Below are 123582 nucleotides of genomic sequence, written 5' to 3'. Positions count from 1 at the left end.
TCATCTTCGTATTTGTTTTATTTTTCGACAATGCTCCCGCTCCTACTACGAAGCCGTATTCGTTCATCTCTTTTAATGCATTATAATAAATTCTTCTAGTCATTAATAACTTATTTAGTAACGTTAATCCATTAATAATTATAGAAATCGCGGGCTTTATTTTTAATTCGTAGCATTCATAGTGAAAGATGTTTTGTTCGACTTTTACAACAATTAATGTCGCTCGAAATAATGCTTAACACATCATCACAGCCCAATCACAGCAATACATTAATCTGATCGGTAGATAATGTACGTTTTGCGCACATTTTGGTTGCGTTTGTTAACCCTTTGTTTGTAGTGTGATTTCGAAAGGGCTACCAAAAAGCTCTATCTTGATTTGAGATTGCATCAAAAAGAAACTGCGCTGAAATGAATGCAGTACAAGTATAAGTCAATGCCTAACAGTATCCATTAACAGAGTGCCATATAAAATATTGTAGAAAGAGAATGAGACACGGCTTAGCACTTTGCAGCACTTAGCAAACAGAATAAAAAAATATGCATCTGTTATTGCTTCACCGTACTCATCTCTTTTTTACATTGTTACTATTTTTTCTTCTATAAATTGTGACTTTAGAGTTCACTAATGTATGGTTTTGATAATACGAGATCATTACTTGTTTAATCACACAACCACAGTCAACGCGGCTAATGGAATGTACCCGTGTAAAGGAGCTTTGGTTTCCATATGCTGTGTCGTAGATCGTTCAATTCATACATCACGTAATTTCCCAACCCGGTATAGACAAAGTAGGGAACGTTCAGCGTAGCGTAAACTTAAAAGACATACACTAGACCAGAGTCTACAAAGATATGCTTTTTGTAAGCTAGGAAGAGCGATGAAGATTGTTTTGAAAATGGAAGCAAAATGTGCTACATGCCGAACAAATCCAAACAATCTATGGAATACAACTTGAAAACAATCTTGTGTATTTGTACATAATAAAAATGCAAACTAAAAATAAAAAAAAATTAAAAAAAGTCACACGAAAACAACGAATATTAAATCATATTGTAAATGCGAGGGACTACAAGGAAAAGAAGGAAGAAAGCTTGTAAACCTAGTTAATGTGCTTGTAAAACTACACGAAGTCAAGGGGCATGTAAACTAACTAATTATCTTTACCGTAAACGAGACGTGAAATGCAGAAACAAATTATACATAAGCAAACACAGTCTGAACTATGCTGATATTGTAAAACATACAAACAAAACTATTCGAAGACCGATAATGCTATACAAAATATACGAAATCTGGTAGAAAATAATGTGTTTATTTGTTGAATGTTTGGAATTGAAAGAAAATTTAAAATCAATTAAAAGCGGTAAGTAACATAATATCTGTTCTAAGACATTCTAAAAATATTGATTGAATTTTGAAGAAGAGTTTATTCTTCTTCTTCTTTGGCACAGCAACCGCTGTCGGTCAAGGCCTGCCAGTACCCACTAGTGGAGTAAGTTTGGCTTTCAGTGACTTATTGTTACCATAGCTGGGTAGTCAGTCCTGCGTATGGGGGCACGGTCTATTCGGGGCTTGAACCCATGACGGGCATGTTGTTACGTCGTACGAGTTGACGATAGTACCACCAGACCGACCAGACCGGCAAGAGTTTATTCTAGGAGTATTTAAATGAACTGAAACTTTAAATGTAGCAATGTGTTTTTAAATTGTTTATAGCCTTTCGCATATGAGCATTGCGCAGAGAACCAACTTGCAAGCAACAAAGTTGCCGTCAACCACATTCGACCATTAATTTACTTTAATTTATCTGAGGCGGAATAGCGTTGAACTGATATATCAAAAAGCCATAATCAAAAAAAGCAAATATTAAAAAAAACCGCACCTACCGAAAGTTGCTTTGCAAGATAGATCCTGCTACATGACCGCTAGAAACCAAATAGAGAAAAAGACCAAATAGAGAATTTACATACACCAACCTACTTGCTCAACTGATATCCTCTATATAGAACAGGAAATCTGTACATATTACAAAGCCTCGTTGCGTATTTGCATGTGCTGAACACATGAATCATTTAATATAATTATTTTCACAAACGTGCAAAAGTTTTAAAAACATCTCAAAACTGGAATTTCGCACAATATATTCTACAACCAACGGTACTTCCGGCTTGCTTAAACTCATCACAACCGCGCAACTCTTTGATAAAAAGCTGAGTGCAAAACTTGCCAAAACTACCCATGACGTCATGTGGAGGGATTTTTCACTACTCCCTCATCACGTGTCGCCAATTGGCTCACGCGCGCGCATAATCTTGCCATTTTGTCCGTTTTGCTGACAGTGCCGGGGAGAGACTTTTTTCGCCGTTTCTGCAAGCTTTCGATTCGCATCATAACAAGACGGTAGAAACGACCCAGAAAGAAGGGGGTGTGGTGAGGAGAGCGACAGGGCAACGCGTGGAAACAGCCACCGTCGGGAAGGAATCCATGGCGGAGCTGCTGTTTGGCACGTAGACCACTGCTGCCAACCGGTACTATACACCCGCACACATACGTGCGAATTTTACATACACACATACACACATAAACGCACTACCCCGTCAATTACTCCTTCACCTGCCACTGATGCCGGTTTGTCCGGGTTCCCAATGGTCAAGATCGCGAAATACTACCTGTAGTAATCAATTCCAAATAGCAACCCACGGTACGTTTGCAGGTTGGAAGAAAACAAGCACGTAAAGTAAAGATCTCTTTACCGGCTATAGAAGTGAGTGATGAAACAGGAGATGTAGCGAAGTAGCCAAAACCGAGATACCGACGAACTTACTGTTAACTCGAAATCGACACAAATAACATTAGCTAAACAATCAATCAACACTTTAAAACAACATCCACCTTTCCCGCCTTTTTCATCCCCTCAGCAGAAATGGTGGCAAATTTAAGAGCTACAACAAAACGCGTAGATGCGTTGGTTGGTCATCTACCTCTTCGGAAATGTTGTTACTACTACTCTTAAGTTATAATTACACACATATAAAAATTGAAATATCACACGCCTATTTTAGACTCGAACCGATTGGTCAAACAGTCCAAAGGCAGAAGAAACGAGGGTGTGTGTGAGGGGAAAATTCGCGCCACTATGACGTTTACCACTTATCACGCGTTCGTGCCAGACGTCGTCTCTTCCCGGTAGCTTGTGGTGACGTTCGCGTAACCCACTAACGAACTGTTGCTTACCTTCACGCGATCTCGCATACACACAAGCGCAGCACTGTGACCATAGAAACTGTGAACATTGGAATGGTGTAGAAAAAAACAGAGAGAGAGAGAGAGAGAGAGAGAGAGAGAGATTGAGAAAGGGAGAAAGAGATAAGTGGGGACGCGTGCGTCTGTGGGTGTTATCAGGAGCGTTTGCGGAAAGCACTTGGCACAGACAACATCCGTCGTAGTAGTTTAAATTGGCAGAAACCAGGAACAAATTGAAAGGTTAATGATTTCTTAACGGAAATTTGGAATCATCAGCTTTAACAGCTGGCTTGTACAGGAAATGTAATGCATTACTTGTAAAACATATTTCCACAACAATACCGTATTTACTTCCCCAGTGACTAAGGCGTTTAGCCGAAGGGTGCACCAGTTCAAAGTCTCGCTACAGAGCGGGCGTAAAATTAGCTCCCATAAATAGGTTTGCGATCGCTTTCAATTAAACTACCGACAAACAGCTGATAATGAAATGCAACAAACAAAAAAAAACCCTTAGATTAGCGGTGATTTATGCTGGATGAGATTAAAATAGTTCAGCGTGTGCGTGAGTGTTTTAGAAACAATTGGTTTCGAAACTGTTAACGGATAGTAATGCGCCACCAAGCGCCGACGACAGGTGATAACGGTATGCACGTTGTAAATGTGTAATTTTTGTTTTGGTTCATTATAATTAATTAACCCAACAGCTCAAGGACTGTTTACAGGATGTGCAAATCTTATGATGGTGTGCAGCAATTTTCTAGTTAATCTAGTTAATTACGTTAGTTAATATGATCAGTATGTTCAAATCAATTCAATGACCTTTTCTCTAATGCTTTTTGTGTATGTTTTTCGAGCCAGTCATGCTGGCAATAGGTTTAAAAATGAATAGAAACTGGATACATTTATTTTTCCCCTGACCCATTTTTGCACAATCAAAACAAGCTGTGCCACAGTGTCCCAGGGTGTGAAATAATTTATCTCTCTGAAATCAATTAGTACAATCGAAAAACCATGTTTTCTGCGATATTTTCTTTGTTTCTATTTCTACCAGCACCGTGTAGGTGTGTTTTGCACATAGATAACCTCATTTTCGAGATCAATGAAAGATTTATCATCTCGTCCTGTTGGGATGGCGATGTACGATGATCATAGAACTTGAAATATCGTGTTGATCACTAACTCTCACGGTGTTCATCGTTCTTGTTATCGATCCTGCTGGCATGAACCGTAAATCATCACATGCGGGCGATTGCTGTTCTTATTGCCGATGATACAAAAAAAAACATGTGCATCAGATTCGTTTCCCATTTCTTTGTCATAATCCGCTTCCTTTTGCCATATCAATTTTGCAGATTATATTTAGAGGACCCTGCAGAACGTCCATCCATGAGGTGCTCCAATGATGCAGAAAGAATGCGATTATTTATTATACGCAAGCTCTACGATCGCCGATGAATTTGCATCTTTAAAGATAACCGACAAATCTCTAGATCACTGTGCCTTGTTTTTAACCGGTACTGAGTACACCTAATGTGGCGACGGTACCGTTCCACCTGGGGGTCTTGAAAACTTGCCATTCCCGACCACTTTCTGTCGCATCGACGCAGATGACGCGAGTTGTAAAACTCGCTTCCAATACGATAAGCTAAGTAATAGTTAATTACTTATGCCGATTATGATAAACCGATACAACGTCAAGCAATTAATACTAATTACTTAGCCACTATAGCAAGAAACCGATACAGACGGTTCGTCTGAGAAAGCGTCGCATACTGAATACGTATCTGATGCTTTGCTATTGGCTGCAGTCAAGGATAAAGCAAACTGGCTTAATCCCAAGGTGTTGAGGCGCAACGTTTGCTCCAATTTTTTTAGCACGCTGCCAGTCGCTTGCTTTCCTGTAGGAAAGCAAAGCTTTCAAAGACATTCGCCAAAGAGCATCAGGAAGAAAAGTTGAAAAACCTAATTTATTGAATTTTGATAAAGTCAATAGCAGCCAAATGGAGATCATTTTTCATGTGGTCCGTACTGGGCCGACGAGCTGTGGGGCATCTGGAACAAGCTGGTTTTGTAACCGGTAGAAAGTGTTACTTTGTATGGTTTGCGATTGCCTAGCGAAGTTGAAATACTTTGCATCGCTTCACGCTCACGCAAATCAGTGGCAGCGGAAGTGTTATGGCTCTGCTACTGAACCGATCACACTTCGTTGGAGGGCCGACCAATGGGGTTATCTGTGAGTAATTTATTTGCCATTTAAAAAAAACACACACACACTTACAAACACTTTTAATAAGACCCAGCATGAGAGGAAGACGTTTATTGGCATTAAACAATATATGTTGGAAATGGAGTAATAGGTAATATCATTATTATTATTAAACCTAGTTTTAGAGGCGGTCCCGTGGAAAACGAAGAAAGCTAGTTTCTTTTCTTATTTCTAGCTCATGAAGACGACGCAATTGATGAAAACATTAAATTAAATTACCAAAGATCATGTGAAGCTTCTAATCTGATGATTTATCAAATGTTACCTTTTTTTACATCGCAAGCATAGGTTGAGGCAAATGAATTCCACTTACCGTTCAATTCGAATTGCTCCGCCAAACACGGAGTATAAACGCAACCAGCACGATTGACAGCAGCGTTGAAGAAAAAATGTAAACAGTCCGCCCGTTGACTTTTCGCAAGACGAGAGAAAAAAAACGCGAAAAAATGGCGATGTACACAAACCGTGTCGTTCGCTGCTCGAAAACAAATCCATTTTTCACAGTGTTGTCGCGCAATTTCGGTAACAATTCTAGTGCCCGCAAATGGTACCAACATCCAACCGTGCGGTACATTTGTTTGGTGAGCGGTGGACTGCTCGCGTTCACCGCAGCGACCTACCGAAATCGACCGAAGGTTTACGCGCTCCAGCTGCGAAAGGTAAGTTGCGGGGAGAATGTGACGGAATGCGATGTCTGGTCAAGTTCAATGCTATCCCTAAACCGTTTCTTATCAGTGCGTGTGTCGTTTACCGTAATCGTTAGCTGGTGTCGTGTGTTACTTCTGTAGAAATTGTGCCATTGGTGTGGTGTTAAGTGCGGAAAAGAATGTGTGCCTCACTTACCCATCATGCCCTGACAACCTGCTCGCTGATTCATCGTGGGAAAGGTCGTGATGGCTGGTGAATATTTCTTTCATGATGCGTTTTTCGGCCACATTTCCTGATTCCGTTGAAGTGTATTTAATGCTTTATATGGTTCCGTTACCGAGTGGTAAATGTCGATTCCGTTCGATCTATTTTTGGTATTTTGTGTTATTTTATACGGCACGGTTCTGCTGGCTCAGCTGTGTGCGAAAGAAAAAGTGTTGGTGTGTGTGTTTGCGCGTATGGGATGCGGCTGTCAGTGAGCGGTGAGCAAGTGAGTGCTAGCTCGCGGGGAGCTCGCGATTGAGTTCTTAGCACAGTCGTCACTCAGTTGGAATAGTTCTAAAAATCATCTGTTTACAGTGTGTTAATGTAGGTCAGGGTCAATTATGTTCGGCATAGTCATGTAAAGTACGTCTAGTGCACTTACATGGGTCAATGAACTTCCGTCCGGTATGCTTAATAAATGTTGTATATTTGTTATTTTTATGAAACGTTGCACTCGGCGCAATATATCGATGGATGAATTCCTATATTCTCAAAATTCTTATATACTTAATAAATGTTAATATTGTTACATTACATACCTCATTTTCTATTTAAATTAGCGAATTTTAGTTCTTCGCGTTATTCAAACTGCGCCAATTCTCTTATCTTTTGCCTAAGTTGGGTAACTTGACGAAGTACGAATTGCAAAATTCAGTCTGCCAATAATCAAATCGACCTTTGTATCCTTCGGTTTGCATAAAATAAAAACACAACTCCACTAAACACATACCTTACGCTCTTCTCTCGGGGCTGTTTGTGGAAACAGTTAAGATAAGATACAAGTAATTCATAGCTAGCTAGCGTCGCTTATCTGTCAGTGAACCTGATTCTAAACAGTCCAAATATGAATTTTGAAGCGCCGGTGGTGTTTTGATTTATTTATTTTTTTAGTTACGAACCTTCAATCGCGGTTTGGAAGCTTTTCTGCGAGGGAAAGAAATGGGGCTCAATATATATAGACAAGGCAATGAAATAAATAATAAGAAATAATAAGAAATCAACTATCAATCGACTAAGCAACTATCATGAGCATAGTGGTAAACCAGAAAATAATATCAAGGCACATGCTTCTCCTGGTATGCGAAAGATCTCATTTAAGGCTGCACTTGAAGATTCGGAAAGATTGTTAGGTAAAGATATTTTACTGTTATGTACATATAATGATTCAAAGCGTTATGCCGTTAGTCCAGTGTAAGAGCAAACGTTTGAACTCGTTTGTTGACAGTTGTTGATTTTTATCTGTACACATGACTCATTTATCGATGTCTGGACAGTAGCCCAATGTCACCCATTAAAAAATGTTATCGGATTAAAAGTCCTGAAGAGAAGATTTTCATTTTTTTTATTTACGACATTTTCACCTCCTTTCCTCCATGGTTTCATCTTCGATTTTTGTCTCCGCAGTGGAAAACACCTGTCGTGTGGTTTCTTTTAGCCACCTCCCTCTCCTTATGACGATCCTTATAGTGTATTTTGTGCCAAGTTATCGAACAAGAACGACACATATATGTATATGGAGCTCCTTGAACAAGAAAATCATCTCCTGCTTAGAAGGACTTTATCCTTTCCTGTGATCAATACGTAAGACAGTTCCCATATCAGTCATTGGCCAACTCCCCGTGTGTTTCAGCGCGTATTTCTTTCCATTTTAAAACCTTCATCCCGGACCTGTACGTCCTAAAAGCTACAAGTGGTGTAGTTCGGTTACCATCAAGACAACCGGTTGTTTGTCTGCAGAACCTAGCTTGAGCTGCCGTTTCCGCAACACGACATGGCGAGAAACGGAAATCGAGAACGAGAGTGACAAATTTCTGACATGGTCGATTGCTTTACACTTCTACCCTCCGCTCGTTTCAAGCTGGAACCCCTTGTGTAAACGACTTAATCCACCTAATTAAACCGGTTGACAGCAGAGGATCAATCATGCACTGGTGTTCTCTCCCAATGTTTTCATTGTGTTTACCCCCTGCGTATTCCCATCGGTTGTCGTGATGGTTTCGGTCTCTGCCGCTTGTTACGCACCAATGGCATGAATAACTCTGTGGGTTTTTGGCTACCGATCCCTGCTTTCAACGATCGCTGATAGTAGCGATCAATGCAATCACAACAACAACTCCTGAAGAGGATTCACACATAATTGGTTGGTCTTGTAGGGGTACGCTTCAGATGTAGGGAGAAGAAACAAATAAGAAGCTGGGGCTACAGGAGCAGAAAATACGTAAGAGCAACAACGCGATACCATACTGTCGTTACCGCTAGGATGGAATGTTCTGGGATATTTGACTAATTGTCACAATTTTTCATCCGTCAAAAAAGAACGGAGCTTCTATGTTCTGTTGCTGCATAACCAAATAATTTGTAAGCATTTTGTTGTTGCGTACTGCAAACGAAATGATAATTGTAAGTGACAGATTATTTAGTTTTCATAATAGCTTGGTGAATTCTTCAGAATAAAGGTTCTAAAAATCTCAATAATGTGATATTAAATCTTATTGTTCATGGAGTATGTGTATGTGTCATGAGTATGTGTGACACAATATGCGGATAGTCCAAATAGTAATGATTAATAATTAAATATTCGTAACGTGTTGTCACTTCTAGCAGGATGTGCTTTGTTAATTGGGATTTTCCGATGGGTTCCATTTATGTGTCCAAGTGTAGTAATATAGTTTCATTGACTGGTAGAATATCAATAAGGTTTCCTGTTTGTCGTTGTATTTGGCGACACGGTGTCTTGATGCAATCTGGAACTTCCCACCTGTAGCGGCATGTGTCATGTAGGAGATTGGATGATTAAGTGCAGTAGTTTTTTTTTAATATTTTACCTAATATTAGCAAAAGTCACCTTGATTTAACAAAATTATATAATGTTATAAGTAATATATGTGTTTTTATTTAAAAGGCTAATATTTTGAACAATATTGGTTGGTGCAATACTTGAAGTTCTTGAAAGATACATTTTTGCAATTGAATATAAAAATAAATCGCCTCAAGCACTAAAAACGTATATCAACCAGTAAAGGCTGCAAAACCGCACAAAACATTCCCTTCCAACCAGTTTGTCCAGTTTTATCAATACGTAACTAAAACGTCCCCAAAACATCACCCTTCAGTCGTTTAGCTGTGCTGTGTATCATAAAATATGCTAACCTCCTCAGCGTGTCCAACTATCCGCTGAAGGTGCCGGTTTTGTTCCAACATTCCACGGAGAATGTTTCGCAGCATCTGATTTACAATCGGACTGCGTCAAATCCGCGGCCGGGCAGCGTAGGCAATTATGATTGAATGATAGAAAACTTTATTTTCCACGGCAGCCATTAATTACGGAGCAATGCTGGTCAGCTGGTTTTATGGGATGGACATTGGCGAACGGTTTGCATCCACCTCCTACAGCCGGTAACGTATTCAGAACAAGCAGTTTAGTCGTGACATGTGACTAGCTGTTGTTAGGTTTGGTAAGCTTACAAGCAACAGCCAGCCAACCTGTGCAAAGTGGCTTTTCAGATTGTCCATCAGTGCGTATTCTCCTTTACTCTGTATCATGTGCACCGTGCGGGTGTTCTTCATTTATAACATCACGAATAAAATTTGGTGTCAAGATTGATATTCATTCATTTGTCTAAGGTAATCGCAAGGATTCATGAACTAAGGACTCTAAGGAAGGTCTATGTCTGCCTCAGTCATTTTGATGCATATTTTCAATTATAATGAATGGCGTTGAAATCGTGAGCAAATACAGATGCATAATGGACAGCCTGGCTACGCCTTTTCAATTATTTAGCAAGGGTGGAGCTCATCTAATACGCTTCTATATTATCTTCCGGAGGAAATTAAAGCTATAATATAATTAATTGCTACCTAGAACAGATCCATGTCGTGATCGTGAGAACGTACGAATTGTAATTAAAAAAAAAAGAAAAGAAAAAATACAAAAAATATCTCGTTTGTAGAGAAGACTGGTTTGCTTTTATCTTCATAGATTTACAAATCATAATTTGATGATGCAGTTGCTAGAAGTTGGTATATTTCAATAAAGCTAAAGTGAAAATGTTGGTTTCCTGAAAAACCATTCCTTCTCTAAATTGTTGTGTTAGAGCTAACACTTTATTACTATTTAATTAAATTTGCTAACGCTACCTCGGAACCGGTTCAAAAAAGATAATGATCTTGGCGATTGACTTTAAGTAAGTAATTGACTATCAGGTGGAGAAATTTCCTATGTTTATTATTTACTCCTAATGATTCAATCAACACTTCCATTTTTTATTCGCCACCAGAAAATAACCATCATTTGCGAAACTTTCGTTGCGACTAGCGTATGCATTACCCCTTGCCGGGTGTAGCATTGGCCCTTTTAAATTATTACGCGCCGTGTGTGCTGCAAGCGTTTCCCTGCCACTTTACCAATCACTCGCTAGTTGCTGAAAAGTGCGAGCAATGCGACAGCAGTAAGTGAAGCGGGAAAGTAGGAGGAGCTCACTGGCGTCCGGGAAATTGCCAGGTTGGGAAAATAAACCGCCCCTGCAACGCAGCACACGATCGTTATCGCTCGACGGTCTTTGATCGTAGCGATCGTTGGTGGTGATGGTTGCACGACCCGAAGCAAAATTTCTTAACGCCGTTCACAACAAACCCACCGGGGACATGATTTACGCTGATTTAAAGGAAGCAAATAGAGAAATAGCAATGATCGGTTGGGTTGGAGGTGTTTCCATTTGACACCCTTCTCTCCTCCGGGGTTGTGAGCAGAGAAAGAGAGTCTTTCACAGGGCTGTCTTTTTTCTGTTTTCTTCAACTGAGGTTGTGTGATTAGTTAGGGTGTGATTGTTTCCGTTGAGTTTCGTAGTTGTGTCACACAAATCGGGCACTGTGTAGTACGTTACGGAGGTGTTTATTTCCTTATCTGAGATGACATTCAAAACTTTTCAATTATATGCTATGGAAATCGTTTTAGAAACACCTACGATATTAATCTTAATCGCAAAGTACCCCCATTTGTATAGTATTGAACAACATCGAAGGTAAAATAAAGGTTTACATCGCGAATCCCTTTATAGCTCTTTGGTTCAATGAACCAAAACCATAAACTCTCGCCATGGAGGGCTCTGCGGGAGCGGGAAACCCGGATGGTCAGCTTAATTGCACTATCTAGAACACCACCCACCAATCAATATCACCCCAAACCATCCTCATGGTCTCTCCACTACGGAGGAAAAACTATGCTGCTGTGCGTGCAATCCTTCTAAAACTGTTGACTTGCAACGTTTGGCGCAAACGCCAGCGCAATCGCGGCAGGTCCTAAAGGCGCCCTGGACGAGCCGACGACTAGTTTTCATCAACTGGGTAATTTATGGTAGCCGACAAACCACGCTGCCCGACTAAAGACTTGTCTCTCCTTGCTCTCCTCCTTGCGACGAGAGGAGATCGAAATCGCGCTGGGCAATTTATTGATCGCTCTCAATCACTTTCAATTGGGCCCGTTTGTGGGTGACCGCGTGTGTTCGGTGGTTCGCAAGTGCGCTTATTTCAGCTGCGAAGGGCTCATGAAGATATTAAAAGTACTTGACGATGATTTATGCTTGTCTGCGGTAAAAACCGCGAGCGAGGAATATTTTGGATTCCATTCGAATGTGGCAATAGCAGCATGGTTCCGAGGTGATGAGATATCTGGAGCGCATATTACTGTCCCACTATCAGCCATCATCATTATTATCATCTCGGATATTATGTAGTTGGCTGTGGGAGATCGGTTTAAGGTGTCGGATGTAAAGACTGGTTCATAAATAACGACTTTCCTGCTGATCATGCTGATAATATGTATTTGCGCTGATTGGTTTTCGAATGGGGAAGCTTCGCGTTCTTTGATTGAACAAAGTTTCCGTTACCTTTTTATCATGATTGACTATTGATAAACTGTTGCAGAATTGGATGTCAGTTACGTATATGGAAATAATAAAATTGTAATGCACAATTACACGATATTACTTAATAAACAGATATTCGATCGATCTCAATAGCATAAGGGTATCGGCCAATCCCTTTTCCCAATTTAATTGAATCATAATGTGTTTGTATTTAATTTTTAATTTAAATTTTTCAATTTATGCGCGTGCGTTGTCATTGGCATTGCCGCTGTCCCATAAATTTAACAATAAACGATTAATCCTGTTTTCCTCTCTATCGCCCACGCAACGAAATCGGATAATTTGCTCCCTAATAAAAGCACGAAGGAATGGAAAGAGGATCATTCCCTCTCGCAAGAAGTAAAACAATCCACCACGTTGCCAGTTTGGAAGCTGCACAGGTCAGATTATGGCAAAAGTAGACGCCTATGGTGCGAACACGAGTACTCGGCACGCAACACGAAGCGCACGTCCGCGAAAGGTCAGGAGAGGATTTTCCGTCCCGCAGGTCCACCTAGCTTCGTGGCCAGTGCAGTCGCGGAATAACCTTCCTTCCTGGCAGATGATAAATCATATCCATGCGTCCACTGATCGCAACTAACCGGTTGCGTATTATTAAATTGCCCCCTTGACAATTGCCGCTCTTTTGCATGAGAACTCTCTGGCTCTTCGTCGTTGACCGCTTTGTTCCGTGCCACCCGCGCCTAGAAACTGATGGTGTCTACGTGCAAAATTGCTCGTACTCCCGCAACATGCCTGCAGTAGTAGTGTTTGTTTTTTTGCATAATCGTGCCCGGTAGCCTAGTGGAAAAAATAATAATAATCTACGTATGGTTTCTAGTCAGAAGTTTTTTTTTCAAGTGGGTGCAAATCCGTGAAATCGGATACAACGGCCCTCGGGTGGACATGCTTTTTTAGGCGCTAGCTTAGAACTGAAACTCAATTGGAGTGAGAATAGGATTTGGAATTGTTGAATAGTAATAGTCGAAAACATATAAGTTAGTTCACCATTTTTGAGAACGGTTCCCACCCTCAAACGGAAAGTCCAGCTTCAAGACAAGTTTGCAGCGGATTTTAAATCCATTTTTAATTCAGGGTCATGGTCAAGGTAAACGCACACCGATACCGACACAGTTCTGCTATGTTCCTGCCATGTATGGTATGCTGGCACCAACACCGATTCGATCAGCAAATTTCGCGAAATGGAATCATGTTACCCGTCTCGCCGAGCCTACACACGATCGCTTTCTTTCGCCTTCGTTTAGCATTCACTCCCAGTGGGAATGAAGAAGTGTGCTTTAAATAAAATGTTTTTGCAAAACGAAATAAAAGCCATCTCCAACAACAAAAGCACGTGAGGGGTTTTCTGGCGGGTGGATTTGCCGGTTTCGAGAGCAGAGGTATTCTGAAACTGGGCCCATAAAATGGTATCACCAGATTGGCCAATAAAAGTGCAAGTTTTACACCCTTCGGGTGAGCGAATAGCAGTTGGTAGTTTTTTTTTTTTTGTCACAACGATCGATGCTGTTTATTGCCATGCATCGTGGTGCAGATCAGTATCAAACAGCCAAACTGGAACGAGTTGAGAGCGAAAGGTGAGCTATACAAGAATGGTGTGACGTGCACCGCCGACGCGTACTAAAAGCATTCGTGAGTAGCAAACCTCGAGGTGATAAAACCACTCGGCCTTAATGTGGCCACAAAACGGCACTCGATGCTGGGATTGCATTAAGTTTGTTCTTAATTTATAAATCGTGATAGAACGAAGATCCTTACGCGTATTCTTGTAGAAGTTGTTCTGGGCGCGTTGTTGCCGCGAAAAAATTCGCAAATGTAATTTTGATCGACACTGATTTGTCGATGGCCCTCGACAGATTTATAATGCACATCAACTTGACCTTATCTGAACAACCGTTTGGGTCGGTTTTTTAGGTTTTAACTCTCATCTAACCCGGGTATGAATAAAGTTGGTCACGACTTCCGTCAATCTGTTGCTGGAAATCGGATGTCAATGACACGGAGCCAGAACGCACGTACCGCACGAGCCTGTAACTGCTGCTACTATTGGTATCCCTAACCCGTAAAGGGATTATTATTGACTGATCAATCTATTGACCCGAACCACGGCTTCCCCACCAGCGTGCGAGAATGCACACAACCTTGAACCTGGGACAAGTCTTCCGACATCTGACGTCTAACAAGAGAAAGAGAGCGAGATCTAGATCAACGTGCACGGTGCACAGGTTTACGACGAACCTGTGCGATGCTGGGTGGACAAAAAGGAAATGAGAATGTAGGTACATTTCAGTGATTCATGGACAACAGACACGCATCGCAATGATTGGGACATTCCGAAGATGCACCACATGCAAGTCAGTGCTCCAGGGGGTGGAAGTTTTATGGGACTGTGCTATGCGCGGTTGGAATTATCAACTAGATCTAGATTTTTTGTAAGTAGAGTGGGCTTTATCGAAGTTCTTTCTAAAAATGAATTAATGCACATTGATGCTGGTTAAGTTCCGATGGGCAAGGAAAGAATTTCTATAGATCCTATGGGTAAGAAAAGAAATTCTGTAGATACAACAGCTTACACATGAATTTCCTATCGAAGTGAAAATAACCAACGAGTGTACATATTTTTAACACTTGGCATGTTTTTAACACTTGTTTAATGTAATATAAGTTTTTTTTGCATTTAATTGATGCATTCATAAACTTGATGAAGAACAAGATGAATGAATGTACCTCTCCAATTAGTGTAAATAAATTTAGTGTGATGTTTTAAACTATAATCTATGTATATTTCGCAGATTATTCAAAATTTATGACAACATAAAATTTACTGGACTATCATTGCGGACGACTCATAATTGCGTATCATCGTGTCATAAACTTCACCAGTGCGCATTCCGGATCGCTTCCATGCGCTATCTAAACCGTCAAGTTCAATTTGATTTTTCTATAAAATAAAACACGCACCAAATGGCTCAATCGTAGCGGCATCGGACAAAAAAAAATTTCATGGTTTATCATTACTGCCACCATCCTCTTGGGAGCCAATGTTTCTGCGCGTAGGCCGAAATGGATGAACCATGCGGTTGGGCAGCGAAGGAGGAAGGACTGTGTTAGCTGCCTGATCGTTATTTTATTCAAACGAAGATCACATCTGAAATGGACGGACTTTCTCGACGCGTGTACGTATCCATCTTCCCGTCGGCGTCGGCGGAGTCCCTTTTTACAGCCATGCTTCCACGCACGCTGCTCCAGCCGAATCTTTGGCGGCGTGTCGTTACTTGTAAGTGGTTTTTGATGGAAGCAAATTTCCTTGCTTGGCAAAACATCGCCATCAGCGTCTATCAAAGTGCGCACGTTCGTGATGGTGTCAGGGGTGGATCGCAGCATTTGGTATGTTTCTTTTTTGTGGCTTTTTTGTATTTCGCCTGATTCTGAAACTGCATGTGCATTGGTATTGATGTAGCTTGAACAATATTTGGAACTATAAAATATGCCCCTTGTTTGACAATAAACCAAGCTTAAAATGGGAAATTGATTGAAACACAATTGCTCACTTGCTTCTTTGCGTCAGACGTTGCAGCTACTGCTGTTTTGAGTATTAAGATCCCCAAGAACTCCGCCGCGTGGAATAGCTGTCGGCAAGAGTCTACACAGTATGGATTTGCGATTGATGCTGTATGTTTCGTTGTGTTCGAGCTTGTTCGATCTTATTGTACAACGTGTTCATACGACCGTGATCGTTAAATAAAGCTACAGTTTGATCTTTACGACGTGACACATTGTTTCATTACCAACGCATATGTTGAGTATTTTATGGTAGCAAATATATTTCGATGGAATCCATTGATTGAGCATATAAATATTGCAAATTATTGGCAGAAAACCTGCAGTCAATGTCCCTCCTCCGTATATGTTTGATCGCTCGATCACATCCACATCCTCGAATCGAATCGAATCGATTTTGTTTTTCTCAAGTAATCAAAATTAAAGGGTCGTCGCTGGAAAGATCTAATCCGTGTCCTTCGTTATCCGCCGTGTTTTAATCATATTTACAATCATTATCGTAGGTGCTGAAACGAATTTACGCCAACAACACCGCAGGATGTCATAACATTTTAATGAAGTAAATCGAAACAAGGCGAACTGGTTTGGTGGCATTGTTTTACCCATGTCGGTACGAAGTCGAAGCCCTTACAGACCAACCTAAGGTTCTGATATTTATTTTGTTTGTTCTTAACAAAATCGACTGGAAATTGGGTGCCTAAACGTTATTACTCTTTAAAAGGAACCAATATCGGACTCGTGGCCTTTAAATTTATGGCTATCAGGGATTTGAAGGTAAATCGTTTTTCGTTTTTTTTCTACGACTCGTTCGCATTATATAGTGCCATCCCTCCAAAAGCTTAAGATCCATCGTTCGGTACGAGAAGAAGAATCTGAACCAGATTAGAACCGATCGAAGGTAACCAAATATTTATTTATATGCTCGGCAGGTTGTCTCTCCTTAGCGCCTCCATTATATTGATCGTGATCGAAGCGTTTTGGTGGAAGGATGGCTTCTATTTGACTTTAAATTGGACTAGATTGGGATGGGTGTTTTTTGTTTAAAGAATATTGAAAAACTGCACCGAAAACCGTTTAATTTTTAGGTTAAAGTCATTATTTTAAAGTATTAGAATAAGAGATATCAATACTTTTTACTTCAATATGACCTTATTAAGTGATTTAATACTGATTTAATACTGGTATCCGTCACAGTACTTAATTCCGTTAACGTTTAATAAATGCAACGAAAGCAAATGTGGTATCAAGCGGATGGTAACTAATATGCCACTAGCCACTGACATTTACATACATGTAAGTTACACAAGATCTTTCTCACCCTGCAAGCCCAGCATGTGCTCCCAAAACGATCCACTTATCTTAATCCATTTCACCCGACAACAACCTCAAACTTACATTTATGTGATCTTCTATCGACCGACTTTAAGGTTCCAGATCAAAACATTAGGCTTTCCCTCTTGTCCATGACTCTACAAAGAATTCCATACCGCTTCTCTATATTCCAGGAAGCCTTGAAACCGAGAAAATCGGTTTTGATGCTGTCGAAAAAGTGTGCTGGTAGGCGGCACGAAAGCCCGTAGCTATCTCTGGCACACCAGATTGTTCCATGCTCAAAGCAGATACGGAAATCAATAAAAACTAGGCACACCAATGAGTGTAATATGTTTAACCTTTTTCTTTGCTTTGCACATGCATGATCGCCTCACTTTTCCTGGCTGCCTTCGGAAAACCTGCCATGTTGTGTCGGTATGATCACCTTTGAATTAGCGCCGCCTCACGGAAATGAAAGGTATCGATTAGAAAAAAAACGGCATTCGCATGGGGTGAAGGTTAATGGTGTAGGTGTTATTGTTTATTTGCATCACATGTTGTGATGTTGGTCGTGAGCAACTGCAGGGCGTATTAATACAACCCAGTTGAAATGTATGCCCTCGCATGTTACTTCAAATTTAGATCATTTCCAATCGATAACCAAAGTGCACAATCGGTGATTTGAGTCAAAAGGGGTCATTTATTTAAAGTGTAAAAATAAAGCTTCGACACAGCATTTCGTTAATAAACGCTGGACGGAGCTTTCTCATGCTTTCAGTAGCGATAATCCCATACAAAAGATTAAATTGCACAATTCAGTTTCAATGTGCAATCCCACCCACAGCTGCACGACTGCACGTATAGTGGATCAGGCATCCTATATTGAACTTGAACGTGCAGCTTCTTCGCTCACATTGTATACCGAAAACGCATATGAAAAGGTTGGCACGGAATATGCGATGGTAATTAATCAGTTGCTCACGCTATGACCATCCTTTTGGTTGTTTGTTGCGATTTTGCATTCCTCGAAGGCCCACGCGCGCGATTCGCCATCGATTGAAGGATTATTTATTGAATTAAATAAAAAGGCTTCCTGCTATCCCGAGCGCAAGAAGCCAGATGTACAAAAAAACAGCTTCCTGCAAGGCAGATCGTGGCATCAAACGATTCCGAAACGAGCACACCTCCCAAACGATATTCCTTTTCTCGCGGTCTTGATCATTGGCGCTTTGTGTTTATGGATTATTAGTGGCAATAAATTTTCCTTCTAACCAAAACTCTGCTCAGCCTTGTCGTATTAACCGTTAAAAAGGTTCCCTTTCCAGGGCAAGACAGCAAGAAGAACAGTTGCTACAGCCATTGCAGGAATATGGCATGACCCTATGGACTTCCTTCGACGTGGAGCTTTGGGTGAAAATACAACAAATCACCCGCAAAACTTAATGTATGTCTTCCCAAAATCTCCAATCGTTTTTTGGATAGATCAACAGTTGCCCCAGTTGGTTTGCCACAACTAATACAGTCGCTCGTAGCATCCCGTTTGCAGTATAATTTGTTATGATCTTTCAAACCCGAGCATCGATTGGGGCTGATCGAGTCTTCCGAACCGGTGACCGGACGAATCAATTGAGTTGTATTAGGTGTAAAATAGGTGGAACGAACGCGACTGCTAGCACGATTTATTTTCTTTCAATCTGTGCGTATGTTTGTGTCTCCCCTCGGTTGGGTTCGCACCAGATCACGGGTTCTCAAGATCAGACAATGTGGGGCACAACCGACCACCCGAAAAAAAGATCAAGCGATTAGACCGCTCTGTTGGGGGATGATCGGTGATCGATTAGGGGAAATGATAACTCAATTAATTAGAGTTAATTAAAGGGCTTGTGGGTGCCGCTGGTTTGAGTGTAAAGTTTTCGAACGGCATCATGGCCCTAGACAAATGATCATATGATGTTGTTCAAAATTGTTTCCCCTACATTGTTGTGGAAATTATGTTGATGGTTGAATAGGATATCAGACTTCCGGAAGTAGAAACTAGAAGATTCTCAGAACGTCTTCGATAGTAAAGGAGATGTCTAACAATGGGAAGAGAATTTCACTCCTCCAAAAAGTTTTTGAATGGAACAGATCTTCTTGTGGCCATGTAGGCCATGAGGCCATGTGGCCATGGTTTATGATTAAGGTGTTAATCGGCGTGTTGTGTTGTTGTATCTGATGCAACTATGTTGCTTTGTACCTTGCCTTGCTGCCAAAAGGATTTAATTTATTATCGATTGATGAAACGATGGTCATCGATTTACAGATAATGCGAAATTAATAAAATAAGATTGAAAGCGTTTGAATTGATTTCCAACGAATAGTTGGCTATCCGCTTAAAAGTCCAGTAGCTTACCAGTCTATTAAGTTATATTCATCGGTTATTTTATGTTTGGGACTTGATTCGATGTTAATTGTCTGGCCTTAAATATAAAGATTAAAATTAGTTTAAAATTAAATTTCAAATAAACCATTCAACAATATGCTCATTGAAATACGAATAAACTGGTTCACGCCAACGCAAACTTCTCGTGGTCGGTCCCTATGACAGTGCCATGATATCGCGTTTTATCCTGGCTAGAGTGTTGCAATTACTCCCTTGGGCGGTATTATATGAGATTATTTAAGGTAAGTGATAGCCAGCACAACAGCACACACACGCCACAAATGGAAAGGATCGCTTTATCGCCCAGCAGCTGGAAGCTTACAGTAGAGCCGTCTTCTCCACTACGACTGCAAGCGGTTGACGTTAGATTTGCATGCAAAACTGCACAAGGCCGTTGATTTAATCATGCAGCAAGTGCACCAGCAAACCTCGATGCTATTGGAACAAAATGGAAACGATCGCCCTTTAAGCGCCTAATGGATAGAAAAGGACGCAAATTTATTAGTGCCCATGCGTTCCTCGACCAACAAAACTTGATCACAGGGCTGCGGGCAGTAGTGCAGCTAAAGTCACTTTCGAGCATTTCAAGCAGATGTGAAGCAATAAATTTTAGCTCCAACCGCGGCTTCAAATGAAACCGAAAAAGAGGGCGTCGTTGAAGCATGGGAAAGGTGCTTTGGTGGTTTTTTTTATCAGCCGATTGATTCAAAGTGATCGCTGAACTACTTTAAGCTTATATTCAATTATAGGTGTTTTTTACTCATAGGAAACATGCAAGCTCTCTGAATACGATCAAAAGGCTGGCGGTACGATCGCCAGTTTTTCTTTTGAATATTTTGCCGTTAATGTTTCCGCGCAAAACAGGGCCGAACGAGTGTAGAGGTGATATCTTAAGCTGTGGATTAATAAAACAAGATCAAACAACGTGGAACGACTAGCACCACCGAAAGTTTCCCTTAAGCTCTCGCGATAGTTGAAGTCCACCATAGACCACCAAAATAGCTCCAAGACACAGATATCCCACCACAATGTTAAGCTTCTCACTGGCATGTGGCCGATACTACCGGCACGAGCATTTCGCTCGATCGATCGCAGTAGGTTTGACATCTTTTACTTTTGGGAAAACCAAACTCAGCACTGGTCAATGGTTTGAGTTTAACCGGATCGAACCGATCGCGCTACGCCCTCCACACCCGTAACCACCAGCTGACACCGCGGATCTCTTAGCATCGTGCGAAGCAGAGAGTGTGTGTGTCTAAGATGATCAATAATTTACGCTAATTTATGCTGTCATAATTGTTACGATCCGCATAAATACGATGATCAGGCACGATCATACGATGGTGCACGATTGGGGCTGCCGGAAAGAAGAGGGCACACTCGGAAGCCCTGTACGGTTCTTGTTTCGCCCTTTCGGTAGACCTATGATCACGGGGAGGCTCTTTTATTAAGTTGGTGTCGTTTGAGGTGTGGTGAAAATGGAATGTGTCTTACGTCGTTTAGTAGATGGCACCTTGCAGTGAGATCTGGCTAATTTGTGTAAAAATGTCGGTTTAAATTATGAAAACTGTTATTTATCTTTCCAGCTATTTTTCGGGTTTGCTATGTATGGCAATACAATAGATAGCACTCGATTGAATCAAATATGTTAAACAGGTGCACGGTATGGTATTTCATTATTTTATTATATACTTCATACATCATATGGTAGATATGATTCGTAACTAAAGCATATCAATAGTATTAAAACTACATAATTCTGTTGTTATTATTGTTTTCAGATTTAATGCCGTTTCGGTTCTTTGAACCAACTAACTTGTTGTCGATCATGGCCACAACAGACCGTGTAATTGGAATCGATTTTGAGCACAAATCTTATTCTGTGTCACATGGGACACGTTAAACTCCGATGTTAAACCAATAAAGCATTGACAACGCTAAAAACATTAATTAACAGTAATAAAACATTTATTCTGCGATATCAACTAATTAAGCCTTGTCCTTCGTGTACTAGAATAAATTACTGGTTAAACATACCGAAACTGTCACGCAAAACAAGTTATAAACTTGCTCTTCTGTATAACTTCTAGCTCTAGCTCAATATTCATTTATACAACCTGTTCTCATTACTTTCTCGTTACAGGTATGTAATTGATTCACACGAAGATCATCGAACACGTTTACCTTAGAATAAAGCGCTCAGAACGCCATAACGAACGATTTGGCGGAGTGGTCATCGATCCCCTTGGATCGAGTCGGCCCAACATAAACGAAACGTGCATCGCTAACGAAACCTGAGCAGCTGAAATATGGCATGGCCCGGTATGCCACCACGAAGCGACCAATAATTAGATGCCGTGTTGGGTTGTTCCTTTTGCTAGATACCGCCGAGCAGCCCCGGGAACGCATCGTTCGCGTGTCTTCGCGAAGCTTCAGCCGCCTGCCCATGGCAGGTGGAGAAGAGAGATAGCTCTTGCCAAACGAGATCAAATTTCTCTCATGTTTCCACATCCGCACGACACTCGCTATAACTTATGTTTGCTTCTGCGCCGCACTGTTATACCGCGGGCGGTGGTCGACTATTTCTTTGGTTTTCGTTTCGAATTTTTGTTTTGTATAAACCAGCACGACGTTGTGGTTGGCACCAGTACAGCACTTGGTTCCCTCGGGAGTCGTCTGCAATCAAAGCCAACGGTTCTCACACCCACTGGCTGGAGCAGCAAGCAAGCAAGCAAGGTAAACCGGGTGGATAAGGGGAAGTAAGCTCGTCTGATTAATAAACACAATCGAAGATTTATTATCTCAGTCTTTCCGATTCATGTATTGCGGAGAATCGAAGCAGAAATTCACTTAGCCCAGCGGATACACACACGTGGCCAAAAAACGAATGAATATTGGGTTAGCTTTGTTATACTGTGCAGACAGCAATATCAAAATAGACTCAAAGTGGCGGTTTTAAAATGCCAAACGCAGTGTTAGATTAAATGCAGTTCCCTCATCAATATGTTTCCATATGTTTCAGGTCTCGCTAGCTGATAGTAGTATTAATTTTGAAATCGATTTGGAAAGGACACGCGTCTGGTTCGAATGTCGCTATACTTTTTGTTCGTCTGGATAGGATCGTCTGGATTTGTTCGTGACATAGGTGGATGTTGTTTCCTGTTAACAACTTTTATTTTTGTAGAAGCATGAACGAACGAAAAGTTTCTCACAGACTATTCATTGATCACCGTTTCTTCTACCGTGGACGTGTTATCGTTGATTTTACGAAATGTTTTTAGCGCTAATTTGTGTGTAAATTATTGTGATTGATTTTAAATGCGATCGAAACGACAGAAATAGAAACTGATATTTAAAATTGAATATTGAAACTGATCATTCAACAGCGAGACTCTTGCTACCTTGAATATAATTGAGCTTAATTTATGGCTAAAAAATCATGCACTGCGAACAGTTCAAATTACTATACGTTGAATTGATATTCATATGTTTTGTTTTATGTGTAGCTATTGTCTAGAAATATGGAATGGGATCACAGAAACATGTCATTATGAAGATGAATTATTAGCTTTTAAATCGTCAACTGCTCTTTCACGTTAAATAACACATTGCAATGAAGTTGTCCGTCTGTATATATTTTTCTCGTACACCGGTAAGGACTTAAAAAATGTAGTCTATCATGGGATAAAGCAAATTCTGTTGCATGAAGAATAACTATTTGTAATCTGTTGCGAAGCTGGGACTATACAGTACCGGTACTCACATACGCCTCTGAGACATGGACGCTGTCTAAATCTGACGAAACCCTCTTAATCGCGTTCGAGAGGAAGATGTTCATAAGGATACTTGGCCCCGTATGTGTAGAAGGACAATGGAGGAGCCGCTATAATGACGAGCTATTCGGCGACCTGACTGTCGTACAGCGTATCCAGCTCCTGTGGGCTGGCCATGTTGTACGCATGGAAACGGACGACTCAGCCCGTAAAGTCTTTTTAGGTCGTCCACAAGGACAGAGAAGGCGTGATAGGCTCAAATTGAGGTGGCAAGATCGCGTGGAGGCGTCCGCCGTTAAGCTGCCTTAAAGGATAACGGACTGGCAGACGAAGGCGCGAGACCGCGTGCGGTTTCGGACACTCCTGAGGCAGGCCAAGATCGCAAAGCGATTGTAGCGCCGGATAAGTAAGTAAGAAGTTATCTGTTGCACTATTATGTGTTAAATTTAAGAAAATAAAACCTTAAAAAGAGTATTGACTGCCAACTACATCAGGTGATCGACTCAAACCTGATCACTGAAACTGTTTTGGTATCCTTTTCTAGGTCAAAACATTGACCTTTGCCTTTAGGTTACTGAAATGTATTTCGAACATAGAATAGTACTTTGCGTTCGATAGCAATTTCGTGTCCGAGCGGTGCACGCCGTCACAATTAATCCAACCAGGCCCAACAGTGCATAGGCCGGGCCGATCGCGTGTCTCATTTGAATATCTCAATCTCTAGCAACACTTCTCACTTTCCAACACGAGGCGGCACGTTGTTCGTATCGATTGTGCGCGGTGTTGCGATGCGATAATGTGATAATTGCTGTTTGTTAAAAGGTGTTCAATTAAAGTAAACGCAATTGAACCGTCTGCTCCCGTGTTCGGCGCGTGCTAGGGCTCCGACCCAATGAGGATATAGTTAGATAGGCGTCCTATAGAGGTGCTAGACTGGCGGTAGCAAGGAAGGCCATTCGATCTGTGTGCGTTTGAAAGGGAAGGACCGATGACCGGTTCTGCTGAGTAGCGTTTCACTGCTAGTGGTCTTAAATCTTACCTTCGCGACGGATCATTATCAAGATATCAGTAGACGCAAGTGCTGAAATGTTTGAAGAATGGTTTTCAGCACCGCGCAGGCTGTAAAAAGGCCACTCGCGTCAAACAACCCTTCTATCAGCTGTCATCGAAACGGAACTGGAGCAATTTGAAACCGGAGACAAACGTCTAACAACCATGCCACCGTGTCGAGCGCAAACGAGTTTGTTTAATACATGTTTGGCTAATTTAAAAGTCAATTAATTATGATCCGATAATGTCGTTTCAGCAAAAAACAAAAAAAACAAGGCGGTGGTTTGAGTTGTTCCTTTTTAACAACGTGCAGGGTCTTTCGCCATGCTTGTGATTGACATCTTTACGGTGAAGTATGCAGCACTGAAATATAGTAAACATGTTGTTCGCCACATTAAACGATATTTTGGCGCCAGGCGTCGAAATGTTTTCTTCCCAATTTTGAAATATTTGCATAGATATAGATGTCAATCATTTACGCTCTAGACGCCTTATGGTGTTAGCAATGTGTTTAAATCGCTGTTGAAAACATAAAAAAGTATACTTGTGGCTATATGTTGAGTGGATTCGATTGTGGTTATTGTCATATCGGCATTTTTTACTTGGCATTGACAAAAAATATTACTTCCTTGCCGAAATCAACAACTGACAAATTTCAGGTGTCGTGTAATTTTAGGCACTCCTGGAAATAAAATGGAATAAAGGAGAAGCGTGACCCACCCAAAAAAGTGCCCCAGTAAACCAGTTTGAGCTCGATTTTTGGGACGTGTAAAGCGAGCCGGTACATTTATCAATTCATCACCAAACGATCTAAGCGGTGTGCTCGTGAGCCTGCATCAAACCATATTATTTAGGCGGTCGATATAGATCAGAAGTGCATCGTGCAATCCGGAATCATCGCACGTATGCTAAAAGAGGGGAGCACACCTCATTCCACTCCAAGAAAAAGATAAATGAAGTCTAGACTGGTTCGATCCAGCGATATCGAGATAAATCACTTGCATCCAATGGGTCAAAAATGTTCACAAAAAAAGGAACAAAAAAGAAAACAACAGCTCGTGTCAAAGTTGTACATCGTGCACGGCTTCTTTTCCGGTAAAAATTGACGTACACGCACAATCACTCGAAGGCTCAAAATCCGAAACCGAACGAAACATTAAAAAAGTCTTTACAAAAATCGATTTCAATCTTTATTTCTGCCTCCCGCCGCCGTCATCGTCCATTACTATCGACACCGATATGCATAGGAGCAGATTTATGATATTGGTTGAGATGTGTTAACTCGAACGGAAAGGTATCACACACAGGCGAACACCAACAGCAACTAAAAAGAAAAAAAACTAACAACAAGGTAACGAGTTTTAGGCCCATCATCACCCGATCTGGACATTCGTACGATCGCAAGCAGGTTTGGAGGAAGAATCGATAACTAACTATTCCAGCTTATTGAGTTGTTTACGATGGTCCATATTTTAATTGGCCAACGAAATCACCATTAGTAGCGGGACAGTCACACACAGAGAACTTTAAAACTCTCGTCCCAGCTCGTGATCACGTCCCGTAAGGGCGTTTCGGGAGATCCAGTCCAGATCGTTGTGTTGATGGCAAGAAGCGGGAACATTCCCATTGGGAGCCAATGACGATATAAAAGCCTTCGTGGCACAGTCAACGGCGTCCCGTTCAAAATGGTGATTGGTGGTCAGTCATTTTGGCGACCGACCGGTGTGCAATTTTTGAACCCTCGACCACCACCGGAGTAGTTTCGATTTCGATGTCCGCTTTATTAACGATAACAGTCGTTTAGAAGTCCTCACACTGGTTAGCTTCTGCTGTAAGTGGAGATAATTTGAGAACCGTTCAGCGAAACCGGCGGAACTTGATTTTTAATGGTGCTAGCATACAATCGCCAACAGACGAACGTCTCGAAGAAGAGTGATCTGGTGCAATTCGGATGTCTTCTTGGCAAGTAAATTCGTAGAAACGCGTGCGCTTGTGTGAAGAGGCAGAAATGTGTAATTTGTATGCTTATAAACATCCATAAATTAACTACGTTTATTGCAAGGTCGGTCCCCGAGAGTGCTGAGCAAGCGTTTGCATAGAAGCAGCAGACTTCCTTGAACAAGAGCATCACACTAGTTAGTGTTCTGCTGCTCTTCAGCCTGACAGATCTCGGAACTGTTTGCGAATTGGGAAAGCGCGCAGCGCTGATCGAGTACCGAAAATTAACGCCTACCGATGGTTGATTATTATGCAAAGAAAATCTTGCCAGCTCGTGTACTGCTCACTTACCCGAACCCTCGGGGCGGTAAGATTCCACGGGTAGTAGGAAAAAACGCATAAAAATGGGCGTTCGATGTATTCACACATCGTTAGCCGGAACGCTGCAATCTTTATTCGGAGGTGCGAAAAAAATCCGTAGATGGCCTGCGTGCACGAGAGCACACCCCGTTCGCATGTGTGCATTTTCTAAGAGAAACATGCGAGAAGAAGCGTTTTCTATGCTCCCCTTGGCCGGCATTATTGTTCAAGACAACACGAAGCAGGAAGATAAATGATCAGTAGCTACACATACACGGGGAGGAAGCGCTCAATCGCTTCTGATGTCTTAATCAGACGAGTTAGATCTCGATATTGCCGAATGGGCGTCAAAGGATTCGCACCGACACGAGGCGCATCTTCATCTAATGCAGCCCGGCGCTGCATGTAGTTTCGCGAAAGAGCACAGCAGCCGTGCAAATCTGCCTACCGGCCGTTCTCTTTCATTTGTTGAGATATGGGTGCGCGTGCGGCTGGCAGGTTTCGATGTCTTCGAACTGTCTCACGACCTCGCGGCTGGTTGGAACATGCTCTCCATACCTGTCCGTGCACATGCCGCAGTGCACGACCGTGCATCCGGGGCAGGATACATCCGTACGGTGGACTCATTTGAAGATATGTCTGAAAATTTGAAGTGCAACGTATGCAAAGGAGCCCTTCGGTACCGGAGATAGCTCGAGGAGAACACGAGCCAAGGCAAAGGTTTACGATGTTTCGGGGTTGATGTTTTACGATAGTCCGCCATCGGCGCATCGTCAACGTTGTGCAGTTTTGCCTGGCGCAGCAGCAACACAAAAAGGGACGGATGAAAAAGGGAATATCGTTAGATGTTTCGGATGTTGTTGCTGTGGTTTTTTTCTTCTCCATTCCGCGGGAACGGAAAGTATGATGAGATAAACTTTGCAACTAACGCGTTATGAGATATGAGGGCTCTGCTCTGCATGCGAAATACCTTTCATTGCTATCGGTCGGCTCGGCTGCGTCGAACGAACGGCAGATATGAGATCAATAAAATAAATATTTTGATAATAACATATATTTGAGTTGTTGTGGATGAAAAATTGCTCGTAAAATGGTTGTTGATTTGAATGTGTTCTCATGCTCTTCATCCCTGGCGGGATTAGTTCACAAAATTCCTTTCCATTCCATGCATGCAATTTCGAGTATCTTTTAGATATGGACGAGTCTTTTATGGACGTTTGTTTGATGTTTCAATTATTGTTGAAATTAAACCTTTTTATAATCTAAATATAATGGGGAGAATGGCAGATGTGTACGGCATTAGAACTATAGTGACTGGAACTCATAAGCTTTTAATTTACAATAACATGTTTAAACTGATACGTACAGCATAGTTTCTGTAAAAACGCTTTAAAACATTGCGATTGTTGACTCCTGACTTTAATGTGTTAAAATCATTCGGCATAAGATACTCTTCCCAAATTTCTTCATAGCTGATACATCAAAGAAATTATCCTTTTTCGGATCATCACACCCTTTCGCTTGTGACAATGTTTGTTTACAGTCGCGTAGAACAAAGCACACCAACAGCTCGCACGAAGCACACACATTCTCATGCATTATTTACGCTAAATGTATCGAGAAATGGAAAATTCCTTGTGACTCTCTCCCTGCCCAAACGGGAGTAGGCTACGGTGTGTCTGGTAAAGTGTCATCTCAACTCCCCCTTGCATTGGAATGCATTACCCAATGCTTGGCTCATAATTATCCAGTCCCCCGACTGATAGGTGCTTCTGCTAGCTGGAGGGCGTTTGCTGGCGTAGCGAGAAAAGTGCGTTAATTTGAAATAGGAACTTAAGATGCGTACCGAATACAACACGAGCGAACAGTTGCGACCGCAGTATTTTAACCGACAGAACTAAGCCTAAGGGCCTAGGGAGATGACGGAAGACTTGAAAGCAGCGTCAGCATTATGGCGAGGGTGTAAATGAGTTTAAAATCGAATAATTATCAACAAAGCCACCGGGTACGGCATTGCGCCTTCGAGCGTTGCCTTGGCGGTAATGTTTTCGCTTTTATGTTTTCACATGTGTATGTTTCACTTACCTCAGGATATATGGTTCTTTTACATGCTCACTTGCCCTGGTGTGGAAGTTCATTGCCGTGGGGATGTTTTCGTCTACCCCACGAGTCTGCCAATCATTTTTTCCCACTTTGGTGTAATGGTTTTGAAGCTACAGCGAGACTCCATTTCCCCAATTTCACTAGGAAACCATATGACAGTATTCTGAACGATACAGGATCAGGTCACCGGCATGGGCCGCTCTTCATGGGGTGTCTCAATAGGGAAGACAATGGGACAAGCAACATGCAACGAGAAAGGCGTTGATGTAGAACCATGTGGCACATAAATAACATCGGCTCCGAGCGCGTGCATCATGTATGCCCTACTTGCCAGCGGGAACGCGCCTATTTTCGATGTATGTCACCGAAGTAAAGGACATACACACATACCCATCTACAAAGAATGATCGCTTCTGCCAGATGATCGCCTTTCAATGTCAGACGCCTTGCCCTTGCCGGATAAGGTCAAATTTCCCACACAGCCCAACTATGCTTGTTTCTATGTGTAGGAATTTGCGTAATCTTCCTGCTGGCCACTTGTGTCCCGCAACGGAAGCAGCTCATTTGTTTGCGGCCATCCAGTGGGTCCGCCTCCTTCGACTTCGAAGTAGTAACGCTGGTCTTACGGGAAGGCAACGAACGGAACGAAACACACTTGATTCCGAGTTTCAAACCCAACACGTTTGACATTTGACATACGAGAAAAGGAAGAGCCCAAATGAGCCATCGAAGGTTCGAACTGGTATCGAAACGCTAAAGCGATACCGTCATGGGAATGGCAAACGCTGGCATCACACGACCCATACGATGATCATCCCAACGTGGTTGCGAAGCCATCTTTCAGGTGTGGCGTCTGGCCGATGGTGATGATACGGAAATGATAGATTTATGGTGGATCGTGTGATAAATTGGAAGCCACCGGAGATTTATTAGTGTTGCTTGTTGATAGAGCAAACCGAAATATTGAATGATACAACTGTTGCTTATCTAAGCGCTGGCAGAGATCGAAGATGGATAGGGAAATAAAATGGGAGCGACAACACGACAAAGCGACAGGTTGTACAAAGAATTGAGCAATAAATCCTGCAGCAAGGTCTTTGTAGTGGGTGGTACCTTTTGTTATTGTCTCTTGCGGAACTATATTGCCAGAGGACTTGTCTTGTAGGATACATATCTGAGAAATCCTTAAAAACTCGAGGAGTGTTCATGACCTATAAACAGGCTGACGCTATTCGACCCATGTCGGGAAGCGCTGCATTTAGAATAGATGCTTATGAAAGTTCTTAAATATTCAACTTTCGTGCTGGGCTCAAACATATAGTGCCTTGAGTGAAGTTTATACTCCATTGAAAATGTAAAAACTCAAATGTAACAGCTACAGCAAGAAATAAAAATGATCTGCAAGTGATTCTTTCCAATTATTTTGATCTCGCATTTTTTGCTCAACGCCCTATCATCCTAAATATTTGCGCCGTCGTCTGCTGATCACTTCCCTACATCTCAGCTTTCATTTGAGACACGCGGAACACCATTCAGGGGGCGCTGTTGGCAGGCTGTTTAATGGGATTAAACTACTTTGTGTGAGCTTCGGGACGGGTCCACTCTTTAGGTGCGGAAATGGCTAATCAAACCGCCTGATTGTCTTTAACCCTGTTCTTTCTTTGCCAGCTTTCCTGCGCCTTGCTTTTGGGGCAGATGGGTTGTTAGTTAAGTCTTTGATTCCCGCATCTGTATGACCTCGGGAGAAATGCTCTCTGCAAGAAGATTAATTGTAGTTGGTAGTGAATATAGTTCCTCCGAGGGAAAGTGGAGGAATCCATTTCGTGTTGTGGAAGGAACAAGCGTGGAAAGAACCGAGGCATGTACTGCAAAGGTGCAAATTCTGTTCACACATTACGTGAACAGTACGGCTGTACGTTACGGTGGTGTGCCCATTTCTTTTGACCATTTGACCGAGGGCTGGGCTAATTAAGCACGGGAATGTAATTGAGTTGTCAAAATATTTCAACCATCTCACGTGCAGGACGGAGAGCGCTATGCTTCTCATAGGCGATCAGTGCGCCACAAAAGAATCTTACTACGTGCCGGTAGAATGGGTAAAGAGGCAGTGAAAAATGCAAGTAAAAAGGTAGAACGCGCTTCCTTTCGTTTCCGAGTGGGAACCAAGATGCACTCGAAATGCACACCAATCATAATGCGCAGGAAAAAAAGGCCAACCGCAAGCTGCAACCTGTCACTACACTGCTTCTGCTTCATGCATTATGCAGTGTATGATCGAGATATATTTTACGAACCGGACGAAGAAATAAAAACCTGCAAAAAGAAATGGTAAAATATTGACGCGTCGGCGCAAGCAATAGGTAATGCCCAAACGCGAGACACAAAGCCGGATGACGATGAACGAAGGTATGGTTCTTCTGGTGGTGTTGGCAGAAAAAAAGGGACAAAAATCGCTCACGCAGATAAATAAAAATAAACCCTTTTTTGATTAATTCCACTCATTATTTGACTCGCAACACTTGTCCATGCCGCACACCACATCCCTCGCACACTGACAAGTTGATGTATGGGCTCATAACGAATGTTAATTTCCTCTTGCCTGCCACCAGTGCCCACCGTTTGGCGGATATTTTGTCGACACGATCCACGTTTCCACGCGGGCTTGATGGTTGGTAGCAATATCCCACTTTGTCCGTACAAAAGCTGGATGCTGGAAGAGATGCTGACCCCAGGGAAGAGGATGGACCGCTGTTGTGCGAGATACCTATCGTAGTGCCTTGATAGATCTCCTGGATATGTTCCAGAGCTGTCGACAGGAGACCGGTCGAGACATCTCTTGTGCAAAATGGGTTTGAAGCGAATGTAAACCATTTGTATGATCATCAAGAACGCCAGGAACGTGTTAACAGTCAGGAGATGGATCGGGCGTGCCTGAGAAGTAGAATTGTTCCTCAAATAGGTGGTCTACAGCGATCACGATTCAAGTTTTTTTTTTGCTTTAGCGTTCCATTGCAGTTGCAGATTTAATTTGCCGGGTGCTGCTTGTCGCCCGTTGTGAAAGTGTCAAGAATCCTGGCACTGAAATCTGCACCGTGGTGTAATTGAAAATTCTTTGAGTAGCGTGTCCATTGGTCGTATAAAATATGTGCCCCTCCGGTTAGTGTCGGTTGCAATGGGCTGCATAACGTAAGTTCTGGGCAAATCAGACACGCAAAAGGAACTCAAACGAATATCGATGATAACACTGTAGATCCATTACTCTCCAAATGGCAGCAAAATTGTTGTTCATTTCGTATAAATCAAAGATAAAAGTTTATCAGAAGTAGCAAGAACTTGTGGTTAAAAATCTAAAAGCTAAAGCCAGGCGATCTTCTTTTAAAAAGTTATACTTTACCGTGTTACTGAATGTTTGAATTTATAATATTTGAAGAAATCAAGCACACTTTCGTACTCTACGAATCATAAATGCATACAACAAAAGTAAGGATCGCATCGAAACTGGTTTTGAGCAATCGAAAATTGATTTGGAAACGAAGAACATTTTCTTACGATTCAATGTGTTCGGATAATCAAGCGTAATTCGCATGACATCCAAATTTTAACTGCTCTAATGGTGGAAAATGCGTAACCAAATAAGTATGATTCTTTGTATAATGTTGTGCAATCGATGTTTTGCATAAAGAATTTAAGATTTATTGCGTTACGCTACCAGTTATATTAATGAATAAATGAATCAACTATGAATTTCAACATAAATATATAAGCCATGAATTAGAATAAAAAAGGTCGAACCTGAATACAAGGATGGACGGATTTGATTCCAATCCGGATCGTCCCCCTGTGAGATTACATTTCTTTTTTAATTTTATGAACCATCATTAAATAAATTTTCTCCTAACTAAAAATATCGTTTAAATTATTAAATATAATATATTAAAAATATTAAATTTAAAAAATGAAAATATACCTACTATTTGTTTAACATAAAATTTTATGTATTCAGTCAAATGTAAACACGTTTGTAAAACTTCAATATGTGTAAGCAAATTTCTTACTTTTTGCCTTGTACTTTGTAACGATAAAGAATTTCATCGGAAAATTAATGAAATAACATTGCGTATCGTTTGGAATAACAGGGTGTAAGAGTATAAAACTATTTCTTTCGCAGAATGGATAAAATGGATAAAAATGGAAATGGAAGTGCAAATGGATAAAAATGGAGTCAATGATCGATTTAAAAAAAAATCAATTTGTGATCTATTCACGTAGAAGATGTTCGTTAAATTGTAGTTTTGTGCTGCATATTTAGTCCAGTTCAATGTCACTTCAAGGTCAAAAAGAAACAACAGTTTTGCCACTTTAACACCACTAAAACATCTGGATATGTTGCCATTGACATTGGAACGTTGAATATTCCGTTAGGAGAAAAGTTTTTTTGAAGACACTATGACATGCAAAGTCGCCAATCTACAGACTGCAAAGTTTTGTTTTTCGCACATAAATTGCTCTTATAAATTGTGAAGCAGTAGAGCTGCTTCTGGGAAAAGTTAGCACACATTCTATCTTCTTGCTTTCGCTAGGCGTAATTTACTTACGCTAATGGATTATGGTGGTTAGCAAATGTTCTCTTTTTTGCACCGCAACGCACGCCTATTGATAAAGCAATAGCATAAAACTAGTGACAGCTAGCCTTTCGCTTGATGTCATGCTGGTCACGCGTTCCTCATTTGTGTGACAGTTTCAATGTCATGCGAAGAGAAAAGGTTTAGTTTTTTTCGGTGGTGCAAAATTCCACTAGCTTTGCATCGAAACGATGGGTTTATTTGAACATTCGTCTACTTCCTGTACGGGCAAAAAGTGTGCGATGCAAGATGATAACTGTTCTGATGACATTTTTAGATGACGTGTCGTTCTTAAAATTAATGAATATTTTTTTTGTGTATATGCTCTAGACACATTTGATTGATAGCTTGTTAAGCAAATTTGAGAGGATGTTTGTGACGTGGTTCGAGTGAAGAAAAAACGTGCAGTGCACAATTTTGCAAATTGAGCAACCGAAGCTCGCAAGAACGGATGTTCCACACGCATCGATTCGGAACGGTTGCTGGAAGTCTAGCCTAGGATTAAGTGTAGTTTATTTATTGTGCGCAGCTGCCGCAGCTTGTGAGATCGTTAATGGATATTAGGAAGTTGAATCGTCGGGCATACTTGGAACACAAGCATGGGAACTGTTTTCAAGGTCAATGGCAGTTATCCATGTAAAGTTTTTTCTATAGTCAACGAGTACTATCGTTTTGAATGTTAGTCATTTAATATTTTAACATTACGAGCGATAGTTAATTCATGGTAATGTTATCAAGTTCTCAATACTGTTTAATATGTCATTATATCATACCACCCACCAAGATTTGCTGCAAATTGAATATAGAAACAAAGGATTTGCAACTCAATACCGATCATATCGTTGACTTCCTAGAACATATTCAAAAACGGACGTCGTAAACAATTGTAAACGCTATCCGATATGAACGATGCACAAATTAAGTCGTTCTATTGATGTTTCGCTATGTTAATGGTCCATGTTCTTTAATCCTTCCTTTCCGGGTGGGTCATAACCGAGACAAAATGATAGATTGCACAGAGCTGATCGGTCGGATGGAGGGCTTTACGTTTTTCGTGCTCGTGTTCGAAACGCACATCCCAAAAAAGGGATACCATTAACGGTGCCACCCAGTGAAGCGTCGTTCATCCTAAATTCAGCCCGATTTGTGCGAGACGATCGCTGCATAACTCTTCTTCGCAGCCGAAACGAAATAGCAGCAATTTTAAATGATGGATGACCACCGCATCAACCAGCATCCGTCCCTTGATACACGGCTGTTGAGCCCTGTAAAGCCTCAAGAGCTACGGATCCTTCGCCGGCCACCCATGCCTGCCCATGCACCCAACTACCTGGAAGGAACCTCGATCCTGGCTAAATGGAAGGATCGTGTGATCGCAACGCGACACATTAGGAAAGAGATTGTTCTTAAAGAGAAAGGATAGATCTCGAGGCTTCTCTCCCCACCCCGGCCGGTAGAGACGGAAATGCTGCTTAAAACATAAATCAGCAAATCGCATCAACGATCGCCCGGAGAGAACGGAGCACCTCATGTGACAACTTCAGGCAGGCCCGAAGTCCCTTTCCATGCTCATAAATAATCGATAATGTAAAGTCTACTTATCACGCGCAGCCTTCATCTCACACGAAGCAATGTGCAGCGCATCGCGTAATTTAATACACCTAAGTACTGAAGTGCCATTAACGACATCCATTAAACGGGCCCGAACGAAACAATTGAAGGTCACGAAAAGTGAATAAAAATCCTATTTCCGTCCAAACCAGTGGTGTGGAGTGTAAAATACGCCCTTTAGTGGTACGTACTATCTAATCGTAGCATCGGGTCCCCTTTGCATGACGCCGCACTGCTGCTCGGAGTGAGGCCATTAATTATGAGTCGCACTCTCCCCGGTTCGGCAAAAATGAAGAGATCCTTCAGTGATCCTTGGGCTGCGTATTTTAAAAACAAATATTGTAACGCTGTCATAACACGCAACAAAAGTGAGCCGCTTTGGAGGATATTTATGACGTGCCAACCGACAACAGCGGCGATGCGTGTGCGCACGCCTCAGCAATCCCATGCTGCGAAGGAACGAAACTCGGTGCGGGGCGGGTGGGCACCATGCGAAAAGGAAACAATTCGTTTTCGAGCCTAATGATGCTGCGGACGATTAAGCAGGAAGCTGGCACGGCTTAAAACAAGGATCACCAAATGGGCCGTTTCAAATGGTGCTAATTGTGAACAATGCTTAACAACTATTACCCAAGATTACTTCCAATTTTTGGAACTTCGAAAAGAAACGAGAAAACAGTCCCAAATCACAAATTATGATATCCACGCTCAGCGTGATGCTGTGGTGGTGTTATCAACGTTAAACGGTTCGCAATAATGCTACGGATGATGATAAAGTGTGCTAATGACTGCAATTAATTTAAACACCCATGATTAACGCTGTGCTCGAGCTGGTCTGTATGAAGGAGGTGAAGGTAGCGAGGAAAATTGAGCATCAACACTAATAATTGCAGGAAGCACTGATTAGGGACAGCAGTGGAAATATCCGAAGGGGTCAAACCCCTTGATGATCCTCATAACCTTTAATTTATGTTTTATTGATATTTGGTCACCGACTAACAGCTGTGTTAGCCGAGTATCTGTGGCTTATCGGTTACGATTGAGTCCGTGAGGCGGAAATCGAAAAAAAGCCGATAAAGCACATACAATTTTGAATGGGTTGAGGAAAACCTAAATCAATGTGAAACACAGTGACAGAAGGTTAAAATTCGCAAACACACACTCGAAGTGCCGTCAATTTTAGCCGTCAAGTGCGTGGGTAGATCAAACAGGAACGCATCGAACCGGCAGATTGCGTTGCCTTTTAATGGTTACCGATTATTTCATATTTGTTCGGTGTTCGGTTTCCTTTCGGTTAGTTTTATCGAACTACACGGGGTGATTGGATAAGTAATAAACCCTGTAGCAAATGATGGAACCAGGAAGGCCGGCTGTATTGAAAAACGTGGAAGAAAATCCAATCAAAAAGCGAATCATTTTACGATCCTTTTCGTGTTTCGATGTGATTCAGTTTTTGTCTCACCCTGCATCGAACGCCATCTCTAGGCCCATCTTCTGTTTGTATTTTTTTTTTGCTCGTGTTTCAATTAGCTATGTTTTTTGTGCTATTTATTTCTTAATTTTTATGGCTGTTAATAAATGTTGATAGCCTACCAACTTTTCCGTCATTTGTAATTGCACTGGCGATATATTAACGTTCCAAACCCATTTTCTAGTTCAATGATTAGTTCAATCGTGAGAATCTTGTAATTAAATCAGGCAAGCCACCTAATTTAATTCTACCACCTATCACCATCCAAACAAAAATTTAAAAAGAAAATATCACAATCTTTCTTGTAATTTCATAAATTAACATAATTGTTGTTTTCCGTTCAAAAATATGTATACCGGCTAAACTTTTCTTTAAAAACTACTTAGCTTTGCTGTCTTAAATAACGAATCAACTCATTCAAAAGCATGCAAAAGACATACAGCCAAGTTTAGAATGTATATGAAACATTTGGATTGCGTTCTTTTTCTTCCATATGCAAAACAAATACTCAAGAAAAAAAATCCTCATGCATCCTGGAAAGTGAAATGAAACAAACATGATCATTAAACGATCGTGTGATCCACATTTAACCATTCCATTCCAGCCGGCTGCCTGAGCAGAATCATTCTAGATGGAGAGCGAAAGTTCTAGTGAAAAGACGGCTTCAAAAATGGAAAGGGCAACGAAAGAGCCATATACCATGCATGCAGAACACGTTTGCATCCCGTGTCAAGGCCCTACAAAAGGAAGGAAGAAAGAACTATCGTCCAACGATTTTACATCTCAATTCAAGACAACTCCATGTACAAACCGTATCGAAGAAACCACAACATGGTTCCAGCTGGTTTGGGTCATTCATTAAACCCATAACACAGCGAAATGTATCGTAGATGAATCGTCTCCAATAAACGATGCACAAAGCATAAGAATGATTGCATTCTGAAGTACGCGCACCAAGTTCAAGCGCTGGAATCGGTCTCGATCTGAACCACTAACTCTGAACACCGTTTTCTCACAGCACAGCATTTTCCGCCTCATTCCAATTGGAATTTTAAATTTAATAACCGTTTATTAAACATTAATTATTTTTACGCTCCTTTGTAACACGGTCAGAGTGCGTAAGCGAACGGGAGGCATTGCGGAACAGGATTGCATCCTCACGCAAACTCTGTTTCTCTCTTGGGCCGGCAAGATGGATTATTTATTGACAATGTTACACTTTTAATGGCGATATTAAGTGCAATGTAAACCATCGATTTCATTATAGGGTGTAAACGGGCAGAAGGGTTATTGTAGAGCGCGGTTTGCTTTGCTTCGGCAATAAATTTAACTTATGATGAGGAAGTATTGTCATCGTTTTTTTCTGCGGTCTCCAAACGCGCATAAAATGTTCGATAAATAAATACATCAAGCAATGCAGCGGTGTAAATTATGATCTTTGGTTGAAGAAACCCCGACAATCCAGACTAAACAGTAGATTCTTTGCGAGTTCAAAGGATTGCAATAAATCTCATGCACAGGTTCGCGGACGTATCACGCTTAATTAATGGCCGGACCATGTACGGTGCTGGCTAATAAAGTTTGAAGCCTAATTGCATTATCTGATCAATGCCCATAGTTGTGGCGAAGGTTAGAATCAAAGATTTGTTCGTAATTTTAAAAATAACTCAATAAAGCGAACATAAATCCTGTATTCCACGCGCCATCCAAAGAACATTTGGCGTGAATCTTCGAAAAAGGAGCCCGCTTGATGTGTTGTCCGACCGAAGCTCGTTTACTTTGCTACTTCTTCACCATCGTCATCATGTCATCGTTTTCGGCCAAAACATATCTATTCCCTCCTACGGTTCTATTTCGCCCAGAAGTTTCCGAGAGTTCGGGTTCGCAGTGAACAGTGGACCAGACGCATAAATTTCGCTATGTTAATTAGCAATCCAACGAATAGAAATGGTTTTGGTGAGCACAATTCTAGCTTAACCATTTTGCCATTTTCCACACTGACTGGCTGGTGGACCGTGCTTACAAGGTGTGTGGCTTTATGGGTTTATTTGTATCAAACAGTTGACAGTTTGTACGGAGGTGGTACGATTTTGCATGAAGATTGTATTGTACAATGACCTCCAATGTCCAGCATGTCCATCGCAACGTGTAAGAATCGTATTTTTAATAAACTTTGTTAAATGACAATGCTGTGACATGTTGTCATGTTCTAAAGAATACAGCAACATAGTGTAGCAAATACATTTTGCACGTTATTATACATTGCACCTTCCTTTGTCCTTTATTCTTGACGCGAAGGCGTCAAACATACACCATCAGCGCACTTTGCAATGAACATAACTATTGTACTGATTAAATCTACATCGAATCGAGTAAATTGAACAATGGAGCAGAATGTGACGTTGTACACATTCTAGAGCACAACGGGACATTCTAGTGGAGCTGTAGACGATGGTCGGGACGATCTTTTCCATAGTTATATCGCTCTACGTCAACACCTACCTATTTACCGATTTAGCATATGCTCTTCGTTCGATGTGCACTACCTGCTATGGATAATTTCGCTACGATGGATACGCTTCCAATCACTGATTACTGATTGGGAACGAATCTGGTGGATTTCATTTTAATGTCGCCCTTCTCTGTAGGAGTTAACATGAGACTGGAATGCTAAGAAAGCTAGGATTGCGGAGTGGCCATTCGATGCATCATCAACAAAACAGCTCTTGTTAGTTGGTTTTAGTCGGTACGAGTATACGTACAGAGCTGACAATGAAATGTTCTAGCTTGAATTCCATTCTGCTTGGGAGCAATACCGCATGAATCAATGCCACTTGTTTCACTTCCCACAATTTGATGCGGAGTTCATTAACAATCTGTAGCAAATTGCAGACCCATTGGTACGGGCGTAGATCGAAGTCATGCTCTAATTATAAATAGAGTGGGCATCATTACCAAGTGCTGGAGACCCGTTGACAAACATTGCAGCGTTTTTTTATTTATTTATTAAAAGCCTTTAAAAGGCGTTTCAAAAATTTCAAAGCTCTGAAGTGTTGTACATACACACAAATAACACAAATGTTTATTCAATTTCCTTCAAATCCTCGTTAACCCTGAGTCAGACGGTACATCTAAAATTGCTCGTGAAGCACATGATTGGCACATTTCGCCAACTATTCCGGCAACTATTTGGCGGCTCGTGACGACATGCTTGCCTCACGTGACGTGACGTTGTAATGCACATTCCTCACCTGATGCCATGGCATCGTAAACGCCCATAAACTGCGCTCAAGTAGGGCATCGAGCGCATCCAATTCCCGTGACATGAGCGTGTTACGCGGCGTGCGGAAAATAAATGTGTGCAAAAATGCACGTAAGCCATCAGCGAGAACCAACGGTGCTGCATGTTGGTGTTGGCCGGTGCTGTAGAGTATCACCGGAATTACATCGATCATCGATCATCATGGGGATGCGGTGAAGGCTGGTAGATAGGGCGGGGAAATCGGCAAGAATAGATTGCACATGCCGCCTGCACGATCATATGATCGTTGCGTTGGGTCGGCCCTTTGGTAGACAAACATCATAGATTATAGGCAGAGAGGGACCGAGGGCAATAATGTAATGGCAACAGACATAAACCGCAATAGGGAGAGATGTTCGTTTGAGTGAAGTGTTCCAGAACGCGAAGGGTTTGCGGAAGATCAGGGTCGCTGTGTCAAGGGCATAGTTTTGCAGTAGAGGAATTAGTGTACGGTATGATTTGCTGATGTGGCGCATGTCACGTATGACTATTCACATCTGCGTCACTAGTAACGTTTAAGGGTTTACCCATAACGAAAAAAAATCAAGGTAAATTTATGGATTTCCTTTAAATCTTTTGGAGCGAACCGCTTTTGCAAAAACTTCTTAATGGGTTTTCCTGTATGACTCATCATTGGATAATGACGCAGTTATCAATGTCGACTCATTCGAAACCTCCCGTTTTCTGACCAACATCGATCACATTTGCTCGTTTAGTACTCTTGAATGAGAAGAAATAAACAAATCTATCTCATCGTGCATGCCAGACGTTCATTCAGAAATGCCTCATGAACCTCCGATGTACCTCGAGCAACTCTCTATATCCTCGGCTCTAGTCTTGGCGCCGGGTGGAACGTCACAGATTCGTTTCGTGCGTATAAACCTCTTCCAGGAGTGTAAGATTTATTGGCAACCTTGCCCTCCAATGCACCTTCCCAAGAAGGCGCTACAGAGATGTAAACATGTCGACGTCTGTCGGCTAGGGGCGCCTAGGAACGAAGTCATCGGTCTGCGACACAGCAACAGCAAGTCCAAACAAACCGTTCCCACCCTCCTCATTCTCACTGTTTTCTAATAGTTGTACTATTTGCTCTTCTCCGTCTCTTGCAGGATGAAATTGCGGACAAGGCCATTAAGCTTACAGCGCGCGAGCGGCGCTTCATCAAGTTCGCCTCGGTCGAGTTTGATGGGCAGATCTACATGACACCACAAGACTTTCTGGAGTCGGTCGTCGAACAGGAGCCCCGACGTACGTATTACCATTAATCCTTACCGATGCATACGCCTTTCTCTTTTTTCCAGCCAGGCTGAACGTGCTGTGCCACGAAAAAAGTGTTACGCTGCACTAAAACTACAACAACAAAAAACCCTCAAAGATTAGACAAGCGTGTTTTCCTTAAAGGTCGCGAATTTTAGCCTCACACACTGTTAGAAAGGGTTTCGATGGTCGAAAACAAAAAAAAACTCCGATCGGCAGGACAACACATACTATCCGAAATGTGTGCGTGGGTTATTTGCCTATCGGAATGCAGCAGTATCTTCAACACGGCCGGGGCCGGGGTCTGTTGAACCTGAAGTCCTTTTAATTAGGGACAACCCCCCATTTCATACACCATCTTCTTTCTCGCGTGGTGTGCCCATTGCAACCGCACTGTTCACTCACAGCAACACTTCTCTCCTTCTTTCACCCATCCTGTTTGCAGCACGGCTCAAACGGAAGTCATTAACGCACGCCGAGATTCAGCAGCTGAAAGATTACACGCCACCGTTGAAGCACGGTTCGTCGCAGCTTTTCCGCAGCCTTCGGGACAAAGGTAGGTACAGTCGGTCGGTCTCCACAAACAGCCTCAACAGTCGTGAGCCTCGCGCTAACGTCGATTAGCCCCGCGGACGCCTACCAGGACGATGTGTCGTCATTGGCAAGGTATCGGAACGCTTTAAGATAATACACGTTTCGTTTCATCGTTTGCTAATGTGGGGTGTATCGTTCAGCAAGCGTTGTAAAAGTGGTGTCTTTGAAAAGCCGTTGTAGAGCTTTTCGGCTACTTCACGGATTTTTGTTGTTGTTGTAATAACTATTGGAATTTATTTGGCTATTTGCAAATTATTACGGGTTTTATTGTTCAAAATACAATTGCTTCATAAAAAGCAAAACGTGTGAAACAGTTCCTCAAGCTCCTGATGATCGTACCACAGCTTCGTGGGGGTAAGCCACCGAAAAGGCATCACTATTAATGAGTTCTTTAACCTCGCACCGGCTAATGGCAAGTGAAGCGGACAATCAGGATCAGGAACGCGCACCGGTTTCCAGTGTTCAGTGCAGGAGTCGCCAACCTGTCACTTCGCCGCGTCGCCTTATCACGACAAATACGCCGAACTCGACAGCAAACTGTCTCTCCTCACGGATTGCGTTTCATCTTCCGAGAGTGGATTACCATACTAATCAGAACGCTCCAAACACGCCGCAGACGCGATGGCGATGGAACCGTACTCGGAACCCGCTTGCCATTAGTGGGCCGTCCCTGCGACACAGGCATCTATCGGGATGTTCCCATTTAGGGCTTGGAAAGGTTCTTGCGATGGTAGCCGGTGATGGTAGCGCTCAGTGGCCCCGATAGTAGTGTCACATCGAAGCTGGAAGCAATTGAAAGAGCAAGAAACACCGGTGCCAACCAAACGGCCGGTGCGATGCGTTCCCGGGGGTGTTAGGGTCTAACTTTGTTTTACAAAAAGCTTTGTAGCTTTATCGTAAACTTTTAAAATAAGCTATCGCACACCTCGGGAAGCAGCAGCAGCTTGGTGGGGGCGGGATCGGTTTCTCGATCGTGCTGTTTTGAGCGATAAGCTTCTTGTGCGTTTTGTTTTCTGCCTTTCCCTGCGCTCCTTCAAATGCGGCACAATTCCTTAGTCACAAGCAGACCATGTAAAACAATCGGATTAACTGCTGAAGCATTAGTTTAACCTGACCCGGTGGCGAGAATAATAAGGAGTAACATTTAAGAAGAGACTTTTACTCACGAAGATTAAATGGGAGTCGCGTTTGCAAATTTTGGAGACGACTTGCTGTTTGTTGCAATAAATTAGTTCGAAAAAAAAAATCATTTCTGATTTTTTCCAGGCGACTTGTAATTGTTTTTTACTTCATATTTTGAATTAAATTATCTTGTACTTTATATTTCTGTTATACGCTGGTAGTAACTTGATCTCTTGATTTCCAGGAATAATTTCGTACACCGAGTATCTGTTTCTTCTATCTGTGCTCACAAGTAAGTGATGGTAGCCTCTTAAGTTATGTTGTTTTTGTATGTCATATTACTATTCACCTCTTTCCATTACAGAGCCTCACTCTGGCTTCCGCATTGCCTTTAACATGTTCGACACGGACGGAAATCAACGCGTGGATAAGGACGAATTTCTTGTGGTGAGTTATTTGTGCCTCGTCGAAACAGTCGCTAAATATCATTGCAGCACCTCGTGTTACACGAGCGATCAGTTTCATCCGATGCAGAACGAGATTCCAGAAGCGACCGAATATCGATCCCTCCCGACGTTGGTTGCTGAGCACATTGTTTGAACGATAGGTTTCGCTATTTCCTCCTAGATGGCGCTAGTGTAGATGGCACAAAACGTGATTTTCGTCTGGGATGTTCGGAAACAAATTCCATTGGCCATATGTTTATTTGTTTTTCTTATTTATTTTCTTCTTTCGTATTATTACTGTGTTTTTGTTTTACTTTTTATTTAATTCACTTCTTTTTTCGATCACCTTCCTTCTACTGTTTTTCTCGAATGATGTATGGCACCCATCCTTTGCTCGTTCCGTCTATTGTATCCTGTTTCGGTGGTACCTCAACACAACGAACGCGGTCGAATGTATGCATCACACTTGTTTCGCACGTTGCCGCCTGTTGCTACCTTTTGCCGGGTTCATGCACAAAACCACACAAAAAACACTGCTCCTGACTGTGTGTATGCCACTCCAACTTTCCTCACACATTCCGTGCCGAACAAAAACAACCCCCACAACCAACCGGTGCACCAAAAAACGAAACATACACACTCATCAATGTATGCGCGATTATCCTGTACGCGCAAAATAAAAAAACCCTGGCCGCTCGACCCGTGCGCAGATTCGACAGCTGCTCGGAGGATCGCTGAAGGATCGTGATCTAGACGAGGCCACTCGTCAAGCTGTGAGATTTCTTTGTTATACTGTAGTGTCTACTGTGGTGAACCTCTAATCACTTTTAATTTCCTTTCCTTCTTATTCCTGTTTTTCCCTTTCTCTAACCTAAACCTGTGCAAAATGCCTTCCCTTTCAATGTTTTTGTGTGCATAGAACCGGTACATGTAATGTAGTTGCTTTACTCGTTGTGATAAACTAAGCTCTTTGCTCTCAAGCTCATTTGTGTTTTTCGTCATTCAAAGAAATCACAAGCATAAGTCTATGCACTATGTGAGGTGATATATTCAAAGTTTATGTTTTTGCTAGTTTCTAGATAACATGTCAGCAAAACTTCAAAATCTCTATGAACTATTGTTTTCCTAAATCTTCTTCTATACACTGACAAAACTACTGATTTTCTACTACTATTCTATTCTACTAAAAAAAATTGGCATCGAGTGTATAATAATACTGTGTGCGAGTGGATTCAAAGTCACCTTTTAATTGATTAAATTTTGTTTCTTTATTTTTCTTCCACAACTACACACACCTTCACAATTTCATCTCTCCCTCTTTTTTCTACGCTCTATTCGATGTGCCTTACTTGTGGCATACCGCGGAAAACCTTCGATATGAACACATGTTGTTTGCACTTGCACTTTTTGTGTATAACAATTTCCTTGAACTTTCCCACACAATCGGTATCTGCATCTGCATGTAATTGTGCACCATCAAACCAAACACTTGCTGTGAAACCAACAAACCCATCCGTCGCGGTCGCGTAGCTCCTGCACCTTGTCTCGACCAGTGCGCAAGCGAGATTTTTACTGAAAAATGATAACGAGCAAAAGTCACAAACGTCTGTCGCTGAACAGCGCAAACCAGGCACGAGGGATGATGGCAATGTGGGGGAAAGAAAGCCACCAACACCGCCGCCGGTCAAGGGTGTAACGGCACGATTAGTAAGTTTTACTTCGCCATTGTTTTGTGTTTTGGTTTTCCACGCAAAGTTCCTTTCCACGCCTCCGTTCCTTTATTGGGGTTTGATTTGCGTTTTGGTTTGTTTTTTTTTTATTACCTATTTTGTACCTGATCTTAACCTTTCGCTTTAACTGATATGGTGTGAAAGTATGTATTGATATTTTAGTTTGTACATTTTGTCACTCAAAGAGGTATTGTTTTTTTAAATATTTATTTCGTTATTATTCTATGTTTTATATAAGGAATCCTACTTTTGCAACAAGCAATTCCCTAAATCACCAAATTCCTTACTAAATAGTTTAATACTGTGTCCCCCGTGTGGAGTGTGTGTGATCCCCCTCTAATATGTTGTGTGTTTAATAGTGAAACATCTTTTTGTACAAAGTTTTCCGTATCTAGCTTTGTCATGGTAGATAAAACTCTTTTAAAAGTAAATAGCTACCTCAAAAAGCATACTAACGGGAGTGTCTCCCTAATTTATGATTAAATCTAAGCTATAAAAAAATCAAAACTAATGTAACCTGGGTTGATGTACGTTTAAGGAAAAATAGAATAATACTTTTTTATAAAGTATGCTAAAGTTATCAAACTTTAATGAATAATCCAATTCTACAACCAATGCTTTAATTTCGCGCTTGGCAGCCCTCACGGAAAGTTTTTAAAACCTTTTCCAAGATGAAAATAACGTAACGATCTCATATCCCTATCTTGTAGAACTGAACTCATAGAAACTGAGATATTCTTCTTCCTTGGCACAACAACCGTTGTCGGTTATTAGTGGACTTGGCTTCCAGTGACTTATTGATTGCCCCCCATAGCAGAATAGTCAATCATACGTGTGGGGGCACGGTCCGTTCGGGGCTTGAGCCCATGATGGGCATGTTTTTAAGTCGTTCGAGTTAACGACTGTACCACGAGAACGGCCAAAATATGATGTATCTCAATATTAATTGATATATTATCTCATTTAAATACATTGACATTTTAACACTACTGAATACATGGGTGTTTTCCTTCGTTTAGCAAATTACTCCAGTTTCTCAGCTTAAGACATGTCCTTCCTTTTCTTGGACTCCGTTGCCAGATGCTGTACTAAGGCCATCTTTGTACTGACCGGTGACAATTGAAAAGATACAATAAATCTGGCTTTGTAGATATCTGATAGACATGTGACAGTTGTGGAAATTTCTAAACATATTTGATATAATACTGACTGTATGACCTAGTGATGGGTAAATTGCTTTTTTTTTGAATTCGGATCGATCAGATTCCGGACTTACTCGGAGTTGGATTAAATCCGGCTTTTGCAAACGAGAGGTGAAGGGGGCGAAGTTGTCTCGTATGAATCCAGATCCTCACTCGTCAGAATTCGACCGTACTCGACAGATCTCTTTACTAGTTTTGTCATAGGCATCGTAAAGCAACAATGAAAGTTAGAATTGATACTGTTAATGATGCCTTGGTATATACACCTATAAGTCATAAGGACCATGCATTGAAAATCATGAAATTCAGTCCTTAGAACCCATTAACAGGTTATAACTTTTGTATGTACTTCAGGTAATGTTTACGATTGAAAAGACATTTTAACTTAAATTTAATGTTTCTTTAAAACAGAAAAATCAATTCCTAGAGTATACTAACCCCTCAATGTATAGAGTATACTAATCACATTTAATAAATCATGTGAATGACGAACAAATGAAAATGACAATGACATTCGAACGAATGACATCTTTGTGTGCATGAACATTTTGCATGCGATATGAGTACAAGGAGTCTCCCGGTGTATGTGTTTGTTTCTATTTGTTCACGATTTATAAATATCTATTTCTAATGTCTGTATAAAAGATCCTTTTGTAGTACGCTAAAGCCTGAATAATGAGACGGATATTAGCATCTGTGAATACTATACGAGCATAATAAGTATTAGAATTTAAAAAAAACTAAATAATTCCCCTTTTGAATTTTCCTTCAATTATTTGCACTTTTGACATGTATAATTTTTGGTTTTATTTTAAATTTTCCTATTTTCCATACTTTTATTGCTTTCCTGCCTTCTGGCCATAATTTAAATCTCTTGATTTCGCTCGAAAGACGATCATGCTACACTTGTTGAAGTCAGCCATCGGTTGCGTTCCCGTTTGCTCCGTCGAAAGCTAAATGTTGATCGTAAGTTGTCCCCGTCGTCGTCGTGGTGAATGTTTCGTGAAGCCTTTGTGTTCGCTGTGTCGCTCCCATCCTCGGGGTTTCCATCGCTGTTAATAGTTGTGCTGTGCCCCCCTTCCCCCTGTGTGGCAATATGGTCCGTTTGGTCTCTGTGTAGTGTACGGATGTCGACAACGGTTCCCGGGGTTTAATATGGTGGCGAGCCTATTGTACAAAACATCACCCTTTTCCTCGTCCATGTGGAAAATCCAAAATGTTGTGTACGAAATGTGTATTGGTCGCGGGATCGTCCATTGCTATCGTCCGGTCCTCCTTGTGCTATAACCTGTGCGTGCACGTACTCATATCTACATTCGTAAAAGTAATCCGTAGAAAAGCTCACCATGTGTATAGTGTGTTTGGGACTAAAACAAAAAAAAACAACAAATAGAACGCGCTTTTGAATTGCTAATGGACATGGTCTGATTTAATTATCCTTTTATTTCCTTTCATCGCTTACAATTCACACGCTCCGTCACGTGCTGGTACGAAAAGATGGAAAAAATTTTCAGCTTCGCTTGGAAGGGAAAGCGTGGCATTGAAAGTAAGGAAGGCGAAGAGCCAGGAGAACATGTGAGTGCATCCAGCTGGGTGGGAAAGTCCAATTTGCGATTTCCAATCACTGAATGTTATCCCATCTTTTCAGGATGACTACGTGGACGACGAGCAAGGTCTGCAGCGAAAGCACAAGGTCGATACAACGCTCCAGATACATTTCTTCGGAAAGAAGGGTGACAAGGATCTGCAGTACGATGGGTTCTACAACTTCATGAAGAACCTGCAGACAGAGGTGCTCGAGCTGGAATTTTGTGAATTTTCCAAGGGCCACGAACGCATCTCCGAGGTGGACTTTGCGAAAATCCTACTTCGCTACACCTATCTCGTAAGCAACCCCCGGGGTCATTCCGTGAAATATAAACCTGAATCACTAACTCTGGATGTATTTTTAAGGATACGGATGAGTACGACAACTACCTGGACCGTCTGCTGGACAGAGAGGCCAAGGAGAAGGGCGTATCGTTCGACGAATTCCGACAGTTCTGCCAGTTCCTGAACAATCTGGATGACTTTTCGATTGCGATGCGTATGTACACGCTCGCCGATCAACCGATTTCGAAAGGTAAAGCGCTGCCAACGGTACGCTTAGCTCGAACTGCCAAGCAAATCTTATCCTTTTTTGCATATTCCCCTGCCAGATGAGTTTTCCCGAGCGGTGAAAATTTGCACCGGTTCCGAGCTGAACTCGCACCTGATCGACACCGTGTTTGCCATCTTCGACGAGGACGGCGATGGGCTGCTCTCGTACAAGGAGTTCATCGCCATCATGAAGGATCGGGTGCACCGCGGATTCAAAGTAAGTCACTACGAGCATATCGTCGAGGACTATCTGGACGATATCGAGAAGGGTACGGTGTATGCGGATAACTTTCGGCAGCTGCTCAAGATGCGTTCGCGGGCCTGCCGAAGGTTGCGCCGCTACCTGCTCTACTTTTACTATCATCCGGACCACGGACAAAGTGATAGCACGAGACACTATCGCTAGTGGCTGGTCGTAGGGTTTAGCTATTACACGTCCCCTTTTCCAAACTATAACGCCCATGGATACTGGTGAGTTGTGTTGTGTACATAGCCGTAGCCATGTTACAAGTTCCAATTTAATATGAGTTTCTCCGCTACTCAGTCCTCTGCCCAGACTTCCATCAAAAGATTAACCAAGGATCTATGTGTTATGTGGCTTGTAAGTTAGAATAGTACATTAGTGCCTATAGTACCTATGCTTTGATGGCTGTTTACTAGTGAAGTCAAAATTGTCGCCATGATTTATTACCCCTACTCCTCATTTCTATGTTTGTGTCGCATAGAAGCAATATTTTATGTTAATAAACCCCATTTTCAAAATTTATCTTTCACACCCCAATCCTATGTGTCTGCCATCTTAATGTATATTTGTTTGTTAGTTTCTGTTCTGTTTTAACTTTAACTCGTTTCCTGTAACCTGTGTGGTGTTCTGTGTTTGTTCATTCCTCATTTGCGAAAGCTTACACTGTACAAAATTACACACGAACACGAATGATCGAATCGATTCCACGTACCATGCGATCTCATATCACAATGATTGGTTGTTTCATCACACAATGTCATTGCGTGTTCGTGTATACACAACGCCGGGGGAAATGTAAGTAAAGCTAATGTACCATATGAAGACAGGTAAGTGAAATGCTATTTAGGTTTAATAATTAGAAATAAATGGGAAATAACCTTTGTGGAAGTACATGTAGTATAACAACAACGTGTAAACACATGTACAAAATAAAACGGCAAACAAAGTTATGTATATAATAGCAAAGGATTAAAAAAAAACAATTTTCTGTATCATTTTAGCGTTCAAAAAATAATAATATCAATATTTGTTCATATTTTTTTCGTTTTAGTCAAACGTGAAATCGGAAGGATGGGAAGCATTCAAGCATTGTCTAAAGCAGGAAATGAAACAGAACGTCTAAAAGATCAGTCCACGCAATAGCAACTCTCTTCTCTCTATCGCTTCGTTTCTAATAATCTACTATATCTACGATGCCGGTTTTGCCCCCGTCCCAAGGCGATCTAGTTAAATTGTGTTTTTAAACAAACTGTTAAGCATTTTAAAGCTATTTATTTAGTTAGAGAAACGAAAAACAACTTACTGGCAATTATCGATCCTTAACTTCATCCTCTTCAAACGTTTCGGAACAAATTGCTCTGTAGTGCCATAGCTAGTTAACGTCACTGCTCTCCGATCTCTATCTGCCTTCCTTTTCGTGTATTCTTCTTGCTGTAAATTAGATCAAACTAAACGAACAAATTGTTTAGGAAATTATACGCACTTGTTACTTAGTAAAAAAGAGAAGGAAAACATTGTTATGGCGACATTTTATCTATTACTTGTTATACGTGTGGAGTTTACTTACGATGATTGTAATTGTTTGTGAACAACTGTTTGTTTGTTAATCTCTGTATATTTGCCTGTATATCAGTGCTTCAAAAGCATAGGCCCTAAATTGAATCGAAAAGTAATTTAGTTTGGTTTGTCCGTGTTTAAAACATACTCTATCAATTTCTTGCCTTGCACAATTTCTAACCTTGCCTAGCTAATTTGGAGATTGTCTGAAGCTTGACTGCAACACAGAATAGAGTTCTAAGAAAACAAACGGTCATCAAAATACACCAAAAAGAAATGAAACAAACTTTAAAATATTTCAAAAAACTATTTAAAATCCTATCACAATCGAAACATGCAAATTATAAAAAGTATTAGCTATCTCCTCCATCTAAAGAATTATGAACTTGGACTTATTTGGCAGAACTAATATTTCATCGTTTCGTACGTTTGTGATTGTGCGATTCACACTAACGAAAAAAAACCAAAACTCCTTTCATAAAGCTATGATTATTGATAAGTGCACAGTGTCCCGGGTCATGTACGTTGTAATGAACGAAAATATAAAAGAAAGCACGACTGAATCAATTTAGAGGAAAATAATATAATTCCGAAACCATTTTCTCAGCAAGTGTGATATGGCGTGAGACAACAAAAGACAACAAACCGGTTATAAGAAAAGCACAAATGTATTTTACGTTAGTTTTCTTTCGTCCTTCCGCCCGTTTGGTTTTGTTTGTGTTTGTTGATCTTAACTTTTGCTTCACATTCCATACAAGTACGAAGTACCGGGTACAATATAGTAGTTCATAAATTAGTAAAACGTTCAAAATATCATTCCTTCTTTACTTTCTTTTTCTGTCTTACGTGATTTACACATGTTTTTATTTGTTTTTTTTTGCTTTTACTTGCATTCATCTTTGTCTCTGTGGTTGTTCCTTTTCGTTTATTGATATTTCCAGCACATGCTACATGCCACACTGGCTGATTGATTGTGCACTCGGAACGCAAAAGAAGAATGGGTTATTGCGGAACGATCGAACGGTAGTGTTTCTTCTTATGTTAACATCGAAAAAGGCCCGGTATTGTGTGGCCTTTTCATTTTATGTTTGATACAAGTTGTGTTTGCGCATTTGTTGTTAAGATATATTTTCTCTTTTATCGAATAGAAGATAGTGTTTAGTGTTTAGTTTAAAATCTTTACATGTTCTTTGCCCCTCGCATCTGCCTCCCGAGGCAGGTTGATATTGGTAAATGCATAGTACACAGAACCGCGTGTATTATGTTCTATTGGTTAAAAAAAAATATTTTGATTTATATCTTCATTTTTTATTGCGGCTTTATCGCTTGCATATTGCCCTCTCTTTACGCAAAGCGCAAGTAATTTTTAAAAGCAAAAACATAAAATAAAACATGTTTGTTTTTAATCACACCCGTGACTAGAAGTATTGAATAATTCTTACCGAGGAACGCCACCGGTTCGGTGAATCGATTTGGGATTGTTTTTCTTCTCCGCCTTCTCAGAGTCTCATCCTCGTTCGTGCAACTAGCCTCGACTGGGAAGTATTCGCTTCACACCAGGACCAAATTGTAAAACCTATTTACTCGGTAGACGCCTATCAAAATATAGTGTATCGTTTAATATTACTAATATATTATATTATTATCATTATTGTATGTATATAATGGTTGTACGCGCCGTTCGGCCGCGTGTACACGTTTGCCGATTGTTTCCTTTTCGAATAATGCTCATAAAAAACGTACTAATAAATAGGCATAAATACGCACCCTTAATATTAAAATTTAGTATATTAGTCTCTTGCACGAAGACGCTACGAAGCATTGCCGATTGTTTGATGTTTTTACGTTTCCGATCCACTTTCGAAGTCTTTTTGATAAGTTAGGTGTTTGGGGTTGGGTTTTTGTTTGTTTATTTGTTGTTGTTTTTTTTGTGCTCGACCTCCAATATTCACTACACACTAGGATAAAAGTATTGCAACATAAAAACAAAACTCACTTGAACGAAAGGAACCATTCATTGCAAAACGAAGCTAAGCTTGTGTGTGTTATAACTCTCCCTTACTTTCGTTACACCTTGGTTTCATTAGACGGTCTAATTTCAAAGCATCACAAAATGCACATATCAACTAAAAAGTGTACCACCATTTAACTAAATACTACACATATTATAAAGTGATTTTTGTTTGCGCCTTTCATATTGCACAGATCTATGCGTTTCTTTTGCTTTCACTTTTGCTTTTGTATGGCAATCGGTTTTTGTCAAGTTGCTGTTGCAATTTTTGCCTTAAATCACAATCCATTGCTGTACTACCGCCCCTTATTCGATTCGTTTGATTGTAAACTTTCTCCTTTTAAGCTGTTTTCACACACATAAATACACGCACAGACCGATCTGTCCTCCGAGCGATGCTGCCGTGTTTGAGATAATGCAACCGCTTGCCATTTGTGTCTGTAAACCTATGTAACCTATATATCTTTAGTATTCCTCTTTAGCGTCGTATATACTGTTTCATTTTTCATAGTTAAACTTCGTTCTGTTTAAAAATCACCACCTTTTGCTCAGTAGTATACTGCCATCAGTTTCGAGCACGAGCTTTAGCACGTGAATTAATTGGGAATTTATTCCCCTCCACTCTGACTAGAACTACTGTATTCAACATTCAACACGGAAACTATTAATACTCTTTTCCAGGACCATTCACTGTGCGCGTGCACATCCGCCATCCTACGACTTCACCTTTCTTTTAGGAATATGGTCATTGCGTAAATCTATTGCATTCAACACAGTCAAACACTACTGCAACAGTAATTAAATAATTTATGCATTTGCAGATAGGGTTATGGGTTACGAGTCGGCGGACGTACCTATGTCAGGGGAGATGTTTGCATTTTGTTTTGTTCTTTTAGTCGTTCCGTTTGTACTTTGGATTCATGTGCACACCGGCGTGTGTTTTGTTTTCTATTTTCACTTGAAAAGCGATGCCTTTCCTTTCACTGTCTTTGCACTGTTTGGACTGTTTTGTAGTAGTTTATAATTGTATTTGTTGCAGAAAAAAAAATTAACACCTGTTGAATCTCTTGTGCTGATACGATTGGTAACACCGTTGCTGCGTGTGGATCATTTTAAATTCTGGTGCAATACAATATAATTTGTAAAGTTCAATTAGTTTTGCAGACCACTCCTGCACCCCAGAACTGAATTCCGCGTGGCTTTGCTGCCCGGCAAATATACCATACGTTCTTAACATCTCCTAATCTTCCGTACAGTTTTCATACAATCGATAAATGATGACATCTAATAATAGTGCGAATATGGTTCTGACAAGTTGCAACACAAAAAATCAACGCACAACGTCCATTCGGTTCTCTTCGTTTGACTTTGCGGTGCAATTCCTTTCCAATATCGAATACAAAATATATTTATATACCTTCAATATGTATATACGTAGATACAATATATATGTATATAGTTGTCTTTCATTACAGGTGAATATATACTTTTGCTCTGTTAGCTTCTGTTAGCGAGTTTATCATCTGTAAGAAAATAAACAAAATACATTTCTCCGCTCAGCAGCTTCCTTAAAGTCTCGTGTGTCCGTTTCATCGTTCGATTATCATCATATCTCATTTGTATGCGTACGCTCTCCCTGATAGTGTGTACTTTGTCTGCGGTGCAGCAGCACTATGTTGTACCGTTGGCAATATCGTATGTCTTTCGCCCTCCATTATCGCATTTTGCATCATTATTAGTTTCTCACCGAGTCGTGCCGCCGCAAAACTAAACCGACATTGACGAAGAAAATGCTCTCCCAATACACTGCACTGCTTCCGGTAGCTTATTTAACGTTTCACAACATCCAACGTGTGTGCATTCAACGCGCAAAAATGTCGTATAAATTTAAAAATTATTGCTGCTTCTTTTAGGCTCGAGACTCGGATCACTTCCAACTTGCCAAACCGGCGGGATAGAAGGAGATTTGCTCGCGTTCAGAACTTTAATTTTTTGCAGATTAGGAAAGCAATGTGCGGGTACGTTATCGGACATAGGAACAGAATGTCTGAATATTTGGAGCATTTTATGGCTCTGCTTTACACGTCAACTTGTGTGTTCAATCTTCGAAACACCATTTAGAACTGCGACTGTGACTAGTAGCGTAACACGTGGAATCACGTTTCCACATAAATATATAGCGTCTGATCATGAGCATGACAAGACTAGATCCAAGGAAAACTATTTCAAAATATCATCTTTTCTGATTTTGTAAGAACTTCGAATAGAAAAGATTTTATATTGAAATTAATTTCCCTATGGTACGGAGTACGTGACTTTTGGTAAGGTTTAGGTGATTGATTCCTCGATTGCACTTAAGATTCTTTGGCACATTGATGTCGAAATTTAATAAAAATCATAAATCAATGTCTTCGTATAATGTTATGAGTATGAATTGTTTGACGAAAAGAAATATTGCAAATTAAATAATTAAAGCGTTCCACATGTCCAATTGCATGGCCAGCAGCAAATCATATAATAGATGTAGTAAACAAAATCCTAACGAAGATGAAGATTCCTTATCGTCTCATCAAACTTAAGCGATCATCAAGTGCCCTTTAGAAGCTGCTCGTGCCCATCGATTTAGTGAGGAACCAACACACACCTTACCAAAAGTCTTTGTACGACCCTCAGGAGGCTGTTACCGGTGCGCCCTGCATGTTGGTGGCCATCAGGGATCCTGCCAGCGTACTGTTGTTTTGCGCTGCATTGCCATTTCCCGATCCACCTCCGCTGCCACCGCCAGTTCCATTCGAGGCAGACATTTCCGACTTGACGCGCCGTGCTATGTGCGAGCGGGTGTGCTTGCGGAGATGATCTTTTCGATAGAATCCTGAAACATGAAAGTAATGGTTGTGAATGTAACGTTCGTTCGCTTGAACCATCATCAATTCTTTGCAACAGGCCATACCTTTACCGCACTCGCCACAAATGTGTTTCTTTTCCCCCGTATGTATAACGACGTGGAGCGTCAACTGCTCCTTACGCTTAAAGGATTTGAGACAAATCTGAAAAAATGCAATAAAAATCGAATGTCATTTCTTTGGAATGGTCTACGTCCAGCTTTGGCACCAAACTTACGCTGCAAATATGCGGACGATCGGGAATGTGCGACAGTTTGTGGCGTGTGAGATGGTCCTTCCGCTTCAGCGCGGCATTACAGATATCGCACACGAAGCGCCGCTCGACGGCATGCGAAATGACGTGCTGCTCGATCAAGCCCCGCTCCGGGTACGCCATCTGGCACTCGGGGCAGCAGAACAGGGGCGACCCATCCAGGGCCTTCGTTTCCCGTATCTGACCCGGTTTCGGGCGCGGTTTCTTCTCCTTCGGTGGTTTGCGTTTCTTCTGCTTTTTCGTTTTGGTCTTTCCCGTACCATTGCCCGTGCCGGACCCGCCGTTCGCTTCCTCCCCATTGGCCGCCGGTCCACCGTTCACGGTACTGCTGCTCGAATTGTGCGCATCGGAACTAACCACATTTTGGCCACCCCCGTTTGCCATGCTGTTCGCCAGTGACTGCTGGTTGCCGAACCCGTTATCTGTGTGGTGGTTAGCATTGGCCGCGTGCTGCTGCTGCTGCTGCTGGTGATGCTGCATCAAGTGTTGGTGGTTCAGGCCTAGGCTTGCAGCGGCCGCACTGACGGCCACATTGCCGAGGGCCAGGTTCAGATTGGAACCATTCTTCAGGCTCAGCAAGTCTTTCTGCACGTTGAATGCGTTCGTTTCCACGCCAATCAGACCACCGAGCGGGCCGGGCGAGTTGATGCCCGACCCGGCGACGGATCCACTGTTCGGTTCCTTCTTGATCGCGTCGGAGTACTTTAGCAAGTGCTGGATGGAGATGGGCAGAGTGGCCGACAGCAGGTGCGACGAGTAGTCGACCGTGTTCGATGGGTTGGTCAGCGTTTGCCAGGACTGGTTAACGTTCTGCAGAATTTGCTGATTGATCATGTCGTCCCGATCTACCTTGAGTGTGTTACCGCCTTTGCTCACTTTTGACTGGTGATCGTTGCCCATCGACGCATTTCCATTGCCGAAGGTGTGATCGTTGCTAGTTTGCTGATTGGCTCCTCCACCGTAAGGATGTGACATGTTTTGACCATAAGACATCGGTGTATTGACCACTGGGAGAAAAAGGGAGAGAATATGAGAAAAAATTAGCTTTACAAATTCATAAATTGACAGCAAATCTAATAAAGATGAATTCAACAGTGGCAGTAACCTAAAGTCTAACACCTCATATTTTTATACATTTTCTGGTTTTGTGGCTTTCTGAACAGTTTGTTACAACCGTTACAACTGTTACAACAGTTCGTCTACTTTACTTTTTTTTAGTAGTATTCATTTGGTGATGTTCGTTTAGTTAATTAGTCAGTTTGTTATTTTATTTCCATTTTTAAATTTCATTATTATGTACTTGCTGTTTTAGTAATTTTTCCTACCTTTTCCAATTTTTACCTAATTTTAATTTAGACCAGGATTTTGGACAGTTATGTGTCTTTGCATTCTTGGCCATGATATCCATTTAATCCATTGCATATTATAGCTTTGCCATTTTCAGATTTTCCGACAGAAGTGACAACTTGTACAAACTAGTCAGAACTTTACTGATCCATAAGCTGTGATAGAATGCGAAATGCATTAATCCAGTCACTATTCTCGACAGGCCTGTCTGTACCACTAGTGGGCTCGGCTTTCAGTGACTTATTGCTACCATAGCAGGATAGTCAGTCCTACGTATGGGAACACGGTTTATTCGGGGCTTGAACCCATGACGGGCATGTTGTTAAGTCGTACGAGTTCACGACTATACCACCAGACCGGCCAAATAGTGTGTTCCAATTCCTTTAAATCGGTGGTCTCAAGCTTGTGATCTGCGGACCACTTGTGGTTCGTGACGTTAACAGGCGTGGCCCGCGAAAGAATTGATTTTTTAAAGAAAAACTTATTACAATACATATCGTGCAATGTTTTACCCACATTTTAATCTAAAAATTTTAACAGGCATGTGTACAATAGAATAGAGTTCAACAATTTTTTGATCAATGCTTTGAACAAAGTCTACAAAGTATATGACCTCAATATATGTGGGCTGCGGCAAATGTATTTTCTATGCCGTGGTCCTAAGAAGGTTGGAGCTTTGAAATGCTTTAAATAACTATGAAAATTCCATGGTGTCCATACACATAAAATTGTGTGACCAAATACTAATTGGAGGTAACTTTTGCAAGCTAATGCTGTTCAATATGGTGCTGACATTGAGTAATTATAGTTATTAGTCAATAATATGTTAGTCAATAGCCATGCTTGGTTTTTAATGCGTTTCTTTATATGTCGGCCTGATTTTCACGAGCATTGCCAAATGGTATGCTCTTTTTATGTAAAGGCAATATTCTCCGATTCGTGGTTTAAGTAACTGTTCAGGAAGTCGCAAAGTCAGCACTAGTGATGGGTCATACGACTCCACTAACAGATCCACCCAGAGTCGGGTCACCTTTCTGTACATCACGCCTACGTAGATTCTGATTATTTATTGGTAGGCCCGCTGATGTTGCCACCATCAGTTTGGTCTTTGCCTCGTGCAATCCAAGGCTCTCTGCCGCCTGCTCGATCCCTTGGTAGGCTTCTGCTACATAGGAGAGCCGCATACCAATGATATCTATATCATCAGCGTATGCCAGAATCTGGGTTGACTTATAAAAGATGGTTCCCGTAGTCTCCAGCCTCGAGTCTCAATAGTTGGGTTATTTGACAAACGGCCCTTTGCACTCTATAGTTGGGTTATTTGACAAACGGCGAATGTAATAAATAAATAAATTGTTTTTATGTTTGTACATTTTTATTCATCACTTTCGCCGTCTGTTGTTTACCCAACCTATCGAACTCGTATGCTCCTAGGAAACCTACTGAACTGGTTTGAACCCACTGAACCTACTGAACCTATTGAACTCGTATGATCCTACCGAACTCGTATGAATCTATTGAACTCGCTGCACTCACGGGTCGGAGCCGCATATACTTTGGCGAACCGAATGAACCTGCTGGAATCCAAAATTACCGAAGCGCTCCGGGTCGTATTTTGAAGTCCCCGGTAGGTTCGGGTCGACCCATCCATCACTAGTTGATCTGTTCTAGTGATGTGCTGTATGGAGCGCACACACGACTCCGATCCGACTCCGACTATTGTTAGTCCGATTCCGACTCCGGCAAAATGGAACCACTAAAACCGCCCGGAGTCGGAGTTGTCCAAAGTCGTCCGGAGTTGTCCGGAGTCGCCTAGAGCAGTTCGGAGTCGTTCGAAATCGTACGGGGATGTCTGGAGTCATCCAGAATCAGCTGCACACGGAGTCATCCGGAGTCATCTGGAGTCGGCCAAGGTCGGCTTGTATAGGAAGTGCACGCGCAAAGTAAAAGACAAAAAAACAGAACGAAAGGAAATGTCTGATCATAAGCACATTAAACCACACGGCTCCTGTTGACTCCGACCAACTCCGATTCCGAACGACTCATCCGTGTGAATCCGACTCCGGGCGACACCGGGCGATTCCGGACGACTCCGGGCGATTTGGGACGATTTCGAACAACTCCGGATATTGCAGCGTGGACCTACCTTCCCGAATCGATTCCGAATTTATCGGAGTCAGATCGGAGTCGACTCCGGATTTTTACCAACATTACCCATCACTAATCTGTTGTAATTCATAAGCAAAATCAGGTTTCAGACTTAAGAGTGCCAGCACTGTATTTACAAAGCATTTTTAGCGTATTTGGTACACTTTTTTATTCATATCGTACAAATTAAAAATCTTACTAGAGAACCATGATGATAGCATCATTCAAAGTAAATTTAAATGACTTTTTCATGTTTTTTTCCTTTCAATAAAGATCATCAACATCGAACAAGGACAAATAATTGAATGTAATTGTATGGAAACATAGAGATTTTTTTTTGTAAAATCCTTATGTTTTGTGTTGTGGAAAATATACCGAATATCAAAAATCTGATATTTAAAAAACACTTTATGTCAACGTTTGCCTACTGCTTGCAGTGTCTTCCAATGCTCGCTAAAATCAGTCGCTCACTGTATTAATCCCCCTAGCTATCTTCGATCCCCTCCGGAATATGTTGCCGCCATCCATTGCAGACACAGCGGTTACTATGCTCCATTCCATGCTACGGGTTGCTCCGTCTCACTCTCGACTACCCGATATCTCCGTCCGCCGGCAATTAGGAGCCCAGCAAAATCAAACACAACCATCGTGCCGTCTCGCCACTACGATTTTCCCCTATTCCACAGCACAGATCGAGCATTAATGTTTCCACCCCCTAGTTCCACACATTACACCACGCTGACACATTCACCGCTACCCTAGCACACAATGCACAATGCGTGCGGTGTGTGTATCGTCGGGTCATATATATCCACCACCAACACCACCACAAAAAATCCCATAAATCAAATTAATACATTTTTACGAAAAATCACTTACTTGAGGTAGCATTCTGATTGAAATGGTTTCCATTGGTGGCACCGTGGTACCGGTTCAGGTCTTGCTGCTGCTGCTGCTGCTGCTGTTGCTGCATATTGCCACCGGCCGACGTCGCCACGCCACCCACACCGTTGCCGGCGGCTGCTGCACCCAGTCCCGCCGACCCATTACTTCCGGGACTGTTGGTGCTGGTGAACGCTCCATCATTGCTGCCAAATTTGGCCGCAAACTGATGGATGCCCGAAAAAGGTCCACCGAATGCCGAGAAGTTCATCACGAGCGGATCGTTTCAATCGCAGCTCGTTCCGGCCTGGGACAGGCGGCTCTGGCCGCTCCTCCGTAATCGCTGCTCTACAACAATAGCTCCACAAACGCACACTACTACATATACACGCACACACACATACACACTCAAGCAGATACAGAGCGGTTAGTAGGTAGCACCGCACCGTAATGGCGTCTCGTACAGCTAAGGGGGTGGTGTCCGGTAGTAACACACACTAGGGGGAGAGCTAGCACCAGTTACGGGTTCCCCCTCGGTAGGAATGATTTTTCACTCTGTTCACAATGTTTCACCTCCGTCTCGCGAGTGCGTCGTTGAACAACGGAAAGGCAAAGGCAAAAAATCACCAACCACCCCCGAATGCGGCGACACAGGGTGGTGTACACGGGGAATGTGTTTTCTCTTCAGCAAGTTGTGTCGTGTGGGAAAACCAATGGCAACCAAAGGGAACGCGATTGTGACGCGTAACGCACATCCAAAATAAACTGAACAAACACACACACGCACACAATCGCAGCAATCCGTCTAGTGATACACTATTCCTGGGTACTGTGGAAAAAACGGCAATCGAATGTTACCACATTTGTCCGGATGGCGTCACAGGCGTCCCAACTGCACACAAATATGTCGTCAGCCACAGCGATTTTCGGTATTGTTTGTGATTGCTTTCCGTTCCGGGTGTTTTCGTCGGCGATGGTTGGTGCTAGGTAGTGGAATAAATGTCTTCTCACAACAGTCGCAAATATCGCCACCAGACAACGCCGTAACCAAACACTCAACCCACTAGCACTGTCTGGGGTGGAATCAGAATGGAGACCGCACAAGTGCCTGCGTGACGGGAAAAAACACAGACAGAGACAGAGGAAAAACTAACCCAGAGCGACTGCTGCTGTTGCTGCTGCTGCCGCCGCCGCCGTGCAACCGAAAACTTATGCTGCGGCGATACGCGCATCGTCTGTGTGAAGTTTTACAATGCTGTCACATACACACTTGCGCGCGTGCAGCATCGTCGTCAGACCGCCCGTCGCAACCGCCGCCCGGGCGCCTCCATCTAGCCCACCCCCTGCCCTACCCGGGACTACGGGCGAGCGCGCTCTGCATATACGAGCGTAGCCATCTTTTGGAGGGGAAATAGGGAAATGCTTCGAAACGCGTGCAAATATCCTTCCTCCGTGCGATGCGCCTGTGCTCATGTTTTACCCCGATAGGAGCGCTTTCTGCTACACATGTGCATTAATGTTGGATTTTTTCGAACAGTAAATGTAAATAATTTGGAAATAATTTGGTGTTTTTTTAAACGATTACGAATTTACTGTTTTCACTGTAGAATGACTGGTCCGTTTTTATACAACCGCAAATAACTATTTATTGCCACATCACCTCACCGCTCGATGCCAACGAAGCCACGGGCTAGGATGAAATTCTCCGCCGAATCGTCCCGGCTCGCCCGTGGCTTCACTCGCTTCACTGTTTTGTAGTACTCCAGTATGCTTTTCTCCAGCTTGGGCACGTCCCCGTTATCCCACACCTTCATTAGCAGGGACGCGTTCGGCGTGGACATTAGGATCGCAAACCGCAGCACGGCGTAGCAAAGGGTCGTTATGTTTTCCTGGTCCAGCGCTCGTATGCCGGACGCATTAGGTGCCATGTCGGAGAGGACACAGTCGACCCGTCGTTCGCCGAGACTGGCCCTTATCTTGTCCTGCGTTTCCTTGCGCAAAAAGTCACTATTGCCGAAAAGAATCGCATGCTACGGGAGGGAAATTGTCAGCTAGTTGTAACGTTACATCGGTGCCCCTGTCTTTATGGGCCGCCTTACCTCTATTGGGTATATTTGGAGCAGATCTACACCCACGACCATGCCCTTGGGCTTGCCTGGCAGGCCTCCGTCCGCGTTCGACTGCTTTACGGCAATCTGCGTCCAGGAGCCGGGCGATGCACCACAATCGATCACCGTGTGGCCCGGTTTCACGAGCCCATATTTATTATCTATCTCCAGCAGCTTGAATGCACTTCGACATCTAAGGGGAAAGCGATTGCGATTACAAACCGAGCTTCATCCGCAAAAGGCTCTGCTTTTTCCATCCCCGCCGTACCTGTAGTTCATCATCTTTGCCCGCTCCACGTACGGATCGCGCAGCTGTCTGGTAAGCCATTCTTGGGAACTTTTACTTTTACCTTTCAGGTTGCTCGGCACTACCTTGGCAAACGTTTTGGCTGCACCGCCAAATGTGCTCAGTTTTCGAAGCAACATTTTAGCCGGCAACAAGCGAGTGGGAAAACAACAACATCAACATAGTTTCCACCCCCTCACCCCAGCGAGAACAACCCACAACGAAATTTGACAGCGCGTGGGGCGAAATGTGTGTTTACACTGCAACGCTAAGGAGTTGAAATCGGAGCGAATTCCCAGGCACAAAATTATCCATACGAATAAAATGCGAAAAACTGTGTCTCGGAAGAGAAAAGTTAATTAATTACAGATGGAAAGAACGATGCGCAAAATTAAAATAATATGATAAAAATGAACCTAAATCGAATCCATGTTTCTTCGTCCAAGCTAACTCGGTGCTTGGTAAAAGATCAGAAAATATAAACATTCCTTGCAACAGAACAACAAATCTAGTAGTGGTGAGTCATAGGATTCATGTCACAATCCGATCCGGAGTTGGGTGCGAGCCAGTCGGAATCGATTCCGACCCGTCGGTGCAGCGGGTGCGCTAGGTTGGAGTCGGCGAGCAGGGGCGGATTAAGCGCTAAGCAAACTAAGCGGCCGCATGGGGCCCCATGGTCTTGAGGGGCTCCAAAAATGGAACCCACACAACGCTTGCAAGTACAATTTCTACTCAATCCTTCTCTGATTGAGAACATTTCCCTACTAGACGCTTCAACCAAGCTTACATTTGTGTGACCGATTAGGGCTTCCACTCGTCTTAATCCGCCACTGGGTGTAAAAATCCATAAGCGACTCCGAACCATTGGTGCAGCGAGTTCGGGTCGAGTATTGAACCTATTGAAGTCGCTGCACCAACGGGAGTCGCTTATGCTTTTTTGCATCTACCGGAATTTTGAACCTACTGATCCTATTTGTACCCTCGACCTGCACGACTCCGGGTCGTTTATGTAGGTACGGGTTAGTGATGGGGGGGGTCGACCCGAACCTACCGAGTCGGAGTCATCAAAATGTGAACCGGAGCGAACTGGGTCGTAATTTTGATTCCAGTAGGTTCGGAAGGTTCAGTAGGTTCAGCAAAATATATGCAAGTCCGACCCGTTGGTGCAACGAGTTCATTAGGTTCATACGAGTTCAGTGGGTTCATACGAGTTCAGTGGGTTCATACGAGTTCAGTAGGCCTTAGTCGAACTCGTACGACCTTACCGAACTCGTATGAACATAACGAGATCCTTCCAACCACGGGTCGGAGTCGCATATGCTATGCTGAACCTACTGAAAATATCGAACTCGTTGCACCCACGGATCGAAATCGATTCCGGCCTAGCCGCACCAGACTCCGGGTCGATCCATTTGTGGAGTCGTATGACCCATCACTAGTTCAGGTCGTCCCGCCCATCACTAAAATCTACACATCGAAGTGTCAGCCAACAAAACAGCAAACCAACTCATACCGTTTGATTCTCCCGTGCTGTTGGGTGCGTTGGGCACAGCTAGACGAAAGCCCTTAAAGACGCAGTTATTCCGTGAACATGAATAGACACCCTCCAGAATCGTCGCGAGTGTAGACCGACCGTTTTACGTAGGTTGTGCGTGTGCGGGCTTGTGAAAGTATGGAACAACGAATACAAAGTGCTGTGTTGTGTGCGGGATGATGCAATGTGCGCGAATACAAGCCGTCCGATACAAACAACGCAGGCCACTATGATTCGCGAAAATTCTATTGTGCATGTTTTGACGTGAAAGTGGTTTGTTGCATTGCGCACTGTGCTGCCCCGGGAATGTGTGTGAATGTGGGACAAAAGGCCAGCTAGCCGCCCATGTAACGCCGCCCTTGAAACATTTCCTCGAAAACAATGGAAGAACGAGTACTTTGCCTCTAAACTTGGAGAGAGTGTTATTATTTTGACCAACTTTATTTTCCTGCTGCCTATGCAAAGGCAAAACAAAACTGACTTCATTTTTCCACCGTGCGAACGCATAGAAAACTGTAAAACCAAAGGTCACTGTAAAGCGTCCAATTTTTTAGTAGAATCTAGAAAACCAAGTGCTTACAATACAACAGAATACGACAGCGGCAGAGCGAGAAAACAACATGTACGGGAAGGTGCAAGTGTGTGTGTTGCTTCTGCTGGTGGCGGCTGGTGGATCCACGGCGGAAGAAAAAATTGCGTCTCCCTCCTCGTTGTCTCAGCAGCAGGTAAGCACCACCGACCCCATCTCCGAACAATCCAACAAGTCGGGTATTTCCAAGGCACACTGCTCGATGATAACGCAGACAAACCCGGCGGATTGACTGCGCTTTGCCGTGCTTCTAGATTAAGAGTTGATGTTGCCGTGTTGGCACCGAAAACGCAATCTTCTATGGCGTAGTGGCTGGAGCATCATAAAGATTCGTTTTCGTACGGCGAGATGATAAAACTAGTGCCACGATTGCATAGTGCCGAATCGTGAACGCACTTTCGGATGAGTCATTTCGTTCAATCGTCGTACCGGCAGAATGTATAAGTTGAAACGTAATATTAAACTGGAAGAAGTAGTGTAATGTAGGGTAGCTGGTAGAAGTAGAAGAATTCCCAACACGCCCTGTACGTATTTCTGTGCCACAGCTGTGTCAAGCACACTTGTGCACACATATGCGCTTACCGGCATCATGGGCTTGACGTTCAATCATGAATTTTGCCGGGATTACAAAGTTGTAGGAAAAATTGTTCTAGAAAATTACACGATAATAATGTACTTTTGTCTCTGTATGACCAAATTGCCAACCGCAAGTCCAACTAAATGGATTTTAAATCACTCTAAACTTCGCCCCATGTCGGCAGTGCAAGCGAAATGAAGCAAAAATAACAAACGTGATGATTTTACACATGTTCAGATTAAAATCGCTGCTACGGATGAGGCGCAAGGTCAACGTGTAACTAGCCAAGTAGGCTTTTTTTCATCAAAACATTAGCATTTTCTCTTCAGTCAGCGTTCTGTTTGTGGCAAATCAGTTTTTAAAGGCACTTTTTTCTTATTTGCAGGACTGCACAGCCGTTGCGAAGGATGAAGAGACGATGCTCGTGTTTTCCACCCTCGGCGGGGGCCTGACCGCGATCGATCCACTGACGGGAGAAACGCGCTGGTCCATCGCAGACGAGCCGGCGATCCGTGTGCCTGCGCCGTCCGACACGTCTGCCCACTATCTGCCCGATCCGCGCGACGGAAGCCTGTATCGTATGAATGGGCTCGAGGGTGGCCTGAAAAAGCTCCCGTACACCATCCCCCAGCTGGTGGCCAGTGCACCGTGCCGGTCAAGCGATGGCATCCTGTACTCCGGCAAGAAGAGCGACGTCTGGTTCCTGATCGATCCCAAGACGGGCCAGCGGGAGAAGGTGCTCGGGTTTGGGGGAGCGCCACCGCAAGCAGCGTCCAAAGACGCCGACGGCACGGACTCGATTGGCTGGGCGACGTCCCGCGCAGTGTATCTGGGCCGCACGCAGTACACCGTCATGATGTACGACAGTCTCGCTACCGATCGGAACAGCAAGCCGTGGAATGTGACGTTTTTTGACTATTCGGCCCATTCGATGGCACCGGAGCTGACCAAAGAGTACGGTGAGTGGTAGTAGTGTTTGCTGAATGGAAAGTGCATACAGACGCTTTTTCGGCAAGGTTCTCGAAAGCGAACAAAGTTCCGATGCCATTATCGACCGATAACGCCTGTTCCGGCATCTAAAACACAAGCGCGTTCGGTTCGCGCTGCTCCTACCTGCCATCTTATCAGGCTGTGTTCTCGAATTTTGTGTTTTTATTGTACTGTACCGGGGATTTTTCACGGCGCGGAGTGTAAACCACCCCGAGCATAAGCCACGCGTCAATAATGGGCAATGTGCGGTGGAATTATGCCAGCATTATCGGGGCATCGTGGCATACGCCGATGAAATGTGCGTTAGAAATATCTCGAAGCACGACGATCGCTGGTGTTTGTGTCGCTGTTTCGATAGTCGCTCATTTAACGGATGAAAGCATTTACTTTTGTTCTACTTTTATCACTTTTACTTGCACGAAATGGAGGTTCGCTGTTTGGCCGGCGCAGCAAATGGCGTTTATCAATTACTTATAACGGTAGGGGTGGATATATTCCCATAATGAATTTTGAATTGCTTTATTATCGATCTTTTGGGGCGTAAACACAGATGTACTGTTGCTCACAATGGCTTGTCGAAATGAAACCATTTTTTCATCGGGGGTTTTTTTTATATGTTTCTGAATAATTTTCATAATATTACAAAACCAAATTAAATGAACCAGGCAACATTTATTCTGCTAATTCTTGGTTTACTAATTACAGGTTATTTGAATATGAAAAAAAAGTTAAAAATATACGGCTCAGTGGTATATTGAATAAACTGAAAACTGAGATAATTTGTTTTCTCAATCCCTTTACAGAGTTCCTACACCTTACCAGCAGCTCGTCCGGGTTGACGGCCACGTTTGAGCAGAACAAAGGGACACCGATGTGGCAGAAGGATCTTTCCAGCCCGGTGGTAGCCGTTTTTCTGCTCGGTTCGGAGGGACTGCTGAGCGTGCCGTTTCAGACCGTGTCCGACGAGGTGCTGCAGGAGATAAATGAAAGAGCCGAGAGCGGCAATTTTGACGACATGAAACTATTGTAAGTGTTGCTGGACACGTTGCAGCGTATAACAATGCTCGTTTGGTATAACTTAGCTCCATCTTTTTAGTGAAACCGTGTACATTGGCGAAGCTGGCAACAATTTGTACGCCATACCATCGCTGGTAGACAAAAACACCGCCACACTGCCCTCGGAACCGTCGATCAATTTGTTGGGTGGTCCGCTAAAGAGACGTCCGGCATCGTCACCCTCGTCGTCTGCTGCATTGAGTGAAAACAATCAAGATGATGCGCCTGGGCGAGGGCTCATTTCGAAAGCCAGTCGCCTTGGAGGGAAGAATGAAAACATTATAATACTGGGCCACTACCAGACGCCAAAGACGGACGATAGCATAAAGCTGGATATCGCGCCAAGTGGTCCAGCCTCGATGGGGAAAGGTTTGTGGAAGCATCACGAACTATCCACCATGCTGGTCGGTGGACCGCCGGGAGTAGCTTTACCCAAGCTGAAAACACCCAAACGCCCCCAAAGTACTATCGGCGTACCGACGGACGACGACGACGACGACGACGGAGAGCATGAGCTCGAATATGGAGAAACGAACGAAACGAACTCGATGAAGCTGCAGGGCAGCACAGACTTTATAAGAGCGTTGTTCAGCCGGTTCTATATGGACACCAAACTGTGGCTCGACGCACAGCCGAACAAGCTGCCCACGATTCTGCTCATCACGCTGTTCGGCTTGGTTGTCTTCGGCTTTTACTATATCAATCTTCAGATGAAAGCGCTGAAGGAGCAGAGCCAGCAAGGTTCGCAAACGAGCAACTCGAACAGAAGTTCGGGCGGGAGTGGAGGAAGCGGCAGCGGTAGCTATAGCGAGCCGATGGATTTCGGCGACGGCGAGATGCGCGTGGGCAAGATCAACTTCAACACGCAGAATGTGCTGGGGAAGGGCTGCGAAGGAACGTTCGTGTTTCGGGGGATGTTCGAGAAGCGCGAGGTGGCGGTGAAGCGCATCCTGCCCGGCTGTTTCACCCTGGCGGACCGTGAAGTGACGCTGTTGCGCGAGAGCGATGCGCATGAGAATGTGGTGCGGTACTTCTGTACCGAGCAAGATCGCCAGTTCCGGTACATCGCGGTGGAGCTGTGTGCGGCGACGCTGCAAGACTACGTGGACGGTAAGGGCACCTCGACGGTGGTCGCCGCCAACACGGTAACGGTGGGGCTGCTGCGCAAGAAAATATCCGCCCTAGACATCCTCAGGCAGGCGACGAGCGGGCTGATGCATCTGCATTCGCTCAGCATTGTGCACCGGGACATTAAGCCGCAGAACATTCTGCTCTCGCTGCCCGACAACAGGCAGCGCGTCCGGGCGATGATATCCGACTTTGGCCTATGCAAAAAGCTCAACTACGGCAAGGCGAGCTTCTCCCGCCGGTCCGGTGTGACCGGTACGGACGGTTGGATCGCGCCGGAAATGCAGCGTGGCCAGCGGGCGACCACCTCGGTGGACATCTTTTCGCTCGGCTGCGTTTTTTACTACGTGCTATCGGACGGATTTCATCCCTTTGGCGACAATCTGAAGCGGCAGGCAAACATCCTGTCCGACGAGTTCGATCTCGGCATGCTGCGGAGAGAAAACTCACAACCCGACTGCCGCACGATACTGGCCGAAGAGCTGGTCACCGATATGATACGGTCGGAACCGGGCAAGCGACCCTCCGCCAAAGCCGTCTCCAGGCATCCGCTGTTCTGGAACAACGGCCGAATACTCGCGTTCCTGCAGGACGTCAGCGACCGGGTAGAAAAGCTGGAAGTGATGACCGAACCGCTGCGATCGCTGGAGAAAAACGCACGCTTTGTAGTGCGTGAGGACTGGAGCCGATATCTGGATGCCGAAATTACAGCCGATTTAAGAAAGTTCCGTGGCTACCAGGGGTACAGCGTGCGGGATCTTTTGCGTGCACTAAGGAATAAGGTACGTAACGAGGGAATTGTGTATTATAGAAAAATCGCTCAACTTTTATTTATTCTTTCCCACTTTTGTAGAAACATCACTATCACGAGCTAACCCCGTCCATGCAAAGTGCGCTCGGGACGATACCGCACCAATTCACCCAGTACTGGATCAGTCGGTTTCCGCGCCTGCTCTCTCATAGCTACCATGCGCTGGCGGACTGCTCGCGGGAACCAATCTTTAGGCCCTACTACAACGAGGACGAAGAAACGGAGAATGCGAGTGGCGCTGTCCCTTCTCTGTCCAACGGGTACAAGTTTACCAAACCGAGCTATTTCAAGGAGGAAAACAACGATAATTACGAGCTAATCCGATACTACGAAAATGCTCAGCAGATGAAAAATGCCACGAAAAGTCCAAAGCGACGGCCGCCTGCCGGCGCGGACGGCAGTGGACAGGATGGAGCCACACCGGAACGAAAGCCGGCAATGGGGGCAGGTCCCAATAAGCGAGGTACGTATAATTTCGGTAAAGCCACTGCCGTTGGCTTCATTACGCGCCAGCAAATGCGCGAGCCTGTAGAGCCCGGGACAGCGGGGACGGACGATCAGCAGCGATCTTTAACGGTAGCAAATGGTAACACTAGTGAAGTAAGAGAATCGATGAACGCTGAAGGTAGTGCTGCTAATCAGAGAAGAAGATACACGCCCACTGGGGGTGATAATCAAACTGGTAACCAGAATAACACAATGAAACGGCGAGAGGTGCAAGCGAAGGTGACGTGGAACTTAGATTCCATGGTGACGCAGACGGAGCATAGGGATGAGTAAGTAGTTACGTTCTTTCATTTCTTCATATCTTTTTCACCTGTGGATGGGGAAAATGTGACCATTTTTAGCTTTATGCGATTGCGATGCGATTCTAGCACCGATTTTGTCTACATGATGTGGATGAATGCAAAAAGCGTTTCGAAGCAGGATGCTGCAGTGCAGCATTATTATCGCAACATTTGCTTTTTTAACACCTTCCTCTGTGTTGTCTATATTGTGAGGCGAGCAGTGATGCACTTTATCTTTATTTGATCTTCTTGTTTGATATTTACTGCGAACGCAACGTTAAAATTGCGTTATAGTTTCCCCCATCTGTACCGGTTTAGTCTTTAGTCACATTGATCTATAAGCACACGTGTTTAATCTTTAAACAAATTCTACAAACACACTGCAACATCCTTCATAATCACGTTTTATTGAGGCAATTGATTGTGCCTACATATTGTGATAAGAAGTGAACAACGATGGATGAATCGCTCATTTCATGATGCTGATGAGATACCCGGTGCAGGGTAACCGTTTGATTTGTGCTGCCTCTTCGCTATTAAGCGATTTTAGAAGCTCAACATTGAGAAACTAACCTTCAAACCAAGATCCCCGGACGATGTTTCGGAAGGGAGTGATGCAATCTAAATCGTACACTTAAGTCAAAAACACATTGCGACTTTGTCTGTGATATCGTGTGGTAGCGTTTAATTAAGTAAGTTGATATAACAATGCACTTGTGCGTCACCCAACATGTCGATAGTGATAATTTTGTACTGACTAAGAGAAAGAGAGAGAGAGAGAGAGAGGACACGATTAGTGCACTAAATAGGAAAATATACAACACATGTCGCCGATTGAAACATCAAGCTAATTTAAACAAAGTAAGGGTAGGTTAATTTGCAGCAGGGCTGGGGAGGATACTGCTGTAATGTCGCCAAAATAAACAAAAAAAAACTGAAAAGTTGTTTGAAAAGTGAACGACATTCGGTTATTTCACAAAGTGTAAAATAAAAAAGCATTTAGATTGGGGTAACTTAAACAATATTGCTAGTGCCGTTTGAAAACTAATGTAATTGATTTTGGAGTAACGTGAAGAACAAACATTTATTCGACCAGAAAGGAAAGAAATTATGGCAACAAGTTAAATGTTTGTTTTATAACGCATTTGTTTTATGTTAAATTTAGAGTTGTGTTGCTCATCCACCAAAAACGACCATGTGCTGGATGAGCTTTATCCGAACTGGTTTAACCTGTTACGCATTAGTGAGCGTGTGATGCTTTAGGTTTCCGGGGTCAAAAGACCTTGTAGAATGGTTTGAAACGTCAAATGAACGATATAATACCACGTCTGAAATTTCCTTCCGCAAACATCAATGTATTAGATATTTAGAATGATTTACATTATCCACGAAGAGATTGGAAATGCGTTTGGAATTGAGAATATGCATAATATGTTGCTTACAGTACACCTTGGTTAGATAAACATTTCATCGCCGCCTGTGCCGTAGATGCCGCTCTGGATTTATTACACTCGATTTCCATTCCATATGCCGCGCATACGATACGGGGTGGGCCACAGGCTCGTGGTGCGTCCACGTGCCACCAATGCGTCCGAAGCGCGATAGTGTGTGTGAATTGAAATCGAAAAAGGTTGTATTTGTGCGTTGTTACGGCATACAGGGTAGGCACATTTTATTTGATGGGAATTATTCTTGTAATGCCTGTATGTTTGTTTTTCGAGTAATACGAATTTTTTATGTTACAGTCACGGTCACAAGTTGGATAAAATGTTCATCTTTTGAACGGTTTAATATAGAACACGTTTTGCGCTAAGGGCCGGGTCTATGTAAAAGTTGCGGGAACGTTTTTGTTGCAAGCGAAACAAATCGATTTGTTTCACGTTAAGTTGGACAATCCTGTCCTACCGCGTCGCTATGGAGATCTATGGGCGTACTACAATCGTCTTGACATTCATTCCATCACTGTCGTTGGCTGAAAGAACCAGCAAAATCTGTATTCCCTGTCATCCGGGTCCATGCTAAACAAACAAGAATTACACACATTTTGAGTTGTATTTGTGAGACTGTGTGCTGTAGTGATAAAGATCAACCGTCGTAAAAAAAACCCCAGTGCACCGGTATCTCCACCACCACCACCGCACTGCCATCCTCCAGTGACGCTTATAGCAAGAGTCATCAGAAAAGCACACTTGGCACATTTTGTCAGAAACCACGTGCGGCGAGTGTATTAGCAAGCAGTTCGTTAATTCTCCCAAGGAAGTGTAAAGTAAAGCGGTGAAAATGTTGAGCGATGCGAAGCGCAAAGAATTGGCGACCAAGCTGTACGACATAAACGCGTTCAAGTTTGGCGATTTTAAGATGAAGGTGGGCATAAACTCGCCGGTTTACTTCGATCTGCGTGTGATTGTAAGCCACCCGGATGTGATGGTAAGTGTTTGCTGCTGCTGCTGCGTGGCGCCAATTGGTTTAACCGGTTTAGGTTCTACAACTTTTTTTTCGGTGTTGCTTCCCATCCATAGGACACTCTGGCCGATATGCTGCAGGAGTTCATCGTCGATAACAAGCTGAACACGTCTGGAACCCATCTGTGCGGTGTGCCCTACACAGCACTGCCCGTAGCAACGCTGATTTCAATTAAGGCCAATAAACCGATGCTGATACGGCGCAAGGAGCAGAAGAAGTACGGTACGAAGAAGCTGGTCGAGGGCAAGTTCGATGCCGGGGACAAGTGTCTCATCATTGAGGATGTGGTCACGTCGGGCTCGAGCATCTTGGAGACGGTGGATGACCTCCGGTCAGAGGGTGAGTGTTTTGTGTTTTTCTTTGGTCCACGCCAAAACCAACGTGCCGAACGGTGTAAACAATTGTATTTAAACAATTTCCTTTGTAGGATTGGTCGTGACGGACGCGATCGTTGTGGTTGATCGCGAGCAGGGCGGTGCGCAGAACACGGAAGAGCGTGGCGTTCGAATGCACTCGCTGTTCACGCTGTCCTACCTGATGCAGGTCATGCTGGAGACGAAACGCGTCGAGGAGAGCACGGTAAAGGCGGTGGCCAAGTACATCGAGGCGTGCCAGATCCGCAGCGACGGATCGTTCGTGAAGAACGGAACGACGGTGGTGAACGAGCTAAGCCGCACCCGGATGAGCTTCGAAGCCCGGGCCGACCTGGCCAAGTGTCCGCTGGCGAAGGACCTGCTGAAGCTGATGGCCGCGAAGAAGACCACGCTCTGTCTGGCCGCCGATATGACCAACAGCGAAGACATTCTGAACCTGGCCGACGCGGTCGGTCCCTACATCTGTCTGTTGAAAACGCATTGCGACATTGTCAGCGACTTTAGCGAGCAGTTTGTGCGCTCGCTGCAGTCCCTCGCCCGGCAGCACAACTTTCTGCTGATGGAGGACCGCAAGTTTGCGGACATCGGCAACACGGTCGCACAGCAGTACGCCGGTGGCCTGCACCGGATCGCCGACTGGGCCGATCTGGTGACGGTACACGCCCTGCCCGGCCAGGGCATACTGAAGGGGCTGAAATCGGCGATCAACGCGGAACGGCCGCTGGCGTCGCGCGGTGTCTTTCTGCTGGCCGAAATGAGCACGGAGGGTGCACTGACCGACGAGAAGTATTCGTCGGCAACGATGAAGATAGCGACGGAAATGGACACCGACTTTGTGGCAGGGATCGTCTGCCAGAGCAAGGATTTGGTTGCACCACCCGGCTTGCTGCAGCTAACGCCCGGCGTCAAGCTGGAGGAAGGCGTCGACGGACTCGGCCAGCTGTACGACAGCCCGGAGAGGGTCGTTAAGGAACGTGGCGCGGACATCTGTGTCGTGGGGCGTGGGATTCTCTCCTCCAAAACGCCGTCGGAAACTGCCCGCATCTACCGCGACCGACTGTGGGAAGCCTATCAGGAGAGGATTGGCGCAGAAGAAAAGAATGGTGCTGGGAACTGAGCCGGTCCTTGACCCATTGTGGTTGAGGCCACATTATTCGTCCTATTTTCAAACCTATCTCCACCAAGCATCTGAACAGAGCCGGGCGATACCTCCGCTCCTCACAACCTTCCATCAGACGATCCAACGAAAAAAGATTTATCATTTGAAACCGATTGTGATACTATCAGAATATTCCTTTATTGAAAAAAAAACAAAAATACACCATACTGTTACTGTACAAAAATCCAAAATAAGGATTTATGAACGTCCCATGTTTAATGTTCAGCTAAAGTTACGGATCTGTAAATAGTTCTTGATAGGCGATCTATAAACAAAACTTGCTATATCCTCGCAGTGGGTAATGTTAACGGTAGTAAAACGTAAGATTCGTCTGCTGCTTGCTGTCCCTAATTATCTCTATTCTCGGCCATCCCGCTTTTCTTTGCCAGCTTCCTCGGCAATTCGGGCGTTCTTCTTGTCCACTGCCAGCTGGCGAAGAATGCCCCGATTGATGATGTTTAAGATTTCCATCTGCGTCTCGTAGAACTGGAAATCGTCCTTGATGCAGGCCATCTGTGACGCTACGAAATTGCCCAGGCTCACATGGCGCGCATTCGAAAGCGAAACGGTCGGAAAGGCGATGTTGTCGGACATGGAGGCAACGGGCTTCAGCTCCACCACCGTTGCAGTGGACGGCTCCGCCGGCACCGGCTCGGGCGTGGGCGAGTGGTGATTTACGATTTTTGCATCCTTCAAGCTTACTTGGGATGTGCGCGCTACCTTCCGGTCCGAGCGATCCAAATAGCGCGCGTCGCGCTTGCTACCCGCCGAAACCGACGCGGAGACGATCGGCTTCAGCTCAAGCGCCTTGATGTCCTTCATGTCGATCGAATTGATTTCGTAGTGGACCTCCGTCTCGTACTCCATCCCGTCCGTCGAGTGCTCGTATTCGACGTTGTTAATCTCGCTCGGCGATCCGCTGTCACCACGGTTGCGGACGATCGATACATTGTATGAGCTGCTATCGTCGTGCTCGGACTTCCAGCCGTCGTTCTCCATGGTGGGCACGGCGTCCACGCTGCGGTGCTTGATGTGGTTCTGCAGGAAGCTAAGGCTCTCGTACCACCAGACCGTCGGCTGGTACATGGAACCGTTCATCGAGTGGCGGCGCGTCTTCGTCAGCTCCTGGCCGAACTGGGTTCGCATGGTCTGTATCTTGCGCAGCACGTCCTTCATCGATGTGTCCGGTCGCACCTGCTGCACATCGTCCACGATTTCCGACAGAGCCTTGCCGCGGAAGGTCTTGTTGTAGTAGCGCGGATGGCGCATATCGTACAGGACCGGATGCTTCTTGTACGACTGTATGAGCTGTTCCGTGGCATCGCGTCGCCATTCCACCGCCATGGTTTCGGGTTGAAGGCTGTTTCCGGCTGTTGTGTCGATTATTGTTACAGATTTACCCCGTACCGCTTTGGGAATGGTATGCGCCCGGTACAGCGGAACCCCAAGTGAACTTGCACCAAACACTGATTGCACACAAAAGAAGGCAAACACAGCGATGCCTACAAGCTGGCGAAATGGCGAACAATCTGGCCCCTTGTATGCTGGACGTTTTAAGGCGCAACCGATTCGCGATCTGTTCCGCTTGCAAAGGAACAAAATTAAGCTAATGAGCAGGGTTTATGCACAGAACCAAATTCTGCTTTACATTGAAACACGATTGCACCTCTTCCTGCTCTAGTTTGCGGGTCATAAAATGCTTTACGACGCGACGCACCACTTTTCCAACAAACTGACGCGACCATGATGCTGTCAAGCGTTCACCACTACACACGCATAACTTGTACCGAACATAGGTTGCAAACAAAAGGACGTTAGGTCAGATTGTATGCTTTCCATGTTTATTCAAATCATCGGATCAACAAATTAAAAACGTGTGTAATGTGTCTGAGGGTTATCAGAAACAGTTCATTCCTTTTTTTAGAACATTACATTTTACATCTGGTTGTAAATCGTACTGTTTATGTGTTTTATGTAGCAAGTGCGCATATAAAAAACGACCAGTGTGATTATTGCACGTGCGTTACCATTGCGCCCATTGTACGTTGCTACAATAACGCTTCGTAACGCTTGGCAAAATGTCTTCGTACGAATAGGAAACCAAATGAGATCAATTTTCACATTTTATTATAACAAGCAAAGCGTAAACTAGCTTTATTTAATACACAAACAATCTAATGGTTGGTGTCTGAAGCGAGTTTTGTAATACACTTAAATTGTGAACAAAAGAAAGGATGAAAGATGCTATGTTTATTTGTTTGTATGTGGTGTTTCCATAAATTACGTTACGGTCGTTAGATGAAGGAGATACAGTATTTCCCAGAGTAAAGCAAATTTTCAATTTTGACAGTTCTTATGACAAATCCGTACAATGTTGTCCATCAATTTTTAAATGCAAAATAAATTGTATATGACTTCCCCGCGATTCGCTATTAATGCGGACCGACAAGAAACCACGTATCTTAAATTTCCGCGTAAGTCGAATCACGCCATTTCCAGCCAAAAATTAGTTAAGTTTCATGCAATTTTGTATGTGGTGGATTTACTTTCTTATTTAATTATTTGACATTATTCCGGCTGAATAATACGATTTACCAAATTATTTTAGACAACTCATGTGCCACACCAGTAATTATCTCAAAGAACTGTCAAATTTAGAAAACCCCGTAACTCCGAATCCGCGTGTCAGAGGTATCGGGTATCTCTGAGATTACCTGTATTTTTGTTTCTACTTCTTCTTTTATTTGGCGTAATGTTCTACGCGGACATGCCGGTCTATACAGGCATTTGAGACTTAATTCATTACCACGCAGCCGGATAGTCAATCATTGCTACGGGGGACGGTCCATTCTAGGTTTGAACCCATGAGACGGGCATGTTATTGAGTCGTTCGAGTTGACGACTGTACCACGAGACCGTCTCTTTATTCTTGTTAAATGTGTGTAATCGCTAAAAAGACAGAAATAACCAAAATTTCTACACAAATTTATTAAACAATAACTATTTATCTTTCTCATTTGACCATTCTTTGGGAAAATTGTACCAATTTGTCACATCAATTGACAAATTCAAGATAAACTGCCTTTTGACTGAATTTTAAAAATCATTTAAAAATTCAAATATTCAAATGGCCGGAGGACATTGCCCGTACTCGCTAGTGTAATTTCAATTTTCACTAGCGCATCTGGCGGCGGCTGGCCGAAGCATTTTACCAAACAATTTGGAGCGGCTGTAGAAAATATGTTATTTTTCTGTGTTTTTAACTTAGTTCGGACGAGAAAAGTTTTGTATAAGATAGATGCACATATTCTGCACGCATTGCATCCATTTTCATGACAAAAAACGATGGAAAACTACTTATTTTTTAGATACGGCATGACCATTTTCTCGATGATCAAAAAAAGTTTCCACCAGCCACCGCCAGATGCGCTAGTGAAAATCGAAATTACACTAGCGAGTACGGACAATGTCCCCCGGCCTTTAAACACAATATCCGCCATCTAGGCTAAATAACGGATTGTTTAAACTTATATATAACAAAAAAATCATTCATAAGATACTAGGCCTAACTAAACTAAGCCTGACCTAACGAAAAAAAGAGAAAAAACACAGGTAGAGCGCATAGAGACTATCATAAACTTTGAGACAAAAAGAGAGTAAAAGAAAACTGAGAAGAAGAATTAGAGAAATTAGAAGAAATAAGACGATTACGGAAACAGTTAAGAGAGGAGTCGAAATCAAAAGATAGTAAGTGGCTAGACAACTTGAAATAGGATAGAACAGGATCATTGAAAGTATATAGTGTATGACGTGTCTCAATTGACATAGGATCACGTGGACTAAGAGAATGAGAGGGAACATACAGCATGATAGACGAGAGTAAATCTGCATCAGCATCAGTAACTGAAACTAAAAGGCCACCAATAAAACACTTGGTGGAGTTAAGACCAAATAACTGCAATCGCGATTCATAGGGAAGCAATGAGGCAGCACCAAACAAACGACGAAAAGCAATCCTGGTAAAGAGGCGCTGAATGCTTTCAATTCTCGAACAGCCATCGATAGTGGGAGGATTCCAAATGATGCTAGCATATTCAAGGCCTAACCAGAGCACAGTAAAGGTTTCTTAAGCAGCTTTGATATTTAAAGATAGAGGTAAAACAAAGATGCATAGAGGTGATGCAAAGTTTACCAAAATAAATTGACTCCCTATTTTTATTTTCATTTGCACAGTTTTTATCTCATTTTACCCTAAAGTTTTTCATGCACTGCCCTAAATCCATTACCTAGGTTGTGCCAAATAGTTGTGTTTTTTGCCTGTCATATCAGTTACACAGATTTGTTTTATCAATTTATTTTATCAGTCTGTAATCTATCGACATGTTTTAATCGGACGTGTTATCGATTTTTTGCCTAATTACATAGATAGCTGACCGAGTGATTGTGTAGAAAATAGATTGCCAGAACTGCAAATGGCCTAGTTAGAATTATTATGTTTCCATCGTTTTAGCTTCTTTCTATTGTTATGAACCGATTAAAAAAGAGTATAAGTGCTCACATTTGTTTGTCTTTGCTCATTTATTTGTGAACTGTTGAAACTGCAAATATCATGTTTGAGTATTTATGTTGTAAAAGGGACAAACTCTAATATTCCAAATGCGGACAGTGCGTTGCAACGTACTGCTTAGTGGCTTCCCTTATCTCCTTGTGAAAATCGGAATAATCGGGGAATTGGGCCGTTACTCTCTCAACCCATCCTCGAATGCCGGGATAACGCTCCAAATCGTACCTAAACCATTCCAGGGCAGTAATGCTTCCAAGCATAAAGATGTCAGCTAGCGTAAGATGATCGGCAGCAACAAAACGACACTCGGTAACAAACTTCTCCGTAAGATCAAGTGCTTGCTCCAGCTTTCCGCGTAATTCGGCCGAAGGTTGCTGCTTCTCGATCAGGACGTCAATGTTGGCTAGAATGTTTTTGTACAGCGTTCCGATATCAAAAAACAGACGCTGATTTACAATGGATCGCACTTTGGGATCTTTTGGATAGAGGGCATCATCTTGGCCGTACTTTTCCACCAGGTAAATGGCAATTGCGTACGACTCCCAGATCACATGCCCGTCGTCCTCCACGAACGTTGGGATCAAATGTTGCGGATTGACCTTGAATGAAGATCGGTGATCATTAGTTCACTGATTGATTATTGTAACTTTCAGCAGAGGGCAATTGGTTACCTTTGTCAACTCAGCTACGTCCGCTGCATCCATAATGTTTGTCTTCTTGATGTTAAGCGCAATGCCTAACTTCTTAGCCACCAGGAGCACATTTTGACAGGGCGGTGAAACGATATCGCTGTAGAGCTCCATTTTCGCACAATGACCGAAAGCGCCGGCTGCCCCAGTCTGACTAATGCTTGGCGAAACGTTTTGTCAGGCCCGAATCTTGATTTGAAGACATGTTTCGTGATGAGTTATCTCACTAATACTGTGCAACCTAACGAACACGCTACATGGGTGATGACTTAGCGGTCACAAAATTTAACATAAAAAACCGGGACCTATCTTGGTGACTGTGAACTCATCAATGTGAAGTGGCGTCCCCGGTGTACATTCTATCTCGTGCTTGTTGAGCAGTTTTCTAATGGTTGAGTGAAAAAAGCATACAGAGGACAAGAGAAACAAACAAACGGCAGAGAAATCATTATCGCGGAATATGTGGAGATAACGCACCACTGATTGATTTTGATTCGGTACTGCCGGAAATTGAACTAGGTCCGGGGGACTGATGTACATAAAGCAAATCAACTCGTAGAAATGGGTAGATTACAACTAATGGAATAAAATTGGGAATATTTTTAACTTCTGAGATTTGCCTTCAAATGAATTTAGCCGTCCTTCGCAGTTTGATTATTTGATATTTTGGCCGTAAAGTAGTAGATTTTTTCAGCATAAAAGTTACACAAATGCTACATGCACTGTAACACCGGCGTGCTACAGCCGCTATCTGTACAGCTCGCCGAAATTACATGCCATACAATTGCTAATAACGGTAGCCTCTAATAACAAGCCCAGCAATAATCCATCATCCGCCCGCTAGTTGGCCACCATTGCCCTATAAATAAGGCGTGCGAGGTTTCTGTGGGTTCGGTTTTATCTTCCTACGACGCATGGATCTGTATTACAACATCCTGTCACCGCCATCGCGTGCCATACTGTTGCTCGGTGAGGCACTGCAGCTAAAGTTCAACCTGATCAGTCTGGACGTGCACCGGAAGGATTATGTGAACCCGGCGTTCAAGAAGATCAACCCACAGCACACGGTACCGACGCTGGTCGTCGATGGTGTGGCCATCTGCGAGCCAGGCGCCATTCTGATCTACCTGGCAGAGCAGTACGCACCGGCCGGAACCACCTACTATCCGCCCGATCCGCTGCGTCGGGCCATCGTCAACCAGCGATTGCTGTTCGAGTGCGGCACACTGTACAAGTGTATCTTTGTGTACTACAGCCCGGTCGTGCTGGAACGGGCCACACCGGTAGAGACCGATCGCCAAAAGCTGATCGAAGCGGTTGCCGTGCTGGATGGCATTCTGCAGCACAGTGCCTTCGTGGCCGGGGATTGTCTTACTGTGGCGGACTATTCGCTCGTGTGCACCGTTTCCATGCTGGTGGTGCTGAAGTTTGAGCTCTCGCCATATGCCGCTGTTCGGCGGTGGTACGAGCGGTGCAAGGAAGTGATTGCGGGTTACACCGACCTGACACAGCGTGCCGTTACAATGTTCCAAAAATGGATGGAGCAGGAAAACAGCAAAGGCTAACACATACATGAAACTCTATCACAGCTGACCCGTGTGGCAGTCGCCGTTCAGGGTTTTCGAGGTATTTCTTTTATCTAACTTTGTACGTAATCGATATCGACGTGTCATCGTTTGTAAATCCTGTGCGATAAGATTCTGGCGATCCACTACCGTACGCCAGCCGGTAAGGCTGTCGCCTGTGCATGCAGTCTTGTTGGAATCTTTGCTGGACGTGTAGTGTATCTTGTGATTTGTGAAGATGGATTTTTACTACCATCCCGCCTCGCCCTACTGCCGTTCGGTGATGCTGGTAGCAAAGGCTCTGAAGCTGAACCTGAACCTGCAATTCGTTGATCTAATGAAGGATGAACAACTGCGACCCACGTTTACTGTGGTAAGTGGAGCAAACTACGAGCTGTGTAAACCGTGAGTGAGAGCACGCAATGAACCATTTCATCATTTTTTCAGCTTAATCCATTCCATTGCGTACCGACGCTTGTGGACAACGATTTAACGATGTGGGAGTCACGTGCCATACTGGTGTACCTGGTCGACAAGTACGGACGCACCAACAGTCGTCTGTATCCGAAGGATGCCAAGACACGGGCCATCATTAATCAGCGATTGTTCTTCGATCACGGCACGCTTGGTACTCGGTTGGAGGATTACTACTATCCGTTATACTTTGAGGGTGCCACGCCCGGCGGCGAGAAGCTTGAAAAGTTGGAAGAAGCACTGGCAGTGCTGAATGGATATCTTATCAATAATCCGTACGCCGCCGGACCGAACATTACGCTGGCGGACTACAGTCTGGTGTCGACGGTGACGTCCCTCGAGGTGGTCCAGCATGACCTGAGCAAGTATCCGGCAATTTCGGCGTGGTACGAGGGCTGCAAGGCAACCATGGCGGACTTTCAGGAGATTAACGAGAGTGGTATGCAGCAGTACCGGGCTTACTTCGAGTCTGGTCCCACACCTCCAGCTACTGCATATGCCGTTGCGGAATAGCCTTTCGGATGAGGATCCATCACCGAGGAGAGTCTAAAGACCATGTTTGATTTTTGATAGGACGATGTTCATTTTTTTAATTTTTGTCTTTTGTGTACAATTGGTAATTGGTTTTAACAGCTAATATTCTTACAACCTAGGATAACACAGATAAACGTTGCTAACAATAAATAGGTATAGTGCGACTGTACATGTGCGGCCGTGGAGCCGACGGTGCCCGGTTTTACCGAGGCCGGTTCGTGTTTGGAATTAGTCTTATACGGAGGATAGTTGTTTTCGCCGGCAGCTCCTCCACCGCTGCTACCGCCGTTGCTGTTGCCGCTGCTACTGCTGCTGCTGCTGCCATCGTCACTACTGCTGCTTCCGCCGCGCTGGCCACCATCGGCGTATCCGGTGGGGACGCTCGACGCTGGAGCAGGTGTCGAGTTGGGCACCGCGGACGGCGAGGAACTTTGGTGGAAGTGATTGCCGCTGGTGCCAGCGAGTACGCCCGAGTGCCCGCCGGCACCACCGCCATTCACCGGCAGCCCTGGTCGCTGGGTCGGCTGCGGAACCTCGGAGTACTTGTGCGTGGGCCGGCCGGGCGACTTGAACACCTGAGGTGGCGTACAGTGCGCGACCTTGTTCAGCTCCATGCCGAACCGGTGCGGATTGACGTCACGCTGGCAGTGTTCGCCCGCCTCCTTGATGAAGATCTGCCGATCGGACAGCATCGTGCCGACGAAGCACTCGTACGTGCCGACGTCCCGTCGCTGGGTGTACGTGTACACGATGTTCCGATGTGTCCACTGGCCAAGACACCGGTATTCGCGTTCTGTTGACAAATAGGGAAGTCGCTGTTAGTATTGCTGTGTTCCATCAATTCCAGATCTTCCAAAAATTCCACTTACCTTCATACACTTCGTTCGCGTAATCGCAGGCCGAGATCTGGTAGTACATGATGTCCTGGGACTCGCACTCGGACGACAGCTTCGCGCACAGACCCTCATCGTCCGGGATGATGCCGGAGAACTCGCCGATGATGGGGCAGGGCGAGACGATGTCGTTGCTGTCTAGCCGGCCCTGCGTCAGCCACCGGTCGTCGTTGAAGTAGAAATCGTTACAGATCGTGGCAGTGTAGTTGGCCGACTGGCGGCTGCTTATCTGGAACTCGAACACATTCGTATCGCGCCGTTCGATTTTCAAACACTGGTACATCTCCTCGCCACTGTGGAAGAGAAAGAGAGAGGCAGGAAAGCAAAATGATTAGTAACGGGCGAGAATTAGTAACGTGGGCCGGCTGCGTCAGCTGGTTCGATGCACAATGCCGTTCGCTTTACAAAGGCAAGCAAACAACAAAAGCGGCGAGGGCGAAGGGGCTTGCGAAACGATCGTGTACTTTCACTGGTTTTTCGTGGGGTGGTTTCGAATGAAAGGAAATGAGGTGCGTGTAATGAACGGAGGTGGTAATTTGATGCTACTTTTTTGTGTACTACTAGGCCACACCACCGCACCTGAGGCGGGATGCTGCTAATGGAGTTTAGCCCCAAGGGGAACGTAAGCGATCGAGCGTTTGCCGATCACAGCGGCAAGTGTAATGAAGGCAGACGATGGAAAGGGAGGAACTAGGGAAAGGTCCGGGAAAAGAAAAAGCAGCTTTTCGGCTTGAAATAATGAAGCATCTATTTTGATAATTAATTTAGTTTCGCAAGCCTCGATGACTGATTTTCCCATCTCTTCCAGAGAAGATTGCAATTAACTTCTCCCCTCTTCGGGGAGAGTGAGCGAGTGAACGGTGGAAATAATTACCATTGCGTTTGGCTGTAGACGATGTACTTGTTCGAGTCGTGGTTGGTGTAGTTCTTGACGCACTTCATCGTGTACGTCTTGAAGGTGTTGTGGTCTTTGTAGATGAGCTGGTTCTGATTGACGACCACGTGCTCCCAGCGCCCGATTAGCCAGCTGGGAAAGCTGCAGAATAAATTGCACAACAAAATTCACATTAGTTGATTCGTTGAGCTCTACCTATTAGCTGACGGATGAGTGATTGCACTAGACGACCTACCTGCAGTACTGTATGACTGGACCGAACTCGAGCGGGATTGGGCGAAGCGTGAGGACCTCGTGATGGTACTCGCTTCCGATGCCGTTGCCGTTCGTGTACCGGGAGTTTGGATGGCGCACGTACTGACGCTCGATGGCGCGGCAGGTCGAGTCGCGACTGAACGAGATCTCGATTTCGCCCGTCTTCGGGTTCTCGGTGTAGGTGGCGCACCGATACTTGGGCCCCAGGTGCGACTCATTGCCCGTGCTGAGCAGCGCGAGATAGTTGCGATTGCCGAAGCCGCGCCAGTGTCCGAGACATTCGAACGTTACCTCCCGGTCGGGGAAGGCGCAGTTGCGGAAGCGCAAGTTCAACGCCGATCCGGACGGACAGTTGTCAACCTCCGATTCGACCGAATCACACTCGATGGCGTCCGCTGTGTCGCTGCTATCGACGCTGTACGTCATGCGATACCGGCCGTGGATGGGGCAGTACTCCTGGCGTACCTCTGCACCGTCCCACTCGTGGAATTCTGTAACGGGAGCAGCAAGAGAAAGAGGGAAAGGGATTAAAATCTTGATCCAACGATCTGAGGAGACTAAGCTGAAGCCTGGCAGTGGTGGACTTACTGTAAAGGATGATTTCGGTATTTTTCGCCTCGTTCAGCAGATCGTCATCGGACAGACAGGAGGCGAGCGCTTTCTCCTCGTTGGTGTGACACTTGGAGAGGTAGTCCTTGTCGGCGGCCAGCACTCGCAGCACGTTCTTCGACACGAGCTTCAGGTGAAAGCAGCGATAGCAGCTCGCCTCCTCCGAGCCGGTCATCAGGATGACGTTGTTGTCGCGCCGCTTGTGACACATGCCCCACAGTGGGATCGCGTTCTCGGTGATGTTGACGCGGCTGTACCGTACCGCACCCTCCGGCGTGACCGTGTTCTGCGTGATGTAGCCGCCCTGGAACTCGAACGGGAAGTAGCAGGAAGCGTCACCTGCAAAGGCAAGAAGAAAGCGACGAAGAAGCGCAATTAGTGTCGGTTTGGTGCACGGCGGTGGTTTGGAAGCTTTCCGTGAAGCACGCTGACGTGTCCACTTGGCGGAACGGAACGAAATGCATCCGCGTTGAAACTGTAGCGTCTTCCCTGCTCGCCGGCAGGTGCTGATCGTTTACGTTAGCTGGCAGCAGGAGGTTGTCGTTGAGCCGGTGGCTTACCGGAAGCTGGCAAGCGAAACGTAACGAGAATGGTGGGAAAAGCGCCATCGGCTGTCCTTTTCGGCTGCCAATTTCATGGTCTGAGGGGTTCGTCGTCTGCGAGTGGCACTGACGGTACACGGGTGAACGATCGGACGGCGTAGGGTTTCAGGGCAGCCAATGGTTGCTGCTGCTACAATGGCAATTAGAGACTGCAGAGAGATGCGCGTCAACTCTGCACTACCCCTTTTCCCTCACTTACCCCCTACCATCCCCACGGTCCAGTGAGTGTGAGTGTGGTACGGATCCTCTTTCTAACCGGAGCACACCACCCAAAGGGGGTGCCGGAGATGGTGCTGGGTGCAACGAAATGGAAAGCATCGGCCGGTTGCACTTGCACCGTTCGGCTGATGCAAACGAGCGAAGCCGTGCCTTTTAGGCTGCACCGCTTAATCACCATCATCACCCGTACGATGCCGATGCCGAGCTAAGCTTCGAACGCGGCTCGTTACTTTCCCAGCGAGCGCCACGCTCGCCGGCCAACCCAAAGCCCCCGGGTGAATGGCTGCGCGATCGTTCGATCGAGTGCGGCTGTTGATGGCCCAATACACCTGGCAGCGACCGTGGCAGCAGCAGCGGCGGCGGTGGCGGCCATCGGCTACTAACGGTGCGCTAAACTCCTAACTCGTCCCCTGTTTTCCATTGCGAATAGCAATTGCTAACGGTACCAATGCGCTCGGAATGAGATCGGCTAAGCAAGCAACAAAAAAAAAAAAAAAAAGGCGAAGGGTTGGGTAGGTAAATCGCATCCCACCCGGCGATGCGTTCTCCCGATCGCAGTACAGCTCTCTAACGCAGGCCGCGAAAGTCAGAGAGGGAGTGCATTGGAGCGATCGCGCGCTGTTCCCTGCACTTCCCAACCGTCCGCGGAGCAGGAGGAGGTGGCAATCGGCTTAATTAAATCAACTTTACGGGACTGCATCGTGTGCGCGCGCGCGAGCAGGCCTTTCTGTTGACAAGCGGTCGGTATGTGCAGGGGCGAAGACGAAAACGAAGTTGCCCAACACAAAAACGCGAACGACGATCGCGAACGGGTCTGGATCGAAATTGAGTTTGGCGCTCGGAGGTGGACGTTCCATTTTTTTTTTTGCACCGCTCTTCCGATTAATTAGATTCCGACCCGCCAACGACCTCCAGCGGAGGAGGGAGCGGAGATGCACCAACCTGAACAGTTATTACTGTGTTTTTCTTCCCCATTTGCTGGCCTCTAAATGCTGTCATTAGCAGGCGGGCAGCAAAGATGAACGGTTCAAGATGAACTACTTAATTTTTCCTCCCCTTTTACATAAGCCTCACAAACACATCGGAGCGGCGCGAGCGTGAGAATTGGTTTTGTGATCAAATAAAAGCGCTTGTCCCCTAGCGCGGCCACGGGTTTAGTTATTATGGATTCGTCACAGTAGTGGCAGACCCGATTCCCCGGCCAATGAGCTTTCGGTTCGGTGGATTATTGATTGGTTTTTCCTCCCATCGTGTTGTGTGAAGGAATGCTGCTGCAGCTGGATGATGGTCTAGGGCCGCCCGGTTCGCACCGGTTACAGTGGATTTAGTTTAAATCAATTCAATAGTTCTCCTACGCCAAACTAGAGCTCTGCCAGCCGCAACCAGGAAGAGTAGAGCTCATCTGGCACTGCGGTACCAGACGACGTCTCCGCGCTTGGTTGCTTGTAATGCGATCGTGATGAGTAATGCTTTCGCCTCGCCAATTATTGGTTCTTGAGTTCAGGGCTCTGAATATGGCGAAACAATAATTCACCACCACGTACTCTCACCGGGACACGCGGGCCACAGATGCCAGATCGCAGAGGGTCTTGGCGCATCGGCGTGGGCCTCCGCGTTTGTTTGGGGTGATGTACACACCTTCTTCGGCTTGTCACGCGTGTGTGTGTGTGGTGATGGGTTTTGCGTAGGCGCGCGATCAGTTCACTCTTTGCCCGTGGCCGAGCGACATGATCACCACGGGCGAAGAAGCGCGGTTCGGTGAGGCCACAGGGGGTGTTGTAACGACGTTTTAATAAACAAGCCCATTCCCGGCGCGAACTGCATTCACCAACCGGGCGGCACCGCGCACGCTCTTATTGCTACGATTGCTTTTGCTCTCGGTTTGCTTTCCCGAATAGCTGATATGGAAAGACATTTTTCCTGCCCGGCTTGCTTTCTGTTTTGTGCGCCCTTCCTTTCCGGAACGTTGGCCCGTGGTTCGGGACCCGTCCGTGAGGTGGAATTTCTTGCGTAGGCGCTCGTCGAGCCTTGCTGGCACCGCAGCAATCGCCATCGCCCCGCTCGAAGGTACCGAAAAGATTATGCGCGCTGTCGTGAAGGGATATGAAAGAGGTGAGACCTTGTTTGTCTTCCAAGAAATGTGCTGCTCGGGCGGCGCGGAAGAGACGTTCGGGCCCCGGGAACGCCGTGTGCTGCATTCCCAGGTTTCCTGTTCGGTGCGCTTGGAAAGCGACCGTACTCTGCATACGATCGGTGTCGCGCGATAAGCCGACAAAAAGGGACGCAGGGGCGCGCGCACGTACTCCAGAAAACATGGCACAAGCATGGAAAGTTAGAAGAGACATGCCCGGTACATGCCCATCGCAATGTGGCGATCGATCGAGTGGCGGCGATAAAAGCATACCCCTCTAAGCTCCTCGGGATGGTGTGTCCCGGCTCGTAGAGCAACGGGAATACAGACACGCGGCTGGTGGTCTGCGTAAAAGAGCCGATCGGGACGATAAATTAGTGGTTGTCGATTGCACCCGTACCAAGGCATTGCCCCGAACTGTCACACGAATGGGTTTGAGCGTTGTTTCCCGTCGCGTGGCGCACCTTCGCGTTCTCACAATGTCCACACGTGCTGGAATTCTTAAACTTTCCAACTCCGGGAACACTTCGCCGAAAGTCCGAGAGCAAGTAGTCAAGCTCGTAGGGTTTGCTCCAGACAACTTCAACATTACCGCGGTTAAGGTAACGTCGTCGTTCTGATGCTGTCCTCGGGGTTGGGTGGGTCCCGAGACCAACCCACTCTCCAAAATGGTGGGCCTTTCACACGGGCACACGGATGCCCGTTACTCATTGACATATTTTATGGGTGCAGAATTCGCGGATTGTCCCGCGGCTTCCCATCATTAGCCGGCTGAGAACTGAATTAATTTCCGGCAATATCCGGACGATCCTCAGCGCGCGGCTGTGAGAAATGGGCGAAAGGGGGCGAAAACAGAGATTGAATCCGAGCCGTTCGTTTCGACACCGAAACTGGGTGCTAAGAAAAACGGGAAGTCCACGGCAGGTTGATTGACCAAAATATATGGATGAAAGATTTCGTCCATGCTGCAGGGCCTTTCTTTTCTTGTCTGATGGTTCTCCGCTTCCTTCTTATCTTCTCCTGCTGCTGCTTCGTACACCGAAAGTTCGTACTCCGTTGGCCGGCTGATCGGAGGAAATCGGTATAACGGTGAGCCGGCGGATGGAACATCACCTAATGGTGGCCGCGAGCGTTCCCGAAACCATCCGGCTGGATCGTGGCCCCGAATAATTGGCACATTGAATTCCGAACGACGGCGATTAGGAGCATGGCGTGTGATACGGACAAAGCGAACAACACGATCGCAGCTTCCTCTCTCGGCACGTTTAATTCGTCTAATTAACTTTCCTTTTTCGTGCGGATGCTACACTTTGCGGCAAATGCGCGGCTACAACTAAAGTACGCTTGATATTTGCTCTGTTTGTTAAGTTATTTGCAAATATACTTAGCGGTGTTGAGGTGATGTAGTTTTTCGCCCTTTTCGTCTGGCAGAACACATCTAAGAGCACTTGCTGCCGCTGTTGTGTAAGCGTCCAAGCCACAAATTGTAATTTTCCACCTGCGGTGAGGCACACCAAAATCAATCAATAGCAAACATAATTTGAGTCGCTCGACTGACTACGATCACCGTAGGAAGTAGAAACAATGAATATTTAAAAACCACAACGAACCGACCGAATCGATCCAATGGAGCACCGGGAAGAGGCAAACGCCACGTACGCGCGACCGTCTCTAACCGTGTGCTCCGCGGCTGGTAACGTCCGGTGCAGTTGGCTTACAAATTGTTTCACTTGGTTGGTGGTCTACCGATCGCGCGGCATCATCGCGTCCAACGCAAACGCGGGATGGATCGTCGAACAAGTGGAAAATGATCAACGATTGGTCGGGATTTTCGGTTGCTGCTTAAGGAGACCGTCGACGGGATTTTAGCTCACGATTCTTACTCGAGCGCCTCGCTACTTCCAAACTGTCGCGCGCGGAAACGCCGGCGGGCTGGGAGCAAACACAAAAAAAGGCAAAAAGCAGGAAGACAAATGAGAAAATTAACCAATCATTCAGATGTTGTTTATTATTAGATTCGTTTTCAGTGTGTTTGTTCGTTTTTGGTTGCTGTTAGCTCACACGATGTACCAGGGAAAGCTAGCTGGATGAGACGGTTAGGGTATGGGATTTTCCCGAACTGACCTCTTTTCGGATTCCATTCCATGTTTGCAGCCATTTCCCTCTGTTTACACCCCCCCCCCTGGGAAGGGCTTTCTTCACATCCAAATCTGGCGCTGGTGCAAAAGGGCTGGCACCGATGAAAAGTGGATCGCCCGGGTGCTAAATGCAGTCGGGGCTTTGCTTTGTTTTCTCGTTAATATCTTTCGTTATAGTGTGGCACACCCTTCTCCCCTAGCCCCCTTGAGCTAAAGCTAGGGGAGTTGGTTTTTTATGATTATTTCTCCCGAGCCCTAGACACCGTACGATTTGTGTCGGTTTTATTCGGTGGCAGACGGGTACGAACACAAACACCTTGGAAGAGGTTTCCAATCTCTCCCCTATTTTTTCCTACTGCCGGCTTCCGCCAAGTGACTTTTAGTGCGGATTTATGCTGCGAGAACCGGAACCCACAAGAAGAGGGGACACACAGTCCGTGAAAAGCTCGGGAAATTGTTGTAAAATGCGAATGGTGTTTCCCAAACGGCTGAAGTTCGCAGCAAATGAATGGAATGTGTAGCGACTGCACTGCACAGGGGACAGCAAACAACGAACCATAAAGCAGGACAAAAAAAAGCAAGTGCAGAGGCACTATCCTCTCATCGGGACAAAGTAGCAAATAAATACATCACCACCATCGCTGCCACCGTCGGCAGAACATCATCAACACGGCGCTTTTTTTCTTCTCTCTCCAACTCCATGCCACAACCTTCGCTGAAGAAAAGAGTTGCTTTCAGTTTGCGTTCCACCGGAGTGGCCGACTTCTGCAACCCTTGATGAGTTACCCCACGGCATGCTCGGGCACTACCAGCCACCTACTGGATCCCCCCGGAAGATGATTATGCCGCGCGTTTGCAACGCTGAATTCGCATCCATCAAGTGCATTGGGTCGGGTGGGGGTCGTGCGAATGAAGAACTGGCGTACGGGGGGACCCCAGCTTAAATGGTAAGCTCTTTGCGGATAATGTTCGCACCGCAACCGAGCACCACCTGGCGCAAAGAGATGTACAAATAATGCTGCACTTTAAATGTATCGCGCGGATGGAAATAGGAACTGGCCAGCTCCCTCCAGTTTTTTTTGTTCATTTCCCATGGGAATAGACGTTTTGGACACGCAGAAGCTCGGCGCTGGTTGACAATAAATCATAAAGTTGCCGCAAATGACTAACCAACAAAAAAAAGCAACCACTGAAGGTACATTTGGCCATGGTTGCGGCACTGGTGCAATCTGTTTTTAAAGATTGCTTACATAAATAGCCTGAGACCGTTCTGTTTGCGGCGTTGAATTACCAAACAGATCGTAAAAGCCAAAACGGCCATGTTGCCTATAAAATTATGCATCTCAATCGCACGCGTGCATGTCGTGAGAGTGATCAAACGAGAGTTCCGTTTAGTCTACAAAAGGCGCGATATGGAAGCAGCAGCAGCAGCTAAAACCATGTCAGACTGTTTGTTTCTTCCCCGGGACCCGTTCAATCGGATCGAAATGATGGTGTGCACGGTAGCGGTTCTGCTCTGGTTGCTACCTGGGGCTCACGCTAGTAGCGATATTCGCTACAGACAGCGGACTTTCGAGCGGCGATCGCCTGCCAACATCTTCCTCCTTGCAAACATCTTCATCGCTGACGAACCGATCACAATCGGATAGAAAATAGGAAACTCATCCTCAAACACTCACTCTCCCGTGGGCTTTGCTTTGTGCATGGTTTTGTTGTTTCCTCTTTTCTTACGATACGCCCTATGGCTGGCTGGCAATGTTTTGTTTGCTGGTGCTGCGGTTGCAACCATCCCAGCAGTGGCGGAGATGGTGGTGCATTACTCTTACTCGCTCGTCCCGTGTATTCGTTGCCATTCAATATTTTGTATTCGTAAAGTGTGTGTGGATTGTTTTTCTCCCTTTGCATTACTTTCGTTGCTTATTGTGTTGTGCTGCTGTTGATGCTGCTGCTGCTGCTGCTACTCAATCAAATTCCAATCCTCCTCGAGCGGCGGCGGAGAAAATGCTCTCCATTCATAAGGCATAGGACAAAAACCTTGAAATCAAAACCCTCTCCGTCTTGGCCCTGTTAAAATCGGGCGGAAACCAAATCGACCCGACGATCGAGGAAACGGAGAACAGAAGAAAAAAAAGGTCGATGGCAAAGGAGCACCCTCGTGGGCAAGGTGATTTGACCGCAGCGGGAACGAAGAGAAGGAAATGCATATCAAAGCCCATTTGCTTTCGAGCTCTTTGCTGTTTTTCTAGCTTTATTTCTTCATCGATCAGCCTGCAGCAGTGATGCTTTTCTACCGGCGATCGGACTGTTGGATGGATCGGTATGGATCTTACATCCGCAAGTCATCCTGAGACATTGAGCAGGTAATGCAAAAGGGCCTGCTTTCACCACACATTAACGTGGCCGACCTTCCGGTTTTTGGGAGATGCATTTTGGAGGACTTTGCTTCTCCGAAATAGAGATGGAAGTCGTTTGCCCTGCGTGTGTTTCAAGCCCGTATAATAATATCATTTGATAGCATTTTGCCCGGAAGTTGCCCCTACGACTCCGTCCCCAGAGCCCACTTAGACCGTCCGTAAAGGCGGTCGTTCGGCGTAATGGTTCTTAAATGCTAGAATAATATCTCAATTTTAGACCCTACAATCCCCTTCTTGACCATGCACAGGGGTTTAACTCGCATTGTACCTGCCATCACAAACACCGTACCGCATTCCACCGAGCCTAACTAAAAAAACAAAAACGAAACGATCGCAATTAACGTGCGAGGAATCGTCATGGACCTCCGGAAGGGAAGTAAAACCCCGGCAGTGGCGCTCAACACTTCCCTCCAAAGAAAGAGAGAGAGAGAAAAGTACAACCAAGAACAATCATAAAATGACCAACACAGCCGAACCGGAATGCTTCTCTCCTGGGCTGCACGGGTGAACGGCCGAAATAAATAATAAAAAATGCCGCCGGGTTTTGTTTGGTGCTGCGACGACGCGCACAACCCGGTAATTAGATCGATTCCCGGGCCCGGGTCGGTCCGAAAGCTCAAAACCCGCAAACGAAGGCGGCGGCATTAGCAGCAGCAGCAGTGTTTGTGGAACCGCTCTGGCACGTATGGGAGGCGCCTCCGGACGAAACGAATGTCTCTGTTGGTGGTGCGGCACCGAAAGTGAATGTTAAGAAAAGAAAAATACGAAGCTGAGGCTCGATGTTAGGAAGGTAAGGAAGCGCCCAGGACTCGAATGGATAATAAGCAGCTCGTTGCGGAACGACAACGGGCACCCTCACGTCTCTATAATTAGGCCGGTTTGGATGCCGGTAAAAGAAACGTCCCGAAATAGCCGAAAAGCCGAAGAATCCTTCGTCCCCTTCCTGAGCATTGGGTAGATGGTTCGAATCTGCTGGAGAGGCGCTTAATGCTTCCATTTGGGTAAGACGTCATAGAGGGACCTCATTTCGCAAGCGCGGACTAGTGAGAGCCTTTGGCATTATCATTTCGTTCTGGAAATTAACTCATGGTGGCCACCCAGGACACTGTTTCCTAAGTTCCCGCGCCGCGCTCTATCACGACCACATGCACAGCCGTTCGACCGGAAACACACGCGCCTGCATACCATGCGCTAATGAGCCGAGCTTTATGGCGCGCACCGAGGTCTGGGGAAAGGTTATAGTTCGCTGCTTCCTGCTTTACGCAGGCTGTTTTGTTTTCGTGGACCCTCTACCGGGTGTTCCGCCATCGGAACTGAGCGGTTGCGTTCAGTGAACTCCGATAAAAAATCTCCACCATTTATTGATGGTTCATCGGATTTTCGGGCACTCGCGCAGGAAGTGGCACCGCTTGCGCTCCCAAAAGTTGCGCCAAACCCAAACTTGTTTCGGTTGCAAATTTGGCCCCTCGCGGTGGAGTTTTTTTTTTATTTTGTTGTTGCGTGTGTTGTATTTTTCTCAATTATGCTTTGGAAAGCGCATATCAAACCTGCCTTTGGCCTATTTAAGTGTGTTTCGTGCCGAATGCAAAAAAAACGCTCTCCAAGGTTGATATTGATGAAGTCGGCTGGAAGTCGGCTGGTTGTTGTTTTGGTGTGGCCGGATTGAGTTTTGTTTTATACCACTGCTACTTAAATTGCAACTCTGTGCAAACCTTCATCTCTGGGCTGGTGCCGGTGCCCCTTCTTGCCGCACCTTTACGCCACGCAATCATAAATGAACCGCGCGAAGGTTTTGTTTTTTCTTTCCTTCTTTTCGGTGCAATCGGGCGGATTTAGCAGGGTGGATGGTGGAATAAAATAATGAAAATTACTGACGCAAGCAAGTGCCACTTTTCACGTGATTTGGTAAAACCGGTGGGTTGGGCAACCCGTGGGTATGGGCGCCGATCGAGCTTGTTGAATGAATGAATCGCAAATTGCAGTTTTTGGGGTGAACTTTTGCTTTTCGGGGGGGTCCGTTGGGTGAGGTTGAAAAACATCTCGATTAAAATTACCACCGCCACTAATCAAGCAATCACAGGCTCAGACGGATAGTGTTGTTACCTGTTCCTAACTAACTCCATGCTTGATCATGCATGTTCCGTTCAAGCCATCATCGCCGTCGCTTTCGTCGCCTTTCTCAGTCCGATAGAGCCTAAGCGTTCTATCAAACGTTGCCAGACGCCGCGGTGCTTTACGACGCGATTTCCGAGTCAACGAGCGCAATAAACCGTTTCGTTCTTCGTCCACTGTTCGTACCAAATTCTTTCCAAACGATTGGAAGCCTCTGCGATGCTGCAATGCTGCTGCGATCACTATCCCTTCCCGGTCCCAACGCGTGTGCGCCAACGCCAAAGAGATCCAAATCAAATCATTCAGTTAAAAGTATGCTTGTATGCTGTTAATTGGATGTTGCTGCCAACTGGGGCGGGGGAAAATCATGGCTCGTACGTAGTGGGTAAGGGAAGGAAATGAAATAATTTCAAAACTACCACAACATGCTCTTCCTGGCTGATAGAAGTAAAGCAGGGAGAAAAATAAACCAACACGTACGTGTTATTCAGGTCGTCGCACGGGAAATTACGCTCCCTTTGCAGGCTAGTGCGCATCAATTTCGGGTAGAGATCATCTAATTTCCGAGCGAATCTAATGCCTGACGATGTGCGTGTGTGTGTGTCGAGGTTTTATTTCACCCTAAAATCACCTTTCCTGCCCTCCCGTGGGGCGCAACTTTCTCTATTTGGGAGTGTTGTTGGGTTGATTTTACTTTTTTTATGATGATGATGATGATGGAACTCTGTGTGCACGCCAATCGCTCGCCAGATCGGGTCGCGATTGAACGATTGGCACCCTTGTTTGCTTTGAGGGTTGCAAGTGAAGCGGCTGGGGAAGAGCTTAGTGAGGATCAAATCTCGCGCGAACGAGTTTAAACAATTCGCGATCATCCCCGGGGTTGGATCGCGCGATGAAAAGGCCGGAAAAAAAGCAGCCAAAACGACAAACAGCACAACACACAAAACAAATCCTCGTGCGCTCTTCCGAAATGGCGCTGGTACTTGGAACATGTTTTTTTTTCAAAAGCACTAATGCGTTGGCGAATCATGACGTGGCTGGCCCTCGGTGTCGCACCTAGCGTTGGAGGGTTTTGTCATTCGCGTAAAACCTTGCACGGCTAAAATCCAATTGTCATGTTGCGGGCGAGCACGCTAAGCCGAAAATCCTCTCTGAGGCACTCTAAGACACTCCAGCGGGTTCGCCCGTTCTCACCGTCGTCGTCCGATCGTTCGGGATCGCGGGAACTGGAAGGAACTTATATATGGTGTGGCATAACCACCGCTCGCAAGCAGCCTCACAAAAACAGCCCCTTGCGTCGAACGGGCTTGTTCGTTCGACGAATAAATGTTTATTGTGATACGATTAATTTTAATTTGATGTTAGATTTAAGTGAGCAGATTAGAATCATCAATCACGCCAGTCGAAAGTGTCGAGCGTGTAGTGGTCGTAGCTGAAGCAGAAATAAATATAAAAAAAGATCTCAGAAACCGGACTCCAAGGAAAGCCGTCCAGCACGACGATCGCGACGAGATCTCGTTCACTTATATCCACTTCTATGCCGTTCCTGTTCTTCTCCAACCACTGGGCGGGAAAGCAAGTCCCCGCAATAGCCGTCATCATCCTGGATGGGGTTGGTCGCCCGGGCCTGGAACCACAACTCCCGAGGCGCGAGATCTAATCGCAGTTGGGCTGAACTGGTGCACGCCGAATAAGGCGCTGGTGGTTCGGCTGCTCGTGAGCAATTGTGTGCGAATCGACACTTGCGATCGAGACAATCCCTTCCCCAGCCAGCTCCTTAAACGGATTTGCACCCTGCTGTTGGGGCGGTTTTGCGATAAAGCGGAGCACACAGTTGCCTAACCATTTTAGGAGGTATCATAGGTGCAGAAGAAAGTAGACCAAGTGGGATGATGGCGTGCGCTGCAGCGCTTAGAGATGGGTGGTGCGCAGCAGCAGCAACAGCAGCAGCTGCAACGCACGCCAAAGGCTCGAAAAATCAATATCCGGCCCAAGATGTGCGGTTTGGAGCAGGCAGAGCCCACTAATGGAGCAGGCCCGGTGCCGATTGGAACAATTAAACCATCCAAACCACTGTGAGGCTCGATCGTGCGTGCGCCGCGCCGGGCGGAAACCACGGCACGGAAAGGAAATCCATATCCACATTCCAGCCTGGGCGTACCATCGCTTCGACCTGAACGGAGATTGGAGAACCATTTTACAGCTGCTGTCTGAGGCAAGTGGCGGTGGTGGGGCCGTTTGGGCTTGCTTTTTCCATTTCCTCCGATCGGTTTCGGTCGGTTTCGTGCTAGTGCTTTTATGTTTCTTACGAAATAATTACGCTAGAGAGTCTCGGAGGCCCGCAGGCAAGAACCACAGTTGGTTGGGATTTGGTGTGCGTGTGTGTGTGTATTCTATTGCCTAAACCACATAATTTTCGACGTTGCGAGCAGGCTCTTTCATCCTTCATCCTCATCATCCTCATCATCATCATCATCGATGCGTTCATCCCTAGTGCCCTGTTGTTAACGGAGCCACGGTGAACGGGCGAAGCAATAATGCGAGCCAAGAAGGCCACTTATGATTTGGAAGATGATTTGTGGCGCTTGTGCTGAAAGGCTCATCTGGCCGGGCGGACTAGTTAAGGCGAACGTGCAGCGGCGTCCGGGGGATCCTTTAATTCGTTTGCCTTCCTTTTTGGGGCCAAATTTTGCACTCCCAAAAGAGCAGCGAGTCCGAAACGGGGGAAAAGAAGCTGCGCCCGGTGGGATGAACCGCGATCGCGACACAAGGTCAACAATCGATCGTCGTTCTATCAAGCTTTAAGCTTTCGCTCGGTATTTTTTGTTGGCAAATGTGCCCATTGTGAACAGTTTCGATTTCCTTTTTCGGGACGTTGTCGTCGAAATGCTCAAAGTGTGGTTTCCGTTCCCAAAAACCCACCCCAAACCCTTTGCTGCTGCTCCCCCCCCCCCAACCCTCAGATGAAGACATCACAGGGGTAAATTAAGGCAAAAGAACGTTAGCCAAGCCGGCTTCTTCAATAACTCATGCGACTGCACATGACGCACGACTTAATCTGCGCCGTACGGCAAGACGCGAACGGAAATCTCCTTAAAAAAACTCACACACATACACACACACACGGTGAACGAAAAACACCGTTTAGAGCTTAGCGATCGCGATCGTTGTCTGTTCGTTCGTTCGCTTTTTGGGAGCTTTTGTGTGTATCCGTCCAGTGCCACGGCCACATTTCGTTCAACCCCCTCGGTACCATTATTCCAGCGGCGAACGAACCAACGATCGATCGATCGATCGATGCGGTAAAAATGGCCGATCCAGCCGATACACGATCACATCCATCCCAGCTCTCAATGGGAAGCGAACGCGGGGCAGTTGGAATATTTTTTAATTATATGCTTCGATAGACATTAATAGAATTAAATGGTAAGCGCATGTATTTCCTTTGCAGCGTTCGCGCGCTCTCGCCCCACCAAACACGGCGTGACTAATCCTGGCTTTCCTCCTTGCGGTTGGCAACATTCGACCTCGATCTCTCTCTCTTTCTCGCCTTGTAAAGGGAAAGGTTTCACGGTTTGTGGGGGAAGGCTGGTTGCCTTTCAACATACGATCCAGCAAGTCACAATTCTATGTGCCAGCAGCGGCAGTCGCTCGTATAAGCCGTTGTGTGCTCCGATATTTTCGTTCGCTCATCGCATTCCAGTCCCACTGCCATCCGAAAACCGAATCGGAAAACAATCAAGCTGGGTTGGTGGAGGGGAAAGGAGAAAGGGGGGGACGTATACGTGCGCTTCCTGTGGCGTTTCCGAGGCCTACAGGGCAATTGCTAAGCATCCTCGGTGATTGTGGGGTGGATTCTCGCAGTCCGGATAAGATTAGGTGAGCTTATTCGAAGATATACGTGTGTGAGTGTGTCTGCGTTTGTTTTGCGCACCGAAGCATAACTCCGGTCGAGATGGAGTCCAAACAGCAACAGCGACAACGGCAAAACAAAAAAAATGGAAACAACGTGCTTTCTTTTCCCGTTTTGCGCGTTTTGCACTCCACAGCCGAGAGCGTTCAACCTCCCGGAGGTATGTGAGCGGCTTTATGGCTTCTTCTCGGGCAAACGGGCGAATAGTACAAATAGTGCGAAAGAAATGCCGGCCGCCCTCGTACGCCCGCGCGTGTGTGGCTTTGGTGGGATGAGCAAGAGAGAAAGAGTGGTCCACGAAACTATGCTTGAATGCTGTCGCTGTTAATATGTTACATTTCGACCGCCATATCGACCTCCACGACGAATCTCACGGTGAGTTGCTTTCTCGCTCTCCAGCCCGGCGGTGTGTGATCTGCAGCGGAACTCCAGCATTCAAATCGGTCGGTTAACTGGGTGGAATGTCTTTCTCGTAGTGGGGGGAGGTAAGTAATAAGATAAGCAGTCGAAGAAACCTTGGCCGCCTGGTTGGGTGGTGTTGCGGTGGGTGTACATGTTTATTTATCGTTTGTACCCGCGAACAACCGAGCCCACCGAGCACTCCAGCGACACTGGGCGCTCTGCGCCTTTTTATGCTACTTTCTTTGCTACTGGCCAGGGAAAAACAAAAGAGTCAAGAGAAGGTAGCGAGCAAATGCCAGTGCTAGTGCAGGGAAAACTGGAGCGCACCTCTTTGAAGCAGCTTTTCAGGTACAGAAATTCTAAGCATATTCGCCCCCGGTTCGTACAAATCGTGTAATTGTGGTGCGGTTTTTATTTTGCCTTCTGCACTGGCCAGTGAAAAAGAGCGGCCCGGCCCCGGCCCATCGATGGAATGCCGGTCGAAAGCTTGGCCACCACATTGGTGCCGTTCCGTGGGCACCTTCCTCCAGTCGATTGGCCAACGTTTTATTGCATGCGAATCAGATATGAGCCATGTTTGGGCGCAGGCAAGTGTGTGTCTCGTGCAGCGCAGGTTCCCTTTGCACTCCGCTCGCTATGCTAAAAACCGGTGGATCTTTTCCGTCCACCCGCCCCGTAAGATGCAGTGTTTAAGATTTATTTATCATCTCATTCTCGGGCACACGTTTCCCAGCTCTGGCGGCACGGCGACCGGGATGGGCGCGTGGTACAGACGCCGAACAGGTTCTCGCTTGGAAGTCGATAATAACATTTTACGAGCGCACGTTGAATCTCGCGACCTCACGGTTGGTGTGGAGCTCGCGAAATGCGGACCCCGTGATCTAAGTAGCCGATTTACAGGCCATTCCGGCCTTTATCCTGCTTGTTTCATCATTTTCCGCATTACGTGCTCTGCGTCTGCCTCTCGGACTTGCGCGAGTTTTATACACGCTCCGGAAGCACAGCGAGTGCGCAAGATTAACGACTAGAGCGAAACCCATCCTACGTACCCGGGAGACCCTCTGCCCCTTCCCCCGATGTCCCGTTGTTCCGTTGTATTCCAGGCTGACAGGTCCAGTTTTATGGCTCTCCGGTTTTCCACGATCCTCCCGGCCGCTCGTTCTTCTCGGATTTGGGTGGGGCGGGGGGGGACCAAAGCCCTGATTAACCGGACAATGTCAGGTGCTGCTCGCTTACAAAAAGCACCGAGGTTTAACGCATTAATGATCGTAGCCCTTTACTTTCGCACACTCCCCTCAGGCACTTGCTCTCGGTCCAGCTTCCAGCCGAACGGACGGAAACATAAAACTATGCTTCGCAAGGGAGGTATTCGTGCTTTTTTCTTGTGTGCTTGTGTGTTAACCAGAAAGGTACATTCTAGTGGTGGTGCGTGCCCTTGTGGCTTTCTGGTGCAGTTTGGCTTTGCTTGCTTGCGGTTGAGGAGATGCGTATTTTTATGCAAAAAAATCCCTCCCCAGGCTGGTGTCAGTTTGTCGCAAAAGCCGATAGTCCATACGACGAAGCAATAACCCGTTCATCGTGCGGACAGAACGGTCGGTGTAGAGTTACCTAGGCTGGGATGCAGCAACATCCTCTGTCTCTCTCTTGAAGCAGTTTCGTATTAAATTACCCCAGCATCTAGCCCTCGGCAAACACTCCACGGACTCTGGGTATCGTCTTCACCTAGAGCCCGGTACCGAATTTCTCGCCGATGAGGCAACGAACGGGTGATACTGCTGCAGCATCTCCGGTTTTCGCTCAGGGGGATCTATTTATTCGTCCGTTGCTCAGTTTGGCAACTTGAAACGACAAAAAGAAGGCTCACGATGCGATCGTCCGCACTGTGAAGCGATGAGTTAAAAATAAAAATGATGCGTCCCAGACGCGGCACAATTGAGATGCCGGATGTCGCTCGTCCTGCTCCCTGGCGGTCTATTTGAGACTTGAGGACATCTTCACCCTTTCAGCTAGCACTGCTGCACCTCCATCCTTTCCCTCTTCGCCGAATCAACAGTTTGACATTCGCAAGTGCTCTTCTCGCAGCTCTCGCCTTCATCGAACACTCTACACCGGCACCAAAAGTGTCAGCAGAAGCGGCAGTACCCAGCGACTATTATGCGGTAGCGAATTAGGCACTCTGGTGGTAAGGTACGATGTGCCACGAAAACAACAGCAGTAGTACGGCACACAGCCGCAAGAACAGCAAAAAAACGACATCCTCCAGACGACGCTGACGCCACTGCCCGATCGAAAGCGGGTGATATTGTTATTTGGTGGCCTCCCCCCAGGCACCAGAATTCTTCCGCATGCTCCTGTTTCGTCTTGTGCGCTCCCTGACACTCAAGGACCACTTGAATAGTGCGCGTAGGAGCTTTCTTCAAAAGTCTTTTACGGCAACGGTTTTTTGTTGTTTTGCTTTGGCGATGGCGCGTAGGCGCTGACAAGTAGACGAGACGGACCAAAACCACATTCCGGTAAGGTCCCGTGCGGCACCGAGTGGCACTGCGAAGTGGTTGTGTGAATGGTTGGAAAAGTACGACGCAACGAGCAAGCCCAACAAAAAACCTTGAAAGAAACCTTTCGCTTAATGGTGATGGTAACGAATTTGTAATCAATCTTTCAATCATTGCGCCAGCCCTGAGGGGGTGGATTCTAGTGGAAGGATTTTAATTTAAAATACCCTAGCCAATGGATTATTAGGAAGCTTCTGTAATCCGACGAAGAAGAAGAAAGTTAAGGAGGCTTGGGTGGTTGAGGAAACACCCGAACGGAAAAGGATTGAAATAAAATTCATCGATGTAATGGGGAGGTTGATTGTCGTCGATCAGGATTGCTTTATGGGTAAGTCCCCCTCCACCCCTCATTTTAATGAAACGCGTTAACGGATGTCATCGGCTTTAGAAGTGTGGAATGGTATAAAAGGACGTTTTTGTTTGGGAGTTGTGCAGCAAATACAAAAAAAGGCACGATTACCGGAAGTTGGTGGTATCGGATCGGATCCCAACTAGACGACGCTTTGATTTATCGCTCCAAAAAGGACTCAGGAACCTTTTTCAGACGACCACGGGACAAAAGTCTCCCAACTTGTGTTCTTCTATTACCATCACCGCCAACGTGCTGCAGACCGGGAAAATCGACCGCAAGAATGTTTCAGCCATCAAAAATATGCTCCCGGCGGCACGGAAAGGGCTCATTGGGACAATACTGGGAAGTGCAATACCGTACCGGGAACGCTGGTCTTGGGCGTGCGGTAGTCCCTTTTGGGGAAAACAGAGGACGAAACAAAAAACCTGAACCATCAAGTATCCGATTTCATATTTGATCGGAAGCCGTCATCGGACACTTTTGGACGCTTTAGTTGAAGGGATTTTTGGCCGTACTTTAAATATGCTCCTCTTCGATCTTGTAGGGATTTTTTAAATTCGCAAACACGTACCAGAGGGTTCATGCTGGGCGTCGTCTTGTGTCGGGCGAGAGTGTGTGCAAATATTAAGCAAGAAAATGGGGTTCATTTGGAGCTGATTTGTGCTGGGTTGTAACTTGAGCCTGATGTTGCTGGTTGAAATTCTCAGGCGAATAAACTTCCAAGAGGCACACAAACACACACACACGTACGCAAATGTGTGACGGTATACAGGACAGGAAAGTGTGTCCTTCCCAGGCGATAAGATCTCCGCTGTGTGTGGGGAGTTGTGTTATCTGCTTCACGGCGTGTTACAATATTTGCTCAAGGTTTGATCGGGCTCGGCTTTAATGTGAGACATCAAACTAAAAATTGACATCTCTCCGCCCATAGTGACAGAGGCAGGGGACGCACAGAGGCGGCTTCACAATCGGAATGCGGGCCGTCCGCTCCGGTTACGTGGGCGCGCGTACGCTCGAGCTTTATCTTAAACAACCGTAATGGGAAAAATTCCACCTTTATTGTGTTTACCTTTGTCTTTCGGGTTGCCCGGTTTGGTGTAGTTTCTTCACCTGGCGTTGGGTACTAATGGGAACTGGTTACCCACCCCCCCCTCGTACTTTCCATGCCGCTTCAGCAACGCTTCAGCCAAAGGCGTGCAGGGGTGAATGCTCGATTTGGGGTGTATGTTTTGACGTTTTAAGCTTTAGAAATGTCATAAATTTCGTAGCGGCCGCCCGTGTGAACCTCACAGGAACCACTCCCGTTTTGCCCGCTTGGCAACAGGCGAGCAAACGGTCATTGCTCACCCATTATGAGCTTTTGTGCGAGCGGCAGAGGCTGAAATAATCACCTCTTTTCCCCAATCTTTTCGCCCGGTGTCATCGTGGTGTCTTGTGCGATGTTGGCGAAAACTGCAACAATCCGGGCCATGAACCCAAACCTCCAAAGGGGAAAACACACCGCACACAAAACAAGGTGTGTAGCAGTATGCCCCGTGCTGTGAGCAACGGGCACAATCCATCGCACAGCGGGACGGATGCTCAGTTCTGTGTGGATTGTGACTTCGATCGAGCTGCGTTCGACGTTCGACAAAGTAAAGCAAACAAGCTGGAAGCTCATGCGCACCACCGGTTCTTGAGGTTCGGCGGGCGCGTGCTTTCGCGTGGTTTGATCGACAGTAATCGTATGCAAAGTACCACGATCTGCACAATGTTGTCCAATCTGTCCGAAGATGGGTAGCCTCACATGTGGTCTGATCAAAGCAGAGAGAGAGAGAGAGACAGGGAGGTAGAGACGACGAAAGAGACTGAAGGAGGGATCTCTGCTGGAGAATGTCTTCATTGCCGGTGTCTCTGGTGTTCTGTCCACGCAGTACAGCAACGATGAGGCTGTGCGCTGCTTGCCGACCATTCATGGGAAGATATTTGTATTTGTATTCTCCCGTAGCCTCCGAACCGATGATGAGCGCAAAAATGCCCAGTAAGCTTGTCTTCCTGTCCCGAGGCGGGGGGGCTTGCGCAACTATCATTAGGCCATTTTGTACACCGGGCACAGGGCAGCTTGCAACGAACGGGGCCTCTGCTTTCATTAGCGGGAGCTTGCGTTTAAAACGGAGATGAAAAACACACACACACGCTGCCCGAGTCCACCGAGAACCATGTAAATTAGTGCACGGGAAGCACCCGGTCGACGCGTACTTCATCCCGGATCGGATTCGTTCGACCTGGAACCTCGCCCGGAGATTCCCACAGGCATCGCCGTCGTTAGTCATTAGGCGACGCGTCAATTGCTGTGCTGTGCTTGTGCGCGAGAGCTGCGTTTTGGTCAGCCCCAATCGCTTGCGTCCGTAATTGATGAGCCGCTGGGCTTGGGACGCTCAACACGTCCGCGGAGTAGCAATAGCTAGGCCTGACTTCCAGTTTCTCTCTATGGCCTACATTCCGCTTTACTGCCCCTCTGTCAGCCTAGGAGCTAGGTTCGATGGATGAGAACCCGAGGGAATCGATTTGCTCGCTGGACAGCCGTCGGACTTTGCTCCATAAATTAGAGCTCGTTCGTGTCGGGGAAGGTGTTCGACTTTGGGAAGAGTTGAGGTCATGCTCTTATGGTAGCCGGAGTCCGAAATGAGATTAGTGCTTTGAAGGCGTCGCACCGGATGCAAACCACCATCGATGGTTCGCAAATTTTAGTTTCGTAGTCTCTGGATGTACCCAAAAGTAAAGCCCGACTGGATCGGTTCGTTACGCACGATCGAGTCCGGCTACGGGATGGTTCTGGCTCTGAGTTTCGTTTTCCGGCTTTTGCAGAGCAGTGTGCGAGTTATTGCTTCCTTCAATACAACACTCATACACGTCTGCAAAAGGGCCTGATGGTTTCGCTCTTGTCTACCCTTGGAAACGTCATCTTGGTACGTAGGACCGATCGGACGGTGGCAAAACCACATCAATCCTTCAAAGCCGCCTCTACCCAGAAGAAGACACACCGAGCAGTGATGCAGGAAGGAAGTCATAACTTCATTCCCGCTCGCCCGCCGTCAGACTCGGCGGACTCACCGTGTCGTAGAGATTTATTTCTGAACAGTTCCACATCAGATCGCCATCGCCAACCAGAAAAGAAAACACCAGATCTCAGGGTGCCGTTGTTGGTTTTGTTTATGGCTGTTAGTTTGGGGTTGGCTTTCTCACTATTCCGCTTCCTGTCCGCTGCTGCTGGAGCTGGGAATCCAATATTCAGGGTCAAAACTTCGATTTTTATGAGCTCAATCAAGCGATCATAAAAGCAATAATGCGAAGTAGGTAAACATGTCCGATTGCATCTGCGCTGTCCGCACCGGGGCCCCGGTGCTAGATGCTCCGATCCGATTACCACCCGTCGGGCGGCGAGATTGATGGGACTGGGAAGTAGCGGCCTGCCCGCTGGCGGATCGCGCCCTGCTGGTGGCTTTGTTTGGAGCGTGTATGAGTGCTCGAGTTTTTCTTTCGCCCTTTTGCGGCGTTTGATGATCGGCTCGGGGCACACTCTAGTTGGGCACTTTATTGGCATGGAGCGAGCGATAGCAGAGCTCGCACTGGGAGGGTGCGTTGTGACAACAGTTGGGGTCTCTGATGATGGGGTTTCATCTTTCGTTGCTTTCACCGCGATCGGCAGCATCCGCCACCGAAACCGGGCCGGGCAGTGATGCGAGCACAGGTGAACGATAAATGTCGATCGCCCGCCGGAGGCACAATGATCGATACGAGGGCGAGCATAAATCAAGCGCACGGAATTGACGCGATCGAGCCGTCGAAATTATAGGCTTTTCCTGCGCCTCTCGCTTCTCGCCACCAGGGCACAAACCAAACACGCAGTCAGTGGGCCCGGGCCGAGCGCCACAGCAAACAGCATAAACGTAAGGCGACAGCCGATTGGCACTCATTTGCACTGCGCGATGACGCAGCAAGTATCGCTGCTCGCTGGATTGGGCCCGGTGCAGCAGCCGGTGCAACCATGCAACAGCGAAATGATCGCCCTTGTGCCCTTGTGGCCGTGGCCGGCTTCTGCGCACATGATTGGCATGCACGCGAAGTGGCGATCGAGCAAAGAGCGAGCATTTCAAAGCGAATGAGTTCGGTGCAGGGGCAGCTTTCTTCACACATCACGGGGCCTTGTAATCGTGCCTCTTCCCCCACGCGGCTATCGACTTACACAGCTGGGCAGGACTAACGAGCAAACAGCTTGGGCAGGCGCGTATCACAACATCCCTGTGCCGATCTGATAGCGTGCCAAGCCAATCCGTCGAAACGGAAGCTTGCCAGAATTGGTCTCATCGTTTGCTCGCATCTGCAGCAAAGTCCCGGACGATACCTACAGCATCCAAGTGAGAAGGTAGCAAAATGAGTGCGAAAGAATGCCAGGGAAGGATGATGGTGGGCAAAATGAATAGCTATCAACTCTCCGAAGAAGAGGCCAGCGCGCGCCCAGCATCCGGGCGCACAAAAAGGGTAGGGAAGCGGCAGTATAAAGTTCGACATGAGCTCAAACCCCAAACTGAAAAAAAAACTCGGCCGAGCAAGAAGAAAAGATCGAGTGAATATTATTATGATAATTAGGTTCCAGCAACAGCAGCAGCAGCAGCAGCAGCAGCATCAGCAGCCACAACCGGTTGCAAGCAACTGAAGCTCACCTTTCGCGTCTATTCGTACACCGATCTGCCGGCGCGTTTTTGTTCAACACGGTGTGAGAGAGCAGGGCTGCGGCAGTGCGCCTGCGGAGCACTCCCCATGTATCCTTTACTACTTTGCTTTAATAACAGTAATTATGGTTCCGAAATTTTTATATTCATACTCATCGTAGTGGCCCGGGCCGTTGTTTGGCGTGTTTTGGGTCGCTCGGTTAGACGAAGGCGACGTTTGCGCTTCTCTCTTTCCTTTTCAGGTTTTACTGGATTGAGTTCTGCTCTCATTTTGTCTCATGTCGTCGGCATTCCCTTCCCCAACCCATCTTTGTTGATAGTTGTGTTTTTTCTTGTTCTGTTGTGTTGTATAATCTGGTTCCTGGTGTTTTGGTCCATCGCCTGAGCCACAGCATCATCATCGGAGGGACTCAATTTCGTAGAATTCATCATTGGACTGGAATTCATCCGTTTGCAGGTGGCAACAACACGCTCGCATCCGACAATTTGCTATGAGGTTGCCCATTTTGTCCTGGCCAAAAAAAGGGGAAGAAAATCTTCCCCAAAACGCACACGACATTCCGTGCAAGAATCAAGCAAGGGGGGGGGCTGTCACAGCACGTTGGCACACGCTCTATGCTGGGCTCTCTTCGCAAACTCGATTCGATTCGATCGAGTTTTGTTGCTCTGTTTCTTTTTGCGTTCATTTTTCTTGATGCAAAAACAGAAATTAAATGTCGCTCGGTTGTGTCGTTTTCTTTGCCTTTCCCCTCTCCTCTTCCGCCCACTTTCGCGTTTGTGGGCTTCCCGTCCAGCCACGTAATGTTGGGCACGATGGTCACGAAACGACTTGCTTGCGCGAGAGAGCGCGCACACGCGGGCACACGACGCATTGCTTCGCATTTGAAACCGTTTTATTTCGACCATTCGGTGCCTTCGGGCACCTGTGCCAGGGCGTTTCCTTTCCACGCCACACCACCCACCTCTTCTGCCGTCCCTCCCCAGAACGTTACGCATGTTTCGTGCTCGATTTTGTACACACTGACGGGGGCTGCAAACCCGTTCCCGGCCCGGGCAAAGTGCGCACCCCGAGGGCGTACGGCAAGATGCAGCTGTCTCCGGTGGCGAGATCCTTTTGCTCCGGCCGGTGGAGCTGGCGTTTTCGTTGCCGTCGTCTGTTCGGTCGTTTTTCTTCCTCTTCCGTCCTCCGTTCCTCCCATCACCCCCTTTGAAACGGCAAATGGAGGAAATTCCATTCGCGCGAGAACCTGCTGCCAGCAAGAACGCAAACCGGGGAACTGTCTTTTTGCGCGGACCGGCCTGTGTGTCCTGTCCTCCTTTCCCGTTGTTTGTGTGTGTGTGTGTGCAGAAGGATGGCAAAATTGGAATGTTATTAATTGCCTACCTCGCGTGTGTGTGTGACTCTATAGGACGAGCCCGGCGGGCAAGGAAGCGTTCGCATTGCGGGGCCAATGACCACACAGTCGACAGATGGACACACACACACACAAGCGCGTACATTTGGTCGTTAATATTCTTCCATCGCGATCGTAGAAGGGGAGCGGTGTGCTCCTCTTCCTGTCCTTTTGGACTCCGCCAGTCCGGGGGGAGGACGTGGACAGGGAAGGTGAGCCCACCGGTGCGAAGATACGCTGAACCAGATAAGGTTCGGAATTGATTACAGGAAATCAAATTTCGATGTTTTCTCGGAGGGTTTGTTTTTTTGTATTTAGTTTCTGTTCCCGTTTCATCTCGCAAGTTCGCTCTCACTCGGCCGATTTGGTTTCGGATTCATATAATTTCGTGAGCCCTGGGGGGCTGGGGCCACCAACACCAAACCGAAAGAGCGCTCGGCAGCGGCTGTTGCAACCTGTTCGTTTGGCCGGTTCGGACGCTATCTGTCCTGTAGCTGTCTCCAATGAAAGTGGAGCAGCACCGGTCAGCATACTTGAAGGGACACCGTTTTACCGCCGTTCGCTCCAAATTGGGCGAGAGGAAGTTGTTCGGGTGAAAAGAAGAGACAAAAAGCACCCAAAACACAGGAACGGACACGCAAAGGTCAATCAATAATTAGTGAAAGGTGTTGCCCGAATTTTCAACCACACCGAACACCAAAGTAGCTCCCGGGTTCCCGCGAACAGAGTAATGTTACCATGACAAACTGTGGTGTGGTTGTAGTTGCAGGGCAAGAGCGCAAGCAAACAAGCGTAGCGGAGCAGTGGAGCCTTCCGACGCCACCACGGTCTTGGTTTTCCCATTTCCGGCCATCGTGGACGTACAAATTGGCGTAGGGAACGTGTGTGTAACGTGCCTTGGTTGTAACAATAATTGGGACTGCATACGTCAGTCATCTGTAACGACATGTTTCCCTTTTAAATGACACTTTTAAACCGCGAGCCTGCCTGCCTCCGCCTCGCCATTTGCGTCGCCCGTGGACTAGTGCAGCCTTATAATTAAGCTTCTCACACTTTAATTTCTTTAGTTGGCAGCTTTGTTCCTTGGTCCGTGTGTGTGTACTTGTTGCCATTTTACCACCACCAAACGTACCGCGCACGAACGGCGGCCGGTGAGCCGCACATGTGTGTGCTTTGCAAAGTTGATGCACGTGCAAAACGAAACCGCGTGTGTGGCTGTGTGTTCACCTATGTGTGTGCACCTGTGTGTTGCCCTTTTTTGTGTTTCCACACTTTCTGCGAAATTCACTTTACGTGATAGAAAAAGGGGACAGGGGAGTCGCAGCATGAGCAAAGCACAATAGCCATGCACAACGCCAACGGGTTCGAGAGCGCCGGGCGACGATGAAGGTGCATCGTTTGTAATGGAATTCATTTTAGAAATGAAAAGCAAAACACGAAACCCGCGCGAAAAGATGTGGAATGATATTTATGGCTGTTAGTGGGAGGGAGCTTTTCCCCTCCTTCAACTGCAAATCCCCCTTCCATGCTATGCTCGTTGGTGGATTTAAATCGCTCCTTCACACTCACTGTGGCTATCTCCATATGAGCGCGTGGTAAAGCAATTTGCAACGATGCTTCGTCGGGTTCGTCTTCTGCCACTGCGGGTCGGCTGGCGACAAGTGATGTTTTCATCCATTGGGAGGCCGGCGGTGCGGAGGTTGCTGATTGCATTCTACGCCACTTTGGAATGGCACGCGGACCAGGGCATGGATTGATTAACCGGACTCATCCATCACCTCGGGGTGTGTAGAATGGCTTTGGTAGTTGTGATTGCTGTTTTGTTTCTGGCCTCGCCCAACCATTGCTGGCGTGGAATTTACATGCCCGGCATATGTTCTGGCGCCGCGCTGCTCCCCATCGTCGGCGTACGCACGAAACCACCCAGGAAAGCACTTGCGGCAAAATCTCCGCACTGAAGCCCAGCCTGGGGCCTGGGGGGTAATTTTCCATTTCCGATTGCTTTTATTTTTTGCGCAACTGCCGGAAACCGATTTATGGATCGAAAATAGCCCCAGGGCCAACGCCCGTGGGAGAGGCCATATTTGCGCATATGCATACGGTGCCCGAAATGAGGCTTCTTGTGTTGCCCCTCGTACGCGAGGAACTCACTCGCAGGAGCTGGAATTGATTTACGGTGGCAAACGGAAGTCGACGGTTAAACACCACACCGGCTGGCGCATGGGAGCGATAGGATGCTAGATCGTTCGATGCGATCGATAACGATTAAACGGCAGAAGGTGGTGCAAAATGGAATTGATATGAGTGGATTGTGTGTGTGTGAGTGTGCGGGTAATTACTGCCAACTGTTCCCACTCTTGGCCTACGGCATCTTCACCCTGGAGGGGCTTCCGCAGAACAAAACCACGATCGCATTACCGGGTGAAGCCTCCATTCCGGAAGCACTGACGGCGGCAGCATGTGGTGCGTCTGGATGATAGGGGGAAATTCAAATGCCGCTTTTACGTGCACTGGACTGAGATCGTAAAAATCCTTGACATGCGAGGTCGCAAGGATCACTTTCGCTCGGTTGTGACAGATTGTCGGTGCGCGGGCGCGTGTCCTGCAGCCGCGTGCTGCAGGTCTTTGGTTTCAATTACGTCACCGCTGCTGTTGATGATGGCAGGAATTCGATATCACTAGAAGGAAGCCTAAATGCACACACAAACACACACAGGTTGGGTTTGAAATGACATTTTAATTGCCGTCGTGTAACGTCAGCTGGTCACGCGGGCGCAAGACACTGTCGCTCGCTCGTTCTTGGGTGCGGGTTTACCTTTCGTTTGTATGTTTTCCGCCGACACTGACGCTGGGTGGCATCTGGCGGCGCTCTAAGCAGACGGTGACGATCGACGGTCGCTCGTAGGGCAATCTCATCGCGACCGGTCGGACGGACGGACGGGGACCACACGCGGTTCAACCTGTGTGTCTGGCGATCGGTTTCATCGGTTTCATGTGCTTTCGGCTTCTGATAACCAGATGGTAGGGTGGGAGAAGAACAAAGGAAGCCCGATTGATTCGGGGCCGGCTGCCGAGGGTCTGTCGGCAAACCCTTGTAGGTGGTGTGTTGTTCTGGGGTGTTTTTATGTTGGAACCATAGTGGATGTCATAGAAGATGTGACTAATAATTAGATGCTCTTAGTTGTTGTTTATTTGAATTTTTGGAAATCCGACAACTGAAGAGAGATTGGAGCTATTCGATGAGTTTGTTTGAAAGCACAGACTTTTTCGGAAGTGAAGGTTCTCTATTTTTAGAACAAGTCCTCTAAGCCACTGATCAACGCCGTGAATTAATCTATGAGGAACTTGCTTGGATAAAATGGAGAGAGGAAGCACTCAATCGAACCGCGAACCGGATCGACCGAATCGTATCAAACCGAGAAAAAGGGCCCCCTTCAGCCCCTCTTGGTGGGCAGGAATGCGGGCGGGCTGAATGTTTTTAATCGCTTATGGTTCCTCGGTCCAGTGCGCCCTCGATTTATGGTCAGCCCGATAGAATGGAGCGAACGTGAGATCGGATGAAGCACCGGGGAAGACCGTGGCTCGGTTCCCCTTTCCTAATCTCGTTCCGTTTTTCCCATGTGAATCCCGGCGACGGTGGCGATGCCGACGACGGCGGTGGCGGTTCAATCAATCTCGCGCGAAGACCGCGACTAATGTGCAGCCAAAGTCGCGTCCCGCGATACGGATGCCGATGATGATGATGATGATGCATCAACGCCACCCGGTCTGAGCAATGATCAGTCTCGCGGGACCCATCCGGTATCGGTATCATTAAGTCGCACCCGAATTATCCACAGCCGCGCGAGCACGGCCGGGCGGGCTCTTCTGAGGGAGCCAAGCTGGTCGCGGTCCAGCGTCGAAGTGTGCCTAATTCAGTTACCATCATCACCGCCGCTGCTGGGTGTCCCGAGACGGGTGGCAAATTATCGTTATTTAGTATTGCAGGTATGTGTGTGTGGGGAGATGGGGGAGGGGGATTGGGTACCCTTTCGGTTAAAAAAAGGTAAGTTCACCGAAAATTCCACAGACGCGCACTGTTTGAAAGGGGACACACACAAGTACGTCGTCGTCGTCGTCGCGGTCGTCCGTCGGCAGCCAGCACCTCTAACAACAACAACAAAAAAGCGTCTTTTATTCGGTAATGGCCGTGCGCAACCCCGGGTGCTGAAAGAATGCGCCTTACGATCGCACTAGGGCCAGCAAGTGATTCCCCGAGACAAGACAGCATCACCCTTGCGCCGTAAGCGCATCGACACATTCCACCCCTTTTTCGGGCGTGCGGGGGCCCATTAGCAACCGAATTAGCTTTTTATTCGCAGGCAGCCGCTGGGCCCGAGATTCGGGAAGCGGGCCAGCGCCGTTCGGCACTGTTCGGAGCGTGTGAGGGAACGGTAAATGCTTGCCGCGTTCCCTGCGTGAGCCTTCTAATGGCGGTTGCTGAAACTGACCCGAGGGGGGAAAATCCACCCAGCCAGGCCTCTGCACAGATGCGGATGTAATCCGGTATTTCGTCCGGCATAGGTGAAGAATGAAATAATAAGCGAAATTAATCGTAATGATATTTAATAACAGTAATACGCGCGGCCTAAAAGCTTCGCACACAAAAAGCTTCTAGATGGAAACCCACCAAACAGCTAATAGCAAAAGCTGGATGGAAACGGACAAAAAAGGGGGTTGAAAGAAAACACACCCCGCTCTCAACGGGCACGGGGCCCGTCGTTTCGGTGTGTCCGAGATTGAGAGGCACCAAAAACACACGATCGTGAAGATGCGCCACACACCGATGGGGTTGAATTTAGATAGAGAGGAAGGATTGACATCGAAACCACAACCGACAGCCGACGACAATGTCTTAAACCGCGACAAAACACGCAAAAACACGATCATGATCGCATGTTGGGGTTTGTTTTTTGGTCTTTCGTGTGTTCGCGTGGTTCCGTTTTGTAGTGATGCGGCATTTTCTTGCGCAGTTGTGCGCCCGTTTCCCAACCGATCGAAGCGCACGTAATTGTCACCTGCGCGAAACAATAGTCCCGCGCAAGGAAGCCCAACATTATCCGCACTTATGTTGTGCCGGTGGCTGGCTGGTGCTACGGTTTGCACACGCTGGTAGCACGCACGTGTAAGCAGCTCACGGTTTTGCGCAATCATTACGCGGGCGAGGGACGAATTCTCGGGGGCGATGAACAAAAACAAAAGTCCAAACTTTTCGTGGTTTTTGTGTTCGTTAATTCGGGAATGGAATGTACGATTGTTTTTTGTTTCCCCTCCCCTGCTCAGTTGGGTTATCATTCCCCGTCCCGGGCGGGGGCTGTGTGATTTCATTTCTAATAATGGTTCCGCGTCGTTGACTGCGTGCAATGATACTCGCGTAGCGTCGGGCACGCAAGAACAGCGCAACCAAGCAGCATGCCGGGATCGTTATTAAGCGAAGAAATGGGGGTCCCCGAAAAACCAAAGAAAAAATGATCGTAGTAGCCGGGTTTTTGCTGCTGTTGTTGTGCACCAGTGGTTGTTGTTGAGACGAAGATTTGGTGATTTTTTTTAACTTCAACTCACTTAATCCGTTCGTCGCTTTGGGAGAATTGTAATCACCGAGTGACCACCGAATGTCGCAATCTGATCGAACCGTAGCAACAGCAGCAAACCGCTAATCGACCGTTGCCTTTGAAGCTTTTGACACCTACGCACCGAACCTGCTCGCGTCCGCAAATGTCCGAGACGTCTTGGAGACGACGACGACTCTTTGCCATACCTTCTCTCCAGAGGGTTGGGAAACAAGCCGCTCGGGCACAACTTTCCCGGGAGAAGCTGGCGGATCTTGATTTTGCTTGGAGCTGTGCTGGAGCCATTGCGAATCTGGCAACTGACCGGTGTTGAGCTCGTTACTCTGGCATTAAGCGAGGCGTTGTCGCTCCACCAGCTCCACCACCACCATCATCATCCCCAACCAACTACGGTGGCGTGTGATAAATGAGCTCGAACGCTCGAAAGCTTGTCGCGCGCTTGGTGTGAGCGTTGCCGCGCGTGGGTTTTAGCCGGTTCGACGGCGGCGGCGACATCCTACAGGTCCTTGCCGCAGACGACGATGTCGCGATAAACCGGGCGAAAAGAAGGAACCAGCGATTCGCGTTGGGGCGCATTGAGATGCATTATTATCGCGTTTCTTCGTTTAGTTTTTTTGTTGTCGTTGGCTTAAAGCTTTTTGTGAAAGAATGGGGGTTTGTTTTGTTGTTGTTGTTGTAAGTGAGACTGACTTTTTGCATTCCTTTGCGAAGCGCGCGTGGGTTTTTGTGTCTGTGCGCCTGTCCGTGCCTGTTTCGCGATCGATCGCGCGCATTGTCGCAAGGATGACATTCTCCAGCCACGCGAGATCGCGGAGCGCATATTCGGTGCGTGGGAATGAATTCTTTCCGCCAGCGGCCCTGTGTTTGTGTGTGTGTCGCTGGGTGTGTATATTTATATAGGATTTTATTTTTATCTTTTTCCTCTCCGCCATCATTTCCAGTTTGCTGTCTTGCACTTTTGATCGCTTTAAGTTCCGACCTCCGCCGTCGCTGTGCGGAGGCGTATTTGAAGGCGACGAATCGGACAGAAAAGACACAGCCGCTTAGACAGACGGGGAGGGAAAAAAGACAAACAAACTCACCTCAAGTCTTCTAATGCCTTTTTTCTTCCTTTTCAGTCTTCTTTTGCCGCAGCGCAACGAAGCTATTACTTAAACGATAGAGCCTCCCCGCCTTTGGCCATCGCCTGAAGGTGAACCACTTTCGGTGCAACGCCGCGTGTGTGTGTGTGTGTAATGTCCGGGATCGAATTTACATATTGACTTTCGGGCGGTTAGTATCCATGAGGACACTCTGCCGGCTCGTGGCGTGAATCATATCAACACTCCGCGCGACCCAATCGCCTTACGCTGCACATACACACACATATGGGGGTAGCTTTTAATTGATTGAAAGCACTGCGGGAGTGCGATAATGCGGCAAGGAAATTGATTACCGACCGCACACCATGGGGAGATGTCGATCGATGTAAGTGCGAGCAGTTACAGGGTTTCACAATTTACACCGGAACGCACTGGCACCGTTGACACATAGAAAACAATCAATTTCAAATCCAATGCCTTTAAAGAGGGCTTTGAAAGTCATGTAGGAGAGTGTGTTAAACAGAGGAATACATAGAAACTAGTGAGTGGAGTGAGACATTCTTCTGGAAACACTTTGCATACGCTCTAATGATTCATGCGGTTCCAGAGCCGGAACTCATTGTGCAGTCGCTGGCAATGATCGAATTCCTTTTCTCCCCTGCGTGGCAATTGAATTAGAACGTGGCAGCGCGAGTTTCCGCTCTCACCCCCTCATCATGCACCCGGACGTGCCCGAAAAACATGAAAGGAAGTGCGGCATCGCTTCAAAGCGTTTGCCTTTAGTGGCTTTGATATTTCGCCATAACCGCCTACCCATCGGCACATAGCACATTAGCATGGTGCTGCCCGGGTTTGCTTCCACATGCTCGTGGACTCGTCCTGGCTCCACGTTCCCTTGCAGCCAGCGGCCTCCAAACGAGCTCCGCTCAGCTCCAGAAGCATCTGTGCGTTAAACGGTATGTCAAACATATGATTAGATTAGCTTTCTCAGCGCGCACCGGTGGAATGTTTCGCTCCCCTGTTTTCTTTTTTTTTTTTGTAGTTCCCGGCCAAAGCTTTCGAGCGTGCAGGTGCTAAATGGTGGCGGCTGTGAAACGTCATAACTGGCTCACGCGTGAGTGAGCGATATTTGGCCAAGCGATCGTGGCGCAGTGTGCGGGAAAGAGTAAACGGGGAAGCTCTGTATCGCCCTTCGCTAGCACTAAAAAGCCACCGTCGAACGGAAAGGTGCGCCATGAATCATGCGTGAGTGCACCTCGCACGGGGCTAGTCATCGCGTCAACTGGCGCTCGAGACGATGGTGCACTTGGCGGTGCCGTCAGATGGGGCGGTAGATTCTCGCATGAGATGAATGGAAAACCCCCGCTCTCGCAAGCAGTAATGACTCGTCGGCGGCAGAAAAGACGTCAGCAGTGCGGGCGGCTTTCTGTGCATTATGCATCCGTTGAAATGCATGAGATGCTGGCACGAGATACGAGCTTTGACGCAAGACGCATCGAGCGGAAGTGTAGGGAGATTTGTGTTGGAGAGACGGAGCAATACTTACATGGATGCACGATGACGCTGACGGCGGTGAGTAGCGCGAGCAGCAGCAGCTGCTGCTGCGTAATTGCCGAAGAATGCCCCATCGGGAAGCCCCACGATCGACCACGGCGGACGATCGTCAGCATCTTTTGGGAGCCGGACTGGAGGAGTTTTGGGGGAAGCGCGTTTTATCCGCACGCAGCACCGAATAGTTCGCTTATTTGGCCCGGGCACGCTTGTTCGGCGGCTAGGCTTCTAGTCGATTCTCGAGTTTGATATTCGGGGGAGCTCCCACGGGCACGCACACGCTGGCTTCCACCTGGCGCCGTGTACCGCGCCGGCAAGCTTTTGTTTTAATGAGCTTTTCACAATTTTTATGGCTGCACGCCATTCACCGCACCGCTCGCTCCTGTGGTGGTGGTTGCGATGTGGTGCCTGTGGTTTTCGGGCGAAACTGACGGAAACGCGGTACACATTCGAAATTCCAGCCGCGCCGATACACTCCCGGCAAGATGTCTTCCCGCGTCCAAACCGCCCGCGGAATTGGGGGAGGGAGGGGAGTGGGGGATGTTTTTGAGGGTGAGTCGCAGGACGCGAAACAAAACGCACCGGAACGCACTTACTGCCGCTCCGCCGCAAGCTTCAAACGCGATGGAGGCGGCTTTTCGAGGGCAAACCTCGTCGAACAATTGACTTTTCTAATCCATAAATTAAGGAAATCTCATTAAATGATACATTTTCCGTTTCCGTTTCGGTTCGGTCGGGTTCGTTGCTTTTGAAGCCGCCGGGGGAAGCGCGTTAGATAGGCGAATGTGCACAAGCACGCAAAGTTTAACCTCGGCTTGGGAGCGGCGATAGAACCGCGGATAAGGTAACCGACCGTTTCCGGGCAGAAGCACAATCTAACACAACGCGGGGGGGCACACACGCGATAACCTTTGCTGATTGAATGATTTTCAATTAAATCTTTCACCTCACTCACTGGCGGAACTTGCGCACCACACTAAAAGCACTGCACACTGAAAAAGCTGGAACCGCCGCGGGTTTTATTTTCCAGATCGAATACCGTTTCGCGATCACTATCTCCTCGCGCGCGCGGTCCCGCGACCCGCAAATGACTAAGCAGCGCGCGATGAATGAAACCACGATCCCACCCCACGTTTTGGGGCAAGCACTTCGCACACAGTCGAATGAATGAATCGAACAAACCACACACCACTGCTGCACTGAAGGGAGCACCGCGAGATGATGGAGATCAATACGTTTGTGTGAGTCGGTTATTGCGATTGATCGCGTGTTGCGCAAAAGCGAATTCGAGATGCGGGAATGGGAAGCAGACGCATGCGCAAAACCGACCGGCGATCGCAAAAAGCGGAGTTGGTTGGTTTGCTCGCGCGAACCAACGGTGAACGTGTATGTCTGACCGTCTTCGACGACGTGTTTCTTCAAACTGGCACGCCGTATGCCGGGCCGGTGCTGCTGAGGCTTCCCTTTCGGTGTGCTTCAGGGCGGTCGAGGCTGTTCGTGGTTGTTTTTTCCCCCTCTTTTATTACCTTTTTCCCTTTTCTGCACGCGTTCTTCTTCGTCGCTGCCAGTGGTTGGTAACTCGAAAGCTCGGCGCGGGTTGTTGAGGAAGAAGCTGAGGATAAAGATGTATAGGTAGTAAAGTTATTTTCAAAACATTCGTAATTGAATGCATATTTATGTGTTAAAACTTTATGATAGATTGTTCAACAAACACAAGAGATCTCTCTGAATGCACCAAAACAAGTTAGTTTCTTAGAGCTTAACATAAATGTATGTTTGACGTCAATTTGACATAGCTGTTTTACGGATTACATCACATTATAACCTATATGAAATATATCAAGCATAACCATGTACAAAATTTTAAACTATATATTATACCTTACGTTTTCGTTTGAATGTAGATTTAGTTAATTATACTTTTATTACGCACTCGAAGTCCTTAGGCTTTTAAATATTCCACTAAATTTAGATAATTTTGAATGAAAAATAATGAACACAAAACATGTTTCATTGCCGCGTTTCAAATAAATTTCAATTAGATTGAATAAAAAATTGCGTGAATTTAAGCTAGTTTTGCTTCACCTGCGTTTCTGCAGCGCACTTAAGCGTTGATTAGCGATTGATATGAGTAATTACATACAAAGTCATGTGGATAGGTTGGGGAAATCAAACTCTTTCTCTATATTCTATTAATACTCCTCCAATATTTTCATATTAGAATTACATTTATTTTAGTTTATTATGATAAATTAGAATACTCTCGAAGAAATATAGGCAAAGAACTATATTTTTGTTTTCAGATTCCCAGCTTCTCTGTTCCATTTTCTAGTTTTTCTCGTTCGGTAGACAGCAGCATGTCCAATATTCTTCTATACATGCTAAATATTTTACTAGAACCGTTCTTCCCGTGACGTTCGAAATTTAATAGTTTTTGTTGAAATTAAATGAGTGACATTTCTCCATATTAAGTTTGTGAGTAGTTCTTAAGTTATGCATATTTGTCATTCAAAATCCGTTCGATTGGGCACGTCGAGATTTTAGAACCCAAGCACACATTTTGCATTTAAATCTTGGTAAGTTGTGAAAAAAGCTTCAATCTTTGGTTATTTCAGTTTGTTAAGAGCTGAGAAGGTAAACTCATCATGTTATCAATTTCTCGCCGTATTAATTCTCATCATATTATTAATTATTTTAATAAAATATACTCTGCCAATCACACACCCTTGACTACCACTGACCCTCTTGGCTAAGGCTTTTCACTTGGCACTCTAACTTGCTCGCTTGCTCTCGAGCTCATCGCAGGGTTTGTTGTGCCTCCGTTTCATTCGCAGGTTTGCTGGTGTGTGTCTTTTTTCGCTTTTGCACCACTTCTTTCTTCCGTTCGGTTCAAGAATGAACGAACCGGAATGCGTGTGCGGCCCCGGCAATAGAAGGGACGGGCGGTCGGAACGTGGGTAAGGGAAGCGGGAGAGGGAGAAACTAATGAATGAAAGGTATTTTGAACTTTCCTACCGCACAGTTTATACCACCGGATGTTACGAGTTGAGCCTGAATTCGAGCATTTCCTTGCAAAGTTCTGGCCGGGTCAGATTTGAAGATTGATCTCACCATCGAAATAAGCAAAGCTACTCAAAACCGTAAGCTAAATTACAACACAAAATATGTTTAATATGTTGCTGTTGATGTGTATTTTCTGTCAAACACGCGTTTTTGTGTTGGCTCTCTGGCCTTTGCTGGACGAGCTTTTTGGCTCTCCGTCTCAGGGCCGAACCCTTAACTGAACTGCTGACGTAGTGGTGCAGCGTCGAGGGTCGACCGGGGTTTATGTTCCATTCATTCATTCATACCTACCACACGGGCGTTCTGTTCGGTCGTGATACGCACAACACGCACACATACACATGCGCACGTTGCTGCATCGGGGACCGGTTGTGTTGCTGCCAGGGGGCAGGTTGTCGATGTTGCCGGTGCTGGAATGCCAACGATGCGGTGGAAGGCTCGAGCCACAATCGTATCGTTGAACGATTACCGATCAGGATTAGTCAAACTCATCTAAATGGTATTAGAGTGCAGCGGTACGCGCTTGTCATGTGATTTTTTAGTTTGGATTTGTTTGCTGGACTTGGAAAGTCGCCGGTTTGATGCATTTTCTGTGCTAGCTTTCGTCAGTGCTTAGTCAAATCGGACAGCTATAATCCTCGGGAAACTGGAATCATGAGATAAAATGGTTGAGTTCGAAGCAACGCTCTTGAATGTGACAGCACAGTCACATCGCGTAGGCCAAATTAAGGAAACTACACAATTGATTTGAACTGCAATAGCCCATAATGAAGAAGACTGTTCAAAAAGATTATCCTATCGGAAATGAATTAGTCAGTTTATTAGATAAAAGGGATAGTTGTTACCATAACTTGTACATTTAAGTGTAAATGCCAACCATAGTGCGTCTTCAGATGTTTTTATTTGTTTATTTTTATAGAAACTTTGACCCGGTTAGCGTTATTCGCTTCTTTACATATACCTAAAGATGCCTCAATCCATGACATGGGAGTAATTCCTTTTTTGTGTGTCTCTAATAGCCAATAAAGCGCTCATAATTCACACGCTTCTACCACTCGACCAAGACCGGTCCAATTATTCCCAGACCGCAGATCAAATTACATTCATGGCATAGCAGCGTGCTGCAGCGACAAACACGCCGATTTCCCGAGCCATATTGTCCACGAAACATGAAATTAAAAACCAGTGGCATGCAAAAAACAAGAAAGAAAGCAAATCCTTCCGTGCATAAATACGCGCCGGTTTGTTCTGTCCGGAACGATCACATTAACGCTTGGAAGGGAACGCAAAGAAACCGTCTCATCTGCCTTGGGGTTCGTTCCTAACGCTGTCCGTGTCTTGTTCCATCCGGACACGTCGGAAGAACTCTCTCCAGCATACACAAACACACACACACACAAAGCCACGCAGCGTCCCGGTAGGTGCGGGAGATGTGTTTTTCGAGTCTCCATTTCCTGGTAATGGTCGCTGGCCGTGGTAATGTAGTTTCCCATGTTTTGCAACCTGCTGTGTGTGTGTCCCGGCACTCCGTTTTACGATCGGAAGAAGGTTGGCTCGGAAGGTCTCCGAGGTTGGCAGAGGTGTGCTTTACCGTGTGTGGGTCTGTGTATGTGCTGTTTGCTTTGCTCTGTGGTCCCGGGTCCCTGCAGATTGGCGTCACATGAAGGGATGGGATGAGCAGGCAAGAAACCCGCTCGCTGGAGAAGGCTGTGTTGCTACAGGTACCGCGCTGAAGCGGCACAGGAGACCGAGCACCGAAATGGGCACGGCAAGGCGAGAAAGTGAGAGGCAAAAAGGCAAGAGATGAAATAAATCAAGAAGTAATCATCGTTAGAAAAACATAAAACCCCAGACATGCATCCCGCGGCAATGTTCTAGGCCACAATGGGCTGGTCGAGATCGGGACTGTAGTTTGACGCTTTGGACGGCGGAAGTGCGCTGTCGTCGTCACAGAAACGTCTATGCAAATTGCATCATTCCGCGATGAGTCGGCCTATGTTGTATGGGCAGCACACTCTTGTCGCCACACCTTTTTGTCGATTTCGCGCGCTCGTCGCGCTCGACTGACGCCGGTTGATTGATTTTACGTTGAGTAAAAATCAACACCAGTAACGACGACGGGGACGACGACACCGTACTAAAGCGGGTGGCAGTCTCGATCCAACTCCATCCAGTAACCGTCACCATTCCTGGGCCTAGCGCTGGCCCTCGGTGTCTTGAGCAAGTAGCCTTGCCCGAGATGGCAGTGGAACGATCTTCAGCGGTGAAACTATTTGTGGCATTACTTGTGCACTCGTCGCTGGGAAGGATGGTCGTTAGGCCCTGCTGTTGACTTCATTTGCTAAAAGGGCGCAGTAGGGTGTGCATTGGGCAAGGGGCAAGCAAATATATGCTTATGTGTGTTTGTCGCAGGTTGAAACGCACACTTCCTGTCGAGCCCGGCCGGTCCGGGCGGGAGTGTTACCTTTTAGCGTTTTGGCCTGTTCTGCTTCGGTACGCATTCTCGGCGCGCTTATCTCTGGCCCGGCCTTTCCGGCCGTTCTCGTCAAGGTTCTACTGCTCCGGAGCATGGTCGGTAGGGCAGGTTGACGCAAGATTAGATAAAAGCTCTTCCAGTGGGCACACACGCACAAACACATTGCCGTCACCCCTCAAGAAGAGTGTGTTGTCGAGGTCAGGTTGATAGTGGGATCGCACCGGCCCGTTCCTGTCAATTTCTACTGCCCATCGGGGCACGGGTTGAGTTCAAGGAATTTGATCAATTAATGTTAAGTGGCTTGACTTCAGCCGCACGCCGTGCTTGTGGTAAAACGATGACAAACCGATCGGAATGCGACCGGTCTTGGGCCGAGATTTGCCAAACCGAAAACGGCCAATGCTGGAAGAGGAGCAGCAGTGTGTTCATCGATCGTCATCGAAATTGAAGAAAAATGAAGAAAGGTAGAACCGGCAGGCCACTGGGTGCAAGAACTGGAAGCGCAAAAACTGCACTCGTCGCTTAGGTGCAAACTATGCATCCTTTCCACATCTACCAAGGAAGGGGAGGGTGGAATGTATGCTCCAACGAAGGCAGGGTTGCTTTATTTTCATTTAATGTTTTTGTCTTTTCGTTTTCTACACCACCGCTGGCTCCGGTCGTTGGCGGCCTGTGAACGGAAACCACACAGCGAGAAATCGAATCTCGGTTAAACTATCGCATTCCGTGCATCACCACCTTGTCTCGCGAAATGGCTTCACCGTTTGTTGGCAAGAACCGGGCAAGAAGGGTGGAACGGACCGGGGCGACAGAATTGAGTGATTTTCTTCGTTACTTGAACGAAGGCAACGGCTAGAACTGAAACCATTTATTGGCTCATCGTACAGCGTACGTGTCGCATACGGGCGAACCAGCACCACCCTGATGACTCTATACGGGGCGCAATGTTGAGGGCGAGAGATGAAGGAAGGAGGAACAGATTGGAATAGAGCAACGTGTTCAAGCTTGCGTATTTCAGGTCTTCTTTGAGCTTAGAATCTGGTCCTGATGAGAGGTTCCGTGTGTGTGTCCGTCTGTTACGTGGATTTCTTAGAAGAAATTGTTCCACTCTACCTTTTGGGCTTTTCGTCCGCTTAGTCTGCGCTCGCGGACAGTTGGTGGATGAGTTAGGCGCAGTGATGAGAACGATGTAATTAATATCTGTATTAGTGATGTTCATTGTGCGCTATTCGTTAGTTGATTTCATTGTTTAGTTTGGTTGGAAGAGTTGTAAAGTAAGCTTAATAGTTGTTTCCTGTCTTTTGCTTGTGTTTTAGAATTTGCCTTGAACATTCAAAATAACCTTATGGAGTATCAAGACCGATAATCTGTCACTGTAGCTGATTTTTGGTCGTAAATCTTCCCCAATTCGAATCTCCATCGAACTGTTCGTGATCCGTGAAGGAAGAATAAAGAACCACCGAAAGGCAGCGCTCCACACGCACTGAACCACCAGAAGCATAAACAACGCGTCGAGCATAACCCTGAAACGTTGCTCCCGGTTTCTTCCCCTCGAACGCTTGAACAGTGACCAACGGGGGTAAGGGGTCAGTTGAAAACGCCTGCCGCTGCTGATGATGATGATGATGCCGATCTTCACCATTTAAGGTTGTCATCGAGGTCTCCGGGTCGCACCGCCTAGCCCTACCACGGAGCAAAGTTCGGGGCTTCGGACCTGGCGAAGGATTTTAATTGTTTTTGCCCTCCTACATTCTCGGCGTGTTTTCGAAGTTGATGCTTACCCCGGCAGCGACTAGTGAGCCGGCATCGTATCGGCCGCTTTAGCTGAGAGTAGCAGTGTTTGGAATGGGAATCGGTAAAAGAGGATTATTGGCTGTTGGCTATTGGCTATTTCGTACTTATCCGTCTGATCTGTTGTTGTACCGACCGAGCATGTACGTGTTTACGTGTGTGTGTGTGTGTTTAGGGGTACTTTTTATTGTTCTTACTGTACCTTCGGACGGTGCGCGGCGGCTCATCCGGTTTCGGCAAAGTTTCGATTTACTTCCCTGGTAGAACAAGTTAATCAATACCGAACGGACACAGGCCGGTTGGGTTGTGGCCAGGCCGGGTGTCGGATGTCGGCAGCAGATTTGCCAAATAATGCTGCTTGTTTTGTAATCAGTTCATTATAAGCGTCTTAGGATGGTGCAGGGAAACGGGCGGCTTACCAACTCGCCACCGTAAAGAAGTGACCATAACCCGGCTTACATTGGCGTGTTGATCAAACATGGCCTGCACTCGTTCGCTAGCAGGGTTGTGGCTTTACTTCTTGCTTAACCCCCAAGTCGGATCCGTTTCGCATGATTGCATTGGACGAGAGATCTCGTAGCTGGTGATCTGGTTGTCGATGGCACTGCAGTTGGAGCTGGCGTTGTACGGCAACCGACCACCGGGGAAAACGCGAGAGCCAGTGTCAATATCCTGACGAACGTGCTGACATGGATTCGGGTGAGAACTAATGATCTGAGCCTACCGCGAGAAGCAACGCAAACAGGCTGGCGGGTACGGCCAAATGGTCAAGATGATGGCCCTGCTCTGGTGCACAAGAACGGACCGATAGCCGGAGCGTTATTTAATCAGTAATGGAGACAAACACAAATACCGCACCACTTGTGGACTCTCCGGAACCACACGGACGGACACACACACACCCTTAGAGCTGTGGTCCTTCAGGCATCCTGGATAGGTTCACCTTTTTTCCGGTCGCTCAATTGGTGTTATTTTTTAATTTTCATATTTTCTGTTTATTTATCCGCAGTCCGGCAGCAGCGTT

At 45.9% G+C, this 123582-nt stretch overlaps 9 protein-coding genes, 1 long non-coding RNA gene and 1 pseudogene across 13 annotated transcripts; 6 read left to right on the top strand and 5 right to left on the bottom strand.

Moving 5' to 3' along the window:
- The first annotated feature begins 5930 nt into the window (after positions 1-5930).
- Positions 5931-50723, top strand: LOC120897608 (calcium uptake protein 3, mitochondrial). Of its 4 annotated transcripts, XM_040302607.1 has the most exons (12): positions 5931-6172; positions 40979-41117; positions 41572-41682; positions 43087-43134; positions 43207-43289; positions 43999-44061; positions 44819-44995; positions 47718-47795; positions 47869-48105; positions 48174-48342; positions 48419-48576; positions 49655-50723. In XM_040302607.1, the coding sequence occupies exons 1-12, from the start codon at positions 5960-5962 to the stop codon at positions 49724-49726; spliced, it is 1548 nt and encodes a 515-aa protein (XP_040158541.1). In that variant the 5' UTR covers positions 5931-5959; the 3' UTR covers positions 49727-50723. The 4 variants fall into 4 exon arrangements, with proteins under 4 accessions (XP_040158541.1, XP_040158542.1, XP_040158543.1 ...); XM_040302608.1 differs by lacking the exon at positions 43999-44061; XM_040302609.1 differs by lacking the exon at positions 44819-44995 and having other exon boundaries at positions 5932-6172.
- LOC120897611 lies at positions 48583-49140 on the top strand. Its single transcript, XR_005738558.1, has 2 exons — positions 48583-48830; positions 48904-49140. It is a non-coding gene; the product is annotated as an uncharacterized LOC120897611 (long non-coding RNA).
- An 86-nt stretch (positions 50724-50809) lies between the features above and the next one.
- On the bottom strand, positions 50810-60958 carry LOC120897607 (zinc finger and SCAN domain-containing protein 25). The gene is made up of 5 exons (XM_040302606.1): positions 59702-60958; positions 55292-56334; positions 55122-55218; positions 54856-55043; positions 50810-51755 (listed from the first exon to the last, which is right to left on the bottom strand). Exons 1-5 carry the CDS (start codon positions 59973-59975, stop codon positions 51741-51743), a joined length of 1617 nt encoding a protein of 538 aa, XP_040158540.1. The 5' UTR covers positions 59976-60958; the 3' UTR covers positions 50810-51740.
- Positions 60959-61270: 312 nt separating this feature from the next.
- On the bottom strand, positions 61271-62314 carry LOC120897609 (rRNA methyltransferase 2, mitochondrial). Its single transcript, XM_040302611.1, has 3 exons — positions 62081-62314; positions 61804-62005; positions 61271-61734 (listed from the first exon to the last, which is right to left on the bottom strand). The coding sequence occupies exons 1-3, from the start codon at positions 62236-62238 to the stop codon at positions 61366-61368; spliced, it is 729 nt and encodes a 242-aa protein (XP_040158545.1). The 5' UTR covers positions 62239-62314; the 3' UTR covers positions 61271-61365.
- A 1278-nt stretch (positions 62315-63592) lies between these two features.
- Positions 63593-70639, top strand: LOC120905654 (serine/threonine-protein kinase/endoribonuclease IRE1). The gene is made up of 5 exons (XM_040316646.1): positions 63593-64357; positions 65184-65757; positions 66592-66814; positions 66885-68754; positions 68826-70639. Exons 1-5 carry the CDS (start codon positions 64253-64255, stop codon positions 69561-69563), a joined length of 3510 nt encoding a protein of 1169 aa, XP_040172580.1. The 5' UTR covers positions 63593-64252; the 3' UTR covers positions 69564-70639.
- A 764-nt stretch (positions 70640-71403) lies between these two features.
- On the top strand, positions 71404-73719 carry LOC120905664 (uridine 5'-monophosphate synthase). Its single transcript, XM_040316659.1, has 3 exons — positions 71404-71998; positions 72091-72373; positions 72462-73719. The coding sequence occupies exons 1-3, from the start codon at positions 71852-71854 to the stop codon at positions 73523-73525; spliced, it is 1494 nt and encodes a 497-aa protein (XP_040172593.1). The 5' UTR covers positions 71404-71851; the 3' UTR covers positions 73526-73719.
- An 18-nt stretch (positions 73720-73737) lies between these two features.
- LOC120905669 lies at positions 73738-75336 on the bottom strand. Its single transcript, XM_040316670.1, has one exon. The coding sequence runs from the start codon at positions 74909-74911 to the stop codon at positions 73925-73927; it is 987 nt and encodes a 328-aa protein (XP_040172604.1). The 5' UTR covers positions 74912-75336; the 3' UTR covers positions 73738-73924.
- A 2516-nt stretch (positions 75337-77852) lies between these two features.
- On the bottom strand, positions 77853-79075 carry LOC120894659 (glutathione S-transferase D5-like). The gene is made up of 2 exons (XM_040297374.1): positions 78803-79075; positions 77853-78730 (listed from the first exon to the last, which is right to left on the bottom strand). The coding sequence occupies exons 1-2, from the start codon at positions 78932-78934 to the stop codon at positions 78212-78214; spliced, it is 651 nt and encodes a 216-aa protein (XP_040153308.1). The 5' UTR covers positions 78935-79075; the 3' UTR covers positions 77853-78211.
- A 656-nt stretch (positions 79076-79731) lies between these two features.
- Positions 79732-80385, top strand: LOC120907631 (glutathione S-transferase D1-like). The gene has a single exon (XM_040319091.1). It carries the CDS (start codon positions 79735-79737, stop codon positions 80383-80385), a length of 651 nt encoding a protein of 216 aa, XP_040175025.1. The 5' UTR covers positions 79732-79734.
- A 191-nt stretch (positions 80386-80576) lies between these two features.
- LOC120895698 lies at positions 80577-81433 on the top strand (annotated as a pseudogene).
- Positions 81418-116640, bottom strand: LOC120895697. The gene is made up of 6 exons (XM_040299255.1): positions 115224-116640; positions 84025-84384; positions 83417-83927; positions 83161-83322; positions 82263-82579; positions 81418-82186 (listed from the first exon to the last, which is right to left on the bottom strand). The coding sequence occupies exons 1-6, from the start codon at positions 115345-115347 to the stop codon at positions 81486-81488; spliced, it is 2175 nt and encodes a 724-aa protein (XP_040155189.1). The 5' UTR covers positions 115348-116640; the 3' UTR covers positions 81418-81485.
- Between the last annotated feature and the right edge of the window lie 6942 nt (positions 116641-123582).

Source organism: Anopheles arabiensis, chromosome 2 (assembly GCF_016920715.1).
Source record: "Anopheles arabiensis isolate DONGOLA chromosome 2, AaraD3, whole genome shotgun sequence".
Taxonomy (NCBI): domain Eukaryota; kingdom Metazoa; phylum Arthropoda; class Insecta; order Diptera; family Culicidae; genus Anopheles; species Anopheles arabiensis.
Note: the sequence above shows the minus strand (reverse complement) of the source record. Positions and strands in the feature narration are given on the sequence as shown.

Bases quoted from the DNA above. Each gene is read 5' to 3' on its own strand.
- LOC120897608 (XM_040302607.1), top strand. From the start codon at position 5,960: ATGGCGATGTACACAAACCGTGTCGTTCGCTGCTCGAAAACAAATCCA. The intron at 44,062-44,818 runs GTGAGATTTCTT...GCGGTCGCGTAG, and splicing joins ACGAGGCCACTCGTCAAGCT to CTCCTGCACCTTGTCTCGAC. The intron at 47,796-47,868 runs GTGAGTGCATCC...CCATCTTTTCAG, and splicing joins GCGAAGAGCCAGGAGAACAT to GATGACTACGTGGACGACGA.
- LOC120897607 (XM_040302606.1), bottom strand. From the start codon at position 59,975: ATGAACTTCTCGGCATTCGGTGGACCTTTTTCGGGCATCCATCAGTTT. The intron at 55,219-55,291 runs GTAAGTTTGGTG...GCATTTTTTCAG, and splicing joins ATCGTCCGCATATTTGCAGC to ATTTGTCTCAAATCCTTTAA. The intron at 55,044-55,121 runs GTATGGCCTGTT...TTCATGTTTCAG, and splicing joins TTGTGGCGAGTGCGGTAAAG to GATTCTATCGAAAAGATCAT.
- LOC120897609 (XM_040302611.1), bottom strand. From the start codon at position 62,238: ATGTTGCTTCGAAAACTGAGCACATTTGGCGGTGCAGCCAAAACGTTT. The intron at 62,006-62,080 runs GTACGGCGGGGA...CTTTCCCCTTAG, and splicing joins GCAAAGATGATGAACTACAG to ATGTCGAAGTGCATTCAAGC. The intron at 61,735-61,803 runs GTAAGGCGGCCC...TCCCTCCCGTAG, and splicing joins TCCAAATATACCCAATAGAG to CATGCGATTCTTTTCGGCAA.
- LOC120905654 (XM_040316646.1), top strand. From the start codon at position 64,253: ATGTACGGGAAGGTGCAAGTGTGTGTGTTGCTTCTGCTGGTGGCGGCT. The intron at 64,358-65,183 runs GTAAGCACCACC...TCTTATTTGCAG, and splicing joins CCTCGTTGTCTCAGCAGCAG to GACTGCACAGCCGTTGCGAA. The intron at 68,755-68,825 runs GTACGTAACGAG...CCACTTTTGTAG, and splicing joins TGCGTGCACTAAGGAATAAG to AAACATCACTATCACGAGCT.
- LOC120905664 (XM_040316659.1), top strand. From the start codon at position 71,852: ATGTTGAGCGATGCGAAGCGCAAAGAATTGGCGACCAAGCTGTACGAC. The intron at 71,999-72,090 runs GTAAGTGTTTGC...TCCCATCCATAG, and splicing joins TAAGCCACCCGGATGTGATG to GACACTCTGGCCGATATGCT. The intron at 72,374-72,461 runs GTGAGTGTTTTG...TTTCCTTTGTAG, and splicing joins GGATGACCTCCGGTCAGAGG to GATTGGTCGTGACGGACGCG.
- LOC120905669 (XM_040316670.1), bottom strand. From the start codon at position 74,911: ATGGCGGTGGAATGGCGACGCGATGCCACGGAACAGCTCATACAGTCG.
- LOC120894659 (XM_040297374.1), bottom strand. From the start codon at position 78,934: ATGGAGCTCTACAGCGATATCGTTTCACCGCCCTGTCAAAATGTGCTC. The intron at 78,731-78,802 runs GTAACCAATTGC...TCTTCATTCAAG, and splicing joins ACGTAGCTGAGTTGACAAAG to GTCAATCCGCAACATTTGAT.
- LOC120907631 (XM_040319091.1), top strand. From the start codon at position 79,735: ATGGATCTGTATTACAACATCCTGTCACCGCCATCGCGTGCCATACTG.
- LOC120895697 (XM_040299255.1), bottom strand. From the start codon at position 115,347: ATGCTGACGATCGTCCGCCGTGGTCGATCGTGGGGCTTCCCGATGGGG. The intron at 83,323-83,416 runs GTAGGTCGTCTA...TTTATTCTGCAG, and splicing joins CCAGTCATACAGTACTGCAG to CTTTCCCAGCTGGCTAATCG. The intron at 82,187-82,262 runs GTAAGTGGAATT...ATTTGTCAACAG, and splicing joins CGCGAACGAAGTGTATGAAG to AACGCGAATACCGGTGTCTT.